At 41.4% G+C, this 144179-nt stretch overlaps 1 protein-coding gene across 1 annotated transcript; it reads right to left on the bottom strand.

Annotated features, from left to right (window-relative positions):
• Positions 1-34237: 34237 nt before the first annotated feature.
• On the bottom strand, positions 34238-130250 carry galnt9 (polypeptide N-acetylgalactosaminyltransferase 9). The gene is made up of 11 exons (XM_030417536.1): positions 128994-130250; positions 112449-112629; positions 101386-101552; positions 90157-90331; positions 79129-79326; positions 69581-69698; positions 46978-47163; positions 45090-45227; positions 42209-42304; positions 35392-35559; positions 34238-35253 (listed from the first exon to the last, which is right to left on the bottom strand). The coding sequence occupies exons 1-11, from the start codon at positions 129232-129234 to the stop codon at positions 35107-35109; spliced, it is 1815 nt and encodes a 604-aa protein (XP_030273396.1). The 5' UTR covers positions 129235-130250; the 3' UTR covers positions 34238-35106.
• Positions 130251-144179: the final 13929 nt, after the last annotated feature.

Here is a 144179-nt window from a genome sequence, read left to right as displayed (position 1 = left end):
TATCACACCACCTTCATTACAGTCTTTGGAAAAGGAATAGAAGACTCCTGGTTGCATAGTGGTTACAATTTGTACAATGTAACTGCAAAGCTTTGGATCTTTGTTGCATATTCCGTCTCTTTCCATGTGTCTCTTGTCTGTATAGATACGTTAAGCTATCCAAATCAAAATGCAAAGACAAAGCCATTCAAGGAAAACACCTGTTTACAGCGATGCAATTAATGATAATTGGTGAAATGTCTCTGCAGACCAAGGGACCACTGCTCACTTGTGGCAATAAAAGGTAATTGTGTACCATGTTTAATGTAATTAAACCTGCAATCGCTGATTTTTTTGGCAGCTATTGCAGAAACAAGCTGCAAATGAATAAATTGACTTGCAGTTTGATGGCACTTCCCTGTACTGTGTTGTATTCTCACCCTTAAAAAGTTGTTATCGATAACATTCAGTGAATAAATGTAGCGAGAACATTAATGTTGCTACTGCTGGCTAATGTTAACGTTAGCAGTGCTAGCTAGCTTTCATTATCTTTGCTATCTCTAGCCGCTGTTAACATTGCTAACGCTAGCTAGCTAATGTGAGGTGGTACAATGTGCTGGCCGCATACTGTGGCACCCATTTTCATGTTTGTTTTTAGCAACAACCAAAACTCTTGATCCCAACGAAACATGAATACCATGATACTGATAATGTTATTTTATTCTCTCACAAACACTGTCACAATCATCAGAATGTTTATGGAGCAGAGATACTTTTGTTAAACATGTTTCTACAAGCTCTGTACATATACAGTATTATATTTATTTAAAAGATCTACATACAAATATTATTAAAACGACCCTTGAGTTGATATGGCAAGTGTTACCAACCAGTTGCTAAGTGTGTCTGCTTTATGACTATGTCTTTTTTTGAGCTCCTTTGCTGAAAAAACTGCAACAACAACATCTGAAAAATGAGACTGATGAGAGCTGCAAAGGTTGAAACCAAAACATTATAAGTCACTTGCTGTAAAACCAGAACAGTGAGCTGAAAGACACTCAAAAACTCCACAGAGCTGCGAGCTGTGACAAGTAAACTAAAAAAACAAATGTAAAGTAGCCAGGCTAGTTAATAGTTAAATTGCAACTGTAAGATACCAAAAAATACACAAGGAACGAACGGGAATTGTAAGTTGTTCAATATGTATTTTGTTTAAAGCCAAATAAACCAAGCTGGTTTCTACATCTATATCAAAATAACTGACGTATTATAAATACAGTCAGGAGCCCAATGAAGTTCCGGAGTGCATTTGAGACAAAATCTGACCTGTTTGCAGCCTCAACGCGCCATTAAAGTGTAAGTTGGCAACATTTTATATCATCCCTCTTCCATGTATAACCAATAGTAGCAGTGGTTGATGCTGCTGTAAGGTCATTTGTTAATATTTGACAGGGGGGAATGCCCCAACCATAACCCGATAGTAAAAACTGCATTTGAAGTCATGTTCCCCCTAAAACATGTAGTTACAGAGCTTGCATGGTCTGAGGGGGTTTCCACAGCACAGACATTGCTGAATGATGACAAATGTTGCATCATTCAACGTCAGCCTGTTTGTGTTATTCCTGCATCATGATTAATGTTGCTCCAGGACCATCATCCCAACTGACCACTGACCAGTCATGTTTATGTGATGTCACAGCTTAAAAACTAGGGTGAAAAGTTCAGAAAAATACGCACATGTGAGAAGTTGTCCTTTCTTACGACTCTACTTTTTTAAAACCTTATTTTCCAAACCTACCCAAGTATTTTTGTTGCATAGACCTAACCAGAACATTGTTCTAGAAATAGAAAAGGTGCAGGTACAAATCCATCTACATTAACACAATGGACAGCATCAAGGGCTAATCATGACACAAAGCACGGTTAGACTATGGTATTCCAGAGCCATGGACAGGACTAACATATCAACCCGTCTGCCCTGGCACTCTCACTGCTACCTGTTAATGCTAAAAATGTAGACAATACATCCTAACATGACAATTATTAAGGCCAGTAGCAGCACAATGTCTGTTACAATGACAGCAGCCCACACATGTACAGTGTCTCTGGTCTAGAAAGGTTGAAATCTTTGATGCGTTGCTTTTGGGCGCATGTTGTTCCCCTGCAGAGAAGGAAAAGAGCAGAGCTCCCACTCTGTTCCCATTCCTGTTTGCTGTAAACCACCAGGTGCAGCGTGATCAGAGAGTTAAAACTTAGAAGATAGGGTAACATGTACCTTCTATTACAATCTTACATCTTGATCCAATATTTTGGTGTGTGCAATTTTAAAAGAAATGTGTCTCAGGGTTGATGCCCTTTTCTGTGAAAATAGAAGGACTCCTTTTAAACAGTGATTTATCTTTTAATGCTCGTGATCCTTGGCCAGCTTGCTGAGCTTTAAAGGAACACATTTACACAGACTGTGATTATGCTCTCAAAAGGTCAACACAGTGAAAAGGGCTCGTAATCATGTATCTAGTCTAAATTCAGCGAGAAGTGGATTAGGACTCTTTCATGAGGTCTTGGCTCTCTCTCTCCCTCATTATGCCTCCACACAGGCGACAGCCGCGTGTTTTCAGCTTGTCCGTCTGTCGGTCGTCATCCTCATGAAGGTGATATTTCAGCAACCCTGTGAGGTGATTTCTTCAAAATTGGCACAGATCTTTACTTGGGCTGAAGGAATTTGAATTTGGTGGTCAGAGGTTACTGTGACCTATCATAGAAATGTGTTTGGCCATTAGCCAAGAATTAACATGTTAATGTTGACAAAATTTCACACAAATGTCTCAGGGGAAAAACTGATGAAGTGAGGGTCCAACAGGTCAAAGGTCAAGTTCACTTTGACATCATAATCCTTCTCTGGACATTATTAAAGCGCCATAACTCAGGAACAGAAGGAGAGTTCATGACCGTGTTTAACATTTGGTCAGATACTGACTTGGTAGCATGGCATTTTAGAAATTGAATTGTTGATATCAGAGGGGTGAGGATCAAACTGCTCTGCATTGTGCCTTAGATGTGTGACTATATTCTATATGCTTTCAGTTTAAGTAAAGATAAAGACAAGATTAGTGCAGTTTGCTCATTTCCACTAACCCACAAGCTTCACAGTCCCTGAGGGCGCACACTTCAGATACATAACTAACATGTTTTAAATACTAGAGGAGTTTATATGAAAAAAAAAGCATGAATAGAACAGGAGGCCAGCTGAATAATTCCACACACAAACAGATGTCTTTTGGGATCGGTGCACAAATTAAAAGGAGGCCCAAGGCTATACTTCACCATTGAGGCACCCAGAGCACATCGTCAAACCAAAACCACCAAGGACCTCTTTTCACATTATTGCATTTTGAATAAAACGTTCTGAGAATTTTAACCAGAAGTTATGTAGTACTGTTAGTATTGTAAATGCAATGGAACTAACTACAGTTATCCTGACAAGCAAACTGGCCGTGCCCTATACTTTCATCTTTTTGAAATCCTGGTCTTCCTGTTCTTGCCATCTGTATATACTTTCCACTGATATTCAAAAAAAAAATCATCCTTCAACTTACTGTTACTACCTGTTTAAAATTCAAGTGTGAATTTATACTTCTCTCTTACTCTCTCCATGCTTCATGCCAACTTATTGCAGAATGGCCTGGTTAAATCTACTCTACTTTACTCCAAAGATAGTGACCATCACAGAATTGTGAAAGAATGGTTCAACAGTACGGGTAAGTTGTGTAGTTGCTTTATTGCCAAGAGGTTATACCTGGCATGCAATTATGAGAGTGGTGTCACTCTTTTCATTTAGCCCTCTTCACGAATGTGAGTAACCACAGCTCCCAAAATATTTCGCTATTGATGTGAATGTTCCGACTTGTCAATGCCAAACAATCTCCTTAGTCATTATAAAACACTAATGAACCAGTGAATCATTACATTTGTGCCATCGTGAAAGACATCAAAACTCCATAACCTAAGTAAAGAACGAAATGTCTCTCCCCTGGGTTATTTTTGATAGTGCTAAACCCCCCTATGGGCGGAAATTAAACAAAAGCTATTAATCTCTCATAAATAGCTGCAAACACACACGTTGCGTGCTGTGCCTTGATAGCTGAGGGAGAAAGTTGTGGTGTTTTTTCCCTCGACTGCGTCATCCTGGCGTCGAAAATTTATCAAATCTAAAGGAGTACTCCAGAGAGACGATACTGCAGGAGGAAGAAGCCAGTAACTTTGTATTTTAGTGTATTTAACGGTGGTAAGGTCAGGACATGAGAAACCAGAATTCAGCTGCTTGTTCTTAACCTAGTAATGACGGGAAATTATGTTACATGCCTAACGTAAGTTAAGTTACTAGGGTAAGGTAGATAAGTTAATACAAAAAGGTTACAGAAGTAAGCTGTGGAGTAACACAAACCACAATGAAGACCAAACCGAGTAGTTTTAGTGCCTCAACCCTTAATCCACGCTGCACGTGATCTGGAGACCCTGACGATCATCTTTTCTGCAGTTTAGGTTTGAGGATGCCTTGGCCTCAGGTGCTCATGTAACATGCAAACAAGCAAACCTTATATAACCACGCACTGATGCAAGCTGTATCAACAGCTCAGTTTTTTGGGGTCACTTGAGCACCTCATAGCACATTCTTCACATTAGCATTCATTTGAGTTGTTTTTTTAATCACCACCTGATGAATCCATTATTTACTGCCTTTTAGCTCTGCTCCAACTCCTGAGGAAAATGGGTGCCCCTTAGCTGCTAAATGCTCCATATGTTCACCAGCTACCTGCTGAATGTCTGTTGTTTAGTGCTGGGCAGGTGTGCAGAGTGGCATTACTGTAGCTTCTTCACAGCTAAACTGGTGCCTGCAAATAGCTGGTGGTGCAATGCATTGTCGTGTACCAAATCACAAGACGATCATGGTTTAATGGGTCTCAAGCGTTGCACTTCTCCGGCAGTTATTTCCCAAGTAGCATCATACTGTATGCTCTCGTTGTTTAAGTGTTAAATGTTCACACCAGCTTTTGAGAGTCAAGAAAGTTATGCAGCCTGGCAGAGGCAGGCGTACGGGAGAGTCCACGTTCTGTTTCCTGCACAGGCAAAAGCGTATTAAGCACATGAGGAAAAGCTGACATGTAACAGTGACAGTAGACAGGCTCAGTAAAAAAAAAAAAACAGGTTTGAACTTCAAGGCACAGCTGTGTGTCCAAATCTGTTAAATTAAGTGTTCAAGTATACTTAAAGTTGAAAACAGGCAATGGTTAAAAACAAGGCAAGCAGGGGAGATGAGGCAAGCTGGCAGGCAGTGGGTCGTAACAGGCAAAAAATCAAGGAGGCAGAGAAAATATGGCCGGAAACAAAAAGAAATGGGCCAGTATATATGCCACTGGGCTGACTGGGAATGGAATTGAAAGTGGGAACACGTGTGGAGGTAAGCGGTTAGGGTCTGGTGATGGCAGGAACACAGAGCTTACTGGAAAAAGCAGACAAGGAAAGCGTAACAAAGGGAACTGGCTGACTTTGTTCCAGGCAGACACCAAAAACACTGGCAAATGCTGAAAACGTGCAGTGCGGTACACAAAAGCGGTTGCGTTTCCCTTATTAACATATTTGCAAATTATTTGTAAATTACCATAATTTCAAGGAGACCGGGTTGCACTGCAAAAGACACAACCGTATTTTCCCTGCTTTCCCTGATGTTCTTGTGACTGGTCTTTAGTCTTTCAGTAGACAGCTGTGTCTCACAGGGCATGACCTGAGACCGCACTGCATCATCGTCGTATGGATTAATGGTTACTGTTAGCAGACGAGAAGATGTCTGTTCCTTCTTCACGGTAGATTTCGCAGGTTGTCACCAAAAGATGGCAGATTAAGGATTGTATATGCTTTTCACAGATTGACACCAACAAACTAATGTTTTACCAACTGCAGTTTTAACAGTATCCATTGTAGCTGCACTGAAAATGTGCTAATGTTTGGCGAATTTACCAAGATTTTTAGAATAACACACCCATGAACAAATTCGTAAACATGAGGTGCTCCACCGATGGCTAGTTTGTAAGTGTTTGAAGGCAGCTTCTGTCATTAGCGCTGATTTTGCTGATCAATCTCGTGGCCATGTTTTTATCCACATCACTGATGTTAATTTTACACTTCAATTAGTATTGAACAGCTGCTGCACAACCACATCACACGATTCTCAAATCAACACTTGTCATCTCGGAATAATTGTCACTGAACAATCAACATCGGTACACACCGAGAAACTGGCGGAGTGCAAGACTGAAGGGGATAAACACCATCAATATCACATTAAATATTAAATAATATATAACTATTCATCATGGATTTGTTTTTGTTTTTTTCAGGCCTCACAATTAATAGGAAACAGTAGAAAATGACATTCAACAACAACATGTAGCTGCTAGTTAGATTTTCACATTTACTCCCCCAGTAAAGTGCTTGCCTGTTTTCCAGCTCCAACAAAACAAACCCGCTGAACTCCTTCTGCCTGTGAACTAATTAAACAGTGAGTGGTCTCTCTTCATCCTTTGGCTCTGAAGATGCTTTTTTCATGCCAACTGTATTTGACCTGTGACACCAAGTTGGAGAAAAAGGACAAACTCTTCAAACGCTTTCATTACTGCTCCTCTAACAACTCAAGCCAAGGCCCTTTAATCTTTTCGTCTTCAGATTCCTGCTTGCATCATTATCGTGGTCTTTGCAGTCTGGCACTTGAGAGTGGGCTCTTAGGTATCAGGTAAGATGACTGCGTTGCTTAAAGTGTTATTTTCTCCTGGATGAGGTTTAGCGAGTTGCTAATGCGACTGTGCTCATCAGTGATTATGAATGTTTCAAATTTGAAAAACTCTTTATCTTTGATTAACATAAGCAACACAATGATACCTGTAATGCTACGTCTAGGCCAGACACATACAGTGTTGGGCAAGTCAACTCCAAAATGTAATCTATAGAATAACTATCATTTGAAAGTTATATAGACTGTGTAAAGAAATGCTAGTTTACACGAGCTCTTTGTGTTACTTTCACCAAAATGACCACAGAAGTACGACAAGGCCACTTCACATGGAAGAGGTTAAAATAGTTGGCTACAAAAGCTTCGGATCAACCTGATCTCTGCTGTTTTGGGTTCTACTGCTTTTTGAAAAACAACTGGGCAAAAACTCTGCTCTGTCTGACGGGGCCCTCAAGCAGTCTGGCAAGATTTTGCACAATATTGCAATGAAATAGCATGCCTCCAGTGCAACCCTCCGTACATAATTGGAAAGGGAAAATGATCAGCTACAATCACTGGTGACTGACTGGCTGTGAGCCATTAGCAGCCTGTTCTGACGTGGCAGCAAAGGTACTTGAATGCATGACTATCCATTGCATCTGCACTGAAAACATGCTAATATTTGGCTACTGTCATTTTTAGAATTACATACACATGACCAGGGAACAAATTCATGAATGTGCGGTGCTGCACTGATGGATGTTCTTTAAGTGTTTACATAACATCAGTTATGTGGCCATGTTTTATCCACATCAGTGATGTTAATGTTACACTTTAATTAGTCTTGAACAGCTGCTACAATTCTCAAATCAATACTTGTCATCTCTGAATAATTGTCAGTGAACAATCAACACTGGTAATGAATGTTTTTTAACAATCGAAAGTAAAAGCAACTTGTTACAGCCCTGTTACTGCTTAAAGTAATAGATTACTGTGGCACATTGCAACACTGGTCACATATACGACGGAACAGCAGTAACACTGTCTGCAGGTGTTTCACATGTCTTACTGTAACACTTTCCTCGGTGCTGAATTTGTCCGAGCAGACTTACAGCCTTACTGTCCTGGTTCACAGATGAGAGAAAATGTGGAACAGCGCAGTGGTTAAAATGTAATGATATCACAGAGGGCCGGCAGGGCAATCAGCAATTGCACATTGGAAACAGTCACTTCTGGTGAAGTCTGTTATCTGCACTGTCACAGAGCCATTACTACTGCACTATGTACAGCACGGATGTAATTTTTGGGGGGGACACAGGGGACATGTCCCCTGCAGTTTTTACAGTCCAAAAACCATGTTACGCTATATTTAACAAAGACACGTCAAGCACTAGGACCAAGTGGAAAACGGCCACTCAAGCCAGAGCCTGTTTCCCTGAGTTTAGACCCGCCCACGAGCTCCTCGATTGGCTCTGCCGTTTCTTGTGTGATTGGCCGTCCCCGCTGTCAATCTTGCTCGCACATAGGTCTGCTAGTTGCCCAGGAGTCCTTACTAATCTGCCACTGTAAATTGGGCATTTGTTCTGCCTGGGTCACGTCTGCTAGAAGGATTGTGATATCAGAGGTTTCATTTACATTAACGTTTGAATCGGTGTCCATGTGCGTATGTGCGTACGTGATTGCGTGTGTGTGTGTGTGTGTTTGGTAATTAGGTGCAGCCAGGATGTAAATGACCAATTACTAGCCGGGGCGTTTATTTGTTTCAATCACTTAACAGACCAGGCGTTTATTTGGGACAGGCGTTTAATTCAACAGTTGTGCGTCTTCTGCAAGTGAAGTTGTTGCGGTGGAGGAAACGACTCATCTCTGCTGTCACTCACAGTGGCATACATTTGTTTCGCCCTGATCATTTTGCGGGACACTCTCTTGTGGTGTGCCTGTTTGCTGATAACTCGTTCCCGCATGTTTATCTCAGGCTCCTCGCCAGGCAGCCTGGCCCTGTTGCTGTCCTCCTCGGACAGACGCTGAAGCTCAGTTTTATTTTTTCGCCAGTCTCTCCCTCTCTTGGGGTTGATAGAGAAACGTCTAGCGGCTGCTTCTCCCGAGCTTTCCTCTGCATATTTTACGAAGAAATTTTAAATTTCAAGTCGTACTTTTTATTGTTTTGCTGCACCGGAGATATGGCGATCATCAGTGTGATAGTGACTGACAGAAAGCAGCACAATACATGAAAAAGGCGAAGAAGAAAAACGTGCAGCGTCTTCTTCCTTGATTAAAATAAATAAATACATTGGACTCGGCATTTATTTGGAACCGAAAATATGCAAAAAATATGAAAATATACACCTGCACCCGGGTTTAAAAGGGACCCTGCAGTTAATTGAAACCCGGCTATTATTTGGTAATTTACGGTACTCAAAGAAATGCGTTACACCCATCCTGCAACACCTTCACTGGCTCCCAATAAAGCAGCATATCCACTTCAAGATCCTCCACATCAATTACAAAGCTCTCAATAATCTTGTAAAGTGCCTTTGAGTTTTATTGAAAGTACTGATAAATAAAATGTAATATTATTATTATTATTGTTATTATTATTATTGTTATTATTATTATTATCATTATTATTATTATTATAACTGTAGAGCCTCAACAATGCAAATATTTACAAAAAGCTTATATTTAATGCCAAAGAGATATACTTATTTTCATGTATTATTTTTATGTTGAAAGGCTGCAACAGTTTAAAAAGAACACCAACAATGAAAGATTTAGGGAAAAATACAATAAAACCTCAGATTACAAATGTGATTTTATGCATCCAAACTCATGAGAATTGTGAAACTAAGTTTTTTCCTCTATAAAATGAGGTCTGTTTACCATATATTCCAAAGATAAGTGTAAAATTGGTGGTACTGAGTTGGAGTGAAGTTGACTAACAAGGTGAAACACAGAATTGGGTGATTATGTTTTGCTACATGCTTCACAACCAGTCAAACCAAAAAAGGGAACAGTAAACTTAAAAGTAGCAATAGAAAACTAGAAGAACTACTAGAAAACACAGTGAACTGAAAGAGTTGGAGTTTTATTAAAGATACTTGTGTCCCCCCCACCTCTGAAATCAAAATTTCGGACTTGATGTACAGTATGCTCCCATCAATAAGTCAGGAGCACCGTATGGAGGGGAGATGTTTTCAGATCTATGTGCAACAAATGAATGGACAAGTCACTTCAGCAACCTTGATAACACCATGGCAGTAACTGCTGTCACTGCATTACGATTTTAACTAATGAACATTGTAGTAAATCCTCCCTCCAATCAAAACCGTTTTAGAAATCTTGCTATTTCACTTGGATTTCTGCGGAAGTAGCTCTGTGCTCATCTTGAATCTCAGTTTAGGGCGTGCTTGTACAAACATTTTACAAACACACTACACAACTAGTTTGGAAGACAATTATGGGCCAAATATTTCAGATGTAATTTGAATGTGTTACTTACGCTTAATATTACTCACTCTAAACACAAAGGAGAGCTAAGGCTGACGGGCGAGTAATTCGTTTTGCAGGTATTTATTACCAAAAAGGTATTGGAGAAGAGAACATTTTGACCTGACGATGGCGCTGGATGAAAAGTGAAGAGATTGATTAAGTTAATACAATTCATCCGGAGGAGAAAAAGAAATAAATAGAATTTCTGGGTAACCCATTTAATAACTGTATTGATATTTCAGTCAGGAACAAAGTGGTGGACCCGCTGACAGGATGACATTTGTATTGAACCCAGACAAACAAAAAGCTCCTGTGCAAATGTTGCACCAATAATAATTTGTGAAAAAAAAGTGTTTTTGCAAGTATTTCAAGTTTAAGTTTTTTAACCTTAGCTGAATGTTTAGTATCAAAACTGGTGTTGGTCCTGATTCAGTGTGGGAATTATCCTTTCAATTAGCCCTGGTAACACTTTTTAATTGCCCCAAATAACCTTTAATAATAAAAAATAACCTTTAGTGTCACATTAATGTAACATTTCACGCTTGCAGGATGTGGTTTTACGGCGCAGCCGGCACTGACAAAAAAGACTAACAGCAACGAAATCAAACCTAAATTTTCACTGAACAACTGCATAAGATGCAACACAACAGAGTCTGAGTGCCTTGGCCTTGTCTTGAGCGGTTAGTGGAAATCTGGGCCACACGGGAAGCGCAGTGAAATGCTCTTGTTCCTCCCTGACAGCGCATGCAGCCCTGTGCATTGTGTTTGTCGCCGTGCCGAGGTCTGGGGAAATGTTTGGCCGACGTTGGAAGGAGGAAAATGCTCGGCTCGGATCTGAAAGTAGTGGCTGAAGCTCATTCCCTTGGGCTCTGCAGTGCTGTCGCTGTCAAACCCCGAGGCCCCTTGCTTCTTCTCCTGCAGCCTTTGGATCAAACACTCAGCGCAGGACTGTCAAAACCCATCCTGTCATGGGGAGGGGAACAGACTGAGAGGCTGCTACATAGTTTACCAGCAAGAAAGAGGGACAAAAAGGCACTTTGCTTTGACTTTTAGGACCATTCTGTTCACTCAGCAGTTTCTCATCTGGCGTCTCGGCATGTTTATGAATGTGTCCTACTTACTGACCATACGTGAACAGCACCGAGCACTTTGGGAGGCTTGTTACAGAACAACATATTTCATGTCCGTACATGCTCACTCTGCTTTGGGCAGTTGGTCCCATATATGTTTTTTCTCGAAATCAAAGAACAAAAGCATGAACACGGGGAGACAAAGTGTGAAAACAACATACAGTGATGCAGGAAAGAAAAAACTGAAAAACAACATGGCCGCGGGCAACGAGCAGCATCTCGGGATGATTAAAGCGAAATTCTCTCCAAAATGTAACCTAGGCTTTTTTTGGGAATGTACCCGAGTCAAACCATCGTGTAAAAGCATAATTACGACGAAAGAGGCACTTTATAAGATTTACCATATTTTTGTTTTCGGGTCAAACTAATTTTCAATGGGAGTGCTACGGGCACTTTGATGATAGCTTCAAAATCGTTATATTTAAAACACTAAGAAGGCTCGACACAACATGAAACTTTGCTCGTAGTATCACCAGGGTCTGGGCTGCCATGACGGCGGCTAGCGGAACAAGCTACTGCTAAGGTGAGTTGTTCAAAAACTTTCTTTTTAGTTAACTCTGTGTTCACAAACAATGTTCTCAATGCTCTTGTTCATGTGTAGAGACCCTGGTGATACTACGAGCAAAGTTTCATGTTGAGTCAAGCCCTCTTAGTGTTTTAAAATAGCAATTTTTATGCAACTGCTAAAGTGCCTGAATCACTCAGTAATTATGCTTTTATATAAAGATGTGACTCGGGTACATTCACAAAAAAAGCCTAGGTTGCGTTTTGGCGAGAGTTTCTCTTTAATGAGTGTTCCTGAGGACAACAAATTAAAATAGCATTGCTTTACATATCATCTTGACAGGGGATAATTAATTACCAGCCTACATATGATTTTTTTCAGAAACATTGTGATTGCTGCACGGGCACAAAAAGTCATAGCTTCCATTAACGGAACTCAACACTTTCCTATTAGATGTCTCCGCTGGTGGGGTGCCAGCGGGTCAAGAGAGCACAGCTTGGCATCCACAGAACTGCTGGCTCAGTGACTCACTCACCAAACTAGAACATGGAAAAATGGGACTTGTGATCCCGTTTTCAAGAGGCAGAACAGCACCTAGAGGGAGAAAATGCACTCAAGAATGCAACAAGGACAGCACTGCAGCTATTTAAGTCACAGGGACTTATGGAACAGTATCTTTGGAGCAACCTGAATAAATTATGGAGTGTCTCACACAAGAGATAGAGCCCGCTAAGAGAGTGGATAGAATGTGCTTGTTTCGCCTCCTCATCAATCAAGCACGGAAAGCAATCTAAAGGCTGTCGATACAGGATGGCGAATAACATTGAGAGGTCTTTGGTGAATGGGATGGGAAGGCGTGTGTAGGCACGTAGCCAAAATGTAGGGCGACATCAAGGCAGTCAGATTTCTGCCGCTTGACGTCATCCTAAATCTTGTTTTGATGCTTGGCAGGATTTCCTGTAAAAAATACAGTCCTTATGCCATCCAAGATGAGAGAGCAGTGCTGCCAGCGGTGGGGATTGTCCCATCCTCTCATTGAGAGGCTTGGATTTGCCAAAAATAAAATGATAGTTTGGAAGTCTCTCTACATACAGGGCAAGTTAGTTTAAATGTTTGGAAGAAAAAAATAAACTGTGGCTTAACTGTGAAATGATCCTCTTGAGAACAGAAGTAATAATGGTTGTTCTTTCCAACAGCCTAAAAAGACCTTTAGAGATCATCTATCTACTGTTGCATCTAGGACTAGTATGATGGACCGTCATAGAAAGTCTAGAAGGTGATTCCCAGCTTTCTAGTCCCCCGATAGCATCTGAATCAGTACAGCTGTCTGCAAAGGCTTCACTCATGCTAAATGGAACCTGGAGCATATATATATATATATATATATATAGATAGATAAATAAATATATATATATATATAAATGTATATAAATATTTTTGATTGATGTGGAAATATGTGTTGGGCTATGAGCACTGCCAAAGTACAGATAACCTACAATCTGTAGACTACTGTCCTTGAAAGCATCCTGTGTAGACAAGGAGAGATCCCCGGATATTCAAGTCAGTTCATAAACATTGACTCATTTTGCAGAAGTATCTCGTGACTTGTAAGATGTAAACGTATCAGTCGTTTGCACAAAAATTAGTTGCAAGCATTTTATTGCGGCGACTGGGCAAAGGATCCATCCTCATCCACACAAAAAACATTCAATTAAATTCCAAAGGTAAACCATCCATATTTCTTTCTTTAAATGATGCTTTCTGACTTTGTTCATTCACCGTAGACACAAGACATTTCGAAATGTCAGTGCCGCCACATGGGGTTCAGTCTTTTTTTGTGTATTGTTTCACAGAAGTTTGGATTTGGGTCTGTGTACGCCTCGCCCCGCCAGCGATCCTTGACTTGTGACCAGTGTCTCACCTTTGTGATAAAGGCAGCGCTTATGCTCCTTGCTGCCATGTTAGTGTTTATGCATGCGTGAATAGGAAGCATTGTAAAGCACTTCTCTCAGGCTAACTGAGACACTATATATGAAGAGTTCTGTGCATTTCTAGATTTACTGCAAGGAAAGTCGAGCTGAAATACACGCAATTTTTTACTTTCCACAGCACAGAGGTCACTTTGCTGTTGAAGTTAAGAATGTAATTCTCAGCTTTATACTGTGTTCACATGAAACACTGCTGTAGTTCATTTGCACACAAGTTTTTTTGAGATGTGCACACACAAATTAAGTTTGTTGGGTTTGATCTGCCATCTACAAATCTCCTAACCCTGTTTTATCCTTAAAGTTAACCATGCCTTAAATAGTGTTTTCACACACAAGAAAAGAGACTTAATACTTTGGAAATATGATTCAGTGGACACTCCGCTGTTGCTGTAATTGTTTTTTTCAACCACAGGCTTTTCCTATCCATTTTTGTCTGAGGTCCATACGGCTGAGAAGCAATTGATCTTTGAGGTTGAGCAAGTGCATTTTTCCAAAGCAGATACAGAAGAGAATCAATTTGAAGCAAGAGAACCCGGCGCCACAATTGTTTGCGGGTATCAAAGGCTACCCTTCTCCTTCTCATGAGGCAAACAAACCATAAATCACCGCTGATTGGACAGTGTGGACGACATCTGGTACAAGAAAACTAAGAATCCCATTAGTGAGGAAAATATAGAAGTAAATAAAAAGCAATGGAATGTAAAAGCCCAGACTTGGGCTGTTTTGCTATATTCAATACGGTAATTAAGTGTTTTTTTGGGAGAGGTCTTAAATGGACTCTATAACAGAACACTAACCTGCATATAAAAATGGCAATATGGTGACTTTGATGGGGTATTAAGCTGATAAATAATGAGGTACTATAGGTTGATATTTTCACAAATCATAAAAATCTCATGAAAACATTTGGGAATATTTTAAAGCTGAACTTCATTCCTAATGTTCTAAACATTTTGCATTAAAGTAAGACCGCACATATATGTTTTAATGCTCATACACATAATGTTTTAATTTGTTACCTGGAAACACTTGCAGTTGTTCTTGTTACGCTGTTACTAAAATGTCAGTCTAAAAACACAGAAAGGATAACCGTTATTAATACTAAGTATTACCTGGCTATTGCTTTAGTTTTTACATGGTATTACCCCATTATTATCAATCAATTACCCCACTATTACCATATTATAACTGATATGTAATATAAAAGGCTACCTCTATACATCATAGGTGAAAACACATGAACACATGCTTAAAGTGGGACAAATATAATAAATACATGCTTCATGTCATAAAACAGTAAACACTAAAATGTTGGTGAATCAGGTAATGCAGTCCCTCAATAATCAGTTGATCCTTATAATGATTATACGCTCGTGCTCAAATGTTTTTATCATCTGCGAACAACTTTGATATTTCCCTGAGTGGATGCTTTGACAGTCATTCATCTTTCACAAGCCAGCAGACTGCCCATCGTGATTTTCGTGGTAAACTGTGTCCTTGGGATCTTTTTCATGTTTTCTCCAGAGAACAAAGGTAATAAATTGGTTTGTTTCCATCCTCGGATCTGTTTAGATGCCGATACACTTCCCATTGATGCTTATCATCCGTGGCAGAGCACGGCGGCTGCGATTAATTGGTGATTGTCCATCAGAGAGTTAGCAAGTGTCATACTTTTACCCCACCGTTACCGATTACAACCACTCACGAACCGACTGCAAAGGTTATCTAGGCGTAAGATAAAAGCTCTCCCCTCCTCTGAGAAACGACCTTGGACACATTTCCCCTCAATTTGCCAGAATACTCTTTGAGGGGGGGAAGTGGGGACGGTTTGTTTTCATAAGGACTGAAGACTAAATGTCCTTCCTGGTGGAGGTAAGGACTTGTGTTGTCACGTATGTTTGTTGTGCAAATGTCCCCTTTAAGAAGTACATCAAGGACATCAGCGGCTGCCTACATTTGAACAGACGGGGCTGATTATTTAGAAAGATAAAAGGAGGCTCATTTGTATTCAGGGACAAGTAAAGAGGGAGAAGTGAGTGCCTCACCCCTACAGGACCAGGACTTGCAAATGAAAGCAACCCGCGGGTCGAATCAATACTTTGTCTACGATAATACTGTTAAGTGGCATACCAAGGCCATTTATGTCTTTAATAACACTTCAGCAATACAATGGATAATCACGGTACAGAAGCTGCACAACACACACACACACACACACACACACACACACACACACACACACACACACACACACACACACACACACACACACATCCTATGCCTCTTATATGGAACAAACAATGCAAAAGGGAACCACATGAATATTTGAATGAATATTCTAAAATTCACTTCTGAGATGAGTCACATCTGTTGAGAATTGTTCTCTAAGCTTTCATTTCCATTTTCTCCTCGGCCAATCTCTGATTGGCATTTAAACAAAGCTCCAAGTATCCTGGAGAGGATTGACATTTGCGTTGCTATTTTTTTCAACGCTGCTCTGCAATTTGGAATGCTAATCCATTCGTAGATGAGCTCGACACGTCCACCTCTTGCCTTTGCACCGTATCATAGACCACAGTCCTCTGATAAAAGTGGACAGGTTTGTATTTCCTATATAGACTTTGGAAGATTGTGGTGTTTGTTCTGTGGCTATCGATTCTTTCAATATCTGGACCCAATGTGTGCTCATACTGACACGTGCTTTGCCTCCTAGTTGAACTGGGAGTCTCAGCTGATGGAATATTTAGTTGATTCTTTGCCATATATTATTTACCACCTTTGTGACTAACACGTTTCCATCTTGTGTCTTTGCTACAGAATAATAGTGAACTGCCCAGCTTGCCTAAAACTTCTTAAAATATCACAAATTTTTCCTTCCACCTCCAATGATAATTAACATAATTGTGTTTACGTATTGCTGTGAATTTACAAACACAAATAGAAGCAGACAACAGAAAACAATTAGAATGAAGGTGTTAAAGGAGTTAAAACTAAGTGAGAGAAGCTGGCCTCATTGTTCGTAGATATAAATAGACAACTAAGCCAAAAAAAGTTGTAAAATCTGTTTTTAACAGAGTTCAATGATGAAAGGGGAGAATTGTGTTTGTTGTAGGAACTTAAAGGATGAAAATGTGGTTATTATCTTCTCACCATGATGCTGATAGAAAGTCAGATGAAATTTAGTAGTCAATAAAACATTTCTGGAGCTTCACAGCAAAACAGAGCTGCAGCGTTCTTGTAGGCAACTGAGGTTGATGGGGACTTGTTTTAAAAGGTGAGATGATGAACTGAAAAAGAAAATTAAAAATGGCTCCATAAAGCTCCCCAAGCCCCCATCTACTTCAGTCCTTTGGGATAATATTGCAACTCTGTTTTACTGATGAAGCTCCAGAAATATTTTGTGGACTACAAAACTCTATCTGACTTTCCATCGGCAAGGGGGTGAGGAGATTTTTGGGTGGAAATTATCTTTCATGGACATAGAGTCTAAATCATTCATTGTTTTTATGAGCAGTCAGCAGTCAGGTAAAACCATCTCTGCTACAACATTTTAAATCAGCTAGTCAGTGCCTGATGGTTAAAACAAACAAAAAAAAAAAAAAACAAGAACATATCTCTGAGGTCTCAGCTGGTTAAAGCTATTTGGTCCACATGATCCTCAAAACTTTACATCAACATATCAGTGAAGTTTTATAGCTAAAGCTGTTGGCAGCTGTGGCTTATTTCAACATCCAGCAGACCCAGAGCAACACCGGCATGTATTTGAAGTTTTGCTTCTCCTGAAGATTGTAAGTCCAATACTCATTCTCCTTTAAGTTCTGGTTTCACCTCGATCGAACTCCAGAGAACAACCACTGAACAATAATCATGAGAGCTGTGCTCAGAGAAAAGTGTCTGTGAAGGTTTTTTGACAATCCAGCTAAATGTAAAATTGGTGTTTTTGCAGTTGTGTTCTTATACGTAAATACGTATTCTTCAAGTAATTTTCACGACCAATTATTTGACCTATGACACAAAAAAATACCGATACTGCACCCTGTCTTTGTATCACCTGAAACAATGATGGTAGAGCAATGTCAAAGTGCAGTAACTACACTATCTTCTTTTTGTCCCTTCTAAATATATTTCTAATTTCTTTTCTTGCAGCATTTGTATCTAATTGTTTAAATATGTGCGTGTTTAAGAAGCTGAAAAAGATGAGTAGATTCTTTCAATCATCCAGTATTGTTTTGTGAAGTTTAAACTAGTAAAATAGCTTGACATAGTTCGTGTCATTCTTACATTCTTGTAAACCTATTTTTGGAAATATCCACTCTCATAGTCTAGTCTCTGTCTCAAAAGGCAGCTGTCAGAGACTACAATAACTGCACCTGAAGCTCAGAAAAACCAAGGCAGGCTGCAGTAATTGTACTTACTGCAGTCTGCCTTGGTTTTTGGTTGGAACTTGTCGTTACTGCAATTTTTACATCACTTTTTCTCTATCATAGAGCAAGTCTGATCTTAGAAAATTAGCCACAGGATAAGAGAGAAAGACTAAAAAGGTTCAATTATAGTTATAACTCAACTTTTACCAAAGTTGCAGTTACTGCACTTTGGCTTTGTAGGGCAGAAGGGTAAATCACAACAGTAGAGTTGCAGAGTTGACAAAACAGAACATGCTAAGAAACGATACAACGCCTAAGTCAATCAAGAAATCGATTGGCCCAAAAAGAAACAACAAAAACAAAACAAACAGCAGCAACAACGACAACAACTGAATAAAGCCAAAAATGTACATATATATCATATAGATATGAAGAAGGAGTGTGTGTGCTGAGTAAAAGCCTGCGTTGGTGAAGGAGTATTCCAGGTCTCAAACCTCGCTCATATTCACTACAAGTTCTACATCAAACTCCTGCACTCCTCTGTGTTCTCAGTGGTACATCCCACTATAGGAGAGTCATCAGAGAGCTTCTGGAGGTGGTATGACCCCCAAGTTAAATCAGGCATAGAGCAACACTCTCCTGAGGAGATGAGGTTTTATTTTTTTTGAAAAAGTACAGAGGAAGCCAGGAAACATGACTTTCACCGTGTTTCACCGCCTCTCCAGATAGATAGAAAACCCTGTGGACACGTACAGTGGCATCATCTTTGCCTGTGTGGGCTGATATTTTTGACTTGAGTTGGGGTCCAGGGAGTTCTTCACCAGGTATCTACAGAAAAACCAAACACTTTTTAGGGGGAGAATACAGAGTATAAATAAGGGGATGCTCAAGTTTCTTCATTCAGAAAATAGTATATGATCGCACAAAACCCCCTTGTCAGTCGCATCACCCTTATTGGCCGGCTTTTAACTCCTCTCAGCCCACCGCACACCCTGAGGCATGAATGTCTGAATGTCCCATTACCACCTCACTGTATGGTGAGATTGATTCCATTCATCCGTGTTATTAGAGGCCTGGAGGGCATCCATTGAAGAGGGAGTACAGTATGGCACAGCAGAGCTACGGTGACAATTCAATTAGCTGCCTCCATCTTTGCACCACCTCCACATGACCTGCATCAGTAGTTTCTGCTGACGATCAACCTAAGTAAAGTGATGGCATCCGCAGGTTGTGCGGCGATCACCACCAACATGCTGATTGGCTGAAAGGACTCGAGGTTAATGGGATGGGCGGAAGGAGGGCTATCTTCAGCTCACAGATTGGTTTCAGGGCAATAGCCACAGAAAATCAACATAGGTTCAATTTCAGAATACACAAAAGCATTTAAATTACAGCTCTCTGCTCCATTCTGTCTGAATGTGACCAGTGTGCCATCAATGAATATAATCATTTATCTTGCAGCTGCAGTACTTCCCTTATAACCTGCAATTTTATTTCTGGATTTGTGAGTTATGCGATTGGCTTGTAGTTCATTCTGCTGAATATTGCAAACTGGCTTACTGTGTGCTTTTTTCATGTTGGCTGATCGACCTCGACTCATCTGTGCATATACATAAACCTGCATTTACTCTCTCACTTACCATATTTATTGGAAATCAGTGTAAGCCTTCAAATGTTAAATGTTTTTTTTATTCTCTGTGACTGCGGAGAACCTAATGGTGATATTTGCCAAATCTAGACATTTCCACGAAGAACCCTTACTCCACTATTAATCCATGTTGCTACTGATATTCACTGATTTTTTTTTTTTTATCACATCACAGATAGTTACCAAACTGATTGTCACCATTGTACAAAGCTAACAGCCCAATCCCATGAGTCCACACTGCATAGGCTCCATATCTGTGACAGAATCAATCAATCAATCAATCAATCAATCGGACTTTATTTATAGAGCACTTTTAATACATCGTAATGTAGCACAAAGTACTTTACAGAGTTAAAACAGCAACAGTTAAAACAACCCCCCCACATACACATTCTCATACACACACACACACGCACACACACAGACACACACACACACACACACACACACACACACTTATCCAGCTACTTAAAACACAATAAGTCAATAAAAGAGTGAGTTATAATATATATATACTGTATATAAATGGTAATAAATAAAAATAAAACAGGGCACTAACAACAGGTATTGCGGAAATGAGGAAATGCAATCATCAATGTATTTCACTGAGGAGACACTAGAGGCAGTAAAATAAAGATAGAATAATAAAACTCTACAACTAAGAATGCTAAAATACTAAAGGAGGTTAGGAGTCTAAAACTGCTTTTTAATGGATAAAATAAATAAGTAAATCATAAATAAAGTAAAACTAGATAAAAAAAAAGAAATCAAAATAAATAAATGAATACTAAGTGAATAGATAGATAAAATAAAGCCAAGTTTAAACAGAATAAAAACAAATAAATACACAGAATTCAGGTAAAAGCCAGCCCTCAGGTCCTTTGGGAGGCTGTTCCACAAACATGGACCGTGGTACTGAAAGGCAGCCGCGCCGTGAGTTTTTGTTCTCACTTTTGGAAAAGTTAAAAGGCTGTGACCAGAGGACCTGATGGTTCTGGAGGGTTCATACGATAAAAAGCAAATCTGATAAATAGGTTGGGCCAAGGCCATTAAGAGCTTTAAAAACTAGTAAAAGGATCTTAAAATCTATCCTGAAGCAGACAGGTAGCCAGTGCAGAGACTTTAGAATCTGTGTGATTTGTGCTCTCTTTTTCTGCCCTTAGTCAACACCCATGCTGCAGAGTTTTGAAGTAGTTGTAATTGAGCTATGTTCTTTTTTCGGGAGACCAGAAAGTAGAGCGTTGCAATAATCAATGCAGCAGGTGATAAAAGCATGCATTAGTGTCTCTGTACTGGCTTTGGAAAGGAACGGTCGCACTCTGGCAATGTTTTTTAGATGATAAAAGGCTGTCTCAGTTATGTTTCTGATGTGTGTGTTAAAACTGAGGTCTGAATCTAAAATAACTCCAAGGTTTTTTACTTGGATTAGTAAGGTTTAATGCCAGGGAGTTCAATCTTATATTAATCCTCTGGCTTTGAGCTTCAGAACCAATGAGTAAGACCTCAGTTTTGTCCTGGTTGAGCTGATGAAAATGTTTTGCCATCCATGACTTGATATCTAAAATACAGTTAAAAAGGGCATCGATTGACCGTGGGTCATCAGGAGACACGCTGATATACAGCTGTGTGTCATCAGCATAACTGTGGAAGTTGATGCCGTGCTTCCTGATGATGCTCCCAAGTGGCAGCATGTATAGATTAAAAAGTGTGGGACCTGAAATTGAGCCTTGGGGGACACCACAGGTAACTTTGTAGCTCTTTGATGAGTATCCCTCCATACTCATGAACATTTTTCTGTCAGTGAGATAAGATTTAAACCAGTTAAAAACAGAACCAGAGATTCCAACCTGGTTGTGAAGTCTGTCTAAAAGAATTGAGTGGTCTACTGTGTCAAAGGCTGCACTTAAATCAAGTAGTACTAAAATAGATGGTTTCATCCTGTCCAAATTCCACCTGAGATCATTTGCAATTTTTATGAGTGAAGTCTATGGTTTGCCCTAAAACCTGATACCTGGTACATTTCATAGATTGTGTGGGTGAAATCATTTAACTGATTAAAAGCAAGTTTCTCTAAAATGTTGCTTAAAAATGGTAGATTGGATACTGGTCTGTAATTATTAAGTATGGAGGGATCTAATTTTTTTCTCTTCAGAAGGGGTTTGACTGCGGCAGTCTTAAGTGCTGTAGGAAAGAAACCCATCTGAGGAGAGTAATCGTCTTTAAAAGAGCTATGAAATGGTTTAATAATGGAAGTGGGAATGGGATCTAAAGTGCAGGTTGCTGGTTTTAGTTGGGAAGATACTTTGCCAAGCATCTCAGCATTAACCAGGACAAACTTCTCTAGTGTTTCCATATTGAAAAATAAAGGTTCTGTAGTGATAAAATTGATATTCTGATCTTGGATAACAGTGATCTGCAAAATCTGAATAAGATTTTGAGGTTGTTCCGGTTGTCAGCTATCAGTTTTGAAAAATGTGATTGTCTTGCATCTTTAATTGCTTTATTATAAGTGTTAAGGTGTTCATGGGAAATTTGGTAGTTCACTGTTAATTTGTCTTTTCTCCACCTTCTTTCGGCTCTTTTACAGTTTCTCTTTGGTTGTCTAGTTTTTTTTTTTGAGGAGTTAGACTGGTAGTGGTCTCTTTCAAAGTGAGTGGAGCAACTGTGTCAAGGATTGACCTAATTTTACTGTTAAAACTATCTCCTATGAAATCACATGAGGTATCACGTAAAAGATTAATACAATTTGCAGTCACTTCATTAGTGAGATAGTGTTTCCTGAGAGTTCCCTCTGGGATATCCTGTTGTATAAGATCAGACATTAAAACAGACACAGAAATGATCCGACAGACCTACATCGATTGCTGAGGACATGTTAACAGATAGGCAGTATGTCATGCGTATGAGTATGGGAGGGTTACTGAAAACAACAGTGATATTCAAAAGATCAGTAGTGTCCAAATGTAATCTCCGTAAAACCAAATGATGCTGAGTGGATGGTTGCCGTGCTACCACCTTTTCTGTCTATTCTGCTGGAGAATGAAAAATTGTAATTTGGTGGTGAGGCTTCAATGAGGGTTATTGGTCCATCAGTGTTCAGCCAAGAATTGAACAGTTGCAAAGTGCATTCAGTGCAGCTTCATCCACTGGGAAAACATCAGTTCACATTCTTTGGCACTGAGAAGGATGACATTGACTGACTTATTGAAATGCAGCCGAGGGAGATGAACGGTTATGACACTTTCAGATGACAACAGACATGGCATCAAAAGTAATTAAAGACATATTTTAAAAAGCTAGTGTTGGTTAGTGATTCTAGCAACATTTTTTTGTTATAGAACGTCTCTGACATCCCGAAAACAATCAATACAGTAAAGGTCTTTTTTGTAAGAAAAGTAATTTTTTGAGTCTTTAACACTTTGGGATTGTGGGATGGGTCCGCCACAATCTCAAAGTTTCAGTTTTTGAATTGGGAATGATACTCAAAAAGCAACTTTTCTTACAAATAGGACTTTCAAATATTTTGACAAATAAAAGGAAAAAAAATCCAATATCTGTGGCTGTTGCAAGACTCTAATAAACCCATCCAATAATCTCATTCGGCCTGTATGAAAAGACTGGACAGGCTTACTGTCTGCCTGCCTACACACTTACATACCTGCCTCACTCTGACCTGTGCACTCTGCACTCATTAGACATAACTGGGGTTTTCCACAGGGCTAGGTGGATGTATTGCTAATGCTTTTAGCAAGCTACTGGCACAAGCAAAAGTGCTGCCAACATTTCCTGATACTGACATACTAGCCTGACAACGGTGAGTTTATTGTGTGTTTTCCTTCATTATAATACTGTATATCAATAATATATAATATTGTCAGGTGTGTTTGCTGAACTGACAATCCACAGGCCCTGACCCTGTTCTTCAGCAGCTTGATAACTCATAGCACTAAGCACACAGAACCTGAGCGAAAGAATGAGTGAGAAACACTTATAGACTGTCATTCAGCCGGCAACCAAGTCACACAATACACAGCCCCTGAGCAATAAAAGAAAGCTGTGACAGCAGCAACAGGCTCCTTCAGCAGCTAAGGTTAGCACAAAGCACACAGCCCCTGAGCCAAGCTAAGCCTGTTAGCACAAAGCACACACCCACAGCAGTAAGGAGTAGCCTTTTTAGACTGAAGTGCTTACATGATGTTTTTTTTTTCAATGATTGTGATATTTTGGCATAAACAGAGTTTTTAATTGTTGTATTTATTAGATTAAAAAAGGAGCAAATATATAGAATATAGAATATAGCAAACTGGCCACTTACACATCCTTGCTGGCCTTTTGGTGTCAGTGTCAGGCATTGTACACTTGTGTTATGAGGAGTGACTCTGAAGGGAGGGAGTGGGTTTTTTAAATTGGTTGGACACTTTCAAATTCTTGCTGGCGCTTGCTGTTTTTCTCCAATCTTACCAAACCTCTTACTTTAATTGAAGTACTGCCCATTTGTGTACAAGCTCACAGTGTATTTTGACTGTCAAATGTAATCATCGCAGGTGCAGCTGTAAACAAGATGGAACTAGGAAGATACATGTGTCGACAAATCAAATCCTCTCCATCCTTGAACAGCAGATCTCTGAAAATCAGAGACAAAAGCCCTTTGTGGGTTTAACACACAATCCTTACCCAAAAAATAGTGGATGTCCTTGAGGTGTCAAAATAACACTAATCAATACATCAGCATAGAATTAGCTTGGAGGAGACAGCAATGTAGGAGCCAGTTCAGAGGCAAATTAGGCAAAGAGCCAAACAAGTGAACAGTGAGTGGCAGGGACAGTTTGGCTGGGAGGGGGGCTCCAACTAGCAGCCAGTATTTGACATCTATAGAGGACATGGCTGCCTGCATAATGTCTATCATGGTTTCTATTTTGGATGACTTAACATTCCCACGTGTGTATTAAACTGCAGCTAGAATGACATGTTGGCTTCAACTCTCTGTGTGAAGGAATTATATCAAAGTCAAATTGGCCAACAGTCACTAAGCCTTTGAATAGGATCTGTTCATGTGCAAGTTGTAAGTTTGAAGACCTCAGAAATAGTACAGAGCACCACTCTGCCTCATACCCTGTGCCTTTGAAAAGGTTTTAGCCAAGTGACATAAAAACCAGTCTCAATAATCCTCAACACCGAACTTGAACTGAGTTTCTTGATCACTGCTGACTCTCGCTGTGCTTCTCCTCCCACATCAGTGTGCAGTTCACAGCAAAAAATCTGCGCTCGGCAAGTATGTTTCACATAGTATGCGATTTAAAATCGGTCCTCAGCTTGTCTTTACCGCAAACAGTATTTCAACTTTCATCTCTCTGCAGCTGAGAGAACCCATGTCTTGGAAAAGCTTTAACTCACTCTCTTGTTGTAAGATTTTACAACATGCACAACGTAGATTTAATGTATGAGCCGCTTCTTTACGATGTAACTGTAATGAACCCCAGTATTTCACTGATGATTACACACAAACTGACCATCATGCGCTGAGTTATTTTTGCAAGGGCATTGTGTTAATATGTAGAGCATGTGTTGTAGGAAGCCAGAGCAGGAAACACATTGTTAGAGATCTCGGGTGGGATGAAGCTGCAGAAAGAGTTCAGAGGCTGAGGGAACCTTGCCGTGGCAAATAACCTCAAATGTTGCTATGGGTAATGCATTCCCCCTCAAGTCTTTGTGCTGTTTTGGGAAATGGTGCCGTTAAAGTCATCACCGTCTGCGATGTGGAAAGAACACAGCGATGTGGGAGCAGTGAAAAGACTGGCTGACCTTGATGGAGCTTATTAGCATAAGACAGCCCTATGGGCACCACATTCTGGGTGGTAGTGGTGTTGTGTGTGCGTGTGTAAATACAGTCAGAGCAGCATGCTGCTTCGCATAACCTTGTATTATACAAAACTATAAAAAGAGACTTATATCACTGTCATGTTCACTGCTTTCTATATCTACAATACTGAAATGAGAGTAGAAGATTATATATAATAGGATTGCTCTAATTCAAACCATCAGTAGGAACAAATTCAGTCAATGTATACAACTTGAGGTGAGGACTCTATCCATCATAACTGGATCGGACACTTTTAGCAGAAATTAGCTAGAAGATTTCTTTAAAGTCAGCTGTTTGTTTTTGTTTTTTTTATTTTAAGATTAGGTTGGCTAAAACATTCTAATTCCGATTCAAAATAACTATGTTACACCTTAAACTTTAATTAAAAACAAACGTCCGCTAAATGTACATAATATTGATGAAACTTCAATACATTAGACTGTTACAACAACTCTCTCTTTAGTTCTGGCCTCACACTGGATACGAACAGCGATCGCCTGAGTGAAAGTCCCGTGCACACTTCTTCCTTTGCAGCCGGATCAATTCATACAGCCACTAGAGGGCGCCGCCTAACAAAAAATGTATGGGTAATCAGTCCCTCCAGAAAAACGCGATTATGCGATCGCATAATTCAATGCATAATCAGCCAAAGTCCGCATATTTATGCGGGGGCCGCATTTTTTCAAATACGCTGCACTTTCGCCGCATAAATTGCCGATTTCCGTGCAAAATATGCAGGGCTTGCATGATTTCATAATCCTCGCATTTTTTCGTTGCAAAAAAGTCACATATATCTCAGCAGAAAGTTGAAAAATGTTGCGTTTACTTCACACAAGAGCAGCCATTTTCCCCTGTTGCCATGGGAATGTTATGAAGTGACGTAATTATGCGATGCGAACATCATCGAAAGCCCACAAATCAGTCTCATTTGCCAACAAAAATAATACTAGTTTCAAAAACCTTACAGTTGTAAGTATATTAGTAGTATGTAAATGTACGGTACAGTAAGGCTACGTTCACACTGCAGGTCTTAATGCACAATTCCGATTTATTGCTCAAATCAACTTTATTTGTCTTTCATTTACAAAACAGTGCAGCGCGGGTCAGAATGACGTCAAAGTCGCATTAAATGCGACCTGGCTGTTCAGTTTGCGGTCGCATTCAAAAAAATCCGATACATATCCGATTCAGTACCACATTTAAATGTGGCCTGAATCTGATTAGAAAATGTCAGATTCAATGCGACTTGTGCTGTTCACACTGTCAAAAGCAAATCAGATATGGGTCACATATAAGCGAAAAAATCGGATTCAGGTCACTTGTAAATGCAGTGTTAACGTAGCCTAAGAGATTGCACTTTGTGCATTGGAAGCACTTATTTTAACAGAAGATGTCTGTTTTGTATAGCTACCTCTGTAAAACAGGAAGCACACATTTGATTTTTTTTATATTTTTTGTAGCATTGTTGTAGCATATTTCTTTTGTAAAGCTACAGAACTTGATGACTCATCAATGTTTTGTAAGTTTGAGCCATGTGTTTATTAAGGTCTGAAATAAAACAAGATGAGTCTTAAATATTCCCAGCACTTTCTGTGATGTAGTATGCTTGCTTATCATAGGAAGTAATAAGAAATGACTCTTTACATTAATGTAGTAGCCTAGTGAGAACAGGGTGTTTGGGGAATCACTTTTTTTTTCTCTTTTTCATTAAACCGCAGTTTTTGCAAGTTCCCGCAATTTCATCGCATAAAATTGCATAAATATCCCACAGATTCCATTGCATTTTTTAAGAAAACGTGCCGCATAATCAAGGATTTTCCCCCGCAACAATCACAAAAAAACTCTGTTTTTCTGGAAGGACTGGGTAATGATATGGGTAATAAGCTGCTTTTCATACTTGACCAACTCAGTTGATTTTTTTGAAGAGGACGGGCAAAGACATTTTAAGCAAAGTAATGAGATCACACTTTTTATGGCCACCTGAAAACTAAGAAAAAAGATTAAACACAACAGTTACACATGTCGTAGAAAATAATGACATTAGCATTGACTGAGAGCACCCAGCTGATTTAAGTCCCATACATATGTAAACTATGTGTGGTTCTTCAGCAGCTGAATGCTACACTATGACCATCAGCTCATTACAAACTTTGTTTGTCTATGTTTTTGCGGCCACATTGTTCAACCTAGGAGACTGAAATTTGGTATGGAGAATGTTTGAGTGTGTGTTGTGTGTGTTGGGTTCATGTCATGTGGCTAACGGGATGTGGCAGTGGGAGTGGCCTTTAACAGGAAGGAATAGACTGATTTTGAATGGAGTCTGTAGAAAGACATACAGACACACTTTCTTTCTTTCTTTCTTTCTTTCTTTCTTTCTTTCTTTCTTTCTTTCTTTCTTTCTTTCTTTCATCATTGGTCCATCAGTTCATTTGTCCACAAAAATCTATCCATTCATTGGTCCACAAAGCTGTCCAGCCGATAACAACCACAGCTTTCTTTATGCATGAGGCTGAAATGTACCATGCAAGTGGAGTGTTTGTGAGGCTATGTGCAGGGGGATGCATGAACTTGTAACTGCCTGTGCGTACCTGGTTGCAGCTATTTTGAATTTGCACTTGTGACTAGAAGGGAAAGTGCCTGTTGTGGAGGGTAAACAAAGCTCATGAAAGTGGAGCTGTGGGCCAGACAACCAAATGAGTTAACTTGAATATACTTAAACCTCTATAGACCTGAAGGGAACTGCTAAATGAGGTGATGATTCTCTGTGGTTCGTCTCAGGGAGCAAGCTTCTCACATTACAATTTGATCCATTGTTAATATAGAAAATATTGATTATGCAGTGCGGAGTGGACCATCCAAGCTCATAAATATCCTGCACGAGTCATCAGAAAACTGATTTTATTATTTAGTGACCATCCAGCACTCCTGATTCTGCTTTAACAAGCTGGGCATAGTCATACTTTATTACTCTACTGTTCATTTACAAGTTTAACATTTACAAGAACAATTATCATTCTGACAGTTCAGCCTCCGGAGTTTTACACATTACTGGGAGAAAGAAATAACTAGTTGGTACTACCTGGATTTTTAAAATGAGTAAAGGTGTGAGTTTGTGTTTGTTTGTGTTGACATTGCGCTGGAGTTGCTGATCAATACCAGAGGCTTATTATTATTTATAATAAAATATTAAATTATTTATTTGCCCAGATGCCTCCGACTTTGCCAGCTTCAACTCGCGCAGGAATAAAAACTCCCCACACATCAGACTCTCATGCCAGGGACCATGTAAACAAGCTCTATCTGTGTCGATGTAACTTCTGCTGGTCCTGTAAAGGTCATAGATTATTCATCATGCGTTACGTTTTTATTAAATGCTGGAACAACTTTACATTACATTGCGAATCATTATACAAGCCGGAGCTTACTCCGCTTGTTCAATAACTGTTCCTGCAGACAGGTTTTTCGTTCTCTATCATATTAAATGTAAGCTCGCTAAACAGATCAGACCTGTTTCTCTATTCATCTGCCAAATCAGGGCCTGAAGGCATCTTCAGACATTATTGGTTTTACAGCAGTTATTTCGAACCCTGGAGCAGTCTCTTCCCAGTTGGTTTTATTTGAGCATTAGGGACCACTGCTGTCCAAATCAATAGGCCAGAGACTGTGCTCAGGCCCGGTTCCTCTTTAGGTTTCCAAACAAGCATGGCTCTTCGTCTGCAGACAGAATGTGATTTGACTAGCTACAGAAAGCACAATCAATACAGAAACACGCAGCGCCACACAATATGACTGGCTAGTAAACACAACCGGACCAATACACCACAGCATGTTTCAAATCAGACATGTCAAATGGAAATCACCAATCACACGGTCCAGTCAGAGGGCAATTCATCCTTACATGCTATAGTTAGCTCTTTAAAAAATGGTGTATTGCATTGCTTAAATCTCAGCGAGACTGGTATGCGCAAACACACACATATCCCACATGCACACACACCACCACCTCTGTGCTGCCTATACAGTTCTATCTTGGAGGCAGAGCAATGCTGGGCCTAATTGTGTCTTGGAGCTACTGTGCTGCTCATCTCTGGAGATCTCATTATAAGATCCACAAGCTGTTCAGGCACGTACCCGCTCACTTCACTCTCTCATCCCATCAGCTTGTACATCATAACTGTCTGAAATCTCCATTTCCCCTTTGCCGTATTGACAGAATAAAGCAATTATTGTTGATTAGGAAATTGCACCGTGCACCCAAAGAGAGGGGCACAGAGACAAACAGATAAACTGCTCTGTGAGGTGTTTGATCTTGCCGTTAGCTGTCGATAGCAAGCGTCTAGTTAGCAGCTCTGATCACAGCCATGAGAGCTGTGTGGGTTTCAAAGTCTTCAAAAAGTTTTGTCCATTTGACAGCAGATTCGGCTGCTGAAGTGCCCGAAGCGTGACTTTTTTCTGCAATCCTGCTCGGGTGCCAGGTTCTGCTCACTCCTCACTATTTTCTCCCCTCCACAGGTATATCTGCTCCACATTTTCAAGGAATGTGTTATTATATGCAAGCATTATCAAGCGTGTGTATGTATAGATAAAAACACATTCTATCTTTGACTGCCTTGGTGTCTCATGAGCTGTTGCTTTGTCTGGAACCTGAGACAAAAGTCAACATTTTCACAATATAACACTATTGCAAGAGTGATATGAAAAGATGCCAACCTGGACCGGGGAGGCCAACATTAACATTAGCTTAGTTTAGCATAAAAAAGTGGAAGCAGGGGAGATGCTTGCCTGGCTCGCTCCAAAATACTTGTGGTTTTGGCCCAGTGAGCACAGAAGTGCTAGCCGGTTGGATAAAATGTTTTTGTCAAGTAATAATTACACCATAGTATGAATTATAAGTGTAGAAAGGCTTTGGGATGAAGCACTTGGAAAACATATGCCCAATAAAAAAGTGATACCTACAAGTATACATACATATAAATTGCAACAAACAGTTAGATAGAGCCCCTTTAAACAAACAAAATAAAATGTGTAACTTTCTTTTTTTCATCGAACCGACTTTAAGTCTTTATGCTAGCTCCAAGTCCGGCCATAGCCATAAATAAAATGGATTTCACTTTATCCTTGTTCTCACCTAACGCCAGGAAATAAAGCAAAAGTGTATTTCCCCAAAAAGTTAGAATAGCACAAAACATTTTTTTCCACATTTTCAGTGTCGAAGTCAAAACTCCGATCAGGTAACTCATCTTCACTGTAGGGTTTCAGTATCTTGCTCAAGGACATTTCAGGAGAAGTGTGTTCCGTGACTCTAACACCAAACCACAGGCCTCTTTAAAAAGTACTATTCTGCAGAGGCACAGCCCGACCGTGCAGCATTTTTATACCCTGGTACGTTATAAGCCTATATCGAATTTATGTGAGTATTCTTTTATTTTCCCATTTTTGTGTCCGTGTAACTGGCACACTATTAAACAGCCAAAAATATGACAGGGGGAATGTTTCCTGTTATGTCAGCCCAGACAGAGAGTGAACACTGGGGACTATTAAAGAGGTGAAATACTGTATAGAGAAGTGATCATTTTATCTGGAGAAGGGCTCATAAACTCTGACATTAATCCATGCAGGAATGACCCACTCACAGTCCTCATAAAGTCTGGCTGTAACCCAGACCACGGACAAGATGAGGGGTTTTTCTATAATCCTCATTGATGGATTTGAGTTATAGTAGCCCACATGTCATTTTGATTCTGTTGTGAGTTTGATAAATATAGCTGTTGCTCGAAAGATAATGTCTGTAATATCTACATGATATCATTTACAGTAAAGTTATGTGGGTTTGTGTGTTTTCCCCTAAAACTTTGCTCGTTAAAACTTTCGGCACTCCCTCACCTATTGAGCCGACCATGTGTCCAGATCTCTGTTTTCCCAATGGCAGTAATTGCTGTCCGTTGCTCTGCAGATAAATAAAAACACAGATTGCTCTCCTGGCTCCCTCGTAGTTATGAATTTATGTGCAGACAGTATCAGTTCCTGGGAAGACCAGGAAATTAGCATCAATTTGGCCTCACAATGGAAGTGCTGCCTTTTGCATCTCTTGTGAGACACTGTTGAAAGCAAAACCCACCAGCCCCCCCGTATCCCCCAACCTACACCTGAACCTCCGCCCCCACCTCGCAGCCCCGCAGCTGTCTGAATAATGAAGTCACCTCTGCCGCTTGGCTGCAGCCCAGGCACAAAGAGAGTATTGTCAGTATCACAATGAGGAAGAACGAGGGTCCCCTGCTCATGAGACGGATGTGGTGTCCTTGTCACCCCCTCTTGCAACCCCGCAACCCCCAACAGCGCTTCCCGCCTCCGGCCCCCTGTCACACACATCTCACCACCACCCTCCCACCCTCCACGGCCCATCACTCACTGTCACTCTGTCATCCAATCTGAGGGAAAACGAAACCTTTAATTCAGACTCACCTTCCCTTTTCACCTGCTGCGACGAGCTCGCCAGCTTTTGTCTGCCGCTCATGCATGTAGCACGAATACACACAGGCAAAAACAAACATTATGCACGTAGCAACACTTATCTTGGGGACCACACACTCACTTTAATCCCCCTTTTTTTTAAATATGTAACCCATAACTTCAAATGAAAAATGTATTCTTGAGTGTGAAGCTGCCACTCATGCTTGTCTTCTTTATGCAGAATGGAGGCCTGGATTCAAAGACTCATTATGACTGTTGTGTATCCAAGATGATCACAGCCTCTCAGCAGTGTAAACCCTACAAAGGGTCTTAAATGCTCAGAGAGCTGATTTTCGGTGCAGAACCCCCACTTTGTTTCCAACAGTGATGATTTTTAAGAATATTTGTCCCGAACACACACACACGCACACACCACTTAATGTAAATACACCTAAGGCACATAAAGAGCTAAAGCTCTCACCCATCTGTGCCATACCTTCTCGGAGTTCACTGTAAATCGACTTTACAAGCAAGCCTCAGTGGCAGAGAGCTGGGACCCAGTGCATCCATTCATTCTATCAGGTAGGGTAACATTATTCTGCAGGTGTTAAGTCCAGGGGAAACCCATATTGCTTGAATAATAATTTCCCGGTTCAGGCTATTTCCTGACACAGGGGGCCGTGAGACATTGCACTGGCGGTGTGTTTGTAAACCTTGTCGCAGAGCAGAATAAGATATTACCTTGGGAGGGCTGAAGCAGTCTTCTTCTAGAGGACACACAGATGATGCATTGGTTATGTGAAATGATTAGAGGCAAAGATGCATGACGCGTGGCAAGTGCAAGGCAATCTCTGAGGGTAAACCAGCTGGAAACCAAATTAAAATGAGCCTTTGGTACATGCAGGTTGGAAAGCATGGCTAACCCCGGTAAAAAGGACTTTTCACTTTCCATTGCGTCCTAAAACGCTCAGTATATCCGAGGACTGGAGGACAGCCGAGAAATAGATTGGACACACAAGGTAGCCTCTTGTGAACGCAACAAATGTATTCAGTGCTTACTGGGTAGACAGCACTTTTTAGGTTACACCCTGTTGTATATGATGTCTGTGTTAAAAAGGGAGGAAAAGTCACATTTCTATATCTTGTACTCACAGCAAGTTTAAAAGAAGTCAGTATTATCAAACAAGCAAATCGTGTGACTATGCACGTTATGTCTACATATATAATGGCTGAGGACATAATAATTATAATCCTAATAAGATTAGTCATATTAATGACTTTATTTATGTAGCACCTTTCCTGTAAAGGAAAAAGGTGGATGTGCAAGTCACGAGCAAGGCTTATGTTACGTAACCCCCAAACTGATGTAGTTAATTCATTCTATCAAAGTTAGTTCTGATGGTAGTGAGCTGGTTTGCTCTCCACGGTAAGGGTAAAATAGCAAACGATTTAAAAGCTGTCTCACACTTTTGCTCTTGCATTTTTAGTTTTGGAAACAAAATATAACCAACCAATGCGAGTAAAGGCTTATTGTGCTTTGTCATGCTAGCCAAGCAGTGACTGGACAGTCATATAAATCTACCAATGTCGGTTAAGTAAATCCATTATAATGAATGTCAGTAAAAGTAACATATCAAGTTCCTGAAAATAGATCCCAGGCTTCTCTTAAACATCTTTTGATATTTAAGTTTAAAAGACTCTTTCAATTCATTCTCCCTTAACTGACATTTTGGCAGGACATGGGGGAAAAAAAAAAAAAAGGAAAACGTTTCTTTCTGGCAAAAAATAATTGGAAAGCTTTCAGTGCTTTCTGCAGACCTGTTATCCAGTGGGCGCCTTGGAACAATCACGGTACACAGGGCCACAAACCTGATGGAGGCTTGAGGTGGTTGTAAGTGCAGGCAAAACAAAAGAAGGGCAATTGTTCTGTTGCTGTAAGCAACTGGCTTTACAATGGTACAAAAGGAAATGTGTCATTTTTATGCAACGTGCAGGCGAGTACACTCGGGGAGCAAAACCTTGACACTGAATTCTTTGGAATGAGAGACGGAGAGAGGCGGCTCATCATAAAAATGATTTTATTATCCTAATCGTTATCAGAGGACGGATATCAATTATTCACTTTTTACAATATATTACTATCATTAGACTGTTTTTGTTATACATTGTTTTATATATTAATAGTTTTCAAATAATTTTGTACATGCTTTTGGGACTGACATTCCCTGGTCAGATTAAGCAGAAAAATGAGAAAAAAGGCACATGACTGCTCGCGTCCACGGAGAGCAATACAGTCCAAAGAAACAAAGAACTGTAGTGGTTTGTGTGAGTGCAGGTGAATGCCTCCCGATCAGATGATGGGCAGCCCCCCTTCTGAAGCCTGTTAAATGTCTTGCCAGGGCAGCGCGATATGTCCAAAGCAACTTTCCAAATCACAGCCCAAAATAATCATTCTGATGTGGTGATTGACAGCAACCGTATCTTTTGATTTGCTCAGATGCGCTCAGAAAAAAAAAACACTCAGCGCACTCTGTCTCATCTCCAAACATCTGATAGTTTTGTGTACGGTAGAAACAAAAGAATTATTAGGGTCTGGATCCACCTTCAGGGGCTGCGCTCAGGTGTCTTGTTTTCACTTGTTCTATACATGTAGCTGAGTGTCAGAAATGTGGGCCATTTCAAACGGCACAGCTTGCCGTGGGGTCTCTGCGAACGCGCGGCTCAGTAAAACACTCTGATTGATCATATTCTTCTTTAAGACTCAGTGTTGGAAAGCTCTGTGGCCTGAGGGAAGCTCAGTGTGCGGCGAAGTCTGCAGTGTGAAACACCACACACCACCAGTCCTCCCTCGTCTCTGAACCGTCCGATATTTGAGATCCAACTGGGACCTGAAACACTGCCCGGACTGTCTCAGAGGTTGGTCTCTGGCTTCAGTGTCTGGGATGCTTAATCCAGTTTCGTATCATCCACTTCTGACCAGAACATCTTTGGACCACCAGGCGAAGGCCAAAGTTGGCATCTTTGGACATTTCTACCTCCAAGCATCGACCAGTGTCCCTGCTGATGATCGGACCATTCTGGAACAAAAGCACATGAAAACATGACAAATGAACATGAATCCAGCATTGAATACGTCGCTGGGTAATTTTATTACATTTGGTGAATCTAAAGTATTGCAACGGCGATCCAGAAGAACAGACGCATCTCCCTTCTACCTGTGTGAAGTCCCAGAGCCGCTGGGAGGTCCTCGAAACAGTCTCACACTTCTTCAGCCTGGGAGTGCGTCCTCTGCCATCATCAACGAGGCATTTTGTGTCAGGCAGGAAGGTGGTCGACCCCAGGGGTCCAAGCTGGAGAAGCCCCTCGGTGGAGTAGCGGGCGAGCTGCAGCACAGAGATAACCAACGTGTTACACTGCTAGACTCACTGTAGCAGCAATCATGGCTTCAACTAACAAACACTTGACATCGGCGGAGGGCAGCGGCTGTAAATGTGCTGCGGTGAGAAAAAACTCAATGTGGTTTGAAGTGATGCTGTTCGTCGCTCGGCAGCAGCAGAAGCAGTGCAGCTGAGAAAAAGAGGTTTCGAATGTTGATGTTGTTCTGTGTGACATATGGAAAAAATGTGATGCCTTATTTTCGTCTTTTTTTAAGCAGATTAGTTTACATAAAAAATAATTACAATCGACCATGCATAATACATAAAATATGCATACTGCACAACGCCCTAAAAAAAACACTATCTAGTATAAGGAGTGAGTCTACCCAGCTCGTTTTTTTCAGACCTGGTCCATGGGACCGTCTGCCCTGCATGTTTTAGACGTCTCCCTGAACAGGGCGTTATCAGGCTCCAGCAGAGCTCGACGATGAGCTGTTCTTATACACATAGGCATCATTACTTTGTTTAACTTTAACCATTTAACAGAAACACTTCTTAGTCCTAATAAAAAACACAGAGGCTGCGTCTCCTTATAGAATGTCGCCTCGTTAAATATTTTAGTGCTCAGCGCTGCACGGAAACGACAGCGTACAGCTTATTAATGCCACAATATTTCCCTAAACCAAAAACTTGATCCCTCACTGTTTAATCCGACACATGAAAGGCCTCGGTGACGATAAGTATCTATTACGTAAGGGTACAGTAGAGATTGCATTTATTATTTATGGATGTGATCCTCTCTGAAAAACGAGATGCCAAAGATAGGGAGGTCTTTAGTGCTACATCAGCTCTGCTTTGAGGGAGGACACACATTCATGACTTTCCTGGATAACACACACACGCACACACACACACACACGCACACATACACACACACACACACACACACACACACTGTGTTCTGTTAAAGGAAAGGTAAGGCAGTTATGTTGTGTTCATCCTGGAAGAACAGTATGCCTCTGAATCCAAACTTAAAAGCCGATTTATGAACAATATGCTTCATTAATGCAAAAATAATATCTATTCCATCCCCAGTGTGATTTAATTTAGTAAATCTTTAAGCGATAACAGATTTTTGGATACATTGACATTTTAAATGTACAATTATCAAAAGCTATCATTGTACCTAGAGTCCAAGATCTTGCGATCGTTGATCGATTTAATCATGTAAATGCTTCCTCTTAACTGAAATCACTTTGAGTGGAGGACTTCTGGAGAATGGATGAAGAAAAGTGGAACTGCAGTAAGTGGCCTGTGTGGGTGCTTCTCCTTGAGGGAAAAGTGAAAGCAGGTAGTTTTTAATTTAATGGTCCGCCCCTAAAGAGCCACTTGGAGTGGATAAAAAACTACTACAGCATCACTTTGCGTGTCACTTGATGTTCACCGGAGCTGGTAGGCTGAGGACGGTGATAGGGACGTTCTGCGGGGGGGACTTTTTAAACAATCCAAACAATTAGAGCAGGAGACAGATGATGTTGGACACCTGGTGTTTTCTTTTGTTCTCCAGGTGGCAGCGTAAAGGTCGTTTTTACAGGGAGTTTGATTAAGAACTCTTCATGGCACTTTGCATTTCTGTCCTGGGCCTTTTCGGGGTTGTAAGGCTCTAAGCTGATTTATCCGTGGTGTAAACTATGACTGGGCACAAGAAAAAACCTCCCTCTAATCCGCTCTAATACCTGTTTACAGCTCAGTCTGGCAGCCTTTTATACGCTAATACATTTAAAATGGGACCATAACAAATAATTAACACACGGAAATGATTCTGCCAAGCCAATTAACCTGTGCCTCGTGCAGCAACATTAGACGCTCCATTGCCTTCCGTGAAAGTTCTACAGCCACTTTTTTGGAGGTCGAGCTAATCGCAAGTTTCTTAATTAGCTCATTAATGGTGAAACGGCGTGACAATGTAAATATAAGATGGAGTGGTTGTGCGTTGTATTGAGTAATAATCTCCACATTTCTACCTTTGCCTGTGCCTTGCTCCACCAGGAAGTTATGAGTGAGTTCACGCAGCAGATTATGACAAACGAAGAAGACTTAAGAGGCCCCGCAGCATAAGCAGTACAGAGGGTGTCCATCAGCACCATGCACGCCCAAGTGCGCGACACATAGCTGGGATTCTTTGTGAGAGGGAACCCAAGAAGACTGAATTCAGGTCTGAGGACCCTGTTTGTTCGCAGCAAAAGTATTAAATTAATTCATATGGTCTGAATGAACGGAAATGGAAAAAAGAAAAAGAAAGAAGAAGAATATTTGTGTACCAGATGACTGCCTCTGTTTTGTCTTTCAAAAATATATATTTCATTTATTTATTTATTTTTTTTAAATATTTTTTTATTTGCTCATGTACACAGCATCACAAATTATGCTGCGATGTTGTTATACAGTATGGAAAATGTACAGATTATCTTTTCTGTGTCAGTGCCTACACCATTGTTTCTATGGGCACAGTGAATAAACAAGACTGCAAGGACCCCGTGAAAAGTAAGTCATTAAGATTGTTTCAGAATGTGACATGTAAAATGGACTCTGTTACAATTTGTTGCAATTAACATATGTCCACTTTTTTATTGGCCATGTGTGAGTACACTGCAATGCGATGTGGAAAATGAGACCTTCCCTGTCTCCCTGGGTTGTCTATACAAGCCAGTGGACAATTTGATTGAGTTGTCTTAGCTGGACTGCGGAACTCTTTGCAGAGGACAGTCCAAAAGATGTGACTAAATGCATGTTCTAGAGGGCCTTGTCTTAGTGCCTCTCTCCCTGAGAGAGCAACTGCAGTTAATATTCAATTAGAAATGGAGTCCTCTTAAAAGGCCGCCAGAGCCCTATTAACAGTTGGATTTTAAAAATGATTTATTTACATGAACAGCACTGAGATCTTTGTTGGTGTTTTTGATGAAACCTGGTTCTCAGACATCAGACAAACAGACATCTCAGAAACACAACGACAGCAAACTAAATCCTTGATGCAAATGTGCAGCAATATTAGAATAATGCTTAAAATGTGAATAAGGTACACTAATCAAACAGTATTTTTTTGTGGTTAAAGGAGGAACATTAGCTCAGCAGTGTGCGCTGATGTGTAAATGAAAACAGTTAAATCCATCAACCTCTGATTAGAGGAAAGCTGAATGAGAGTGCGATGTGATGAAACGCGGCCGTCCGCTGTGTTTAGGTTTATTAAAATGACACCAGGCTGAATACGGAATCACCACACACACCTCTGCACACATCAGACTGGTCGGTGTTCTGCCTCTTTATGCAAGAGACGCCAATTACCAGGGCACTTTAATCCTGTCACGGCCTCCTTTCAAACTTCATTTCAAACCAATATTGTCATTCCATGTTTTATTATTTAAATGCTCATCAGCAGAAAGGAAGTGAGGGAGACGATACATCATTTAGTTTAACAGACTACTGCGTAGCGTGTGTGTGTGTGTGTGTTTGTGTGTGTGAGTATCAGCAGGCTTTGTAGCTCCTCCAACATAATTTCACTGCATCAGACAAAGGTGGGACGTTATCCATGATTTAGATTTCCACTGGGAGAGCTGGCAGAGAGAGACTCATTCGTTACAAACTACAATAGGGATTTATTTCTGGCCAATTACGTTCTTTTTTTTCATAAGTAAAAGAAGCAGCGGTAAAAAAAGTCATGCCAAATCACAGTGTCATACCAAATTAAATTCTGCCTGCTCACAGTAATGTCGGCCATCACTGTAATCTAATGATAAGAAGACACAAAATTCATCTCCATTTGCTTGTTTTCCATTGGGATCGGGATTCAAAGAGCCGGCGAGGCTTTACATTACTGGAGGCCGGTGAGCTCTCACTGCAGAAGAAAAAGAGGAGAGGCGGGTGAGCTGCTGGCCCCCCCCCCTCGTCATACAGACAGATAATGAACATGTCACTCAAAAAGCAAGGGAGGACGTCGGGAAAGGTGGGGAATGTACTAAAGTGATACACAAATAGCATTTGGATGATTTGTCTTCAGTGTTATCTTTTGTTCCACCGCACAAAAGGAAAATAGGCACGGAAACAGGACAACAGGCTCCCACCCACAGTGCAGTGCCATTTGTCCTGGTGTCTATTCAAGCAAATTATTATGCTGAGCACACAAGGTCTTTCTTTCAGCAGCATCAGACTGCATATTCATATAACTACCTGAATAAAGAGTAGAAAGGTACAGAGATTTATAGATTATATGGAGATTTTCAGGTCTTCGAAGAAGTGTTGACCTTGAGTTTTATTCATTCGCATCAAGCTTATATAAACAAATTGATGTTCAAGCATTTGGTGACAATTTTTAAAAGCCACCTTTATTTTATGTTAATTGAACTTTAGTTAATAGTTATTTCACTGTTAACAAATATTTGAAATGCTTTACAAACCATGTATTCAGCATTTGTTTTCAAACTGATGTTTATAAGCCTTTACAATTGCTAAATACATGGTTTATGAAGGATTCTGTTGTTGCTTTACAGTGAATTAACTGTTACCTCAGGTTGAATTATAAAAAGAAAAAAAAAAAGACCCTTTATTAATGATGGTTATGATAAAGTGTTTGAAAATAAAATCTGTGAATCAGTTTTGAAAAACATCACTTAATCACATCACATAGGCAAAGAGCATCTTTGGGAAACATATATAATAAACAATCCCATAAATTGTAAGAAGCCTAGAAAAAAAAGGAGCAGACTGGGTGCAAGGATCAAAGTGGGTAGCACTCCAACAAAGTGTGTTTGGAGCCGGAACATTTTAAAGTAGAGTCGCGGAAAACGTCTCGCCCACACGTTGCAGCATAAGAAGTGAGCAGAGATTAAAACAATAATAAAGGGCACAGAGACAATGTTTATCCACAAAATAAATTGCTTTTGACGGGGCTGCTTTTCACTGACACAATCTATAGCTCTCTGTAACTCAAGTTATTGACCATGATCTCAGAGAATTGATGTGGCTGACACTGTGTGTTTTGATTGCATACTGCGAGTCCTTATTTGGTCCATTTCACTTCAAACGCATCATTTGTCAAAACTCCTGTAATTTGGCTGCTTAGGTTCTGACATTCATAAGAAGTGTCAATCAAATAAGACGGGAGGCAGCTTTGTCATGTGACTCTGTGAGTGGCAACAGGAGAGGAAGAGAGAGAGAGAACAAAAGACAGAGAAATAGTAGAGCTGAGAGGGAGTGTATCCAAAAGAGAAAAGCCTGCGAGGAAAGTGGCGCTTAATGCTGATGTCTTCACGAGCAGGGGACATGTTTTAAAAAAAGACAAAACATCATGTTATGTTAATAGCATCATGTTAATAAACATCATATCATGACAAGCTTTCCAAAGTTGTTAGATTGTTTCTTTAAAAACTGTATCATATGGAAAGCAGAGGATGCACGCGTGAAAATACACTGGGGATTTTTTTTTTTTTTTTTAAATAATACAACAAACCTGGTATATATGTGATCTGCTGAGAACAGAGTGAATATGGAGATTGTCCATCACTTAAAATGAAAAGATCTATGTTTTCAGAAGGTTAACATTGATTTAAACTGAAGGGAGCCTTTCAGCTAATGCTAATAATTACAAAAAATAATAATAAATTGCTACTGAACTTTATTCAGTAGTAGTTTGCACATATTTTGAGATATGGTTCAACTTTGACCCTGAAGCGGTCCATCAGTGCATCTCATGGTTCACACTTTGTTCTGATTCTTTGAATTCAATTACAGCTTTTCTATCATATGTATTTGTTTCTTTTACTCTGATTTCCTTCCCTCTTTATTTATTTTACAACAATTAGAATCTACCTTACCTTCTGGCAGATAGTAATAATTATTAGCACCAGATGCGTTTATTTAATGTTTTCTTAAGAGCGTGTCGACTTTCACATTCATAATTATTTTACATAAATATCGAGTTTGGTGACCTCCATGCGACCTCAGCTTCAAAACAGAACAGCTTGTTGACTGTCAGTAAGCCAGCATCTCGCTAATTCAACATCCATGAGTACGCTGACAAACATCTTTGGTGGATTATTACTTTTCAAACCAGGATACTTGTAAGTAAATGTGTGATAAAATCCACACACAGGTTTATTTTTTGCTTAAGTAGCTCCCAGATGTAAGTTTACAATTCCCAGTATTTAAAGTTTTTGGTAACTACTTCACTGATGATTTGGAATTTAATCTAATAATTGCCCTAAAATCACCTAAAGGCTTCAGTGGGAGAATTGCCGGGGGGTCTATAGCCCTGTTAAATGAGAGGCAATCATGGAAAACACATTTTCCTCAATAGTACTGTTGTTAACAACTCCTTATTAAATATAAAGTGATTTCACTTCTATGGGACTTGAAGAGGAGAGTAATTATATCCCGAAAAAGAGTCGTCAAGTGTTGAAAATGCAGAAATATGTTGATTTGTACATCTAAGAAAAAGGATTTATATTTCTCAGGAGGGTACACAAACTTGCAAAGTTATTTTGGAAGATTAAATAAGATACACTGACTGGCTGTCAGCTCAGCTCATTGCACTATTGACTGGACATGGCTGCTTAATGAGTACAGTGGTGAACATGGACACACACACAGCTCTGGGTCTGACCTGGGAGGACATGCCGTGGCAGGGGTAGAGGATGGCTTTGTCGTCGTCCTCGGAGCCCTGGTCCAGGCAGTAGCCGCTCGCTTTGCTGTTCCTCACCTGAAAGACAACCGGGGAGTTACTGGTGCTTAATGAGTGTTTGAATTTTTAAAGAACAGATTATGGTGGCAGCTGGGAAGAGACAAGAGAGAAGGTAGAGTAGGTACAGTAGATGGCAGGTGCATGGCCATATGGATTATTATGTTCATTCAACCTGCTGCAAGTTAGAAGATTTAGACAGCGCTCCCATTAGATACTGTACAACGCTACAGACTGACGGCACCACCTAAAGCCATAATATGTAACATTTGTCTGATTATTATGATCACCTTTACCCCATCTCGATGCTATAAATTGGGGGAAATAAAAACACCAGATGATAAATCGGAAAGTGAGAAAGGAAGTCGTTGAACAAGCTTGTTCACCACTCCGTTGTCAATTATTGTTTGTATTGCTCACTCGTGATTGTCCGTGGTTCTGATCAGCAAAGTTGGCTGTTTAACAATGAAGACAACAACTCCCACGATCCCGTGCTGCTTCCCCACGTCATCAAACTCTGACTTCTGCCAGGAAATAGTCAAGCACAGTACCCTTGAGAGGCTGGAACTTATTGGTTATTCACTCAGGTTTTTGTGTTGAATAAACAAATTAAATACAGCATGTAAATCAATGACTTTAATGGCGCTGGTAGGTTGATTTTGTAATCTTTGGACAGAGCCAGGTTAGCTGTGTCATTATCTCTACTTTATACTCTTTTGCTAAACTAAGCTAAGCTAACTGTCTAATAGATGTAGCTTTAGGTTAAGCACACAAACATGAGAGAGCTATCAATCGTCTGTTGGCAAGAAGATGAGAAAAGCATATTTCCCATAATTGTTGTGCTCAATGGCGACCGATCAGGCAGCTGACTAGGCTCAGAGCACGTTGAAGCCACAGACGGTTACTTTTTTAATATCAATAACTTCAGTCTGTCTTCAAACTCAGCGCCGACTGGACGATGTTTAAGAGCTGCTTAGCAGAGCAGAGACAGATGGAATGATATTAACAAGCCGGCAGACCTAACTTCAGCCCTAAACACGTCATTGCTGTTCACATCACAGCCGAGCCGAGCCAGAGGCGACAGATACCTGTGACAACTGCAGGGCTGATTGATCTGGGAGTGGTTTTGGCCAGTGTGAAAGGGGTATCGGTTAAAAATTGATCTCATTCTTTGCTATGGAGCAGCAGCCAGTGCTCAATTTATAAATCAGTAGGTCCCAGAGCTGCTCTGGCTGGTCAGGAAGAGGGAAATAGATCTACAGAACTGGATATTATTAGATTTTACACACGTATTTACACATTTTGATTGTGATTAAGGAGGTGTCAGTAGCAGTCTGAGAGGTCCCGGATTCCTGTTCCAGCAGGATCTTGGAAAAATTAAGCCCTGGGAGCGGATGATCCACAAAAAAACATGGGAAAGGAAATTGTCACTCAAAATAATCTCTACTGTTTGCTTAAATCCCCAAATTTGATCAGGAAGCTTTTATCAAATCCGAGTACATATTAACATGGTGATGCTCAAAAATTAGTTCCTGCTTACTGGCTGCTGTTTCATCAAAAGTACATGAAGAATTGAATCTGGAAGCAAATCAATTCTGTGCGTGTCACATCGCTCCCTGTCTACCAGACCCATTGTGGCTCGCTCACACAGCAGAGTCTCATATCATCTCAAAGTGATGACCTGGCCATGATAGCATATCATCACGCGGTGACCAGCCCCGGCTCTGTCTCTCCCTCCAGGCCTCCAGATGGTGGTGTGCACTGAGCGTGAGCTCCGGCTCTGTGTGATTTGAATGCATACGGCTTCATTTCCAGGTTGTGACATATCTATCGTGTGCTGTTGTCAGGGAAGGTTCCACTCGGCTGGTCTGGTCAGCTTGGCCTAGCACGGCGCTGATGCTCAGTGACAGATGAGACTCACTTCTGTTGCTGCTGCTGCAGCCGCGTGGCAACACAAGGCTTGTCGACAGATCTGAAATAGTGCCACTTAAGTGGCTGCCACTCCGAGGAATCCATTAGCTGCATGCCAGAGCCGAAACAGGCGGCAGGGGAAACAAACAGGAGAGGTAAACTCACACTACTTTGATGAATCTGGAGGTTGGTTTTGATATAATCCAACATTGCATTGTTCCACAGTATTTTGATTTGCTTCTGTTTTCCACTGTTGAAATTGATATGACAAAAAAATTTATATTTGAGCGAAATACCCCTGATTACTCTCTCCAATGTTCAATTCTTCAACCTTTCATTATCCTGTTTTCTCCCCCACTGTGCTGCGTGCACAGCGGAGCAAAACAATTAAGTTGGAATGGAACACTAATAAGTGTTTCATTAGAACTTATCCTGAGGAAATTGCATCTAATCCTGCGTGGTGACGCCACACTACCATAGAAACGACAGTATCTTAACTTTACCGGCTATATTGAATTTATATCTATTTTGTTTTTGGTATATACTGATGTTGGCGCATCACTGTCATGATGCCTGGTTGTTTGTCTGCACATTTCGGTTTGTGTTTTCATGCAAACTAAAGCAGATTTCATTGAGCTGTCAGCGTCTCTGTTGCGAAGAGATGTGTCTCAAAAAACATTGTCACAGAAAAGAAATCCTGATAATGCACAGCTCACGAATTAATTAAAAGTTCACACTCAATTTCTGTATTTATCATCTGTGCAATCAAATTAGCTGTCTCAGTGTGTGCACCCTCTCTAAACCACAGCCCTGTAATAAAATTACAGATGATGATGCAGAAAAATTAACATGCAGAGCGTTTCCAATAATCCTGTTAGCAAAGTATCTCTCTCACCTCGCCGTATGTGATGGTGTTGTTGTAGATCCGCATCTCTGGGTAGACGTGTTCAAGGTACCAGCGGAAGCTCCGACACTGCAGCCTTTTCCTTAAGGCCAAGCGCTCCGAGACATCCCCGAAGTCTACCCCTGGGTTCTGTCAACAAACGGTGCAAAACAAAGAAAGAAGAAAAAAAAAGAAGCTCAGCCGGCGGGTGCTTTACATAAGAAACAAGCGGGAGCGCTAGCTGCTGGAGAAATGGAAGACGCGAGGGTGTCGAGGTGCTGAGAGGACACAACAAGCATTTAGTTAAGAGATGGATAGATGCGCCTGTCATGTGGGACCTTCATTGTTCTTTCATTAGACATGATCTGTGCTGAGCAAATTCTAATCAGCTGCTTAATTATGAGTCCTCACGGCCCTGCCTGCATTATGGAGGTGGCTTCCCAGATTGATTAGGGGAATGCCTAATAGCTGTGCTGCCTCGCACACAGGCCTGACACACACACGCACACACGCAAAGCCCATCAGTATGTGCATATACGATAAACTGCTTACATGTGCATAAATATGCAAAAAAAAAACAAACACTGTGTCGTTGTACAGAATATACACTCCATGGATATCAAGGGGACAATGGCCTTCCTATGAAGATCAATGCAAAGGAACACAAACACACCACTGTTTTACTGCCAGACAGTGTTTCCAGGCAAATCGTCCTCTCCAGTTCCCCCTTCACTCTCTGTTGGAGTCTACAGCCAGCTGCTGAACTTGCCTCCGACATCTGTTAATAATGACCTGGAAATGTCCACTTTCTTTGTACCATAAAACAACACTAACAAATGCATTCAATTTCACTGAGATGTTTTGTTTGGTATTTGGACTTGGGGGCTGGCCACTGTGGTGCATCATAAAGCCTTCCCCCCAGCTGAAGTAATTGTGCGCTCAGTGGGCACCTCAGACAATAACAAGAAACTGTGATTGTGCGTACGGGCGGGTTCTGGAGGGAGGAAGAAGGGGGAGGTTGATGGAATAATCGTAGCGTTAGATCTTTGTACTGTACACAAAATAAGTCTGCGCCACAGGACAGCTGGGGTAATAACGTGCCATACCACTGTGTTCGTAATTACACTGGAGAAGGGATGTGGCCTGATTGGCTAGTTTGTCAAAGACCCCCCCAACACACCCTCAAGGATGCGCACACACACACACTCACACACACACACACACGCACACACACACACACACACACACACACACACACACACACACACACACACACACACACACACACACACAGTTGGCACTTCCTACCTGCACTTAGCGAGTTCTCATGTAATGCTGTTTGTGCCAGATTTCTAGATGGCATGCAGGCATCGGCAACACATCAGACCGGCGTGCGACTGCCACTCAGCCCGTTATTATTTTGTTGTGAACAGCAGTGTGTTGTTTTGGGCAGCGTTCAAAGGCCTTCACCGAAGTCCTTCACTGACAATCATCTCATTCTGCCTGTCTGAGGACGCAATTAGGATTCAATATTAAACTCTTTATTAATGAAAGTAGCTGTTTATTATTTTGCAGCTCATCTCAAAAAGACCCTTGAAAGCAATTAAGCTAAAGTGATGTGTATGAAAATAGACTGATTAGACTGGAGGCTCCTCTCTTTCACTTGGTGCACCTCTGCTGTATGTTCGGAGGGAGAATCCGCGGCTTCCTTGCGTTGCCTTTACTCTGCTGGCAGTGTGAAGGTCAAGTGGAATGAAATCTGAATTTTGAATTTCTATTGACTGATGTATCCGGAGAACCGGGCCGTGTGTCTGAATGAGCAAGTGCGAAGGGAACAGAGTGGGCGAAGGGGAGCTTAGGGATTGAGGGAGGGAGTGATCTAAGACGGAGAAACACTTACGTTCATGGGAATGTTCCAGGCCATGTAGACGTGAGATTTGTATTCATCCATCCACACCTCGGCAGCCCGCAGGGCATTGCGCTTAGCGTAGTAATCTATGTCATTGTTGTAGGGCTTCTTGGTGCGCTCGATGTGAGCCACTCTGGCACATGGGAGGACTTCCATACTGCCGCCACACTGCCACACCTAGAAAGAAGCAAGAAATAGAGTCTATGTGTCAGTCAAATGTGGATTTATGCAAGAACAAACTTTTTCTACTAGTAGCACTAGTGGTCCTTACTTAAAATTTTAGGAGCACCAGCACAAACATGGAAAACATTCATATTTTTGTCATTTAACAGATAAATCCTTTGGTAATACAGAGAGGTTTACATCAATAACAATGTGTTTTATTTTGAAAGACAAAATGAAGCAGTGCTTTACATGAAAGTAATTTTACATGACTTCCTCAAACCGGATATTATAAAAATCATCAACTGATAGGAGATAGTTTTAACCTTGTTTGAATATTGTTAAAAGGTATGGTTGTGTTGAGAGTGCTCTTCAAGTATCTTCAGACATCAGAGTCAACAGAACTCAGCTGAAAGTTCATAACAGCGTACATAATGAGGAAGTGGATCAAGTGGATTTTTATTGATTTGTTGTTATTGCTGTGGCAGCTGTGGCAAAACAATACCAGCAGAAATGCGGCTCCTGGTGTTTTGTATAACCTACAATGATATTTAAGAAAAAAAGAAGAACAACACAACTGCCACATTTAAAAGTTACACTGATGCTCATAATTGTACAATTTAGTTGCACTCTTTCTATAAATGGCTGAAAAATGCAACTAAATAGTCATAATGAGAAGGAAAAGTAGGCTTTATTTCCATTGTCTTTGTGTACTGAACATTTTTCTTTCACAATATTGCTCACCAGAAGTTTGGATTCCAATCAGACTCAAATCACGAATATGATGCAACTGAAATGTTTCATTTCTAGCTTCGAAAAGAGTCTTTTAAACAGATTGACCATTAGGATTCGTTTGTGAATAATGCTGCAGAGGTATGAAAAGTTTATGTGGCCATATTGTGACCGTTTCATCCACATTGTTAACTTCCATCTGACATGGCGTCAGACTGAAAACAGTCCTTTGAGGAGGAAACCTGCCTGAATATCAAGCATCACAGGGATTAAAGGATTATTCTGGTTTATCATATTCTGGTTTCAACTGGTCACAATAACACTGTACTAACAAAGTAATTTTAGATTACCTGGAACAAAGCAGTTTTGCAACAACAAATTCAGCCCAGACGAAATAGCGCCATCAGCAAATCAGTAAACACAGCGACAGTTCAGTCAGATTATCTGATCACTGTATTTCAAGGTTAATCCAAAAGCAGGTACAGCTGTAATGTCGCTGATAATCCTTGCACAGGAAAACTGTGTGAGAACACAAATACATCAAGCACTGAAGGTCATAGTCTGGAGTTTATTCAAAACCTGCTGGATTGTCCTGATACTTGTGCTTCTTGCCAGGGTTCAAAGTTAATGTTTTTTTCACTTGCCCAGCCAGGTGGGTCAAGAATCTACCTGCTGCTTCCTTCAAAATAAACTGGTTTACAAATTAGCTGTAATCAAATAACAACAAAGAGAAGAGTCAACTGTCATGTTTAATCTTTGAGTAAATGAATCAGAACAAGAAGACTGTTTGTCATAGCTGCAAAGCAGCGCCGCCAACCAAATAATATCATGTTTCCGGGATACATTAATATTTGCTTGTGCTTCCGCCAGGAAATGTCTTTGCAAGCTCCCATTTACTCGCAAGTGCTGAATTAGTTGGCATGTGTGTCTCTTGGAATAGAGAAGAGAGAGGAGAAGGAGTGTGGAGAAGGTGAGATGGCTCACTCTTCAACTATTTCCTTCATCCAACCTGGATTCTAGTAAATTAGTTGTTGGTCTGCTAGCCTGATGACGTATTTTACCTGCCCAGGGCGATCCTTAGCATTGAGCCCAGCTTGGCCCATCTTATCTCTTTGAAGCAACCTCACCACAGTTCTTGATATTAACAATGTACTGAGTTAGTCCGATGTAATCTTTACCAATGGGCAGTAAGGCCAAAACCACTAAAATAATGACGAGTGTACTGCATTTAAACGTTTTAATGACCTTCTGCAGCATAATGCCCCAATCCTCCGTCCATTAGCATGCTTTGTTCAAAATAGCCACAGTTCGCCAAATTATGCAGGCACAGAAAATCCTGCCACTGCATAAATCCATTCAAATTTGACAAACACACTATTCATGGTTTTGTTTACCAATATGAAATCTTGCATTGTATCGTAATAAACTTAAACTAAAATCATTGCAGATCTGATGCTGAAGATCAGGAACATGAGGAGGAAAACAACCACATATTCATCTCTATTGACACCAATTTCAACTTAAGGGCTAAATGTGTCATAACTGGACCTACTGCTGAACATATAACATGTACTTATTGACATAATGTGAAAAACTCTAGTTCAGAAACAAGTTTAGGCAGATATAGACCACCACTTTTTGCCAGTTTCTTTCTTTACCTTGACACACACAAGTATTTGCTTATATGCTTCACTTGGGTGCATGACAAGTTGCTCTGTGGGCTTATGGCCCATAAATAAAAGAAGTCCATGGGGTGTTGCCGAGGACAACCAGAAAACCCTGACACTATGAATGCTGTGTGTATGGCATAAGGTATAATATATAAAGCAAGGCAGTAAATATATGTCGTCCTGAAACCATCAATCACAGCACAAGGTATTGATTGATTGTTGACGCATGGATGCTGTGACACTCGTCCGACATCCTCGAAGTACGAAAATAGTGACAAGCCGCCGCATGGCAGTAAAACAGTCATATCAAGATCTGAATTTTAAAACTATAAAAAAAAAACAAAAAAAAAAAACCCATCAATATACAGCATGCAAATCTGCAGATCTATGCCATGCTGCGGGAGAGTGGCCCAGGAGTTACACACTCGCGCAACATCATCAGAATGCCACGGCATATGGTAATGTCGTTCCAGTCGTACAAACTGCGGAGCCTTCACCACCCACAGGCTCTTAATGATGATCGTCACAATGCGTAACAGATGTTCTGATCCATTAACTTCTCTCTGAACCCAAAACGATACCCCCTGCAAGGAGAAAACTGCTGTAGAACTACTTTCCTAATTAAGTCCAGAGGAGGGGTGAAGCCTGTGTCAAGCTGACCATGTTTATTTAATGCCGTGCAAGTAAATACAGCTTCTTGTGCCTCGGGGCATGTTTATAATATTCATGTTCGGAGTGAAGTTTATTCAAACTTTGGATCCTTCCGCCCATAGTTGTGCTCCCTTGCCAGGCTGGAACAGGGCCATTGAATTGATAAGATACACTGAGAAGTTAACTCTTTCTCGTTTGCGATTATGAAACAAATGTGAATACCCAATAAAGACTCACTAGCTACTATATTAATATTAATGTAGTGTCTTGTTGAACTTTCAAAATATAAGCAACAAAACTACTTGGTTAGGTTTATGAAAAGTATTACTACCTCGAAACAGTCACATTCACTATCTACTGTCTTTGCACAGGAGAAAAGCATGAGAATCCTGGTTGAAGCCAGTGAATAGTCAGTGGTGATTGTTTTAAGAAGGTAGTTGTTTTAAACCAAACCATGATGTTTTCGTAAACCTAACCCAGTAAAGTCCTGTGACAGACCAATCCAACCAAACTTCCTCCCGATGCAGGCTTTCTTTCTCTTTTTACTAATGTTTGTCATCTGCTGCAATTGTTATCGCCTCCCGTTGATACTCCACCTTCATATACATATATATTTTCGCACCTAGGCGAGACAAGCACTGACACAAGCCATCCTCTGGTGGACCAGTGCGCCTATTACAAGATTTGGCATGAGACTGGGCCGGATGATGCCTTGCTTTCCACGAAGGGGCACAAAAATCAAAAGTAACGGTGATGCAGTTGTGAAATTATGAAGAGTTATTCAATACTTGGTGGGACGAACAACTTAAGGTTAGGAGGCTCAAAAATAATAATAAGCAGCAGCAGATTCAAGGTTAATCATGATCAACTCATTAAAAAATAAATCTATGTCGTATTTTTGTTATTCTCAATAATTCCAATTAAATAAAGGATTTCTCAAATTTGTCCAGCTTCCTTTCACGGTCAGTGATTCTCAGCACCAAGACTTACTGATGATGTAAACAAAAAAAAAACACCCGCTAATTTACAACACAATACAAATCAGCTAAATAAGTTCATAAAACAGCTGGTGGCTGTGGATTTTGCCAAAATGTTACCCAAATGAGGAGTAAATAGTGCTGTTGTTGGCAACTTCTCTCAGCCGTGGATTAATGCACATTTGGTGCTCTGGTGAGCACTTCTGGCAGCAGCGCTGTGTATGTGGGACTGCCTCAAAATAAACTACTGTGCCCACGTTCACTATAATGGAGGAACATGTCACCCAGGGAAACAGTGTGACTCACTGATGTGTTTTTAATAGTCTGGGACAATAATGGAGGTGTGTGGTAAAAAGGACAGCCTCATCAGGCTTTGGGCACACGGACAATACGTGTTTGGTACCTTGGTTTCGGCCTTTCAATGTAATGTTTTATGACAAAAAGACACATGATGACTATCATCTGATTCATATAAAGTAGAGAAAGTGACGAGTAGATCAGTTCATGAATACTAATCATTGTCATCATAATGTTTCATTAATATAGTGTCACACAGACTTTGACTCTTTAACTACTATAATAGATTTTAGAGTTTTTCAGGTGCTATGCGTTAATCAATAATAATTAGATAAAAAGGTAACAAAATAACATAGTCAAGGTCTGTTCGCTGGCAGTGTTGAGCATCACCACAGTAAGCTGCATCAGCTTGTGCTCCTGTGGGCAGCCAAGATGTTTGAATCAGCCTTGAGCCATATGGCCAAGTGTGCAGCATTCATGGAAATGAGACACCACACAACATTTAGCCAAGACTCAATTATTATAATTTGTTTCTATAATGCTCAAGGAAGTCTGAAAGCTGGTGTCTAATTGTATTTTATTCTCTTCACCCTGAAACCCTTAATTGCGCTGGCTGTTTCAGTGGTTGAGTGGTTCACTGGGGCTGACCTCAGCTTAAACCCAACCATTGACTGGCTGACCCCTGATCTTCACTGCTGATGATCCACAGTGACCCTGGCCTAAAAAATCCATTAGTACTTTGGAGTAGGCTTTACCTGCTTTGCTGCTGCCTGTGACAAGTGCCACTTTTACACAATAGCCATCATGACTGCTGCATGTGTGTGGGTGCAAGTGCAATATCAAGTTAATGGTAAGTCTTTAGTGCTTGCAGATTCCGCCCATAACCTTTTGTACCGCAGTAAGCTCTGTGTAAGGCTGCCTTTCTTTGGTTTCTTTATCCAGGTTTCCTTTGTAAAATCAATACTGTGAATATATATATATATATATATATATGTGTGTGTGTGTGTGTGTGTGTGTGTGTGTGTGTGTGAAAGTTTCTGTGTGTGCTAAGTGCTTGTGGATATGTGCGGGGGGGGGCACTCATGGATAATTGAAAATGTGTATATGTGTAATTGCAGTTAGCAGTTAGCGTGGCACTAAAAGCAAATTGGAGATCGATATTTTCTCAACCACCATTTCCAGAAGGTCAGAAAACTAAGAGCTAACCAGCCTTGTGAAAAAAGGCTTTAGTTTCTTTGCATCACATCAAGGCTTCATGGAGAGTCACTCGACAAAAGTAACACAAAGTTGTCGATTTTCAGTACTGAGGGAAAGGATTCTTTTCTTACTTACACCCATGTGTTGTAGAGCAGTACCCAATTAAAAGATGCTCCTCAACAATATAAAGTCTGATTCAATATTCTATATTCTTATTATATTATATTCTATTATATATGTTCAGTCCACAGAGCCATAAAGCCAGAGCGCTAAGCCGTGAGAGCGCAGTTCGCTGTTTATTCCAAATTCATTAATTATTGAATTATTATCAAATTCAACACTGAACTTCTCTGTGGGTCCAAACAAACTCACTATGTAGTACAAAGTAGATTGGATAACAGGCTCTTTAGAAATATGAGTAACATACATACTATATTTTCTCGTTTATATGGCAGCAATTAACTGCACAGTGTCACGACTGCACCCCCAGACAGCTCATAATAGTAAGTACTGTGGGACTGTAATCATATGAATATAAACATCATTTATTCAAATTATATATCACAACACGCTGCGCTACAATTCACATGCTAAGTACACTGGAAGAAACTTTTAAATGCTCTAATATCTGCAAATTTTGGTACCTGCTGGTGTTTTCTGAGATACCTTGAGGACAGAAAAATGAAGAAGAGCTATTCGAGAGAGTTCCAGTGATGGAAAAAATAGATAACATGGCTGAAGAAATTATGCTGCTGTAGCTTCTTATATACATGCTAAGCTCTGTTTACCTCTGGGAGCAGGGTAGGGGCTAAGAGACCGTCTATAAGCCAACTGTATGTGTTTTATCTTAGGCAGTTATCCTTGTTTGTCGTATATCCCTCGGTATAATTAGTGTGACTGATTGTGTTTGTACAATGCGCATGCTTGATGTACAAACTGAAATCACATTATATCAGAAGACGAGCAGAAACATGAGGATCACATGCTGCCACAGCTTCATAGGACGTCATATGTATAACTTGTACGTAGATTGTGATTCGAGATCAACATCAGCACACATCCTTACATCTTCCCTTGAAAAGGTTCACAAGTGAGCGCCAGAGATTTGGTGATCAGGACATTCAGAGGACTATTGGTTGGACCCTTTTTTTCATATCGAGGCATTCAGACCAGAAATGACCCTTAATGTCATTGGGCTGCTTCGCGATAGATGGTAAAATATGATCCAGGATGTTTGGTGTAAGTAATACATCTGTAGTTTGGAGACCTAATGTAGGCCATAACACAAAAAGATTATTTTCCAAACACTGGATTTTGCACTGGACCAATAAACAGTCCCACTGGTGGGTGACCTACTGTGAGTTGGGCCTTGCTTGGTTTTGGCTCTTGCTAACAAATTATCTCAAATTACAGGTCAACAGTACACCAAAACATGTTTGAGAATACCTTTGAATTTCCCCAAAAGTGGTTGATAAATGAGAAAACAATTGGCAATGGTTAATTTTTAGACTCAGAATCATTTTGTGTTATATTCTGAATTCAGCTGCCTTTCACATCTACGTGCAGGCCTCAGGGATTGCACTGCACCACATCTCCACGGTGTATTTCACTGTCACCCTGTATATGTGGAATGTGTAATAGAGCAGAAAAAACATTTCAATGCAACAGAGAACATCTGGTTACATCCTAGCCTTTATTACCTGTGTTAAGAGACTCTCCGGTGATGTGAATAGCTAATTCCATGCCACTAACTATACAACGGGAGGGAGGCTGGGATAAATTTCTTCCTTGATTTAGCAGCAAACGACCTGGGACAAGACATCTGCGGGGAGTCAACTCTGCCTTTGAGGATCATCAGTGCTGATGTGACCTTTTTCAACGCGTGAGAGAATCACCTATCTGATGACTCGGAGGGAAAACAGGACAGCAGAGTGCCGGCTAGACCAGGAATGCTCACGGCTCTTTCCTGCAGCCTCTGTCTTTCTAACAAGGGCCGTCAGTCAAAGCATGCGTGGAACACATCAGAAAAAATGTCAGATATTTTCCTCCTCAACATAAAAGACTCAGTAAGGATGCTTGTGCTTTTGTGTTTGCGCTGGAAAACATACAAAAGCCACGCTGAGAGCGCCTCGGCTGATGACAGGGTCTCAATTTATGCTATTGTTTTGCAAATCATTGAACTATACTGTGGGGGAACTCATTTATGCTAACAAAACTGAGTTATAAAAAAGCCAAATGTCTTAGTAGTGAAATTAGAATACTTTGGGATTTAAATAAATGAAATAAAAATAAACATAATAGCATCTTAATACCAAACAAGATTGCTTTAATCTTCCACCTCTTACGACATCCCACGCTCAGGTCCTCAGGTGCTGCATTTTTTTGTGAAGTCCATTTTCTACTGACCCTTCACAAATTGGCAGCCGGCATCATTAAGAGCGAGCACTTAACTCAGAGCCCTTTGATGTAGTAGTGATGTAATTGCTAATTTGATTTAATTGTCTCCGTACATGCAGTTAGTTAATTGCAGATGGACCATTTGCGTTATAAGCTCCACGGGGCTACAGAAAACATCGGCCATAAAAAGCATAAAAGCTATTAACAGCGGTAAACAGGTTTCCACCAGCACCATTACACAATACAATCAATAAAGGGGGAAAATGTAGCACATAAAGCTTATGACAGGCATTCAGACAGGCTCTGGTCTTAAGATATTGGCTAATTTCATGGCGAATGTGTTCACATGTGGGTGAAAGAGCTATTACTCCATCACGGGCCATGAAAACTGCATACTATTCTGAACAATAAAGATGGTGCATTATACGTGTGCCCTGGTTAGAATCAATGCGCAAGAGACTGAATCGACTTCTAAGAAATGTAAGTGTGACTAGACACATTTTAATGGGCTACTTCTCCAAAGGAAACTAGTTTTATTCTTCGAAAATGTTTTAACACTACTTGGATATTTAGGCAATTGGTCAGACATGTCAGTTGGTTCCCACTGCATCAACCCCTAAAGGCTGGGCTATGCTTGAAAATAACTTGTTTGTATAATGTATCATTCAATCAAGTTAGAAGACAGAAATGCTCACAGATTGAAGGCAGGGGTGAGAAGATGGTCTTGTGTTGAAGTCTGTTTCCCTGGCTTAAATAGTGTTTTCCTTCCCTTCAAACAGAATTTTCCATACTGCTGCTCTCTGCGTCATAGAGATAACTGGCTGTGGGGGGTAGGAGGAGTTTGGCTTGAGGCTAAATGTCTTTCTTATGAATTCGATTGGGTCAGCGTTAAGCCAAGGCAAAGAGGTTTAAACGACTGATTGGAGCTTCTGGGTCCGAAGCCAATGCAGAAGTGACCAGACGATGACCATGGCCAGACGGCGGCGACTCCATGGGTTTCTAAAAGAAGTTCAATTATATGTAAGCTTATGAGAAAATGACCATACCTCTCACTTGATTTATTACCTCAGATAACCTTTAATGAGTTTTATGGTCTCAATCCGTCATTTCAAGTCTTCTACAATTCAGCTGATATTCAATTTGTAATCAGTGTTTCCCACAAGCATATTTGACGACACATTTAAGTATTTTATACTTTTATTTACCTCTAGGAGCTGTAGTCCACAAACCAATGGGTTGACAGTTGGCTTGGACACAACATTGGCCATCGCAGAGAGGAGCGAGAACAGATAGTCATTTAAATATGGAGTTAATTACAAATGTGCTCATTTAGACTCACCCGGAGGGCATTTATTGAGCTGCCCTCGGTTTTAAACACAAACAGAGACACAGATATTGTTGTGAAGAATGAAAAATGAGAGCTTGTCAGAGGAGTACAGACACAGCCAACCATAGTTCTGAGGTTGAGGGAAGGTGTTCGGGGGCGAAGTTTCAGGGGCTGTTTGACCTCCTGACAAGGACATATGTTTGAGTATGTATAGGCCCCTTTAAAATGATCCCTGATCTTCATCCAGCTAGTGAAACATTTTCCTGAAAATGCTATTACTAATTAGACTTTTTCCAAGTCAGTGGTTGAACTGGAAAATAGGCCACAGAAGAAGGGCCAGTGAGCAGGCTGACAACCCAGACTGAGATGATGAAAGCGAGTGCTAAGGTCATGCAGACTTAATAAAATGCCTCATCTTGCTAGACAGCTGACACATTTGACTGACAGGGAGTTAAATGATCCTGCAGTAACAAACAGAAGCCTCAAAGTTTGCCCGGATGAGTGTTGCAGCAGCAGGGGGTCAACCGGAGTTCATGTCCGCTTTCCTTGGCCATTCTGAGTGCATGAAACAGCTCGCCGTGAACCAGATCAGTGGGTGTGAAGATATGCGTGGATGCAATTTTGAACATAACTGAGACAAAAAGATTATCTGGAGCTGTTTCAGTGTGCACAGAGGGAGCAGCTCATTCAGCGAGTGTAACTCAGTATTTTGCTGTTACAGCAACACAAACATGAAAAAAAACAAAAAAAACTGTGATCTGATGTTTTATTCTTCTTTTGGGACATTTTCCACCTCATTTCACCTCGATAGAAACCTCTTGAAATTATTCATATTGCGGTTAATGTTCTACATTTTAATGCAATTTTGTTAAGAGCCATATCCCAAGTGCAAAATGTAGTATTTGTTGCACATTTGACGAAACGTGTCACTTTTAATCGGGGAGCCAATCTTGCCAAAACTCTCTGTGCATGTTTCAGCAAGTGACATTTGCCACTCTAACGTAAAAATCAATGCTCTAGCAAATGGTTTCTTCCTATGGGCTATCACACACATCAGGTTATCGACATTTTGGAGTCATGGTGCTTGGGACACAAGAGACATAAATGCAATAATCTTTGCTGTACATATAAGTGTGTCTGCATCAATGTAGTAATTCTACATCTGGCACCACTTATAAGTCGAGATGTCCAATTGTCGGAAATTAATGACTGCATTCCAATCAACCACATTATAAGTTAAAGTTGCCAACAATGCTTGCTATTCAAAAAAGTAACGTACTGAACTAAACTTTACTTATGTCTCAGCCGTACAGAATTCAAACAAAAGAACAAGGCTTTTATTTCATGTGTCAAATCATATCACAGTCACAGAGTGTTGTAGCCTCTCTGCTTCACTGGGGAGGCTTAATTGACTGTCAGTCTACCTGCTAGCTTTAACTTTCTTCACAAAACATCACGAAAATGCATTAATTCCTCCCCTCATTTGTTCCTCTCCATATGGAGCGGAAGATAATTACTACTGTGTCATTACCGCACTGTTGGCAGAACACTGGGAATTAACTTTTTATATAACTCATCTCTTTACTTTCAAGCGGCTCTATTCATTTAGTATTCCACTCAGATGGTCTGACTTGTGATTATGGAAACTTTAGGCAGCTCCGTGCAGCCTCTGTTTCTGTCGCCTGCGCGATTTCATTTTAAGTAAATAACCATAAATATTGATTCCTTTTCATTTTGGGGATATTCAACAGTCTCAGTTCACAGGTTGGTGACATTTCCAAACTTGAACGGATCATCATTCTGTAGAGTCACTGCAGCATACAACATTGATTGTGCACAAACATTAATCTGGCAGCTCTCAGTCTGGGTACCTGAGCAGACATTCAAGTTGTTTTTTTCTGCCCTATCACCTTTGTAACAGAATTAATTAAAAAATCCCAAGTGTGTGTCATCCTCTGACCAAGCTGTAAGAAGACCAGAAGAGCTGTAAAACTTGAGGCCTAATATTGAAATCTACTTAATTATCAATACCAAATAATACATTATTTAACTGACCATTAATCATAGTCATTTCATATATTCGAAATTTCTAAATATTGATTATAGCTGCTTTCAAGGTCCACTTTGCAGGTAAGCTGATTTTTGAGTCTCATTCCCAACTCCTTGGCATTGTAGGTTGGGTCGGTTGCCATCAAAGTAAACCTTTCAGTTCAGGTGAAAAGAACAGACCTGTAAATCTGTTAAACACGTTTACAGGTTCTTAATCTGCTGTGAAGGCGCCAGACTCAAGTGCCAGCAGACTCTGACCAAAAATGCTTTATGCATTCTTTGTGAAGTAAGGTGGATTCATACGCAGACTGTTGTCACAAGACCTCTGTCACGATCACACAGAGATTTTCACAATTAATTTGGAAGACAGCCATCCGCAGACTTGCTGTATCCACTTGAGTTAATGAGTTGTGTGCACTCAGTTGTGTCCGGGGAATTTTACACGTCCCTGTTTTTAATTGAAATGCTCTCCACTCTGCTATCTCTACACCCAAGGGATGTCTTTTTGCAGGAGAATATCCCAGAAAGTCTCACCCATCGCAAATAAATGCCAGAAAAGGCTTATTAACAGCAGAGGCTAGTCGGACTACGTGTTTATGAAGATATTAAGACACAGTGGACAAATTTGAGTTCTCTGTGATGTACTGAACCATGCAGGCTCAGGCATATACTAAAACACGCATGGCACTGACCTTTTTCCTTATTTAGAATCTGCTCTGGTGTCACTATCTATGCAATGTTCATGCCAACACTAATTTCCAGATCTGAAAGCTGTGAATATCACAGTGGTAGCAAGTCATTTTTCAAAGTTGCTGGCTGGGTGAGAAGAATATCAACACAGAAACACTGAGGTAGCATTGTAATAAGACAGACTCCAGACATCCTGATTTAATAACTGAAATCTATCACTCAACATTAAACACACACTCCTCTTCTAACAGGAGTGTAGGTGCCATTTGTTTTCACTTCATGAAGTATGCCGTTGACTGAGAGGATCTCAGACACTCCCATGTGTTAAACGAGATGCTTCCACTTCACACATGGCATTTGACGAGTTCAATGTGCATTAAGTAATTCACGACTTATTGACCGCCATCAGCAAAAGGAGGAAATGCAACATTGACAGGTCTCTGGCCCGGCTTACAGTGGTCTTTAATTACCATTAATAATACATTCACATTTTTACAAAAGCACAAACAAGCCAGCTTATTAGCACGGAGCCACGACAACACAACATCTAATTAAGCGGTTAACCAATACTATTAAATAACGGCGTGTAAGAGTTTATCTTTGAAAGGTGTGTGTTGGAGGAGGGTAGAAATTGACTTTTGAAACATGAGCAACTGTCAAGTAAACCTGAACCACTGTGTGTTAGGGGACCTGCAGTCTTATTCAGCGCCTTGACATTTGTGTGATGTGTCGCACCTTGAATGAGCCTTCAGTAACCTGCACGCGTCTTTGTTCTTAGCTGTGCACTTTAGAATTACTGGTTAATGAATAGTTCAACATTTTGGGAGACAATTAGCTTCCTGGCTGACTGCTTAATAAGAAGATTAATACAACAATCATGTCAGTATGCACTGCTGGAGTCAGGGGGGGGCTGGGGGGGCAATCCCACTGGTAAACAGCTGGCCCCACTAGTCCTGTCTGAAAGTAACTAAATCTGTCGTCCACCACCTCTGAAGGTCAAAATAAAAAATTAATGTCTAGTTTGGGTAGGGTTAGGCAAGTGGCAATGAAAAAGTAGATGGGGTGCAATATGTAATATTTTTCGTTGAAAACAATTAAAAGTGGTCCATACACCATTAAAAGTGGTGTATGTTTAAGTTATCATGTAAAGGATCAACGGAAGTTAGCATGCTTACCAACATTTGAATGATTCATAGTTTCATTACCCATGTCAGAGTATACTGAGTTCTCTACATTTTGACTGTCTGTGGACAGTTTCTTTACATAGCTTATATCTCACACTGGAATCATTGCCATGCTGCCCCACTGCCTTCCTCTCTTGTGTAATGATGTTTCAAAGCGTTAGGAACGGAAGGCTCCCTCCTCCTCTATTGAGAGACTGGATATGAGCCACTCCCTGTGGCACGTCCCTTCATTTCATGCCTTCCTTTCCTGCCTCTCTGCCTCATACATACATAAAATGGAGGATGCTGATGGAGAGAGAGATAGATAGATGCAGAGGCCCTTTTAACTGTGCTGTCAGAAGCTAATTCCATCCAGTTGCCGCCCTTCGTCTTTGATATGCCTGCCGATTTGCTGGTGCGGCCAAATCAGCGTGTGCTAGTACTCTTCAAATACGTCGGCCTTGTCAGATCATTTCAAGTTTTTCAGCCTTTAGTCTGAGACATCCAACAGAGACAATTACGTGCACAGATTAACTAATGCTCAGATAATGAGACCAGCCACTCTGTGCGTGTTAAGTGTTGCTGTATTTCCTGGTGATGATACTCTCCACAGAGACATCTTTTGATGCTCCTCCATGTCCTGAAATGCAGAAGGATGCGAAATGCACAATTCATCAGAGCTGATCTTAATTACCTTGTCAGAATGTGCTCAAATTAAGGTGGGAGTATCTGCAGTCACTCTCAAAAGAGGTTTTTAATGAAGTTTATGATTCACATGGATAATAGGCAGGCAGACAAGGTCTGTCTAATTAATTATCCCACCGGCCCTGAACACCACAGTGGCAACTCTCTGCGGTATGCTGAGGCTCAGGAAGCCATGTCATCTTTCCAAAGCCATTTCAGGCTGAGGAGTGTGCCACATGTCATTGTTACGCAGTAGAATATAAGGTACGCTTTCCAAAAACACAACATGCTGAAGTGTAAATTACAGATGTGGCCTGGATCAGCAGGACCTGAAGTCACAATGAGACAAGGTAGGACTTGAATTATCTACACATGGAAGGAACCAACAAATGCAAATCATGAGCACAATTCATCATGTCAGCTGATTGAATGCAAACCCTACAGCAACATAAAGCACATGTGTGACTGCTCCATCCTATGGCAGCCATATGTCGGCATTAAGTCCTTCAGTAGCTGCAATAATTCCTCGAAAACAATATCTGATCCGAGTCGTGTATACAGAACCTTTACAACTGCATCTATTATTACTTGTCTCTCCCCCCTGAGGCAAATGCAGGCTGGAACATACAGTAATGAACCATGGGGTAAGTAAACCTGAGTCCATTAAGCCCTAACCGATTGATTCAGCCACTAAATTATGCAGGCATTGAAAAAGACAAATGCCCAATCAATGTCCAATGCTATTGTTACCTTTATGCGGGCTGTATTGATGGAGAGCAGATGGTTCCTCCTATGTTGTAGCTCCAAGGTGTTGTCAGTGAATGAATCTGTCGTGTACCCAGAATGGAATGAGCAGAATGGAGCTGGGTTGTAATTAGGGCTAGCTAAGGCAAATTGAAGACCAGGCACAGACGGAAACAAATTCAAGATGAAGACTGCCAGGATTAAGTCCTCTCCCAAGACCAAGCTTAAACTAGTCTTTAAGCAGTAATCATTTAATGTTTTCTTTATTCTGATACTAAGGAAAATATGTCTTACAATGACACCTAAATTAGACCAGGCTCAAGTATACCACAGCCATGTTACAAATAGAGTTCCCACAGGAAACATATATCTGCAGAAGTCAATAGAGGACACTGTGCTACACTGTATGTAGCTACCAGATGTTTGGTATACGGTGCCTTGTTCACAGGCTCCTACATAATTCCTCATGATGGCATTTATCCAATAACTCCCCACATTTGTCTCTTCCATTTAATGAAGTGTAATTTCAGAATTCCTCAGACGCCTCAGATGTGTTCTCATCTCTGAGATGACTCAGTTTGCTGCGAGGGACTCACATATGGTCAGCGCCCACTGTCATTTGCTGCTTGACGGACATGGGCACGCTGGTGATTTTGAAGCTGCCAGAATGGCTGTGGTCCACAGATGGCTGGGGCTTACTGCCGCCTCGTGACGACGTTCCTGCCCTTCTCAAGGTGACCGCTGTGGAGGCCTGCAGCCTGCAGGAGTCCAAGGCAAGCGCTACAGTGGTTTGGTGAGCTGTTCTGACTGGGTGCATGTCAGAAATGTTCATGGTATGATCTGTATGATCTGAATGTTCCTGAATGTATGAATAAATGAGACAACCCACCGCAGCACATGCCCACATGCACACATACACACACACACAGACACTTCCATTACTAGCACAAGAGAACTGTGCGATATGCTATGAATGGGCATGGAGAGCACACGCAGGACCCATGCTTATCAACTTGCTCCATGCTTATCATAGCATCCCCTGATATCTCATTGTAGCCTGTATATAACTTTAACATTTACTGTGTTGGTCCTGGGGAAGGATCAGTGTCAGGCATGGTATTACCATCATGTCACTGCCATTGTTGTAAAAGGTATCCAAAAGTCATACTTAAGTAAAAGCAAGAATGATGATCAGGTGTTGTACTTGGATTATGTTGCCCTCGGTACTGTGTCTCATTCCAAGTCCTCACAGTAGTCATTATTTTTGTGGTCAGAACAACATTTGCATTGATATAGAGTCCCTGCAGCACCCACATGCTATCTCCACAACCCTGTAGCCCCAATGTGTTGTTACATTTTGTGTCAGCATATGCAACACGTTCTCACTGAATTGCTGAGTGAGTCGCTTGTTGAGTGTTGGTTTTGCACGTGAAGGGCACTGCAGTCAGTTTAGCAATAATACATATGTCCAGTTAGAACCTAAAGTAAAGCTCGCTGACAAATAGTTCACAATATTATGACTATCTGATTGATAATAACATTGTGAAAATGTTGTGTTTTCCTAGTTAAAACTACTAGGTTAGCTTTAGGCACTAGAAATACTTGGTTAGCTTTCGGGAAAAGGTCATACTTAGGGTTGAGATTACCACATACATAACATGAATTACATAAGTGATGTGAGCATATCACATTATGTACATAACGTAAGTTACATCATTTCCATTATGTTAAGTTACATACATAACAATTTCAAAAGAAATGACTCCTGACTCTTGGTCATATTCAGGAAGCGAACCCCGGTGGTGGTGGCGAGTACAGTGTATTCCCCCATCCAACCACCCGATCAGCCCCCAGTCAACTTTTCATTCTGCAACAGTGGAGGGGCGCTTCATAAAGAGTGGCTAGAAAGGTGTAGGGTTACTGATCAGGCTGCTGCATTTGACATGTTGAGAGCTGGCATAGGGCATTGCTTTGGAGCCCACACACAAAGCTGCGATTGGTAAAACAAAAGAGCTATAAATCCATCTTAAGTTAACCACAGTCACTGTCCACTTCCTCATTGCCTGGAGGCGTGACTAATATGCTAAAACAAAGCACAACAATCCAAAAATGACAGACTGAACTTTCAAAAGTGTGCTCTCCTTCACTCGAACCATCAATTTTACAGTCTTGTGTCTGAACATCATGTTAAACTGTACAATGTCGACGCCTGTATCACAGCATCATGAGTTAGGCAGTAACAGCGAAATGTGGAAATAAACTGTGTAGTTAGACATACGTGTATACATAAAAGAGTTGGTACAATACATTGCATTGTCACCACACTTTTAACATAGTAGCACGCTTAGAGTGTGCAGACTCGATTTAAATCCATTTGTATCTACAAATCCAGATGGCTTGTGAGGTTAATTATCAGTGTAAGGGAGTCCAGGTTTCATATCTGTATCAGAGGGACAGATGTTCTCAGAATGAACTAAAAGCAACATCTGACTGCATCTACTGACTGCTTTGAAGCAGCACCTGTTATTGTACCAGCGGAAATAATGCTCATCCTGAGTTCACTGAGGTTTTTTTTAAATTTATTTATGTATCTATTTTCTGTAAAGCCATCTGGAATAAATAGACGGTCTGTGATAGGAGAGCAGTGGGTGGTATAGGATGCAGAGAACTGTAAGACAGATATTCAGCTCTGGACTTATCCATTGGGAATGGTCCATGGGGGGTGGGGGTGGGGTGGTATTGCTAGCTTGGTTGTGATTGTCCAGAGAGCACAGTCCCAGAACAAGTGTAGCAGGCTCTCATGTGCGCCCCAAATGACAGGCACACAGTGAAGGCTGGTCAAGAGGCAGACAGGACCAGACGGCCGGCGAAAACTTTATGGGTGTTTTGACAGCCCTCCAATCCACTGATTCGGCCCAATGGGATTTGTCATGGTATGCCAGATGGCCAGAACACCACTGCTGTAAGACAGAATCTTGGGTTTATTGTCTGGTTGACTGGTAATTGATGCATCCTAGACAACAGATAATCCAAATTTTAGGCAAAAGGTTTTTCAGTGACACAAGAATCTCAAATATTTAACCATGAATGAATGTTTTTTGTTACCAAATGACACATTTATTTTATTTTTTTACATTTTCAATTGAACTGAATGAAGCTGGATAGAAGCTGATTACAAGCAGTAATTACCACAACAGATACATATAAGAAATTAATCTGGGGGATGTTAGCATGAAGTATGATATTGACATGGACTCTGGATTTTTAGTTGTGGGCTACAACTTGAGCTACAACTGCGATCGGCTCCAGCCCCCCGTGAACCTGAGAAGGATAAGCTGTTTCAGATGATGGATGGATGTTTAGATTTTGGCACACTGGCATCATTAAAAGTACGCTAAATTAGCTATTAGTGAGATCTGTTTACACTGTATTGACGGATGCACAGACAGCTATCACTGGACAAAAGAAAATGTAAAAATCTAAGTCTAAGACAGGTTCTGGAATACCATAACTAGCTCCATGAGCTGCCACTGCTGCATCCCCAACTGCTGACCTGTTGGCTGTATGATGTCTTCAGTACACCAGTGTGCACCTATCCTTCTCCCTTTTTAAAACCAATCCCTATATGTGAGTTATGTCTAGTGGTAGCATTCCCGTTAAATATTTAACACATGAAAACTGATGAAAAATCTAATTTAAACCCAAAATAATACATACTCTGTTGTGCTGTAAACTGTCATCGCACTGTAATAATTCTGCTTGGGATGCAGATGGGACCAAGTGAAGTGTAATTATGTCCCACTCCTGTCTAGCTGCTGGTACTGCTAGACTTTAATTAGCTCCATTCTCTTCACTACAGAGAGATTATGGCCAGATGCCTCGAGGCCCAGCCCAGGTGGCTATGGAGACGAGACTTCAAAGAAGAAAAAAATAAAATAATTTTTCGGTTCATTACCTCTGAAAAGGAGTTCCTGGCGAGTTTAATAAATGTCACTTAGACAAGGCGGCCACCCCATGAGATCACACTTGCGTTTCTTGGGTCTTGAAGTGACTGATTGATTTAACTGTTATAAAAACGAGACAGATTTCTTAAAGCAGCTTGGTTGGCTTCCTGATGGCAAAGAGAGTTCAAGGGGGTAAAGTGGCCTGGGCTCAGATTTGCCTTTTTTTGTCAGTAAAAGAGGTTAAGATCATGTTGGGGAAGGAAAAGGGTATGACTACATTTGGCTATCATGGCACAATAAAAACTAGGGTCAGGCAGGTATGTTGCCCATTACACTATCACTTTAATTACACATGTAAAATGAAAGAAAAATGACTCGAAGTGTTAAAAAATGCTGTTACATAACCTGTGTAGGGAGCTGGATTGATTAAAATAGAGGCATTTGTAACAGACGACCGAAAAACTTGGCCGAGACAGCTCCCATGTACACAAGCTTTTGGTGTTGATAATTTTTTTAATACTTATTTAAATACTTATGTAATCTTGTCCAGTTGAATTTCATATTCCTGCTGCTGTCATGATTTAAATTACAAATGAGTTGATTTTTCTTTTTTTTACCTATTGAATAAATTCCATAGATACAGAAAAAAACACAAATATTATATTGAGTATGGTAAAACACTTCTTTCATAAGTTAACAGCCTTATGCAGCCTCCGAAACATATACTTTGAAGTGTACATTTCTTTTGTAAGCTCAGTTAGACGTGCAGCTAGAACAGATTGTAACAGTGTTTTCCTGTGAGTAATGTTTGTATTAATTCAGTTTTGAGAATCAATATTTGACTCAGAGGTGATACGTATGCCTGTTTTCACAATGATCTAAATGATGTTTCAGACGCTAGGGAAATTGATAACCTTATCATGGAAATTAAAAGAACATTATATACAGGATAAACAAAGCCCCCAGGCTATTTCTATACAAAATTGTATGCTTTGTAAAAAGACAGTAAATTATTCATTAATAAACTCAAACAAATGTAACTCTCAGTGAATCGTCATACCTGTACCTTAATCTATATCAGCTGTTAACTTCCCCAAAAATCTTCAGAGTAAACAAAATACGTATGAAGGTTTCATTTGACATCAGCTTTAAGTGGAACCAGAAGGAGCAGCAGCTGCAGGGATGACCCTGGATAGATGTGATGTAGTATTATATTTGCTGACAGAGTTACCACAGCATCATTCTTTCGCCCACAGGAACTTTGGAAATGAAAGGCAATGCCCTGGTCTCCTGAGATGCTATATCAGCAAAGAGTCAGCAATGCAGGAGGGGTGGGAGACACATTACAAGATAAACTCATATTGACACTTCTGGCAGAATTCATCATTGAGGTCCCCGACTATTTTTCTCTGTTTGCAAACGAAGCCTTTCGGCAAACAGGATGTTCTAGTTCAGACATGCCATTCACAATTATTTAAAAGGTGAAGATATCACATTCCCATGATACTAGTGGATATGGCAAAAGGAAAACATTTGTTTTGAGGTTAAGCAACATTGAGCAGAAATAGTAAGAATACATCTAGTTGTTTCAAGTTGTTTTTGTAGTGATCATGTAGAATTAATGCATTAGGTTTTTTATTTTGTTTTCATTATCAAAAATATCCCAGACTATTTACATAAAACTATCAAACCAAATGCAGAAAGAACAATCAAACATAACAGTAACAAATGGCAAACAAGTAATGTGAAGATGGGTCTAGATTAGAAAAATAGATCTGATGAAAACGCCTGATACAAATCCATAGTTTATTAGTGCGGTAGATGATGTATGTAGTACAGCAGGCAGTGAGCATCTTTTCAGTATCCATTTTCTTTGTCTCTGCAGTTTTACCCTCTCTCTGTTCATTTCTTTTCATTTACGGATCCTACCCTGTAAATTATTGCACACCCGGACAAACAGAAAACTTTCAGTTAGATCTATGATTTATTTTCCCTTCCCTTGGTTTTATTCTATTCTTTTCCTCCAGGAAACAACACCGCATGCAGTGCTACGTGCCGTATAATCAGCACTGCACGTCCTGGTCTCCTTTCTGCTTACAAAGAGGCCAGTTCTTCGGATCCTGGCTGCCTTTTTACCCCGAGCAAGCTACAGAAGCTGCAACTCACAGTAAATTATAAATACGCCATAACCTTTCAGCATGAACCCTGCCTTTCATCAGCCCCCTGTAGTCTGATGGTCCTGGGCAGGCTCGGCAATTGTGAGCTGCCCTGGCTAATTGTTAAACATGTTCTTGTCAATCAAGCCTATCCCAAATGGCAACTCCTCAACCGGCACTACAATGAGCTGCCTGAGCCGCTGTTGCCTTAGAGGAGTAATTGCCGTCCACTCGCCAGAAGCCCATCTCCATTCCATTAGCGGCTGTACGATATGAATGGTTGAAGCTGGTTGTTGACTGCAGACCTATTCAAGCTTGTACATGTGCTGAATGGGCCCTTTTCCTGTGGCATGTGTTTCATTTCCACACAGACAGGCCAAACAGGGGGAGAGGTAATTGCATTTGTGATGGCATTGTGTTCGACAGTGGGGTATATTCTCTTCACTTCATAAATCAAAGAGCTACAGTAAATATTCATAGTGAGAAAAGACAAGGAGTCAATGAGGAGTGTGTGTGTATGAGAGCCAAGAGAAGTTACACTATATCACACAGTTCAGCAGAGTTGCCCTAACTTTATTTGGCTGCTGTAGCTGAATTGAACCCCCCCCCCACGAACCTCATCTAACTCCGTTGCATGGTTTGTTAGGTACACATAAGCAGCTCAACTGAATGAGAAAACACTGCGTAACCTTGGGGGAGGCCGCTGGCAGTTGGCACATAATGCTCGTTGCTGAGATATCACTCGATGATAATGGAAAAACAACTATGAGATGAAGACACAAGAAGCTAGATGACTGCGCCATTAACGTCAACGGCGGAAAAACATGCTATTGATGCAAGGGGAAAAGCCGCTCCGTGTGGAGTAATGATAGGCTCCAAAATGATCAGCAACAAATGTAAACGTCTGTGGCTTCAGTGAAGCACTGCAGCAATCTGCGGGCCGAGATCCGTTCTCCAGCCTCTGTTCGGATGCTTTTTCAAAGGTGGGCCGACACTTCAGAGGTGTCGTTGAAGCCATCTCGAGATTTTGGAAATGGATGTGGAGTTGACGTTAAATGAAGGAGTGGGATCTTTCAAGCATATCTCATTCCAATAAGCTGAAGGAGTGCGTTTAGATTCAGAGTGGTTCCACTCGGCTGGAGAGAAACATTTTCTGAATTTAAACGCCATCCAATTCTTCAGCAAGCCCCTTCGCTCACATGAAGCGTTAAATTCAACTCAAAGCAGCAGCAAAAGAGATTTACATTTTCCGTATACAGGCTTTGGAGCCTTTGGTTTGGCTGAAGATTTGCATTAAGGGGATTTTTTTTTTCTTTCCACTCCCATCTAAGAAACTTTGCAAACTTTCATCATGGCTTCTGTTGATGCCGCTGGGTTTTGTATCTTAAGCTGTATCCCTCCAGCTGGGAAACGTAAGAAAACTTCATCATAAGCTGTTCCAAAGTTTGAATATAGATTTCACGAATCATTCGAGCCAGAACTGCACATCTAAATATCACCCCCCTCCAATAATGGATTTGTAATTATGACTTTTTGTGTGGCCCTGCACACAAAAAACCCTCCAGCTTTGAAGGAATGCCTCATTAGAAACCAACTTTTCTCGCAGCATTCCTCCGAGCAATTTCAACTGCTGCTTAACACAGAGACTTTTAATTCAGTTTTAAAAAGAAGAATGTCTACATTTCAAGTTATTAATCAAAATTCCAATTTGAGTGGATTTCAACAGCAGCATGGGTAAGTAATCTGGTCCTTACCCGCATGCCGAGCTCGATGTTTTCGCCGCCGTAGACTTCCATACCGGGGTCCAGCAGACCGATGTCACCAAAGTATTCCCGATCGACCACAAAGGAGCAGCCAATCATAGCTGGAGTTCTGGATGAAGCAGAGGAGAGACAGCATCTTGTTTATCATTATCCTGCTGATAAACTTTGATACACCCACGGAGAATGCTAGAATATTCAATGCCATCAAAGCAAGAGGGATCTCAGGATTAAGATGGCTTTCACATCAAGCTTGGAAAAATACATTTAGCATTAGTCGCAGTGTTTTCATAGTGAAGTTACAGAACAGTCTTAAGCATTGACCAGTTTAATCATGTGAATGCAAATGTCTAGGATTTGATAAGATTTAATAGGGTAAAATGAAGCATCATTAGACCACCATCTAGACTGAAAAGCTATAATTTACCATAGATAAAATGTGATTAATGCTAGCTGCAACATACAGAGGCTCTTGTCCATTTCCACTGCACAGTATTACCTTTTTCTACTTGAGAGTATTCTCAGTGTTCTGTTGTGGCTTTCTTTGGCCACAGGGACCAGAGTGAAGAGTCTGACAGTTTGAATTGTTTGTCTGAATTTATCATCAGCCCAGTTCAGCCCGGTGTAGTGTAAAGAAGAAGCCACTGTGATTGAGGCAGATGTGTCTCTCATGCAGTCACAACTGGATGGGCTACTGGATTTCCGTGTGTCAGATCAGTCAACCTCTTGTTATTGCTTGAGAATGCTGCTTTAAAATCCCCCTTTGGCCATTTGGAGAAGCAAAAGAAGCTGTAAACACATCCTATATTATCTTATAAAGTTGTTCTAACTAATGTGTGAGCAAACCGCTTCTTTATTTAAGCATCCAGCAGAGACAGAGCATCAATGTGAAGATGAATGTAAGGCCAATATTTACACGTTTTTTTTTTTTAGTTCTGGTTTGGGCTTGATTGCTATATAATGCTCTTTAATTAGCTAGTTGCTACCTTGTTTGGTGCTGGGCAGGCGGTGAACAGCGGGTAAATCAGAGCATTTTCTCTGAAGACAGCTGCTGGAAACAGGTTTGATGAAAGTGGTGAGATTTAAATACTCCCGTAACATGAAAACAATGCACTAAAAGAGGATAAAATGCTCTGTGTCATCAATGGGTATTGCAGCAACTGGGGGATTATTCGCTAACTGTTGTTTAATGTAGCTGCCATTAGGTAGTTAGCTCAGCAGTGCAGTTAGCGGTCCAGACTGGGAGCTTGGAGCACTGGTTGAGTGTTGCTGTGGCACAGGAGCTATGGACCAAAGGGAGGAGGAGGAGGTTTTAAGGCCCAGCACACAGAGGACCCAGTAAGCAATGCTAACAGGTGACTCCATAACTTAATGTCAGAACTGTTAAGTATAGATCTTACAGAAAAAAATCTTTTCTTCAAAAAAAGCAATGTAGCTTTAATATTTTATAGAAAACAAATAGAAAAGCACTGTCCAGAATAGCATTTTAACCGTATCTGTTCATAGAAAATAAACTTTAAAATACCCTTACTCTAACCCTTAAAGTTCACAAATAGCACACATTTAAAGCTTCCCAAGTTCAGCAGGTAGAGCAAAAGATGGAGAGTGTTTTTTTGTCTTTTTCACAAAAAGAAGTGGATACTTCCCACTTTCACTGAAAGGAATGGTCCCTCTTTAGCTGCTGTCCCCTCAGGGCTGCTTTCCACAACTATTATCTGTCAGTTCTTAAGTGCTCTGGGACAAAGCCCCGCAAAAACCATTACATTCATACAGAGTACGGGGCTGTGTTATTTTTCTTTCCTCTAAAATGACCAATGAGTGGCTTTATTCTTCTTCCTGGAATGGCTCCCAGGATAAGTTCACCATATATTATCACACACACACACACACTCGCAGAAGAGTCCATTGTGTGTCTGCCCACTTACGTTTGAGGGACATGACAGTAGGAAGTACAGGAAAGAGGGAGCTGCATTGTGATTCACTGACTCCGTATTAATAGAGTGTGCTGAGCCAAGAAAGAAAAAGTGCTTTTAGGTTTAGACCCTGTCAAAACACACTGTCACACTCCTGCCACTGAGTGTTTCTTAGAAAATCCTTGATCAGTAGATAAGTAAACCTCGTTGTAGGGATAGATGTTAACCCATCTGGACCATTATATCTCCAAGAAAAACTTTGCTGACATCAAGCTTGATGGCTTGACATTCGTATTATTGTTATATGTGTAGTGTCAAATAATCACTGCAACTTGCTCCACATAAGAGGTTTAAAAGAAACAACAGTGCAAAAACAAAGTTGTTTTTTGTTTGAATATATATATATATATATATATATATATATATATATATATATATATATATATATATATATATATATATATTGCTTTGTGGTGATTGAAAGTTACAGCTGGACACCTTATACAACATGTCTTCCCACATAAATGACTGACCATGTTGCTTTAGAGAGACATAACTAATGACAGACCCAGAAGCACAAAACCACATTCGTTTTTGGCTGAGGCACAAAAGCTACTTGGTTACTTGGTAACATTATGAAAGTTTAAAGAACTCACCGCTGAGTTTAGATTTGGAATGGGACACAAACTGCAGTGTCCCGGGGAAAAGTCCTGTGCTTGTTTGTCCCAACTACCAACCACATCCACCTCCTTGTCCTGACTCCTTGGCTCGTATCCTCTTAAACGTCACCTTAGTTCCTCCTTTGCTCCTGTCATAATTAAGATAGCCACTAGAGGCAGCTGCCTAACAATTAGTGCCAATATTCGGTCATACTTGGCTGCTTGCACAGATGACCTATACATCAGATTTTCGGGTGAGGACGGCCTGGCCTCATGGCAACAATTTGTTTTCTATGACCCCCATCACTTATGTGACACCCAACAATTACAATGACAAACACTTCGTAGAAAATGAATTCTCAAATGAATGCTTAGCATCTTTGCTATCATTATCCGTAATCCTTAAAGCCTTTGTTCCGAACTTGTTAAACTGGCCCATTCTGACTGACATATATGCTCTCTCTGCCTGATGTAGCCTCACATAGTCTTAGTTTAAATTATAAGGATGTGACAGAGAGGCTTTGAAGTGCCGTTATTTGCACTCACTGTGCAGCAGATAAAAAGACAGACACAGCACTCACACCCCCGTTCACCTCGTCCTTTCTCCTCTCTTGACAAGTGACCTACCTTGGCTGCCTGCACAGTGCAGGTCTCTTTGAGTGCTCTCTTTAGAGTGAGCTCCCTGGAAATGTAAACACTGTTTCAGTGCTTAAGTTCAGACTCAGCACCTTACATCAGATGCGCGTGATGAGGAAGCAAAAAATCTCTCGCTGACCAACGTGTGTTGTGCTCGCAATGAATTTCCACGCCAGGTACAGCGAAAAGGTCATTAAAGAAACATTGTCACATGGATAACGGTCAGGTAGTTGGTGGGTTATGTATTGGTAATCATTTAATAGGAAAAGTAAAGAGAACAAAGGATAGCTAAGTCAGGTGTCTCTCTCATTTGTCTGGTGTGCGAGGTGATCAAACATGCAATATTTAGCCATGAAAAAGTAATTCCCTGATTCGAGCCAATTAACTGAAGCCAATTAAATGAATAATTAGAGCCAGCTGTTCCTCTACAGACAATCAAACAGCGACTGTTTCACCCTGAATCTCAATTTTACAGCAGCGATGAACAATCAAAGAGAAAAATATTTCTCAATTGACAAAACGTTAAACACACTGCACAAGTGTGACTCTCCCATCAACATGTATGTGAAATACATTACAGTCCCCAGTGGCTTTTCTGTAATAATTTGTAAGTGGGAATGACACAGTGAGCCAGTGTTCTTTCTCTGCCGTTCACCTGTTTGTTCTGCCTCTTTGTAACGACACTCAGAGGTTTGTCAGACTGCAACGGTGGGAGAGAGTGTGAGGAAATCACAAGAGGTACTGTTACAAAGTAACTTCTCTGCTGCAGCAGACATCACAGATTGATGAAGGACTTTTTCAAGCTGATTTCTTCCTCAGTGTCACCAGGTTTAGTTATTTTTAGTGTACAGATGGTCAGCCTGCAGGGCTCATCGCCCCTCACACCCCTTAACTTTGGCCCCTAGATGATTTTTTGCAGTGTGCAATGTGAACATGTGATGAGTGTCTGCGATTTGGCAAGATAAAGACTTTTCATTTAGGATTGCTCACTTCTCTTCCAGATGAAGACGCTGCTGTTCAAACTGTTTTTGACAGTGACATCTGGCTTGTACATGACGTCCTTGATGCATGACAGCCCTGATGCTTCAAATACGGTATAAGAGATATTAGAGTTTCAGTAATTTTATAAGTAATTTATCTGAAAGTACTACGTTTTAACACATTTGATCCATAGAGTAATATCTTTTAAACAAATACATATTAACAAACATTTGAAAAGCCATATAGCATCTTGTGATCTAGCCATGTGATGGTAGCAACCTGCAGATCTTCTCTTTTTTATTCATTGTGTGGCAGATGTGGGTGATATGCATCAGAATATCAGTTCTTGATAACACAGTCGGTTTGCTCGTTATTATTTACTGTCACACCTGTTTAAAGTGCAGCATTGTGTAAAGTCACGTTTAATGCTTCTTCACCAATAATTTTCTGATTTATGTTAAACTTCCAAACTTAGGGAAAGCTTCTGCTCCTAATTGTCTCCCTAAGTCGCATTTATGTATCGTACTCAAATGCATTCAAACCTCAGATCTTGTTCAAGCATCTGCTTACACTACATTTTCAGAGAGAAATATCATCCACTGGACATGAATAACAAAAGTAACTTGGCTACAGCCATTACCCGGCTCACAGGATGAAACTATGGGTTTCCTTGATGAGTCAGTGCTGCAGAATGTGACAGCATAATCACGTTCACAAGGGACCCCTGATTGCTCAAAGAAGACGTGTGATACAACAGAAAAGCTGTAACACTCCTCCTTACATGAATTTTTGAATCATATGGACAAGATTAGTGGTTCAAGTAATTAATCATTTTAGAAAAATAGCTATTTTTACCCATCAGCAGCTATCTAGATCATTAAAGGGGCAATATGCTTATTTTGAAGACTTTGGTTAAAATATCCTTTCAAAAGTAAATCACAGTGTTTCCTTTGTAGTTATGTCTTATTTAAAAAAAAAAAAAAAAAAAACAGTTTACACATTTAAATAACACTCTCTTAATGATTTTGGTTAAAGATTTTATTTTTTACCACACATCAAAACCCCTTGGTGGCCATTTACCCTCCCTCCCTCCCTCCCTCCTCTATCCTGTCAATGATCACTGTAGTTGCAGACGAAAACCCCCTTTTGTCAACTCCAAACCAACTAAAATAGTTGCACTCCTCTGTACTCGTGGCTGTTATGTGCAGTCTTGTGCCCCTTTTACTCGCTTTGTTGTTGACTGTGTCCAAACAGCCAGAAAAGGATTTGAAGCTCCACTCTGAATGGCCACAGAGCTTCTGTTGTTGATGGGCAGAAACCTCGAGGAAACAAGTGGGAGAATGATTTCCAATAGAAATCCACACAGCCGACACACTTCAGCCGGGCCTTGAGGCGATGTGTCCATTTGCAGCAAAGTGTCAATATGGAACACGAACCAGCTCTGCAGTGTCTGAGGCTTTACTGCTATCTTACTTCCATTTCAAGTCAAGCACTTGATGCTCAATAATACATTATTCTCACAAAAATCTTGACATGACATCCAATATTCAGGTCTAAAGTATAAACTGTTATCACATCGTGTGTTTGTAGGAGACCAAGTATTAAATGAAACTGTTATTGCTTTGCCTACGCTGGACTGAGCAAGGTAATGAAACTGGTTTGGAATTTAGTTTTTGTTGCTCCAGGTCAAAATCTGACAGTGTGTGTGTGTGAATGTGTTAGCTTATGATAGTGTGTGATATTAGAAGACGTTCTGACGTGTTTCATGTTTGCAGCTTGGTGAACAAGCAGCAGCCAGGGCTTTAAGTGATACAAATGTAAAAAACGTTTTTTGGAATATTTCCCGATGGGTCCAGAATCAACTAACAGAGTCAATCAGCTGTAAAGCAGCTGATCAGTTGGTTGTAGAAAAACACAAGAATCAGGTCCTACTGCAACTACTTTACTATTCTGAGTGTTACAATTATTTTTGCGATGTCTGATTATGCTCTTTATGCTTGTCCTTGATCCTCTAAAACAAAATCAACCCTTTCTCTTTTCATCAGTGTCTTTTGTTATTCTTGCAATAGCCTGGCCTTTAAGGCTTTAAGGCTGCAATAATCAACATTCTTAAAATAATATAACAATTATCCCATGATTAACAAACTCCCCTCAGTTTTAAATACCTTTAAAGACCAAGAAGCTTTAGCAGAGCTAAAAGAGAGGGAATATTTAACTTACAACAGCCAGGTGACCAGAGATATGGCTCCAAATGAATAACGATGTTGCTCCTAACTGCTGGTTGTGTGATAACAAATCTCAGCAATTGCATCCTCACTGAAGTGTCCTTGAGCAAGGCACAGAACACCATCAGTGCTGCTGCTGTATCACTGACCTGTGACCTCCCAGTAGATATGGACAGATAATGTGCCGCATTGTTCGAGGGCTGCATCGCAGAGGCAGCAATTTTAAATTTTTTTTGCATTATAGCATTATAATGAAGTCCCGTAGTGCTGCAGAGACGCACTCACCTCCAGAAATTATTCTCCAGATGTAAGAAAACATGTTTTTCTATGATGGAGATCCCCAAAAAATGCCACTTCTTCGTACTCAGAGTAGTTTTTACTGTGAAAATCACAAAATTGTGAGGTAAAATTGATAATTCACAAGGCTGTCCTCAAAGGAGGAAGTGAGGAGAAGTAGTATTAAGAATGAAAACTCCATAAAGAGAGGAGGTCGGGGAAAGGACTTTCACTCAGGAGACTACTGTTCATGTCAAGTATGAAATCTGTCAGTTTACCTACAAATGTAGTGGAGTTATGTCACGTACTTTGCATAACTTAAGTATGTAAAGTAGGTTATGTAGTTAGCAGTGTAATTATTTTAACCCAAACAACAATCTTCTCCTAAACTCACAACCGCATTGTTTTATTACCCTTATAATACCTATCACACTATTTTTCCAAATATTCTTTTTTGCAGTTGAGCAATATTGTGTTATTATCACTGGTTCCTAAAGAACACAGGCGTCTTTTTACATGCCTGAATATTTTAACTTCAGATTTTGCAGAGGCCAAGTTGAAGTGGTGATGCACCAAGACCACAGCGACGTTTTCACATGTCCTTTACTGAGACCTGTGCATTTAGCTATTTCATCAGCAATCAGCAAGAGGCTGTTAGCCCTGCACCTGGTAGGCGGCCACACTGTTAATTGAAAGGACATTTTAGCAGGCACAGCCACATTTGCTATGTGCATACTGCAAAACCAATCAGTTTTTCTTTTTCCTTCCTCATACATTCATATTTTTGCTTGTTTTTATTCTAGACTCAAGCCCAGCCAGAGACATTGGATAGGGATAACAGTGAAAGGCAGCACGTCCGTTCTTGCAGCTACATCTCTCTTGGCGGTTTGAACAAATTCCAGTTACTGCTGTTTCTCTGTTGTTGTGCCTTCATGTTCGTGCAGGCTCAGCCATGCTGCCGTGGCAACAAAATCCTGGTGATGCACTGTGATGAATGATGTAAGACTTTCCCATTGTTACGACAGCGCTGACCAAGTTTGATTCCTTTGTTCATGGAAAGGAGGCTGGATGCATACCGCAAAATCTGATATTGTATCACAAATCCACAATGTGACTCCTGATAGTGTTTTAGTCACACTAATTAGAGTGGACAAAAATAAGAAATCTCTTTTAGCTTTAGCACAAACATTTGTTGATACAAATGATCTGTACCTGCCAAAGCTGCAACGATTATTCAATAAATTCATAAGTTGATCAACATAAAATGAACTGCCAATTATTTCGATGATCAATTAATCATTTAAATCATTTTTTAAGCAAAAACATTTTTATGTCATTTTTGATAGTAAATGGGTTTGGGGTTGGCCGAAAGAAGTCATCATTTACTACTAAAGATGTCACTTTTGCCTCTGATAAATCATGATGAGCCTTTTTTATAGACTAAGTAATAATTCATCAATGAGTAAATAATCTGCAGTTCAATCAATAGTGACAATAACCATTTCTGCCATGGGCCCTACTATATGTCATGTCAAGACTATGCAAGAGAGAGCTTAACGATAGTTCCGGTGTTTCCCATTGTATAAATGAATTTTCTCTCTTTAACCCATAAAGGCTTCTTTTCAAAAATGTTAAATAACTTCTGAAGTGCTAACCCGATCCACATTCTTTACTCATGTGCAACAGAGTTTTGCAGCTTTTCAGTGGTATCACATAGCAGTATCTTGTTTGAACATTACGGGGCTCTGGAGTGAACATGATTACAGCATCACATTCTGCAGCATTGACTTTTGTCAAGGAAATCTATGTAGTTTCATCCTCCGGGCCAATGGGCAACGGTTGCAGCTGTGCTACTTTTGGGACACATCTACATGATCAGTGAATGAAGAATGGGAGTAGACCTGTTTTTAACTTAAAAATACAGAGGTTAATATTACAATAAATGGCTTTATGTTGCTTAGGAAAGGTTGGCTGTAGACAAAAACAACTTTTTACTGGCATTTAAAAAAAACTATTCTGGCAAATTCATCCATTATCAGATAGAGCAAATGTAAAATCTGGAACCTTAATGAGCCAAACTGAAACTAAAAAGTGGCAGAGTGGAAGGGATTTTGAAAAATAGACAGATGAATAAATAAATGCACTGATGAAATTGGTGTTGTGGACATATGCATAATACTTTTCGTCTTTATTTTCTAAGAGCAAACTTACTGTAAATACATGTTCTTTTAACTTATCCGGTCACTATTTTGTGCAGATGTTTACTGAAACCAGAAGCTCTTACCACATTCCCAGTGTCTTGTCTGACTTGAATTTGTCGGTGTCAGTCACAGGCGGGCTGTCGCAGGTGATAAAGCATTTAATTTAACTCCATGGGCTCTGTAGCTAGTGTTACTGTAGCTTGCTCAGGCCAAACAGATGATGATTGGAATGTAAGACCTATTGCCATGTAAGACAATACTCCTGTGCTCTTCGATCAGAATCCGATATGATTAACTGGGGACGGACATAATAAATTCTAGGATTATACAGAAACACGATACGAGGCGGTGCCGTCCTCCAGTCAGCAGTGGTATAATGGAATGCCCTGCTCATATTCAACACACAATTACGCTAATGACACTGCCTTCCCAAGGTCTCGTGAACCGGCATAAAAATGAAGATATTCATCATGGTAATTAGACGGCTTTCTACGGGACAGCTTTATTTGTCTGTTTGAGCAGTGCGTCAGGCTACAGAGCAGCTTAGTTTGATGGTTCCACACATGAATAAGTCATATCCGGGGGGGGTATCCATATTTCATCAAACATCCTCATCTATAATGGACGCCGCTCGCCAGCCGAGGCTCTCACCTGATAGGGGCCGTCTCATCACCCTTGTCCAGCCATTCCTGCGGAGGGATGATGTACATGCACCACAGACCCCAGTTGTAGCCGTGGGCCGCGTTGGCATACTGCTGCACCTCGAACGTGTTGTACTTGATGTTGTCTATGGCGGGCAGGATGATGCGGGTGTGATCCTCCTTCATCCGGGTCAAGATGGGTTCAGCCCTTCGGATTGGGAGAAGACACAGGAGTTAAGAGCTGACTTTTGGAATCAAGTATACACAAAGCTTCAGCGCACAGTTGCAAAAGCCGAAGAGAAAAAAAACCCCAAAAACTGAGAGATGGAGCGAGAGGAGAAAAGTCTTCTACAGGGCAAATACAAAGGTTGTGCATATTTTAATTCTGCCCTGTAGAGGTTTGCAGTATCAATATTGCAACTATGTCAGACTGAAGAAATCTGAATGACCACATGGTTATTGTAACTCGATTCGAATGGGAAGTGAAAGCTGTGAATGTAGTCTTACGTGGAAGACATCAAACAACATATATTTTTAAAACATATTGAACAGAGAAGATCAAAATGAGCAGCGAGGGATGACTGCAGATGTCGGCTCAACTTTCGCTCTTGCGCTTTACGCTGGCTTTTAGTGATGATGCAGTCTGTCGAATCAGCGTTTATTCGTCATTCAAGGCGACTGCCGGGAACCGCTTCCCTCCGCTGTTTATGATGTGAAGGTCTTGGAAAAATGAATTTTCTGCGGAACAACAAATAATACCATATCTTATTTTATATCTCCTGCTCATGAAAACAAAATGTCAAAATGTGACACTTATCCCGGTGAGAACGATGATAAGAGGTAAAACCTGATAAAGCAAAACGCATCAGGAGGAGAAGACAGACTCAGTCTGCTCCTGGGAAAAATCTGCTCACTTCCTTTTTCATCACTCTATGTGAACAGCTGCAGGTTAGTCTCCTCTTTCATTATTCTCTTCTTCTGGTGGCATTTGCCCCGAGGCAGCTTTAGCTGGCCCACATTCCCTTAGAACACATCAAATGGAGAGCAGGGGCCATATTCACGAAACATCTGAAGGCTTCAGTGGCTCTGAACAGGGCGATGTGAAAGAAACACCTCAAAATGATGGGCTTGTCAGTCCGAACTATAATGCTATAACTATAATAAAGGTTCTTTTTACCAGGAAAGAGTCACAAACTAGCCCAAAGAGTGAGTCAAAATAACTGTAGGAAATATATTTGAGTATGTCGTTGAGAGAAGAGCTAGCTATACTAACCTATCGAGTAGAATTAGACCTAGACCCCAGATGTCTTTTCAGTCAAACAGTTATTACAACAGCAATTGATGTTCATGTCAGGACCTATTGATTGACACCTCATTTGACCAGTCAGGAGCTTCTATGTCCACCCTGTGGCCTGAAACAGCCAAAAAGGGATGTGAAGACAAATCTCTCCTCTTACACCAGACCTTCAACAACCCCTGCTGAATTATTTTGAAGGAGTAGTTCAACATGGTGGAAGCAGGCTGATTTAATTCCTTGCCAAGAGCGAGATGAGACGATCAATACCATTCTCATGTGTGTACCTCATGAATGGAGCTTGAGCCGAGAGGCGATTAGCTTAGGTGTATTCATTCACAGTAGATACACCAACGCAGACCAAACCCCTGAGACAGTCATAAACCAGAGGTATAAATCAACCTTTTTCTCTCAGCTTTAGACTTCTCTCCATGCCTGATGGTAAAAGCTGCACTCAGCAGTTTAATAATAGGTCTTTGGTGGCTACCATAGTTTGCCACAGATTTCCAGGCCTATGTCTTTGGATTGAATGTTTTTTTTGCCACATACAGTGAGCCCCCACTGCTTTTTGAAGCCTTGGCCAAGGGCAACATGGTCTTCATGGATCCATATGGTACAGAAAGATGCTAAAGCACTGCTGGCAATGTATAATCCTCTCATGCAGGGAGATGATCGCCAGCATATCTTCAAAGCAACTCTTCACGTGCTCAGTTCTTCACTCGATGTACTTCTCAATTTAAAAAAACACAAGATGCAATTATAAAATGATAAGTGCATCTCTCACGAATACTCCCACACTCCAACTTTCTCTCTATCTACCCACCCACTGGCTTTCTTTCTCTCCATCTTCACCAAAACCACACTGACTGTGGCCGGAGATCACTAAAGATGGAAAAAGCTGCCTGCAGTGTGCAGGTGTGAACTGGTCTGGGTACCTACTGCTTGTGTTTCCTCACTGAAACCCCTCTTTGAATGTTTCAGATTTTAATTCAATGTATTTACACTGCAAGAAACCGTGAGTGACAAACTTGATTATTCATACCGTAATCATAAGAACATGAGCATATCATGTGTATAATTCCTGCTTCCTAGTTTGCTTCAGCATCGTGTTGCTCACTGCACATGCACACTGGTGAGGCTTGGGAGGCAGATGTGGCTCAGGAAGCAGAGCCGGTTGTCTACTAATCAGCTTCCCTCAGCTCCGGCTGCATGTCAAAGTGTTCTTGGGTAAGATACTGAACCCCAAATTGCTCCCGATTGCCGTTCCAATGGTGTGTGTGAGTGTGTGTGAATGACTTTGCAAAGAAGTATCGTGGAGCACTTTGGATAGAAAGCGCCGCATCACTCCTGATGAGCAGGTTGGCGCCTTGTTTTACAGATGTCTGTTTCATTATAGTGTTCTTTGGGGAAAATGCTCTCTCGGGCCACTGGAGGACGTTTTCATTGCAGTACTGCGAGTGGCCACTGGAACAAATTGGCAGCGAGGCTGAGTGGCAGCTCCATATGCAGCTCTCTGCATACATCCATGGATCCGCGTTCTTTATACCCCCGATAGCCTGTGTCATGACACATTTCACACCCATGTTTTAAGAATGAATGGCATCCACGTTCAATCCAAACATCCATACTGAGTGAATGATGCGCTCATCTTAGCATTCGCAGCTACATCTGTGTCACTAGAGAGCTCAATACATAAAATGAGCTCTCTCGATACAGAATGATTATTCTATATGAAGAAAATATGATGTCTCTCAGATGTCTCAATGTCTGCGATATTGTCTTTGATAGAGAACAATCTAGCTCTGACAAACTTCAAAACTTCATAACTTTCTGAAGGTAAATGGCCTGAATTATCCTTTTCCCCATTGTTACCGCTGCATGTTGCAATACACTGAATTCTTTGTGGAACCTTTTGATGTTTCAAAGCCGTCTCGCACACATATTTAACTCAGTGAGTCACTGCACCATTTGAGAAAAGACGTGAGAAACCATGGTTACTGAAATCCCTCATATTGTGTACAGGATGTGAGTATGAACTGGAGTTTGTTTGTTTGTTTTGTCAGAATATGTGAGTTTGGGCTATTTGGCTGTTATAGCATCTCTTCTTGTAGATTAATGTGAAGAAAATGTCACAAATACATGTTTAGCTATTTATTTTAGTTCAGATCAATTTTTTGCACATTTCTGCACATTAGCCCATATTCAATAAGATAGCCTAATTAGCATACATAAAACACCAGAAAACCTATTGGCTTAATCATGTAAGTAAATAACTGGGGAAGTTTAATAGTTATAATTGTTAACAATCCCTAACATCAAGGTTTCCCTTCTACTTCAGTAGCACTAACATGTGTTGAATTTCCGATTTTTATTCATACCTATTTCTGAAGGTTTTTACAGAGGGGTTTGATCATTCCTAGCCTGACAAAAATGTATATCCAAAATTCCATCTACATATTATGTATATATTACATCTGATTACATATATTACAACGAATGGAAAATAATTGCCCTTCAGTAATCAACTGGGAAAGTGAGTTTGTTGAGGTGGTTGCTGCTGCTGAATCTACTATCCTTCTCCCTGACCCAGACACGAGTTCTCTCAGCCACCCTGGCATCTTCCATTCATCTCCCTTTTGTCCTTAAGAACCCAAAAACACCCCAGAGCCAGCCAGCAGTTCCCGTACCTCTGGGATCCAATGAGGTTGATAAGATAGAGATGTTCTGGAAATGAGGGCACATCTGGGTTCGACGTTCCTCTTCCTGTGTCTGCCATTTCATCTGCATAACACCGAGAAGGTGATTCATCCACATCGGCCTGTATCATACTCAGTTCCATATTACAATAGGATTTTTCTTCCTCCCAGCTATGACTAATTCAATACCGCGAATACATGTTGACAACCCTTGTCGCCGTTTGGTCCATCCTGCCATTTCTTATAGTGGTTCTACCGTTTATTTATTAACTCCTCGTGGCTGACTGTTTGTCTTTTATAATAGGCGGCACCTTTGTGGAGCTTCACATCAGGCGGTGCACACATCTCATAGAATTAGACAAACAGTACAGATGAGGATCACAGTACAATCTCAGTTTATATCTGCTTGACTCCATCTCAGAGAGTCTTTCACTATCTGTCCTTCCTCTGTCCAGTGCAGCGTAAAAAAAAAAGTTTTTTTATTCATGCTTCCAGACACATTGATCTCAGATAGTTAACGATTGTGAAGTAGGGAATTATCAGATAATGACATCTAGGGGCACAGGGCTCAGATATATGCCCTCAGCGCCTGAAATCTCCTTTATAGTTCTAACACAGCAGAACATGTGAGCTACCTGGGAAGAAATGTAATTTTAGTGTACTGTAGCCTTCATGGATGACCCAAATAATTTATGGGAGAGAACGTATGAGAATAGCACAGCAAATTGAGGAGAGTTACATTTCTGGTGTTTCATAGAACCTTTTCAATTCTCACTTTATTTAACCCTGGTTTGAGTAAAATCTGTTTTGTCTACCTGTCAACAAAGAGCAATGTGATTTAAAGGCTGCTGTGTCTCTGTGTCTAACCTTATCTGCTTCAATCAAATCTTTTAATTCTCTTACTATTTTGTCAAGTAAAGCAAGATATTTAGGAGTTTCACAACAGAAGTTCTTGTTTGGCCCCTGCAAGAAGATCTTTGATCATGTTGCACATTCTACTTTGTATTTCCCAAATGTAAATCCACTGTTGTTGTCACATTGGTTTGTGGACTACCTAAAGTTTGTTATTAGGGCCACCGACATATTGGTTTGTTTTTTTTGTTTTGTTTTTTAGACCGTATTCGGACATGATGGTGGAGTTGGGGAGGATATCCTGATTGGATCTGAACGAGGAACCCGAGGAAACGCCGTGGTAGCGTCTTTGTCAATCACAAGGCAGCCATGTCTGCTACAAAATGAACATCATGCTCTGTTGAAGTAGACTTGAAACTAGTAAGTGGGACCATAAACTCATTCAGAAACTATAGGAAACTAAGAGAGAAGTAGGATTTATTTTTCCCAGCTGCCCCCTGCTGGTAATTGGGATTCAGAGGTTAAACACAGGAATCCTTATGTTAAGGTGAAAAGAGTGATGACACTAACATTTTGGAAAAACTCACCTATACAATCAAAAACGAATGAGCCACATAAAACCAAATCATGTCCTGGATTAAATGTATACAGGTAGAAGTAGATGGGTGTAATTGTAGACACGCATGCTCAGACAGATGTGTCTGTAATAGGTCACTGTATTAAGAACACATCTTTATTTCTGTTTCTCAATCTTTTAATTGATCTATCTTTCTATTTGTTGGTGTATTATCAACATCTGAGATGCTTACCATTATCGCTATAGCGTCTACTACAACAGGTTTAATTGGAAATGTTATGTGGGATTGAAAAACATCCTTTTTTTAGCATAGTTACTGTACGTTCATTGTTTATTGTATTAGAGTATGTAACCATATACACCCTTCACAGTTTTAACTAGGAGGCTCAACCTGTATATATATACACCAGAGACACTGTGAATGAGTTCATTTCTGAACGTTCGCTAATGAGGAGAACAGCTAACACTAAAGAGCATTGGGGGGTGTTCATTTTTAACCAGAGTCTATAATTACTGTTTTAAAACACCAAAGAGCTGCATCAACACTGCTGTAGACCCAAATAGACACTTGTTAAGTGTTCAAATGAACTGTGCTGGTGTTCATTTGTACAGCATGCTCATGTGAAGCTTCTGCATATGATAGTGTGTAATGTGTCTTTGAGGGGAATTTTAGTCTGCGGTGCCTCGAGCCGTTCTTAAGCGCATTAAATCTCTAACCGAATGTGTGTCTGTCATCAGTCCTCCTGCCTGGCCACTTTAAGCAGAGCAGCTCAGACATGTACATTTAAAGCACATGTTAATACTGGCCAGTCTCCCGCCTCCTTTAAAAAAAAGTATAATCCAAAGAACGCAAACGTATCCGTGCAGAATTCCAATTCATTATGGCGCCAGGACTTTTTGAAGTAGATACCGGGAAGCAGAGGCATGAAGTGGAAAAGGTTCTTATGATCCAATGTCAGATTACACACTACTTCCTAAATGCATTTGCCCAGGACGGGGGCTGATATGATATAAATGTAAAGGTGGAATAAATCTCTGTATTTTCTGCAGTTTTTTTGGAGTTATGCCTGGCCTGCGCTCTGTGAAGCGCTCAGTGTGGCTGCAGCCTGCTTTGTTGTCTCCAGACAGATATAAACACTGAGCCACCGCCAGACACACAGAGAGTAAGAGTAAAGAAATGATTAGCTAAAAAAAAAATGTTTCAACAGCCTTCGAGATCTCTGAAACGTATGTACCTTTGAATTTCATATAATGCCATTGGACCTGCGCGGCAATATGAACAGACAGAGCTCCAAGATATTGACAAAGGCGCTGATATCAAATACGAATGTAATAAATATTACATATTTCATAATTACAGGAGGCAGAGGTGAGTTTTATCTGTGTCTTACTTTTTATGAACTCTACCAGTTTGTCTCATTCTAAGAAAAAAACAAAAAACCTCAGCAGGTCACAAAGCAGCGGAGCATTGAAAATTCATCAAAGTGCTGCTTTCTGAAGCATGTATTTCATTACGACCGCCCCACAATGACAATCTTATCTCCAGCACACACTCAGCTGGGAGCTGCTGCTACACCTCTAATCATTAATCGTTAATAACCTGAGATGGCAACTATGCCGGGGCTTCAAAAACCATATAAATATCAATTTCCCCACGCCGCCCCTCTGCAGCTGCACGAGTGCAGCGTACAGTACAGTAGGTCCTAATTACAACGCGCTCCCATTTCCTGCCATTAACGCCGTTCATTTACAGAGCGTGCAGAGGGAGACCGGCCCTGTTTGGAGCAGAACGGACAACCTTTGTCTCGGGGATGGATGGATATGAAGTATTAGCGGAGATGGATTGTGAACATTTAGCTGATGCAATACTACATGACTGATAGGCAACGATTTCATATCCTCGTATTAAAGCGGGGCAAAGCCGCGGAAATCAGATTCCATCACTCCTCTGGTGGAAACAGCCTGCTCCTTAACTCCTCATAAAACAACATGGTGCGGGGGAATGGGAAACAGCTGTCTGGTGCACTGTACAGTATGATACAATTAAGTTTGCTTTAACAGTAATGCGAACCAGCAATACATTTCGGCTGCAAATGTACAGCACCCCGGGGGGAACAGCGCGCCAGTGAATCACAGCACTGCAGCTGAGAGCTGGCAGCGTTGTCTCCGGCTCGGTATGCACAGGCACTGTGTGCAAGGTCATTGAGGGAGACTCACCACAACATCCAGAGGAGCCATCCATCTCACTTATCACTGTATGTGCGATGGCGAATAATCACATTATGATAAATAGGGGGCCTCTGCCATTGTAACAAATAGATAGTGTAGATACCACGAGTGAATCTATCTGAATAAAGGAGCAGCACAGAGTGTTTGCAGACATACAGTGGGTAATAAATGCAGACACACACACACACACACACACACACACGCGATATCCGAGCAGCACGAACAAGTTTCTGAAAGACACCTGTCATCTCCTCCAGCACTGTTTCCCTTTACCCTGCATCTAATTTGCAGAAATATCACAGATATTATACGGATCCTGCTCTACTTCTCATTGAGTCCTGTAAATAAAACCTCACGCAAAGGCAAATTTGAAGCAGCAAAACAAACCTAAAAAAAAGAAAACAACAAAAAAATACAACAAAAAAAAGCGAAGGCAGACAGTTATCAAAGCACGATGTAGGCGTGCGTGTGGGTGGCTGTGTGTGGGGTGGGAACAGAGGAGTGAGGTGTGCGAAATTCAATAGCAGCAGGTGAACTAACTCAAAGGAACAGAGCCGGGAGCTGGGCGGGAGGGGCTGGTGGGACAGCATGAGAGCTGACAGGGAGTGAAACCTTTGCTAGGTGAAAGGGTGAGGTGGGGGCACGAAAGGCACGACTATTTTTGAGCGAGAACAGATGGGAAAACAGATGAGGGAACCACCAGGGTATCAATTATCATCAGTAATGCTCCCAGGCAATGATGCAACTTTCTCTATGAGTGTTGTTTGTGTGCTCGGCGGCTCGCCTCGTGCAGCCTCCGGGCCCGAAGCTCCCATTCATGCTGCAAAACAGTGTGCTGAGAGGCAATGATCAAGGTGCATTATATCAGTCCTTTGCAGGGATTACAAGGTCAGCGTGTGTAGCGGTACGGTACAGTAAATGCCTCCTAGACAGTATGTGTACGCTTTAGTCATTTTATAAGCAGGGTCATGCTCACACTGACCTGACGTGCTTTCATGACGTCTAAATAAACGGAGAGAGACGGTGACCTTCTTAAGTACTGCAGCAGTTCATAGAATTAACATAGAGCTTTCTTTATACTGGCTCGTCAATACTGTTTTCATCTTTGCAGCCCCTCAGGCATTATATGTGCGTATGGCTGTATTTGGTAGGGATCTTAATGCAGTTATTCTATCTTAAGCAAAAGACGTGCTAGCTCTCAACAAGTCATTTGCAAATGCACGACGGCTGCGTCGTGAATCCCGCATCAGTTTATGCACATCCTCAGAAATTAATGCTACAGGGTGAGACAGGGTCAGGGGTCAGCGAGCACATCGGCAGCAACAGGGAGAACAGCGGGACAACAAGCAAGTGTGTGCTTTCTAGCGGTATCCTCTAGTAACACGCAGAGTGTGTCGGTAAGTATGTTAACGACTACGTTCACAGCTCAAGCGGTTGTCCATGGGAATGTGTGGCAAGACCTGCACCAGAAGTTGTTTTAAAATCATCTGAACCGCTTAATTTACAATTAATCAAGTATCAACTCATGATTTGTATTTGTATCATGAGAAATTATAAATAAAGCACAGCTACGTATCTGTTAATAATTCGGGTAATGAACAGTGAAAGTAAAAAATAATTTATTACCCATAGAAAAATTGTAGTTGTACTGGAGGTTATGTGTTATGGGAGTAGGCCACAATGCATGTAAAGTTGGTCTGAAGTGTCAGGGGTTAAAAAACTGTTTATAATAATTTATAAAACGTGGGCCGTAATAACCAGTTTGGCCATGTTGCATTACATAGAAAAAGGAAGTCTGTGTATGGAAAAGCAGGAGATCCAGATGAAAGTTTAAAAACAAACAAACATTGTGTTCAAATGCGTGTGCATCCTGAAATGTGTGGAAGAAACTGTATATCCAGATTTGCAAGTGTAATTAGATTTGTGAACGTATCCACAAATCCCTAAAAGATCACAAGACACATTATGTTAATCCGTGTCAATGTGTAAGAATCTGAAAACGTGTTTTGAACTCACCGCATTTAGAGATTGTAATAATTGACAAATCTGCGTATGTGTACAGACTGAGACACGGCTCTCCACACATACTAAATAATAGTGCTACAATATCATCCCCATAAAAAGTCTAAAAAACATAAATCTTTGAAAGCTGTGTTGAGGGCACTAACTCCTGTCTTCATCTTCTGCTTCCGTTTACTGTCAAGTCATGCACAGATCAGGCCCTGCACTCCACTGCACAGTTCATCTGGTGCAAACAGATAAAGTCATTGAGAAAAAAAAACTTCTCTGGAAATTATCTACATGTAAATGTTGTTAGCCTATAGTTTGTTTATGTTCTGGCAAGTAAGCGTCATGGTAAGTCATCCAGCATCACAAACGGCTGGATAGCTCGGATACAGACCGCAGTCTGAATTTGATGACTGCGAGCCTCAGAGCCTATGAAATCTGAAGTTGTGTGGAGTGCGTTCCCGTCCTGTACTGCAGCTGTGTGTGTGTGTGTGTGTGTGTGTGTGTGTGTGTGTGCGTGTGTGATTTCTGTACCTTTCAACCTGACTGAGTTATGGCTCTGAGAGGAAGTGGTGTGGCAGGTGCTTTTCAGATCAGTCGAGAGCGTATAGAGAAAATATTATGGGAGTATTTGTTTACATCTCTCACATTTAGTTACTCAAAAAAGGCTGGAGTGCATCAAGGGACACTATATCTGACACGTTTACCATCCTCCTTCACGCCCCTTCTTCTTCCCTCAACCCTCCATGTCCCCCTCTTGTCTCCCAGGCGGCTTCCCAGGGAACAATAGCTACACTTCATCTTCAAGCACTGACAGCATGACAGGCTCAAATTAGGTGCCAATTACATCTATTGGGGTGGCTTGTTTGCTGGTAAACTTAGGCAGCAGGCAGACATTGGACTGAGACCCCCAGAAGTAATTTCGTATTGCAAAATAAGCCTGCAGGTGAAATAATGTCGAAATGCTCAACATTTGAGTTCCCTCTTTAATTACACTCACTGTGTTTGGCTCTCCCGCTTGTCATAAGTCTGTATTTTTTGGACAGGTAGTGTGTTTTATAGTGGGATGTCTTTTTATTTAGCGCTACCCGAGGCTCATCACTCTCGGTTTCAAAGGAGATGCATGAGGGAAAGGCTTATGAGTGATAAACCTTTACTATTAATAAGGGTCAATGTGCTGAAAAGTGCTGTCTCAGTCAGAAAGTGGCCTGGCGCCGTATCAAAATGCTCAAGGCAGACTGCACTGCATATTTCAGCGGTAATAATCGTACACGACATCCTTCTGTAGTGAAAACATAAAAAAAAGCAAACCACAAAGGCAAAGGTGAGAAAGGACAGGGAAACAGCTTAGACCCTGTCGTGTTAAACATGACCTTTTCTTACCAGCCCGTGTTGAACTCGACGTGGGCATCAAAGAAGCCGACGACAGGAGCCGTAGCCGCGTTCCAGCCGTGTATCCTGGCTCGGATCAGGCCCTCCCGCTTGCTGTTCCTCACAATCTTTACCAGGCCAGGGTAGCGTTTGTTCACATACTGGTCCAAGTTGAATTTCAGCTCCACTGAAAGAAAGCAGATTGGAGAGTGCGTTCCTTTAATTGACATCCAAATGACAGTGTGGGGACATTAACAAGGCAGCTGTAGCACATGGTGACGTGTTTCCGAGATAATCCAATGCTAATGTCAAACGATTTTGGTCTCATCTGCCTCGGGGACTATTTGGACAGGATATTTGTTGATTATTTTTACCATTTTAGCAATTTCTTTTTATTCTCAAGTGTAAACTGCGGGAAGCATTTGTTGTCCAAGATGCTTGAAAAATGTAATCAATTACACATAGAAAAGTTATCATAGTTTACGTCTGCGTCGTTAATCAACAGATTTTCCCCAGAAAATAACAAAGATTAATTTATGGCACTGAGGAACCAGTAACAGGAAGCACCATTGTTTTCCCAGGTAACGGTGGAACAACTGGAATAACTGTAGAAACTCTACAATGCAAAAGAAAAATAACCTACTGATGGAGGAAGCAAAGAAGGTGAAGAGGAAAGGTGATAGAAACCAAGTCAAGACAAGAGTGAATGGATGGGCATTCACTCGATGAAGGGTGAGAGTTCGTATGTGTTGCCTCATACCTCTTAGGGGTAACGAATCCTGCCTCTGTATTCATACAACTGGGTGGCTTACGCTGGGTTTATGGGTCAAATTTGGATTGCCAGGCAGCTACCGCCACGTTGCTAACGCTGTCTTTGCAAACAGCAGTAACACAGGTAAATGCTTGGAAGAGGAACGTTGTAAAACCTCTATATTCACACGCCACATCTTTTGTACTTAACGTGCAGAAATAGAAAGCGTGGGAAATTGTTTAACAGTCAGGTCTCAATATATGATGTATTTAGCCTCCTGAACATAAACACCTAACTTCCCATTAGCACACAGCACATCAGTAGTCTTTTCCTTGCATTGAAGCAGTGGGGTTTACACACCATACAACTTTGAAAAGAATCAGGTGATACCTGAAGGTGGGCTTACCAGTAGCTAACGTTAGCAAGCCAATGTGTAACTGAGAGAATTTTAAGTTACAGTTTTCCCACAGCATCAGGCTAACGGTGGTTGGCGAATAGCTTATGTGAGGCAGACACAGAGAGAAAGAGCAGCACAAAACAGCTAATTAGGATAGCGTGGACAATATCTAAACGTAAATAATCATAATATCGATTTTGTAGAGTCGATTTCATAGAGTCGAGTTGCATAACTACTGAGACGTCATCTTCTATGGTAAGATTTAAAGTCCACCTCCTTTCAATGTCACATTCTTCTTGGACCCAGGGAGGAAAACAAACGTTCATGGTAACTGGCAACTTGACATACAGGATGGCAGCTCCATTAAAATGATCCATCACCAACCTGATGAGAAAGGTCAAAGATCTACTGTCGGGTAATGTGTTTTTGCAGAAGATTGTTTTGATCTGTGGCAGCTTTGACGTGTAAAATACAGAATGGCAGCTTTAGCCTATTTGAGAGAATTTTAAAGGTTTCTACTCAGGATGCTGTGCAGTGTGACTATTTAATGCCTTCCTCTGCTGACGTCTTTATTCCAGCTGGATTATAACATCTGTCTCTGCCCTCACTGATGAGGCTGGCTGTCATCACTGGAAACAAAGTTTGCCGGGTAAACAGCCAGTTGCGCAAATTGGTGTCTGTGATCCGTCGGAGGATAGATGGCTGTTTGAGCTTCTCCTCTGGGTTACTGCTGAGCGTTCCACTTTCAGAGGGAGAGATTAATAAGGACGCTTGTGGCGCGCCGGCTCAGAACAGCATGCACACCTAGCTTCTGACTTTGGCTCGCTACATAAATCAGCCGACGAAAGTTAAAAAATGGCAGTCTAATCCCCTGTCTGTGTGAGTGAGGAGACGTGGGGAGTGGAGGGGCTGTCAGGAGTCTTTTTCTAGCTGAAGGTCTTAACATGCTGTACAGTGGTGGCTGCTGCAGAGAGAGAAGATGAATTTAGAAGCAGTGACCCTCGAAGCAAACGGGTGTTAACATTTGACACCAAATTAAAGCAACCGCTGAGTCAAGGATACCTGGTATCTTGCCTTTCTCTATCTGTGGATGTGTTCTTGTCTATTTCATTGGTTGTCTTATGTTTAACATGAACAAACGGGCACTAGGGCTCAGAGGTTAGCACAGCGACTGCAAGTAGGTATACAGGTTGTACCAATTCTGTATGAGCCCTCCGCATGTCTGTGTCTGTTTCTTCCACTGTTTAACGACATGCTGCCCATAGATGTCGATGCATGGGACTCTCTAATTTCAGAGGAGGAAGGAAACTTCTAGCGCATTTACTCAAGTAGCCACTATATTTATATATGTGTTTGTACTTGAGTATTTTCAGATACCCTACTTTAAACTTCTATTTCACTACACTTCAGGCAAGCTTTAGGTATTATTCACTGTGCAGACTAAGATTTGCATAAAAAAACTAACATATGTTAAGATTATAGAATACAAAACATTGGTAAAGATCAGGGTTGGGAGGGTTACTTTAAAAATGTAGTCCGATACAGTTACTAATTACCTGTTTAAAAATGTACTCAGTAAAGTAATCCAAGTACCACAATATTAAAGTAATGTAACTTGATTACTTTAAGTTACTTTTGGATTACCTCAATACAAATGCAAATAAAGACTTCCTCTGAGGAACACATAAAGCAAATTAAAAATGTAATTAATTGTAGGGTATGTTAGATTTATTCAGTTTTATTCATTGACTACTAACTATTCTGCTGCATTCAAGAATTACATCACATATTACAATAATAGTAGTAATAATAATAATAATAATAATAATAATAATAATAATAATAATAATAGTAACAATTATCATTAGTGTTATTGTGACTACTAGGCCTATTTCTAAGTAACAGCAGTTGTAAAACACCCCCACATATAGGATATGTGTCACTTATTTGTCCCCCAAAATTACCCATACAATTTCCTAATATAATCATGCTATTTTAATACCTTGTTGTGATCTAAAGTGTTAGTGACCCATTTCAGTCACTGCAGGTGTTTCAGGCAATTTTGTAATGTACAAGCCTCACAAGGTGGCAGTAGCTACATTTTAAGTGCCTATGGGGCCCTCGAAAGTCAACGAGTTTTCCACGATGAAGTTCGTGCAAATGTTTCACAATAAAAGCCTACTGAGCTATTTATGCTAGAGGACTTTTAATTTGAGACGGACACAGGAAGTATTGAGTTTGTTACAGGGATGTTGTTCCCTCTTACTTCTTTAGAAACAAAGTAATGGCGAAATTTCCACGCAGTGAAAGCATTTTTTCTCTAGCGCTCGAGTCTATAATGAGCCGTCTGGCTTCACCTGAGAGCAGAGCGTCGTTGTGACTGACTTGTAGTGAACTCTAGTAATGTGTGCGCGCGTGCATACGGCATTGCCGCATTGGCAAGTGTTAGATTAATTCATTCACATTTATTCATCATTCATCATCATATATTTTAATTGTAATCCAACTAATAATCCCAATTTTTTTCCAGATGTATCTGTAATCCGATTACGGCTTTTTTTTCTGTAACTGTAACGGAATACATGTTTTTTTGTATCCTAATTACGTAACGCCGTTACATGTAGTCCGTTACTCCCCAAGCCTGGTAAAGATCAATAACAAGCAGTGTTTTAGTATCGGCTTGATCAGCCTGTTCTTATCAGATGTTGAACCAATTATCAAAGCTGCAATGGAGGAAGTCAGGTGAGGTAGAATAAACAGCGAAAAAATAAATAAACATGAAATTCATATTTAAGATTAAATATTACATTTAATTTTTACTTTCTTCTCTGTTTTGCTCTCCATCCAGAGAGAGCTGGACTCATGAAAGTCAGACATTACATCTTCCAACTCTTCAGTATCCTTTGGTATATAGAGTGGTAGGTATAAACCTTTAGTAATAATATCACGTAAAATAATCTATGAATAATGAGGCATTCTAATTTGGATGGCAGAAGATGCATTGCACTGAAATACCTTTGCAGTCGATTCTGTATGGACTGCTGAAGCTTTTGAACCTGTGCAATGGGTCTCCTTCATCACCAGCCTACCCTGCAGCTACAATATGATAAAAGCTATTAGAGTGTAATAATTATAAGGCTTTGCCGGGAAGGAGAAAAGTTATGGGGCTCCCTCTGATCCTCGCAAATAAAACATTGGACTGAATCCACGGGAGGAGAGTTATGGAGCAGGGAATACATTTTAAAGGACTGGCAGTGCAACATAGCAGAAGATAAATAACTATCCATCATACTATGAATTTAAAATGAATGCACAGTAGACTGCGCGGGGAGCACCACGAATTCCTTCTGTGACGGGGGGGATTATGGAAACCGCTGTGTTACAGATAGATGGTGGAGAGGTATTGAACATGCTTTTGATTATTTAAACTGTGGTGAAGCCTCGGAATTCACTTACACGCTGCAAAGCTTGAATTATCCTCCCACATACTGCCGCCTATGTGCGCACTAACTAGCAGCATACCTACAACCTTTCAAGTAATCCATAGGATTTTCTTTGTTTCCCATCCAGCTAAAGCGGCCCCAGAGCAACCGTCGGATCGGTTTTGTTGCATTTACAAAGGTCGGGAAGAATATAATGATCACCTTCAGAGAATAGCGATTTATGCCTGCCACACAAGCCACAGGCCACATTCTGCTAAGGGTGGATTTATGGACAGTAAGGACAGATCTGAGATTGATCGCTTTGATCGATCACCAGCAGACTGGTGAAGTTACCCAACAGGTAAATTGGCTCACCACAAGTGATGTGATGTTCATTAAATATTCCAAAAAACTGTAGCCAGAAGTAAAATGATCCTGCTCGTCCTGGCAGAAGAGCTTCTCAGGAAGAACATCCAAATGCTGCTACAGTAAAAGCCCTTCACCGTAAGTGGGAAACATTTTGGCAGTAGACCTGAGCTCTGTGGAAATAATCTCTGCACCAGCAGCGAGGACGTTATCCACCTCTCACACATTTATTGGAGGCAGCATAACGGTAAATGGGTTCATGTTTTTGGGCTCCTCCACCTTTAACCTACTCTTAACATGGCTACATCCACTTCATTTAAAACTCTGCTCAGGCAGCATTACATTTGATTTTCTCTGAATCACTGACGGATAAATTACAAAAACATTTAGCAGGGGTACAATCTCTAACCTGAATTAAATTATTTTTCTCTGCTCTCTGTCTTTTCATCCCCCCTTTTTATTGCTTTTAAGAGACGCAGATGCTCTTCAGATATAAGAACACTGTAGTGTTGAGTGGTGACTAAATGCTGTGTGTGAGGTGCGACAGAGTGGTGTGGGATTGGAGCCCAGTCCACACAATAACATGATGGCAGTTCACATTTTTGCATGTGTCAGGCTACGTACATTGTTGATAATATGTGTCATATAACGTTTACAATTCAAGCGAGACAGCTACCAAGCCAGTGACCACAGTTCTAGATTGGGTGTAAGTGTGAAACCACTGGATAATTTTAAGCCATGACATCTCCAGCCATGTTTGTGGACACAAACCGTTTTTTTTTTTGTCCTGCTGTGTCCCTGTTGACCAAAGAAGTCATTTCAAGCTCAAATATGTTACGATATAATGTATATTTTCCTAAACCTAACAAAGTATTTTTTGGGCCTAAACCTCATCAGACCATAAGTGAAGCTATGCCACAACATAAAATTAGAGTAAAAGTAGAAATGGCAAGTTTTAACACATCAGAAACATCCATTGCCAACATTTATTCTGGCAAATGGGATGCCAGTTGGGCCCTCATCTGGAGGTAAGTGAATTTAAATGCAACATAAATGCCGTGTGTGCTGATATCACTTTTCTGGATGTTTTGGCCTGTCGTAATGAGTGAGTATGTGCTTGAAATCACAATGGTGGGTATATAAAACATGAAACAAAACAAAGAAAGATTCTTCGATACCAACCTGAAAGAGTGTCTATATCAGTTATTCATTTGCAAAGTGTCGCAATGTTTTGTACAGATTTCATGCAATATGTTAATGAGCAAATATCCCACTCAGAAGATTTAATTACATTGAATGTATGCAATACTTAATATCATTCAGCTCCACTTGAAATAATAATACAAGCTTTACTCAACACGTTCTCAGTTTATATCCCGTTTTCATTATATGAATCATTAAGTTATCAATTTGGGGCTGGTATTTGCTGAGATTGAATCCTGTAGGGCTCATTAAGCCTATCCTTGCTGCTAACATGGTGAACAACAATGAATCGGAGTCATCCTGCCTGACGTACACGCAGCCAAAGCTCATCAACGGGAATGTGAATTTAGTTCAGACCTCTGGAACCAGCGAATAAACCTCTCAGCAACCAATAAATGTCACCGCTTGTCCCAGCAAAGGAAACATGTGGCGGCGACAGGGCAAACATGCTTCCTGTGCTTGATTTATTATGCCGGGAGTGAGTGTGGCTGTACCTCCACTCATCTCACTGAGCCTTGTTTAAATGAGAGAGGACAGACAGAGCCATCCAGAAAAGGTCAAGCAGTCCAGCCTGCATGTTAATTGTCTAATGTCACAGCAGAGCGGCTCGCAAGGAACAGCTCACACATCTGGACGACTTATCATCACCGGTGGTAAACATACAATTAGAGCTCCCAACAGATGTGTCAGGTCATACAACCTGAATTAGGAAGCTGTAACAAACATGCACAGGGTAAGAGGACGCTGACATCATTGACACCTCGGACTCATGAGCCGCGGCGTCAGGGAACCGCACGCAGCACTGAAATGTTAAACGTCAGTCACGATGCTGTACGGCAAAGGTAACGACAGAAGTGGCAGGCGAAGAAGGTTATGACAGTTAAACTTTATGATTCGAGAGAGGTTGAATCAAGTTCACATCGTCACTTCTTCTGAGTGGAGGAACCTTTATTCTATTAGTGCTGATCGTTTTTTGTGGCAAATTGGGTGAATCCCCCAGGTGTAGTAAGTCGGGAATGGGATGGCAATTTTGTAAATCAAATTTTAGGGTAGGACATTCGTGTCATTTGTTGATGCAGGTTGTGAAAAGACCACATAAAAGATAGAAACACTCAATCTGATTTAATTTTCTTTGTTGATTGTTCGGTTGTGATTGTCTCTTTTTGTTGTGATCTTTTGTTGTGATTTTTTTTGGACCACTTGGACAACAACTTCAGCATCAAAAACTACTTCACAATCACCACATCAAGTTAATACTACGATAACATGTCAGAACAGGATCAGGATCCAGATGTGGAGAAACATTAGCATTCATTCAGAGTCGTGTTTCCAACGAATTGTTGTTCAACAGCTCTGTTTTCCTAAACCTCCTGAGGGAGTGTCTGTCTATTTTCTGCTAAATGCTTCACTAACTTTTCCAGTCTGCTGCTTGGTGCTGGGCAAGTACAGGACAGTGGGTTTTTAGGACATGCTCCAGCTGGAAATGACACTGGTGAGGGCGGTGAGACTGAAGCAAAACAGTAAAGCTGCAGGCCAAAACCCAAAACGATGAATTCAAAGATGGCAAGATGCTACTCACATTACACATTGTCATTTAATCCATTCTAAATATGACAATATTGATTAAAGCCCCGTCAGAGAGGAACGCATCAAAGCCAAAATGCAGGAGGCCTGATGAGCGTCCCAAAAAGAGACAGTAATAGCCCAGTTACGATACAGAAACAGAACAAGGGCAGCACTGACAAAAGAGTTCCGAAGGGAGAAGAAGAAGAAACGCAGTAAGATGACCAAAATGTTTGCCTTTTTTCTATCCTTAAAACCGATCATCTCCTTTAACGCCCAAGGAGGTGGTGAGCAGAATAGCAATAGGGAAAATACAAATATGACTAGGAGTATCTGATTGTTATTGAATATTCATTTAGAAAGAATTCAGCCTTCTGTAAAGTCCTCATGGCAGACAACGTGTTAACCTGCTGCTTTGATTGTCTTGTGGATTGACCATATATCTTTTAGCCTTTCCAAATCCAAGCCCAGACCCTTCCAAGCTATGCAGAGGTTGACAGATCCTCCACAGCTCACACAAACCCCAAAGTATGGGTTCAGTTTTACAGCCTATCTAAGCAGATTGTAGTTTCTTTATTGCTCTGCTTGCCCAGAGTGTTTTATGCCCTCTCCTCATGATAACCACTCCTTAGAGTTTGGCAACTTGAATCCAGGGTGGCAGATTTTATGCTCTTGAAGCCATCTGCTTCGAGTTACCCCTCTTGATTGGTACTGATCTCAGCTGCTCCACTCCTAACCCCATGTTGGGTACCCAAAATGTTGCCTTGGTACTCAAGTACAAGAGTCCAGACCAGCACTCACATTAAAGTCAGCTATCAACTGTCATTTTCCAAAAGACCTTTCACACTTCATCCTCACCAGCACCCTCAGTGGCCTGTCTCAAGTCACTTTTTGAGAACTCTTATTTAAAGGGCTGTTTAACTGGGCTGTCCACACAGGAGAAAGACTGATGCAGGGAGGCGAGCATGCCTCTGTACCTCAGCTTTGCTATCTGGGTCCGTACTACCACCCATCTCTTCTAAAATCCAAGGGAGCTGTGAGTAGAATAGCAATAAGGAAAATAGGGAAGAGATTGAAAAGTCTTACTTTAACGTTTGATTGCAATGAAAAAATGTGATCAATATACTATAAGCATCTGCTTTTGTACTACATATACGTATATCACATAAAGTCTGCGCTTTCTATAATAAAAGTCTGAGCCACTTTGTTTTTATCTATAATCCATGAACGGGCTCTGAGAGGAATAAAGTAACCTCTCCTCTGTGATGTAAAAGTACAGATTGTGTGAAACTAGGCCAGGTCCATCAATGAAAGCTCTTGTCGGCTGCTCTAGACTCTGAAAGTAATTTTTCCCTGGCAGCGAAAGTGTACATGCAGCTCAAACCGTTTCCAGCAACTATTAGAACTGTTACAATTAAGGAGGGAGCTGTTGTTAAATCAAGTGCCAAGATACTCAAGTGTGTCTTGTAGTCACAACCCAAAGCCCCGATCTAACTTCCAAGTTTTACCCCCACCCGTCATTTTGGAGTGGTCTCTTCAGAACGGAGATACGGGGGGGTAATGGTTGAAATTTTCCCCTGTGACATGGGGCAACCCCCCTTCAAAACCCCCAAACATCATCAGGTGACTTTGATGGCATTTATGTCATGACAGCACTTTTTTTTTTTTTTTTTTTTTTTACAATTTTGCATCTTCAGCTGTAGTGTTTTCCCTTGTGTCACTGTGCCAATCCCATTATTATCACAACACTGTTTACCATTTATCTGATGGAGATAGAAAAGCATGGAGGCTTGCAATTCATTCACAGCTTCATGCTTTCAACTAAGTCATTAAATAAAAAAGTGCACTCTTTCGCTACCAGCTGCTAGTGATAGAGGTGCTTTATAGGCTAACATTAGCAACCTACACTTACAGTCTGCACTGTTGTTAGAGGAGGGATACCAACTGCAGCAACTTTGCTGTTGGACTTAGTTAAGTTAAGTTAACTTTCAGGCAATACATGCCATCAAATGGAGGGAATGCAACATTGAAATACATCATTTATTAGTCATTGGGACTGTCATGCAAAAATCAGCTTTAACAATATAATGTTAGCCTGCCAGCTAGTTAGCTACCAAGACAAAGCAAACTGGTTGGAGAGATCTCATAACCCTCGGTTTGAAGGCGGCCTCTGAAGAGCTTTTCAGCCTACCGCTCTATCCCAACAAGACACCTGGCCCCTGTCGTGAACGTGCTAAATGTAGGGGTTGGTCTAAGTGGTAGGGGCATTGGGGGAATTGGGAGTGTGCCTAAGGGTGTTGGTGAGAAGGTAGTGAGGAAAGCTTTAGGAAGAAGGCAGTTAAAAGTTTTCTTAAGCCTTAATTCTCGGTAAACGGGCAGTATTTATTTGCCAGGGTAACAGCAGATGTAAAGTATTCCAGATATTTCTGTCGATGAATTGCAACAAAGACTGGAATCATTAAACTAAGTATTTTTTTGAGTGTGTTTGTTACCAACACAGCCTAAGTGTTGCTTTATGCTCTTGCAATAATCCTAACATTTTATGGGAACAGTCAGAAATGTTGCAGTCTTTGACGGGAAAATAAAGTTGTCCCTCAAAGTGTTTCAGAAAAACCCCTTGTGAGAGTCAAAATGAGAGGAGCAGATTGACACAATGACATAATGAGGAGGGGGTCGGCTGCCATTCTTGTCTGGTCACAGGCTTTTAATAGCTTCCTGTTTGATGGTCGGCAGTTCGAGCCTCAGTGGGGAGCGGAGATCTGCCAGTGGTGACTCCTGCTCTGCCTTCTTTCAGTATGTTATTCATGCGCCCTTTTCCTCTGCCAGCCTGAGGGAGGCAGGCCCGTTACTCCGTGCCAAGTGAAGGAGGGCCAAGTGTCGTCTGGAATCTAGTTCATTGTCCCTCTTTCTCCGAATGGGAAAAGCTTTTTGGGATGTGGAGTCGAGCGTCGTCAGCTGCTCCGGGCATCATGGTGTGCAGGCAAGTGAAGCATTTGCCCACATCGCCATGGAAACAGTAGTACGCAGCAGTTTAGAAAAGGACGAGACAAATCCCTTCCCTTGTCTTTGCTCTTTTTTTAAAAGCTATTTTAAAACCTGGTGTTCGAGAGTCCACCCTAAGGGGTTCCCCCTCCCTTCATCCGTTACAAAATCAAACACACAAAAAAAACCTCAGAAAACTACCATATGCACAGAAAGTATAATATAGGAAGACTGTCTACTCTGGCAGGAGTCCAAAAACATCATACTAACTCATCTGTGTATGATGCCTCAGCTCACATTCCACCGGGAAAGACAAAACATGATAAATAGGGGGACTGTCTCAACTGTATAAGCAAACGCACAGCGCTAGGCAATGATAGAGTGCAGGTTCTACAAGTTTCATGACTTAAAGTCGTGAAAGAGGATGCCTTGTAGATGAGAAACAATTAAACAGGATGCACAACGGAAATGTTCACCAAGATACTGGATTAAATACTTGGATCACAAAACCTCCAGCGGTAAATGTACAGTGAGAGGCCGGGGGTCAAAGGTCTTACCGCTGTCACTGTTGTCGTCCACCAGGATGATCTCCTTGAGCAGGTGTGCCGGTGTGTGGTTGACCACGCTGTGGACGGAGCGCAGGATCACAGATAGTGCCTCGTTCACGAAAATGAAGACCACAGAGATCTGAGGAAGGTCCTCCGTGTACGTCAGCAGCTTGCACCTGTTGAAATAAGTTCAAGACTATTAGCAAAGGCTAGGACAACCAAGACCGTCATTTGTGTTGCATGGTAAGAAAAACATGTGTAGCTTTCTCTATATGAACAGTTAGCTGACATGATAGACTAGCATGTATGTAGTATGGGCAATATGGCTTTCCAGCTAATATAAAGCTAGCATTAAGAATGAAAGCAAGAGGAAACAGCTAGCCTGGCTCCGTAAGGTAAAAAATCACCTCCACACCCTTTTTCAGACTTTATGCTACAGTAAATATGAAGCTAGCAGAGTAATATATTTCCCAAGAACAGCAAGAAGTAGCAGAACAAGAAACTGGGATTTTTGCATAAAGAGATGGGACATTGTCAGCAATTAAAACAAGTAATTAATCATTTAAAGTCAATCTAACTTTGCAATGTGTAATCTTAACGCAAACTGCAGAATAGATGATGCAAAATTAAGATGTTCAGAATCCTGCTGTGACACCAGGGAGCTCCCCAAAAGTTCCCTGAAACCTGTTTTAAAGAATAAAAGGCCTTTAGAAAACCCTTAATTGTCCCAAGGAACTCCCTCACAATCCACTGATACCACCTTGCAATATCAAAGAGCAACATTCACAATGGCTCCGTTCCATTAAGCTATCCCAGTGAGCACGTGCAGTAGCAGGGCCCTAAAAGTGGCACCCCTGCAGTAGACAGGATGTGGACAACAATTGATGTGATCATCCAATTGTTCACCTATAATTCTACCAGATGGATGTAAATCAGCCCCAGAGTTTTCCTGACTGGAGTTTTGCACACTTTTCCTGCTTAAAACTTGAAACAGTTAGTGTCACATTCCCACTTTATTCCCATGGTGCACGCAGCCTTGCATTTCTCCCCGAAAACAATGGGAGGAACTTTTGGATAACTTTTTCCTGATGCACCAAACCAACAAAGCAAGAAATAGCACTCTTCGAGGACATCATTTGAAGGCCCACATCCATTTGATGCCGAAGCTGCAGCTCGGAGACCCGCAAGTTGTCCTGTGACAACAGCTGCAGTATAGCTGCCATAATGAAACCATATTCTGAGCCAAGAGTGCATTCCTCCAGGGTCAGGAGTGGGATGTATGTATTTTTACTTTATTTCTCAATTTGACAGGTTTATGTCCAAGTAACATTTCGTTGCACCCACTATTCTTGGTATTAATGGAAGGAGAATGTGCAATATTCCTTATAATATGTACTTCAGTCTACCAAAAAATAAATAAATAAATCACGGGGAAATGTTGACATTAAACTTATCTACAAACTATTCACTGCAAGACAAAATCTATTGGATTGGTGTTAATTTTTGGGGGAGTATGTGGTCATTGTTAAATATAGGAAAGGTCAATGGCACCAGCTGATTCTTTCAATATTCAACCAGAACACTCTCTAACCGTAGATTTTTAACCCACGGTAATAACAAACGGGATACAGGATGTCTTTTGTATCTCCTAAAACTTCTGTAAAGTATACAAATATTTTGTCATAGAAGAAGAAGAAGAAAAAAAAACACAAATACAAATACAATTATACATTTCAAATTATTGTTTGATAATACCATAAACGTTTTTACATTCTGGGAAAAATGTAGTGTGTTGGCAAATATACATTAGCATAGAGCCAACATATTATTAGCAAAGATACATTTGCTTAGAAAATACATTGATGATCATGTTCTACCCATGATTCCTCATTCAGTGAGCACGCTTAGCTATACATACACTACATCACTGTGCAGCCCCTGTCCATTACAGCCAACTAGCCAGCTAAATACGTATTATTAAAACAAGGCCAGTTATCTGTTTTATTATCCCATATTTAGAGACATTCTTGTGAGCCACAATGGATTTATTTCTTTATTTTCTTTATTTATTTATTTCTTATTGATGAACCCTCCATCTCAGAACCACTACAGAGGGTGAGGCTAACACACGTAACATTAACCGTACAACTGCCGCCAATTGTATATACATGGCATTATAGGTAAAACTACACGTTATTGTAGGCCCAGTTTATGCAAAATAATTTTATACAATCACCTGCGGTGTATATATTAGGGCTCCCTGCTCACCTTCTGTCTGATGGGTCCTTGAACACTGAACGTAGATATTGTTAGAATGTAGAGAAGGATGAATAACCAGCCCTCTCTTTGTTCAACACAAACATGAGCCCGAATATAATCAGAACTGGAGCACGCTTTAAAATTGAATGTACTCCTCCCATTCAGCTCTCTCAGCGCCCGTCTTGGTATCTCTTTTCTTTTCCTGATTTTCATACAGTACATGTTCTCCATGGTAACCTTTGTCACGCGAGACCTGCCTCGTGTTGCCACTTACACCATGCAAATGGATCTAAAATTACGTTCACTTTGTTTGTCTCAAGTGACTACCTCACGAACTCAGCCTCACCAATCCTGTTCCTCTTCTTCGCTGATGACCTCTGGTCTGTCAACTCTCATGTCATTTACAGTAAAGAATACAGTATGTTCCTGCAGACATCCCTTGGTTTTGAAGTCACAAATAACCGTGTTGACTGGACGGGGGGCACTTAGCCGATTCCTATGGCAACTGTGAACACACACGCGCACTGGCAACATCTTGTGAATTTTTCCACGCTGCTCCAATTATGCTCCGAAACACAACAGCTGACAAACGCATTCCACTCGCTTCTGCCTTTGTTTCTCCGTGTTTTTACATCTCTTATTCAGCAGTGCTAACTCATTATTTAGGGATAATGAGGTGGCTATTGTAATTGTTGTGGTTGAATTATTTACAAGAGATTTGAGCAGAGTAATGAAACACTCGCAATATTGTTCCATATTAGAATATCAAATTGACATAGATCAACTGTAGTGTAAACAAATCTATGAATTGTGTTTAGTTTCACTAAATAATATTAAGCTCTTGAAGCCTTTTCCGGAACATCAAGGCTGAGCGGTGTTAAAGGCCTTGGAGTGGCATATTGCATTCGCCAGGTGAAACACCCCTTGCACTGGAAGCATTAATGAGGAAGTATATTGATTTGTCAGAATAGATCTGTCTCACATACTGTCGTAGATGATTAGACGCAATTCAGAGGCAACGAATGAGGCCGAGCGCAATCTTGAACATCTGAACTTGGCATGGATGGCATTTAAAAAATGAACTGTCTCATCCTAAAGAGCGTCCACAATCACAACTGATAACCCACAGCAAACTGAACCTCACTGTCCAAATGAAACGGTGGTGCTGCCTACAATCACTGCCAAGTGGAAAAGACGAGCAGTGAAAGGTACAATCCAGTGTTATTCTTTTATCATTTCTGCACAGTGAAGCACACAAAAATAAAACGTAAATGTAAAAGTGGTTACAACACCGCCAGTGCTCAATGTAGTCTTATTTTGAGATATAAAACTTTGGTGGTGTTGTTATCAAAGTCTGGTGATGCAACGCTACCTGCAACACCTTTGTCCACAGACCGTATGGTTGCTGCGTGTCCACCCTCGTTGCGAGCCATCTGAACTCTCCCAGTGCTCAGTGGCCTGATACCCCAATGAACCGGGATGTCAGCTTGAGTCAGCAGCATCCATGGGGTCAGGCCTCAGAGGGACAGCCACACGACAGATGGATCCCAGTGTGGTGCTAGAGTTACATCCTCCTCTCTCCACCCAATGGAGCCCTCCTCGTACTTCACAGCCTCTGGTTTTTGTGTGTGTGTGTGTGTGTGTGCGTGTGTGATGTGTGTGTGTGTGTGTGTGTGTGTGTGTGGGCGTGCAGTGGGCATGTGTTAGCAGGTTCTCACCTTTCAAAAATGAGAATTGGCAAGAGAGGAACTAGCAATTATGTAGGATGCCACAACAGATGGTATATTATTTACTTGTGAGGTTATATAGTAAATGCTTTGCATGTAATTACAATAAAGATGTGAGGAAAAAAGGATTTTAAAAGCACTTTCGGGCCCAGGCCTGGGACAGGTACACTCCCCACATCAACTACTATTAAATTAATGCTTTAGGTCTGGGCAATGCGGCCTTAATGCGGCTCTATGACCACACTTGTCAATAGTATTATCAATATCAATATCAATATCAATCAATTGCAATAATTTTGTAAGTGTCAGTAATGAATGAGTGGGAAAGGTGGGTGTTTAGAGAGTCAGCTACTTATGGCAGTGATAACAAGCTGCTGGTAAGTCACGTCTCACAATAATTTGATATCAGACTGATGACACAAAGCTTTGGGCAGTAAGAAGAGCCAAAGTCTCCTGACTATTTTCAAACGTCAAAATGACAACACAACTATCCTTAGCCGAGTGCATATTACAAACACTGTCAAAAAGAGAGCAAGGTGGTAACCAAATCAAAGGCAACATTTATGTTTGCTACTAATTCGTTTTCATGTTGGTAAATAGTTGATTTTTTACAAATCCAGCAGACATGCGGCAACAGTAGCATTTATTCTAAGTCATGATTATCTCTGTCTGGTGAATTTACTTTCAATTTTCACCTTTTTTTTAGCTCTGTTTTGGTCTCCACCAACTTCTGAGGAAAATATCTAGATATTTAACTGATAAATACTACACTATTTTCACCAACTAGTTGCTTCCTGTGTTATTCTGATGTTTTTCTTGGACTGGTCTGGACTGCAGTACAGTGATTTTTGACCTTTTACCTTCTTTCGATGAAAACTGATAATTCAGCCAAAGGTGACACTATATGAAAGCAGTGTTTGCAGGACAAGACAACAACACAATAAGTTCAAAAAAGCTACAAAACTCTGCAGAGCTTTGGGAGTAGGTTGTAGGTTAATTACCACCCTTTTTTTATATACGAGTGATACAATAATACTAAAAAAATGAACCTCTGCTTTGTACCACACTATGGCAACAATGCAGAGTTCCGCCTCAGATATTGGATTTTAAGGTGGTGAGAATATAGTACATGAGACACTCAAACATTGTCATTGCTTTCATTCCTTACAAGACACCTTATCTTAATATTAGCATTGATTTATTTATAGGGAATGACAATGTGCTGCCTGTGTTTAGTCTCAGTGGCCAAGCAAGCCAGTGCTTGATGTCCTGGACTGGGAAGGCTTAATTTCATGCACTGTTATCAATCATTTCCATTACCGCGGCCCACATGCATTTGATGGCAGAGTAAATAAAAGGAAAAACCAAACCACAGACAGTGTTTATGATGGAGCACGCCGCTCACGTCTATCTATACTTTAAGCCCTGCGCTGGCTCCCTAGACGTAAGAGTAAATGCACAAGTGTTTTGATTGATAACCCCTCCACTGTATCATTTCGGTCCTTCCCCGTGCATTTATGCTCTCCCTCAGCAACTCCTTTGTTCCCTCTCACGGCGTTCTCTATTGCCTCTCTCAATCAGCTGCGCCAGGTCTATAAATACAATGACAAATCTGGCAGTGAGTTTGAGAGGGGACTTTTTTGCACCATGGCGCTCCTCTGTAAGAGACTCAGCCACATCGCAACTGTGCAAAACAAAGTAATGTGTATTTCAATCCTGCTCAGTTATATGAGTGGCGGAGGGGCTGCGTTTAATGATTATTACCACGGTAATATCTTGAAAATGTCAGAGGTGGCAAGGCAGCCTCATCGCTTCTAGTTGAGATGTGGTGTGAGGCTGCATTTCAGTGTCGAGGTCGTAAAGTGATATTGTAGTTCCATTGCCCTAGTTACTGGATCCAATTTAGGGCATCGCTCAGCCTTAAATTTGTACCTGTCTGCAGTAGCGGGGAAGCCTAGTAAAGCTGTAACAGGATGAGCGATCGACTCATCTGTTTGTAATGGGCCTGAGCTCATTGGACAGCGCTCATAATTTGACCCGGAACAAGCTCTGACAGAAACAGAGCGCCAGATTAAGATGCATTCCTATCACACCTCCCCCATCTCCTCCCTCTGGCAGCCTGCAGCCCCGCCCGCTTCCTCCGACTCTTTCCCCGCTGGCCGCTCTTATTTGCTGTGAAATTTCACATTAACCTTCCGTAACCCATGCAGTGCAGGCAACACCAAAAGCAACTTTCCAATCCGCAAGCACTCCTCTCACAAAGATAATCGTTTGCCTTGTCATCCCCCCCCCCCAAACCCCCCCCCAATCCAGGAGATAAACTCCAGCACTGGAAAGAGCAACAATTTGCAGCAAGAGCTCCTGCACCGCAGAGACCTTATGATCCCATTCTGCAGTATCAGACGCTGAGGAGATGAGGTAAGCCTGTTTCTTCAGCCTCCCTTTCTGGTTATCACCCTCCCACGGGCAGAGAAAACACGACACGGAGGGTCCTTGGGAAAGCAGAGCATCTGCCGCGCTTCAATATAGTTTTGGGTTTGACAACCGTTTTGACGAAATATAAATCAAATCTTCGGCAAAGTGACAATTCAGATCGAGGTGCGATTAGGTGTAATTGAATAAGAATCCTCTTGGAGAAGGAGAAATGGAGGGTGAAAAACAGGTTTCATGCCTCGAATACATTTTTCTATTTATGAATAACACAAGTTACACTGAAAGCCCTTATCGCTTCTGTTGTGGGCATCAATAATCTTATCAATTTGCCTCCCTGTATTGTTTTTCTCTCCACAGCACAATGAGCTGTTATCATACCGTAAGCCTCCCAAGGACAGCGGATGGCAGGCCTCAGACTCACTATAAAATAGAGTCTACTTAAGCCCCCTGGTATCTCAGTTAAGAATGTCACTTGCAGAAATGAAGGGCACCAGAGAGAAATACAGGCTAGCGGGCGCTGAGAGGGGATTACAGGTTTTTGTCCGGGGGACAATCGTGGCTGTAATTATTATGAATTGGTTTTGCCGCAGACAGTCGAGTTTTGAAAGGAGAGAGATTTGAGAATGTGCAGATCGTTCAGTCATGGCGATGGACTTTGCTTCCCTGTAGTCATCAAAGTCCTCGGCTCAATGACTCCTGTTCAATTAAAAGCCCATTAGACAGGAGGTGCCTGGTTCCTGCGTTTAACCTCACTTCTGCAGTACCGCAGTCACCTTTTGCCCGCAGGACGTAATTAGATAATCCAAATTAGAAATCAGAAATATGTGACCGTCTTGCACACTATGTGAGAAAGAGAGCTGTGGCAGACTCCACCAGGTAGACCCAGGGCACCTTGACACATGCGGTTCAGTTCATCTGGTCCATTCCCATAGAAAAAATACATTGATGATAGAGCCTGACAATACATACGTGTTGTCTTTTCCTAGTTCTAAAGGTTGCGTTACAAATAAAATGCTGTCATTTTCTGAACTTACCAGTCTTTTGAAGCTGTTATAGTATTATATATAATTACATCCACATTACTAATGAGTATTTATCAAAATGATATGATGGTAAAGTATGAATAGTCATCCCATTAATATTGATAACAAGGTCAAAAATATTGCATTTTGTTCATTCATAAATCCCCCTAATGAAAAGACACCATGTCCACTGCACTGCATTCGCCTCAAGGATATAATTATTAAACAATGGCATATTCTTATCCTAACAAGAAACTTTTAATAAACCACCAGTGATAACTTGGCTTACTCTCTTCAAGGCATCTTTAAGTGCGGAACCTACATAAATTGCCAATATACACAGAACTGCAAGTCTTTTAACCGCCCCGTAACGGAAAGAGCATTAACATTTATGTTACAATTGTGGATTCAAAACTGTCTAATGCAGCAACACTGAGCCTCAGAAAAATGTTCCGATGGGGACAATAAAGTATACTGCATCATCACATTAAGGATTTTATTACCTGTAAAACAAATGTTATCGATACGATTGAGATGTTGTAAAATATATATAGGTGAGAAAACCTTTTCCTTTAAAGACTATATTACTGATCACAGGAGCTCCACTGAGAGGAATGTTATGACCAGTCCTATTGGAATACATGTTTGATGAAATTGTTTTTTATTTAAATAGCTTATTTCCATGTATGAGGACTTTTCTATTAATACATTTATATATATATATATTTTTAGTGGTGCCTAAATATTTGTAATTTATTAGCTTTTCTGTGATTTTATGATTATTTTACATTTTTTTTGTCATTTTGTTTTATCTATATATTTTAAATTCTTCTTTTTTTAATTCTCATTTTTAGTTTGAAAACATAATCCTGAATATTATATATAACAGGTAAAACATGAACACGTCCTCACTACCAATGACACAGGCAGTTACAGCACTGTGCTAGCTGTAGACATCCATTTTCTCACTGGGGGCAATTCTTTCACTGGACTTTGATGTTTCTCTTGTGTTTTTGGTGGCGTAAACAGGAAAAACAAGGAAAACTATGCTTGCATTTTGCACTGCATTGATTTCCGTTGCGCTTCACAACTAATGCATCGAGTCTTTATCATAGCATGTATGTATTGAGTAGCTGTCACGGACTGAGGCTTCAGCTCGTTTGACACGACAAGCTTTGCTTGCGCTCGGAGAATGTGCGCTTATTTATATGGGAACAAAAGTATCGTGTATGTCAGAAAATGACACATGATGGATTGTTGGCTGGACAAAGAGACACAGATCAAGCAGAACACGGTGTGAAAGAAGGGCCTTGCACTCTGTAGTAAAAAAAGAAAGAGGTAACCATTAAAAACCATGAATCCGGCTCTAAATCCAAACACAAGAGGAAGTCACGCCATCTACAAACTGGAGGACACTCCAGCACCCCCCAATACTCGCTTCTCTTCTCTTCTTCTTCTTTGACCTTTTCATCCTATTTTTTTGTTGAACTAGTTGATTAAAGAAAGGCATCTCCTCAAACCTTCCATTCCAGAGGCACTCTCAGCTGACTTTATTAATTAGCATGCTCCTTTTTTTACTCAGCCTCCCCCTCCCCATTCCGCTCTTGTCTAATTTTTTCCGGGCATGAAAAAGAGCTCCGAACAAAGCAGCGTGGATGAAATGAATTGTTATCCCCGCTAAACCTCTCTTGGCCGTCAGATTTCCTCTCAGTGTCTCTGCCCGTCCCCATTGTGCACTGACACTGTGTGGTATAAATGCCAGTGGCAGCCCTGATTACCCCCTCCCTCCCTCCCCAATCCATCTGCTGCAGCACTCACTATATCACAGCTGTGGTTCACTTTCTTCATCTAAAATGTATTTTAAAAGGGCCATTAAGGCTGCTCGCTGAGCGTCCGCTGGGTCCTTTTCATAAAAAATAAATAAATAAATAAAGCCATTCAAGATTTTTTTTCTTGCTACACTATAACACAGCTCTTCAAATATCACCATCAACTTGTCCATGTCCTTTCATGTTGGGATTAGCTGCATCTAAAGTCATTTTTCCTTTCTATGACTCCCCATGCTCGAGCCCCAGAGATGCCCCGCCTAACTAGTGAACAATCTGCCAATGAAACATTTCTCTCCAGAGACGCCATTCAGCGCACTTTGGTTTTGGTCGCTTTCTTTCCTCTCCACCTGGCATTAATGACGCAGCACTGCCTCATCGCTGTGTGTTCAGATTTCATCAATGCACAAATATGTTCAGGAAGTCTGACAGGAGAAATAACCAATATCCATATTTTATCGTCTATGTTTTAAGAACTTTTAGCCAGCAGATATGCTAGCAGATTAGCTCACTTGGTGCTAGTGGTAGTCGCTAGCCCTGTCGGTCAAGTGACCCACTCTGCTAAGGTCGTGGCTGCTATCTCCCTCACGAGGAGGCGCATTGCTGCAGCAATGTCTGAGAAAGTGGAGGGAAAGTTGACAACTTTGCATATCTCGTATAAAAAAAAAACACACTTCATTGGGGACATGAAAGCAGAAAGGCTGCTCTGTTAAACACCAAAAGGGGTCACAAACAATGTCTCCACAGTCATCAGCCATTGAAACGCTGATTCTGACAACATTAAGGGTGAACATCATGAAATGGATGCCCAACGTGTGGGATGAGTGCTTGACTTCTGTTCTTAGCACAAGAACACATATTCATACTTGATGAATGCACTGCACTGTGTCTCACGTCGTTTCGTCATAGTGCGAGTTTATTACATGCCATGTGCCACTGAGACGCCGGGGGCAGCCGGTGCAACATTGATGTCATAAACCACCATGTGTACAGGAACGTCCCCCGCTGGAGGACATTAAATTTACAAGGTAGGCATTTGCATTTCTATGTTTAATAGAGAAACCAGTGAGAGGACGTTTTTGATCTTCCATAGATCTCACCAGCACTCTGACGGCGGCCACTGGGCACAGTGTTACTGCATTGTGAGTCTTGAACACAGCTGAAGATGTTCTTAAGAGATCCAACCAGCGACCCTGACATCTGGACAGGACACGACAAACTCCCACTTAGTGCATCCTCCACTCGCTGCATACTGTTCACACTGCTGCTGCATGCACTTAATACATATCTGAATTTATTCATGTTTCTAACAGGAAATTTAATCCAAGCAGAGTTGGTGAACTGTGGAAGAGAAGCTTTTCAGACTTTGTTAAGACGTCATTAAGCAAAAGCATGAAAATATCATGAGCACTTCTAACTTGCTCTGAGCTCGCAGGAAGATTTTGTAAAATTCCAGTAATCCTCGACACCTCGCTTTAACTGCGCTCATCCCTGGCTCACCTCGTACTGCAACTCGACTACTTTGGCGAAGTAAATATCCTGGACTCTCACCAAAATACCAATAAACACAAAAAAAAGAAATAGAAAGGACAGGATAAGACACTGTGTGCTAGATGAAAATGGCAGTTTCCTGGCAAAACGTCCTGCCGCACACAAAAATAGAACCCATCAGGTGCAGTGGGGATTAAAGTGGCGAAACAAGTAATTTTTTTTAAGTTATGTGGCTCAATACGGATGTAGAGCTATAGATGGAGGCAGGATGTACAAGACAAGAGAGCGAGAAAGAAAACAGGAAGCAGGTGTACTTTTTAGGCCTGTAGTCGGGGATGCTCCTGTCCAAGGAGATGCGGTCGCTGAGCTGAGCGTTGTAGCCGTACTCCTCGTATTTCCCCTCGGCGTCGCGACTGTCCTCTCCCAGAGTGGCAGCAGCTCCCCCTTGGCCCAGGCCTCCGGGTCCCTCAACTAGACCCATGGGCTTCGCCAGACCTGCCAAGAAAATGACACAACAGAGGGGACGGTCATACAGATGTACACGGCCATGTGTAGAGAGAGACGCACACACACAGGGAATATGGGGAGACAGGTGAGAAGAGAGGCCAGGCAGAGGGGCAGCTGATGGACAGTCTCCGGCAGGGTGAGGAGACTGGTGTGTGGCAGCTCCGAGACCCAGCGGGGCATCATTACACTGTCTGTCAATGACAAAAGCTGCAAAACACCCACGCGGATGCAGGCGTCACATAAGCCTCGAGAGGCAGCGGTAGAGAGGCCGACACTCGACTAGAGACTTCAGTACTGTTACTTTCTAATACTATAATTTGCTACATTTCAAGTGGTAGAAATCAAATTCACACAAAATATGATGAAAATCATTCACTAGCAGAGCGTTAGTTTGTGAACAGGACCGATGTGTATCACACTGTGGTAAAATTAAGGCACGTGTAATGATGGTGTGTGGTAAGGTTAGCATTATCTTACCTCTGCGCGGTTAAAAAAGGACCTTAATGAATATGTGATTTGAAGCACCACCAGGCAGACACGCCCACGGGCAAACGGGTCGTGCAGCTGGGCCTGACTCACACACTCAGCGTGGATCCTTCTGCAGCCACTTTTGAACTTCCACTCTTGGGTTTTTGAAAACTTTGAGGGCAGCGGGGCAGAGTGGTCGAGTGGACTGACAATTTAATGTTAGCTGGTTATTAAGTGGCGCGATTTGATTATAATCATAGAGCAGAGATGGAGGCGGCACCTCCAGGCGGGTGAGCTACTGTAGATTACATTAGAGGACTTTTTTCCTTTTTCTGTCGACTCCCCCACATCTCCGCTCCTCTCCTTTCACTCGTCCTTGCCAACCGCTATATGCCCTTTTTTCATTACCACGACTGGCATGGGCTTTGCCAGATGGTTTCCTATCATACTTTGCGCAGCCTCCTCTGTCATTTTGTTTCTCCATGAACAAAAACACTGATGTTCAAACGCAGTTTATAAAAAAGTGTGGTATCGGTGTCGTCGTCGTGATGAGTAAAACACTCTTCCCTCTTATCGAGCTGCACTGTTTACCTGCAGGTAACATATTTATGACAGATACTCTTTGAAATTTCAATTCAGTGATATGATGATGCGTAAAAGATTATCGTGCTGTATCAAATAATGTAGCCTGCTGATGCTTAGATGCCGAGATATGGTCCATAAATGTAATATAAATACGGCATACCTGATGGAAGCAAGTGATAAGGAGAAAAGATCCCTGTCAACTTACAAAGAAAAGTTTTTGACCTACTTATGTAAAACTTGGGAAATGATACCAAATTGTGGTTTCGTAGAGGTGAATAAAATCGTTTGAAAAGGAGGAAACCAACACCATATTTCAGGTTATCTGGAAACTCACATGCCGCAAATAAATGAATAAAGTCCAGGGACACTGTTCGACCCACCTATGCATCTATCCCTCTCTCTCACACATTGCCTCAGTGTGTTCACATCACAAGCCCACGTTTCAGTTTGCTTAGTGGGTGAATCAGAGCCGGTCCTTGGTCACCCTCATCATGTGAGGCTCCTCGGGTCTGACACAACTAAGACCCAGCGCCGGATTTAATGTGTCAGACTTAAAATATCCTTCTGCCCTCATTAAAATGACTCATGACTCATGTGTTTTTTTTTTTTTTTACAGAGCGCCACTTTGGTGCCGCGACAGTGACATTTTCAAAAAAGGGGGGGAAGGAGTGTGCGCCCGTTCAATGATTCACACTTGTCCAGCTAAACCATGTGCTTCTTCTTCTTCGTTATTTTCAGAAATAAGACTCTCTCTCTCTATAATTATGTTTTTGACTTACAGCATTCAGCATCCACTGCCGTCCTCCCTTATCTCATCTCGGAGTCAATTCAATCGTGTTAATTAATCTGTATATGACTTAAATTATATATGAAGAGTGCAAATGTGATAGATGTTTTGTTTACGGAGAACTCCAGCTGCTCTCTGTTGAACCAACAGCTACTAAATGAGTACTGGTGTATAAGCGCTGTTAATGAGTAGTCTGTCTGCTGCTACATGTGACTCAATGAGCTATTATGATCCATGGCTCACACAAAAGGCCCTGTTTTTTGTTTTTTTCATGCAACAATCAAACGTATCTTTTCTTGCAGTAAATGTTGAAAAGAAAGAGGAAGCAATACATCAAAATGTGTTCTCCAGCTCGTCTCAACAGAAGCACGTTGTCAGCTGTATTCATACCTTCCTCTCCTCTCTGCCTATTCTCTGACTATTTAAAATTCCATGAAACTGCGGGATAATGTCAGATAATTGATATGCGAGCCAAGCTTCCAGTGTGGCCCTCCGCAGGAAAAAAAATAAAGAATAAAAAAAAAAATCGAGCAGCGTCTGTTCTCCATATCAACAGATGGACACACAGACAGTAAGTAAACAGCGCATACCAATGAAGAGCTCATCTCTCAGCTCCCCCCCCCTCCAGGAACTGCGGAGTAATCACCATATTTGGATGGCCTCGAATCCTCGGGTGCTACTGAAGATTTGTAATTGGAGCTGAATGGTTGCAAACTGCCGTCTCCCGCGAGAGGGATTTAGCGCGCCCTGCAACCAGCCAATGTGGTGGCATTTTGACAAGTATGGGTGGGGTTCGCGTCACCGACTGGCCATCTGGCACAGCGGCCGGTGTCGCACAATAACACAGATACCCTCCAGAGCCGGAGACTCGAGTCTGGAGGGCCTCTCCGTCTCTGCATGAGTCTTGGAAGCGGGACAATGCCTGCAGGCTTTGTTTTTCTGCGTTATTTCGCTTCCCCCTGCCTTCCACTCTTCTCTATCTGATTGGACGAAATTGCATTATGGGATGAGAGGGCCCGGTCGTCTGATCCACTGTTGTCTGTCTGCAGCACTTCAACATGAGTTTAAAGACTCTGCAGATGCAATTTCATTACAGGGAGTTTGTATTCTTGATTTAAAAGAGGGTTTTTTGTTTTTTTTTGGTAAATCTTGTGCAGGGTTTTGTCTTTTTGTACCTGCCGATAAAAAAACAAACACCTTCTTTGATAGCGCCTGGTAGGTCATGTGAGGTTCTGATTCATCTCTTTTGTTTTGTCTTCATTTCTTCTTTTCTTTTCGTTACATTTGCTCGGGAGAAAGAAGAAAGAAAAACAAATTGAATGTGCGCGATTAATCAATGGCAGAGCCGCCCCAAACGCTTCTCTAACGCGGCAATGTTTCTTCACAAATAGAAATAGCAGCTTTTAATGCGTCTCTTGAAAGGAAGGAATTGGACTGTGCAAATCTGTGGGCAGAGCCTCGCTCGAACGCTGCGAGGATTAGGAGCTATTCCAGTGGCACCGGTTAAAAATTTATGTACACATGATCCTGTGAGGCACTTTGTATAAAAGCATTCAGCAAGTGGCCTGTTATGATTCTGGCATAAAATAGAAAATAAAATAAAAAACTGATGACAATGACGAAAAAAGGCCTGCTCTCTGTGGTGCTGAGACCCAGATACCTGCAACTGCGAACAGCTGAAACACCCGACGACGCACCTGTAGTCTGTGACTTCACAACTTCAGCATTTCCACATATTTTTCCCTGCAAAGTATTCTTTCATTCGCTACTTCCGGTGCGAGTTCACACTTCAAACACCACATTAGCGCTTTCATCATCTCACTTGGAGCCAGTCGCAGCCCAACATCTGCTTCTTCCCCTCGGTGTCAGCTGGATGCGGATCCTTGACACGTCGGGTGCCAATTTGAATCTCGTTGCATCTGTCTCCGCGCTCGTTCCTTGCAATCCATTTGTCCAAACCCCTCCGACATGATACATTAAACACTAACAGCCATAAATAATACAGCGACCCTAAGAATGTGTCTGATTTGGCCTTTGCAAGATAGCGTCTCGGATTCAAAGATGACCCCGTTTTTAATGAAAGATTTAAGAGCAGGAGTGGATTCATGTGTGTCCAAAGTGATGCAGCTGGGTTCTAAATATTGATGGTGAGCAGCGGGTTGGGGGATTCTGAGATCTCTTCAAGAAGGGGGGAAAATAACTCCTTGTGGAGAAGTTTGAAGCCTTCAAAGGCCAAAACAAATCTATGAAATGCTGAGGGCTGGGAGAAGAACCGTGTTAATTCTAGCACCGCTACTCATAACAGCAACTGGCATGTCGGGAGGATAACAACTGTGATTTGGAAATTGGTAGCACTAGACCCCTAAATAATATCAAAACAATGGATTGTTTCCCCTTTTGCAATATTTAAGCATGAGCAAATATGGAGCATGGTGTCCATAAACAGCACAAACTTCAGAGGGATGATGATAAGTTCATCTTTTACCCTGTTTAGCTAATTTGTTTTCTTTATTTCTTTGTTTTTCACACTGGTTTGCTAGTTAGGCAGCTCCACTAAAATAACCCAATAAAGACCCTTTTTGTAGTTTCATTCCCTTCTCTGCCTGTTTGGAACTCAGACTCTCACCCATCAGCTTTGACTAGATGCCGCCTTGGAGTGAAAATCTATTTTGGCGATGTGTGACAGGCAAAATCACACTAGCATGTGTTTTGTGCGTATTGTTAACACTGAATAGCCGGCTTCTATCCAATAGTTGTAATTATAGGAGCGCAAAGCAAAGCTATAATCTGTGTCTGTTCATTCCACACAGCATATCTGCATTCTTCTGTGTCCTGATTTACACCGCAAGTTGTTGAGAATCATCTGCCGCCCCATTTTTCCATGTCCATTTCTGTCCTGTGTTCAGCTGCTCATAGAAGAATCCCTTTATATTCCAAACATTCTTCTCGCTAAAACAGTGGTATGCTGTTGACAGAAAATATGGCAACTCAGATAATTGCGCAATATTGCTTTTGAAAACTAGAATTACAGCCTCTCGGTTATGTTCCTTCCCCAAAACAGTCAAGTTGCAAATTGCATGCATGCCTGTCCAGAGCTTCATGTGGTGCAATGACGATCACCTGAAGCCCTAATCAGATCAAATGTTATCCCAAATTTTGAAGAAAGTCCACCCTTCTGACCTCCAAATTATTATCAGTGCATCCTTTAAATACATTCCCTCATGGTATTTCTGACATATCACATTCATGAGAAGACAATGTGACACTGGCCTTTGACCGATGTGCACGCATTTTTGTTGCAATCATTCAAAAGTTAACTAAAACTATCAACAGAATTTGACGAAATAGCACTTTTGACATTATGACATCTATGTATTGTGTTAGCATGCTAACCAGCTAGCCATGGCCTGTCCTGGTCCAGAGCTCCTGTGCTAGCGGTGCAAACACTCACTCTCCCCTGGCTCCCAGTCTGAAGTGCAGGCTGCACAGCTAACTGAGCTAACTAGCTGAGGGCAGCTACAGTTAGCAGCAGGCGGTTGTTGCTCAGGTGAGGTGCTGCCCCCTATTTGTTTTGAGTATGGATTTGACAGGTGGCCAGTTTTCACCTACTGCACCTCTAACCATGTTATTTGAATCTGTTCATTCTTTCGAACTAGAAGAAATTCCCTCAAGGCGTATTGAGATATTGAGTTCACAGGAACGGGACTGTCAAACTATCAAAACTATGAGGGTGTGCATAAGGTGGGAGAAGGTCAAGACAAAATTAAGTTGAGGTGTCTGGTTCTCATTGCCATTTTGCAAACACTTCTGAGATGGCCACCTTAATTCGGTTAATAATTTTTCCGTCTCTTTTGAGCCAACATTTGCTTAAATTTGTCAAGCTTAAGTATTGCATCAACAAGTAAACTATAACACCTGCTCGGAACCAGTCAGGCTTTATCCCACTGTGTAAAACAAATCTTTGAAGAGGTGATTCTCATCTATCTATAATACAAGGAATCTCTGTCTGTCTGTCTGTGTGTGTGTGTGTGTGTGTTCCTCAAATATCTCTGCGGATCAGGATCAGACTGACCTGAGACTTTCAACATGGCTGCTGCGTGGTTCAGTGGTGTGCAATAAGCATTTGCTTGGACTGCAATGATAGCGTGAATAAATTATTTCATAAATGCTTTACAAATTCTGCAAGCATTGTCCACCGGAGCCACCACAGTCACGTGGGCACCAGAGCCAACCACTGCACACCGTGGCCACGTGCGCACCAGAGCCAATCACTGCAGAGCTCAAGCCCACGACATACCTTAAAAAACAAGCGGATTTATACCTGCAGCGGCGCGAGCTGGACTGGGATTTTGCCGGCGGTTCCGTTCCGTTCTGTGCATCTAAACTGACTGTTGTGGATTAATGAGATTAAACAAGTCCAAGTCTGTTCGGGTCTGAGGCGATCCAGAGACGCGCGGACAACAAAGTGGGATCGGAATCTGTGGATGTTTGTGTGTAGCTAGCGCTAGCCGCTAGCTACCGCTAGCTACACGACCCACCGCCCGAATCGACGGAGCGGACGCACTGGCACGTCCAAAACCGGATTTAGGGTAAATAATGTCCAACACGCCTTTTCGCGAACATTGCTGTTACGTTTGCTTTGTGCCTGGTGCAGGAAGAAACAGTAAAAATGTGCTTTTGTCACAAGCGGATTTATACCTGCAGCGGCGCAAGCTGGACCGGGATTTTGCCGGCGGTTTGGTCCCATTCTGTTCTGTTCTGTTCATCTAAACTGACTGTTGTGGATTATAATGAGATTAAACAAGTCCAGACTGAGTCTGTTCGGGTCTGAGGAGATCCGGAGACGCGCAGTCAACAAAGTGGGATCGGAATCTGTGGATGTTCGTGTGTAGCTAGCTGCTAGCCGCTAGCCGACCCACACGGCCTAACGTTACCTACCGAGTTGACGGAGCAGATGCACCGGCACGTCCAAAACCGGATTTAGGGTAAATAATGTCCAACACGCTTTTTCGCGAACATTGCCGTTATGTTTGCTTTATGTCTGGTGCAGGAAGAAACAGTAAAAATTTACTTTTGTCACGAAAGTGTCCAAGCAGCAAGTTTGGTTGTTGAGGAACAGGCAGATGTGGGAGGGACATCGGCGGATGATTGACAGCAGCAGTGTTGGAGACAGCGACAGAGATAGCAAGTTTTGAGAGTTGAGAGATTTGTGACATATAGCGTGTTTGGAGTGTATAGTTAGTGTGTTATGTAGTGTTTGGTGTAGTGTGTTTAGTGAGTAGTGGAGTCGTGTTGTGAGGCAAACCAAGGAGGAGACGGCTGAATGTGGAACAGGCAGGAATGAGCTGAGCCCTGAGCCTGAGGCATTGCCTGCATTTAAATGTAAATAGTTACACATAGCTTTGTAAATTTCAAAAACGTATGCACCAATTTAGCAAACAACAATTTATATTTGCATTATAACTAATGCAATTGGTCCATTAAACGTATTTGTGGTTTTCACAGTAAAAAAACTAACTTTTTCTACTCTGATTTTATGTTATTTTGTGATTTTAGGTCCATAGTGTTAATATAGTACCTTAAAATGAAAAAATAACTGTACAGTCACATGTGAGGTTGTGCTAAAAATAATTACACCAAGTAAGGCAAGGTAAATAGTTTTTAAGGTGACATATAATGGTATAATCAAAAGTAGTCAAAAACAGCCAATTATATCCCTGACGTCCCACCTTCAAACACAGCCTCATTTGGCCATCCATGAAAAAGTTACTTAACCTCCCACTTTTCTATAGAAATAAATGCTTCCTACAGGCAATGCACTAGTTATTGTAAACACAGCTGTGTATCATGCAAATGATATATTTGTATGTATATATATTTCTACATTTGTTTATATTTCAGCAAATCTGTATGTTAAATCATGCTGCATTAAATAGCAAGTCTGAATCCAATGACCAACGAGGAATATCTGATTATAAGGAGCCTCTTTTGTGTAATTTCTAAGCCAAACTAGAATGGCACTCAGTAGAGCGCAATCCTCTGCCAAGGCCCAACAGTCCTCTTGAATTCAATCAAGTATATGAAAAATGTCTACTAGATGAAGGTTTTTCTTCAGAACCACATCGAGTTGAACTACCCCCACAAATACCGACCACCTAAACACAGCAGATTTCTTTCATCAAGATCCATATATTACCCCCTGAGAAATTAACACAAATGTTAAAAAGCGAACTTTCTCACAATGTTAGAGTAAGTGAGAAACAATTCCTGGATCCGTCCCTTTATCTAGATCTGAACCGGAAGTTATTGTGTCTGCTCTGGGCCGAGACCCATCCTCCATCCAACTTTCATGAAAATCCCTTCAGGAGTTTTTGTGTTATCTTTTTGACAAACCCATCAACAGACAAATGGACGAAACATAACCTCCTTCATGGAGGTAATTACAGCTGAAGGTCAGTCAGATGGGATGTCAATTTAGAAGAATAAAATAGCACAAATAGCACAGATTCTTGTAAGTATTTGTCTGTTTAGATCTTAATACAGTTATTTTATTTGGTTACATCCTTGGTATTGATTATAAACATCTCATTGTCAGAAATCTCATAAAGGAATACAAAACAAATCAAAGTGCAGTGAGGCAATGAATATCCAATGCAATCATTAATTATCCAGTCTGGCAGGCTGGACTATATGTCCCTCCTTCAGCGGGTGTCAAAATTAAATGTTGGTAAAGAAATGGTAGAAATGGACTCTAGGCCGGCAGTGTAAATAAGAGGAATGCTCGCTCCATGTGAAATAGCCATCATTGTCTGTGGCTGACTGCTGATTGTCAGGTTAGCAGCTGAATTCATTATCGTGATTCCTCAAGGCTGAGCAGAATTGATTCTTATCTGTTTCTGAAACTGTTGGCCAGAGCCCTCATCTCCATATCATTATTGGAATATATTTCATTTCATCAGGCCTCGCCGAGCTACGATGCGGTGCCCGCCGCCATTACACACCGCACAACAACATACAGGCGCGCCGGCGATGTGTATCATTAAGATACAGTCAGAGCATCAAGTGTGTGTCAGTGTGGAAGAGAGAGAGTGTGACATTTTCTTATTTCTCATCAAGTCTTTGGCGCAGCAGGCTTAGCATATAAACAGCGTTGGTTTCTTTGCCATAATTGGGCATTACAGATAAGAAGCATATCTAGTGCTGCAGCTGGGCCCGTGAGGCTGCCATCCCATCAGCACCTACGCACCAGGAGAAGGCCGGGAGTGACATGCATGGCTGATGACAAGGGAATCAGTGGGACTGTGAGATGAGGGACAACAGCTGAGCTCCGACAACCACACATCCAGCCAGTCAGAGGGGTAAACTCAATAGTAGTACACTCATTTGTAAGTAATAATAATAATAACAATAATAATAATAATAATAATACTGTCTGTTTTTCAGGAGGCTTATTTTTAGCTGCTTCCAGTCGCAGAACAGCAGAAGAAAGAGAGGCAATGAAAAGAATTAAAAACAGGTAGTTCCATCTGAGTGTAATTCAAATTAGGTTTGACCTGCAGACCATCAAAATGAAAATATGCTGTGTTTTTATTCTTTAATTATGACAAGTTTATCTTTTATTTATTAAACTTGCTACTTATACATATCTACGTCTTGCAGTTGACCGTTTGCTACACTCTTGCACAAGACAGCCAGCAGGTCTGCCAGGCTGTAGATAACTCACATGTTGGAACTGTTGTAAGAATCAAAGTCCTAGGAATTAAGAAAAAAACAAACAGGTATGAAAGCTGGGAACAAACAGAACAGAATTTATTTATTTTTAAATCACAAGTCAATTATTTTTATCTCGAAAAATAACTAGCTTGTTTTTTCTCGTGACAATTTGAATTCATCTTCTCACCATGTCAACAAAACAAAAGCCCAATTCAGGAGATGCTGAGATAATCCATCACACGAAAACCATATTAATTTTTTCAAAACCCAAGCCATTCTCGGCTTCCATATCGAACGGTTAGCATTCCTGGCTAACTAGCTAAACTTGTTCCCCGATACTTAAAAAAAATTGCCACACACACTGTTCAGTTATCATGCTGAAGCTTTTATTCTCGTTTAACAGGAAAACATATGATTCAAAAATACAGCTCAAGCTAGTACAGCCAAACAGTGTTACATTTCGTACAAGGATTGTAGCTCTACAATGAAACACATGAACCATTTTGTTTCTTTATTTTCCAAGTCTCCTACATGTATGTCCTTAGGTCCTATTATTATTGTTCTTTTCACACTAATAGTTTCTATTAAGTCATATAGGATGGACTTTTCAACCGATTGGCGGCGTTAATGTTAGCTTAATTAGCTAGCAAGCTTCAAAAACAGCAGCAATTATTTAAAGAAAGATTATGAAGAATTTTGAGTGGTAAATCCGTCACTGTTATTATTGTAAACTTGATCATAAACCCTGTGTCAACAGAAAGCTTCAAAGATGTAGCAACAGCAGCTTAATGAAGGAGATAGCAAACATCGACTTAACGAGGTCCATCATGTTTTCTCTGCACTAATTGAATATCAACACATTATGTTGGATATTAACAGATTAATTTAGTTTATTTTTTATATCAATATGTAATTTTATTATCCTCATCACTCAAACAAGTGTCATACAAATATGAATTTCTATCTCATTCTAAATAAAGGCAGCTAATGTTATAGTGTATTGAGTCCATTCAGCCACACTCGCAGGGTTTGAGCAGGTAAGTACTGTGGATGAGGTATTTGCTGGTTCTAATGCAGTACTTAAGGTCAAAATGCTGCTTCATAAGCTTGTTAACAAGCTTAAAACCTCCTCATCTGATTAGCCAAAGACGGTGGCATCCACAGCACAGCAGTGCTGCTGATAACCCTCATGTTGCTCATTTCTGCACAGAATGGGCTGCTGATAAAGCTTGACCATTGTTTGCTTGTTGGGAGTCTGGTGGCCATCCATCAGACGACCGTAAAAAAGAATTCTGCGACTTGTTTATGTCCTTCAAATCTAATTGGACCTCACTGCAGCTCCCACGGCATGCCATTGGTAGGCAATAAACAACAGAGGGAATGGGCAATTACTTCATATCGCTGCTGGACATGGTAATAGTTATTGGCGCGCCGAGTCCTCCTCTCACCATAGTTATTCCCAATGGCCATAGAATACAATTTGTGGTCTGTGCACGATTTAGAAAAAAGGGCAGTGACCTGGGATATGAGGACATGATTAAGTATGCCATTAAAGAGCTCAAGACAAATCATGGAGGAATTGTGACAGCCAGCGAACGTTTCCAGCCTGTGCGCCCCCTTTGCTACATATTGCCGCTGTCAAGGAAAAAATACGAAACTGCGAATGATTCCTTATTCTGTCTCACACTTGGACGGCATTGAAAGAGATACGGCATTGGGTTCTGTTTGGGAAGTGTAAATTGGAGGGATTTGCTGTGTGAGGCTCAATTTGAAAATTCAGTGCAACAGTCTGACACCAAGTGTAATAATTACAGACTTTATCTGACTTATTTAATTAATTTTAGACTCACACCTAGTTTCAAGATGTTTTTATTCTGTTTTATTATCTACGTTCGCTGAAAGGCAGGCAGCTGTGCCAGCTTTGCACTTGGTTCATTGCTTGTTAGTCTCTTGAGTCTATCATCAACTTTTACTCTCTCAACTTGTGAAGGATGTGCAGAATTGTGTCCGAGCAGCTTGAATTCAAATGAAAGTTCTGAGAATCATTAATGACGCTAATGTAACGTTCACTGACAACTATTTTGTCTGCATTTTGCATATCTGGCCTGAGAGGAGAGGTAGTTGCTTTACTTGAGTATTAATGTCACAGACTCTACTACATCTGAAAGAAAAATATTGTACTTTTCCAAAATGTCTCTGTTAGCCTTTGGGAGTCTTCCGATAGTTATAATTCAATCAGTAAAGAGCTAAAGCGAACATTTCCACAACATATCGAAACCCTCACCCCCCAACCCTAATCTTATTCAGAAAGAAGAAAAACAACAAAAAAAGAAAGGGTAATGTCATGGGAGGGATACAAGAGGAGTCAACATTGTACCTTTGACTTTGCTACATTTTAAGTAAGCTACCTGTTACACTCGCACCTGTCAGTCAAGTTGAACACTTCAGTTTGAATTTGGCTGTGTAATGATGGCTACAACAGATAAAGATGATGACCCCTCACTACCAGATCACACACGGCCATTTCCGAAGTCCATGTTTTGCGATTTTTTAAATGAAGAAGGTTCCATATCATGGTCAGGTTATACCTTAAAAACAAACTCTGACACAATTCAGCATCAAGCCTTCAGTTTGTTTTGAAGGTCTAACACGACCATGCCGCAAAAATAAAGGCATTTTACTATTTTCAAGGGAGAGCCTTTGAGATTTCTCATGGTTTTTAAGTCTACACGTATCCTTATCCTAAAATGAACTTCCAAAAAACTGTTTTTGTTTCCAGGAAGCTCCCACCCTTAGATTTTTGGAGAGTTTCCTCCTGGGCTTACTAGCTAATGGCTTCTACAGCTAGCGGGTGTTATCATTTTCTCTGGTAATATGCTGCCAGAGCTGCAAAGATGACTTTTAAACTTTGCCCATAGCGTTTCCTCGTGGTAGTTCTGTTGGCATCCCTTTTGCAAAGACAGTGTTAGCAAAATGGGTACTGCTAACAGCCCGGCTACTGTCAAAGCAAGTAAAACACATGGTTGCGCTAATAAGTAGGTGGGGCTTGTTACGTACCGACCTAGTAGAAAGAATGCTTGTTTCGGACCGTCTCGAGTCCCTGTGGTAAGAGGCCATCAAATTCAGCCAGGTGAAGGCCTAATCACAAAGTTAACACAAGGTCTATAGGGAACCATTCTATATGATGTCATTTTTCTATAGCAGTTATACTGTGCAGCCAGTATTTACTTAGGAATGACACAGCAAAAAAGAAAAAAAGTTGTCTATGGCCAGTAAAAGTGTTTCAAAAAGAAAATCTGACGGAACAGCTTCCATTTGGAGCGATATCTGACTTTGACTCCAACTGTGCACTCTGTCCACCACAGCACTCTTCCAAATGAAAAAACCTCACATCCACGTTCCAAAATCCACCCACTCCAAACCCATATCATTTATATACAGTTTCCCACCCCCGTCGTATAATCTCGCGCACACATGTTCAAGAAGTACATAAGTCTCTCTTTGTGTGTTTTTCACAGTCACAGTGTGTTTCTGTCCCACAGCAGTCCCGCTGTGGGGTTGACTGGCTCAGTTGCATTGTCTCTATAAAAAGCTAAGTGACTGAGAGGCTGCATTGTAATTTTTGAGAGGCAGTGCCTGCTGGCTGGTCACCAGATGCCAAGCATAACTCATAGTGACAGAGTGACCCTCAAATAGCTGCTGAAGCTCAGGCATAATAACAAGATCATGCGGGAAAAAAGTCCACAGCTGCAGCTGTTTCGGGGCTGCGAAGCTGTGAAACGTGCTTAATGACTGTCAAGCTACGTTTTCTGGATCATTTCAACATCAGAGTCAGTTGGAACACGTAACTGTGTCTTCGACAAGCAAACAGAAGAGCTGATGTTCTCCGTGTGCTTTCTGTTTCTTTTCTGTGCGCTCCTGAATTCATCAGCTTCCATCGGTCTGATTTGTAGATAATGGGGCATTAAGCTATCTGTGACCTCTACTGGTGACCAGCGTGAAATACAACAACACCAGCAGCACCTGCCGTCCCCTTTGAGCCAGAGCTGCAGCAGCCTGTTATTTACACCGATGATGAAGTCGCTATTTCCGAGGAGAGAACTGCAAGCTAGTAAATAGAAACTGACTTTACTGATGGATTAGAAAATCATTCAGTAACAACTCGCTAAGCAGCAACACTCCAGCGTGCTGATTCCCCGTTACTCGGCTTGTGTGCGAACCTTTCTGATGTAGATGAAACATCACGACTCAAAACACGTCCCTCGTTACTGTCGACTAGATCGGCTGGAATGTTTTGAGTCAGCTGAAAATGCCTGCCTGTTGTGGAGTTTTATAACAAACCTGACTAGAAAAATATTTAGAATATTCTTTTTTTTTCTAGACCTATTTTCAAAAGGAGCAAATTGAGCAATCGCTCTTGCAAGTCACTGCAATTAATCAAGTCAATCAACTCCTCGCAGATGCAGTTGGAGCTGTTTGTCCTTCAAGGCAGTCCAACATTTCTGTGGCATTCTTGTACAACACCACTCACATCGGCTCGAAGGATGCGACCAGGGGTGAACACAACGTTGTGAGAAAATTGTGCTGGTAATCCCACTTAGCCTGAGTTCATCTGAAAGAGTACTGGTCAGCCCAAGAAATACACCAACTTCAAGAAATGTGTTTATTTCATTGCAGCGGTGACCTGTGCAGGAAGTCAGCGGGAAGCTATCCATCTTCTATTTTTCAGTCAGCCATGGATCGCTGTCTTTTTCACAGAAATAATATTCTTTAACCCGACAGAAACTGAGCATAAAAAAAAGTAGAGGGTAGAAAAGAAAAGAAAAAAAAAGATTAGTGAGTGATCGGTTGATTAAAGGAAAAGGTCATCAAAAGATACTGTCCTGATCTAATCACCGGAATGCTGATGGAAAGTCGGGTGATTTGACATCGTACGCAAAACATTTACGAAGCTTGACAGTAAAACAGCTGCCCAGCATTCTCATGAGCGACTGAAGTAGATGGTGACTTAGGAACCAAAGAAAACATAAAATGGCTCTGTGGAGTAATCCAAGTCTCTTGAAACTCCCTTGACTCCAAATGTATTGACATTGCTACACCCTTGACACACTATCGAGCCTCCGTACCAACAGGGCTGCGTGCTAACGCTTTTAGCCTAGCAGCGACGGTGAAGATTTATAGCTGCCTCTCAAATCAATTTGGGATCTTCCTGAGGCTTGGATTACACCAGTTAAGCTGGATAAGCTTTTTCAATTTTTGTTGTTTACCTTTTAAAACAAGTCCCCATCTACTTCAGTTGTTTAAGAGAATGCGGCATCATTGTTTTGCTGCAGAGCTCCAGATATCTTTCTGTGGACTGCGAAGCGTCTCCCAAATTTTGTACTGACATGGGGGTGAGTAGATACTGACTGCATTTAGATTTTTGGGTGAACTCATCCTTTAAAATGCCACTATTTAGTTTTGGGGAAGATATTCTGAATTTTAATATGTACAATATTTATGAGGTAATAAAACAAACCCAGAAATATTTATCCTTTCCACAAGTGAATAACCAAGCTGTTCTCAGAGGAAAATAAGATCCCCAGAACACTGTTTGAAGCTGGAGAAGTGGCAGGGTCTGCCATATACAAACAAACAGTAAGAAATTGTGTTGTCCTTTAAAGTCAGTTATTCCGATTATTCAGTCTTGAAAACAAAGAGAGTTTGTTTATTTAGTTTGTTTAGGCATAAAAAAGGATCAAAACTACACATTGAACCTTTAAGACAAATTGTATAGTTTTATAATAAATCTCTGTGAAACTGTGAAAGCCATTTTTTTTTTTTTTTTGCATGATTTTGACATTTAGTAGACCAAGGGACTATTCAAATGAGTAAAAAAAAGTGAAAGTTGCAACTGGAATTGTCATAAATTAAAACAAACACCCCTAACTTTGCCTGGTTAATACAACAAATACATTTACGTGCAAACAGTTGCCTAATGGAATGTGGCAAATGGAAAATGTGTGAGGAATGAATTGTGAGGACGTTAAAAGTCGGTCTGCTGCCTTATCGAACACTGATCTGGCTCGTGTTTTGCATCACGTCCTGGATCCAGATCAGATCCAACCCTAACACGCAAACAGGAGATCAGAGCACGGGGAAGACAGAGTGGTGCGTAAGTTGATTTTAAAGATTTCTGCTCTGCCTAGGAGATAAAAATAAATAAATAAAAAAACCGCCGCACAGACTAATGGCCATGTAATGAAATACAAGTCTGTCAGTCCGCCATAGAGCCAGACTCTCCTTCAAAACTCCGACAGCTTGTTAAATGTGATCTGTTTGAGCAGCGAGCCGGCGGTGCCTCCGGTGAAATGAGCTGCCAGGCGGAGAGACAGACTTCCTCTCGAGCGGGAGTTGCGCGCAGATCCGCGGACATCAATACATAAGTTTATGTGAAGTTTACAACGAGTCAATTATGGGGCTGATGGAGGGAGGGGGGGGCACAGTCAGATGGGCTGTTAAAGTTACGGCCCAGTAAAAGTCTGTCGATGCAAACGGTACATCAGCCCGCTTCACCGGCTTCTACAGGCTGGGTCGGAGCTTCACCTTGTCTCATGTGCAAAATGAAACTGATTTGTTTTCACTAAATGTGCGCGGACCTCACTGAAGCCTGCGTGTCTTTCTAAGTTTTTGGCGTGCCCAACACTGCGCCAGGACTGTCCTCTCCGCCTCACCCCCCATGAGGTGTTCCACTATGATGATGACGATCCTGACCTCTTTACAGTGAACAACCGACTCGTCTCCCCTCCCCTCCTCTTACCGTTCAGCTGGTTGTAGACCACGTCCTCCAGCCTCTCCAGCCTCTGGAGAATGGACTGCCTGTCCACCAAGTTGGAAACTTTGCCATTCCTGGCTCGCAGCCTCTGGTCAGACATACGCCCTATCTGGACGAGCTCCTCGGATCGGTCCTGGATCCTGCAGTACACCGAGAACAGGATAATCCCCACGAACACCAGGATGTTGACGGTCAGCAAAGTTTTGATTTTGCGTGCCACAGCCATGAAAGAGGACCGTCGTCTGGCTGACTCAAGTCAAGCCCCCAGCAGCCGTGCGGTGTGGTGGCCTGCTCTGCCACCGTAGTGTGCGTATATTCCAGAGGGAAGGTCAACTCTCGTAAAGAACCAAAAATAAAAGAAGAAGAAGAAGTCCCGGATCCGTTCAGCACCACGGACAGCGCTCACTTCTTCGCACCCCTCCTCCTCCTCTTCCCCGTCACATGGAGGTTCAAGGTGGGGGAAAGGTTGCGGGCGGACGCGGCTGTCGGCTCTCAGAGCGACGGCTTCTTTTTTCTTTTTTTTTCCACGAGAGAAACCGCTGCATGAGATCGAGCTACATATTACGATGTGACGATGTGACGCCGGGGGAGACATGCATCCCCCCGAGGAGGAGAAGAAGGAGAAGAAGAAGAGGAAGCCAGCTGCGAAACATTTCTCCTCCGCAAAAAAACAACAACAACAAAAAACGCGATAAGTCGCCTGCTTCCCCCCTTCAGCCCCGGCGCGTCTCGTCCATCTTTACCGGGAGATGCTCTGCGATAAGCGGCTGTGTCGGAGCATCCTCCTCCGGCTGTGACATCCCTCCTCTCTCTCTCTCTCTCTCTCTCTCTCTCTCTCTCTCTCTCTCTCTCTCTCTCTCTCTCTCTCTGGACGATCCGTAACCCGCTCTGCGTAAAAAAAAGAACCCGTGGAGCTTATGTCCAGAAAATATGTGCATGCTTCATAAACAAGGCGGCGTTTCTCTCTCTCTCTCTCTCCCTCCCTCCCTCCCTCCTCCTCTTCTCTCTCTCTCTCTCTGCCTCCCTCCCTGTGTTTGTGTCTCCTCCCGTCAGTCCATTGTCGCCCCCCCTCCTCCCTCTGTGTGTGTCTCCGGCGCAGAGCAGGCTGAGCTGAGCGCAGATTCGCCCTCACATGCTAGTGCGAGAGAGATGCAGCCGGACTCTGGCATGCTGTCTCTCCTCCTCCTCCTCCTCCTCACCCCAGCCTCCCCCTTCTCTCTCTCTCTCTCTCTCTCTCTCTCCTTCTCTCTCGCTCTCTGTCGGAGGGGAAGAGCCGCCGCCGCTGCTGCGTCCTGACGTATCCGGAGGCGCAATCATGAATATTCACGTTAAAAAAACAATAATAGTAAAGCAGCACGGACGCTTCCGCTCGGTGGGGCAGCTTTTAGTGGACTGTGAAAAAAAACAAAAAACGCAGATTTCTCTCTCTCTCTCTCTCTCTCTCTCTCTTTTTTTTTCTTCCTGATCCGTGATGCGAAGGTTAACAGCTTCCATCTCACCTCTCGTGCCACAGCTCCACGTCCACGACGCATATAGGGTTTTTTCTTTTTTCTTTTTTGTTAATGTAATTTGACTGTTACGCAACTGCCCCTTGTCTACATGCATGGTCAACCTCAGGACCGTGATCATCCTCTCACGGGTCACAGGCTCGGATGGAGTTTCGACCCCACATCCCACTAGGAGCTAAGAAAGAAAACATCCCCCCCCGCACAACTAACTTTTTTTTTTTTTGTTGATCATATAGGTCTTATCTTCCCTGTTCCAGTTCAGCTTTCAACCCAACCTGCCACTGGCTGAGGCACCACTCCTGTGTCGGCTGATCTCTCCACAGTTGTAAAACAAGTGGGGGCAGAGTGGTGATTCCAAGCCATCAGCAGCTCAGTTCGGATCTCCTTCAAGCCCCCCTTTCCCGTCACTGCCAGCTCCTCGTCCTCCTGCTGCCGAAATGAAATACAGCTCGGGTAAATCACGTACAGACGGATTCAGTCTCTCTGTGTACTCTCGCTTGATTAAGCAAACCCAGCCGTGGCACTAGGCCTCCCAGAGCACTTTTGATCCCACTTCATACCCGCCAAGAGGACCTTCAGATTTACATTCTCCAGCTTGTTCGCCTCTCCCACCCATCATCAGATGGCACCCTGTAACGGTAAAAAAAAAAAAAAAAAATCTTTATAGGCCAAAGCATCTCTGCGCATCCTCCTGTGAGAACGCTCACAAGACACATGTGTCTTGTGAGCGTTCTCATGCCTCTTTTTTAACAAATGCCCTCGCGGTTCAGATTCAAGAGCTTTTTAGTTCTAATCTTCTCGGAAAATCACTCTGGGAGTTGGAAGGAGAGAAGTGGTGCACTGTGCTGTTGAGCGTGACCTCATCACTTCACTCAAGACACAAACTCAGCTCAGGAGCACTGAGAGGTTTTCAGTGGTGTTTCTGTATGGAACTCCCTGCAGCCCAGGAACGTGGTTAAATGTGATGATACAGTACGCTTTCTGATCACCCCCCCCCCCCCCCCCCCCCCACACACACACACACACACACACACACACACCCGGCGCTTCCTCTCCTGTGTTTCCTCATCTCCGTGTGACATTTACATTTAAAATAAAAAGGCTTTGTGCGCAGTGTTTAATTAGGATTCCTCCTGCACACGAGTCCCATTTACAAAAGGTGCTGATTTAATTCGAGGTCTGCAGAAAACAGACAGACTGTGGGGAAATCACTGTTCCAGCCACCTCAGCCACCGTGCAGGCCTCGGCACAGCTGCTTATACAGCAGCACCTCCAGCATCACTGCCCCCCCCCCACACACACACACACACACACACACTCCCTTATAGGAATCTCCCAAGACTTCTGCTCTCTTTTCTGTATTCAGCACCCTGCATGCCTCTGTGACTGCAGACACTGGCACTCAAGTGTTTTAACCATATTAACCTGGGTCACTGCCAGCTGCACCTTACTCTACCCACTCAGTGTTTCAGCATAAGCCACTCGAACATATTCCGTGGGAGGACACAGGCTGGATGGGACCGTGTGCACCTATAGTGCTGCTGCGAGACAGCCGGGGACTATCTACAGGCATGTACTCACCAGATCTGCGATCAGAGGGAACATAACGTCTCGGCGTGCACGGTGGCCACACTCTGCGAGGAGAGGGAATGTGTAAAGATGTGTTGAGTCAGTCCAGCTACCTATTAATCACAAATATGTGCGCTGGTAATGTGAACAAATGCCCTTTCAGTTGCCGTGTTGATTTATTAGCGTATAAGAAGTCCAAATGATATAAAGGCAGCCCCTTTTTGCTGTCAAAATGATAATCAAATGATTATTTTGTATAATGGAAAGGAAGAAACAAAGGCATTTGTACCGTCTTCTTAGCAGTTTTATTGAAGAGTATTCAAGGACATTTAGCATGCAGCACCCATCTCAACATTTGCCATTACATTGTTGATATGCTGAGTGTGCTAGCTGATTAGTTTAGCTTACGTGCTATTTAAACCAGAAAACTTTAATTAACATTACCCACAGTGGATGTTTGTTAGCTTCTGCAGCATGATAAGGTTACATGACAAGCAAACAACAAAAAGGCTGCAAAGCCAGTTTGAGACTAAGTTTCAACTTTTGTAAGCGTGACACAATGGGATATTTTTAAATAGTCAAGTAGTGGCCTAAACAAATATTTTAATCTTTTCCTATCCCTGGCCAGGTGGTTTTTGTGCCCAAACCTTACCAGACCGTTAGCACAGTTACAATGTTATGTTATGTTATAACATAAGTTTGAAAAAAGTAAAGTTGCAACTTTAGAAACATAAAGTTTTAATATAATAGAATCTTACATTGCCTACAGCGGACGAGACAAGGCATGTTAGCACACAAGAGGGAGGCAGGAGCCAGAAAGCTCAGAAGTTTATATTCTTTTGATGTCATCATGTCTCATGATGTTGTACAGAAAAGGATAGCACAAATATGAGAAAATAAGAAGTATTCCCTATGGAATATTTGGTTATTTTCAAAGCTGCTGAACATGTTGGAAAGTTGTCTATCAACACATCAAGCACACAGGGAGCAACACTAGCGATGACATGGAGTCATGCTATCCAAGGAATTATGAATTTGATGGAATATTCACTCTTCTTTAAGCTCTGATTTGGTTCTCACCAATGCTCGAGGAAGATATTTGGCTCTTTAGCAGCTAAATGCTCCACTATGTTCACCAGCTGATTGATAACTTTGCTTGTGTACTGTTACCTACATTCAACAATGTACTTTTATTCTATGCATAATATTTCACTGAAAACACTTCATGCATCAGAAAATAAGAGGAGCGGTGAGAGTGAACCGAAACAATAAGCTGATGCTAAAATGCTCCAGTGAAACTGCTACGTCAGGCAACAATTCTCTGTGGGTTCGTCAGTATGAGCGGTAGCTTTCATGTTATGCATAGACGTTTGATCATTTGTTATTATAAAGATATCGAAGATTGCAGTTTTAAAAGGTGAATAACAGATAGTATAAATGGACCATGCAGTAAATACAGGTAGGAAGGAGCCCAAAGAAGTCTTGTCCACAAAGAGAATATTACCGACGGTAAAACCCAAGGTAGTAAGCACTTTGGGGGGGATTATTTTGTTGGCTACACTCCGGTGATTTAGTACACTGAGCACTGTTGTCAGTTGAAGCTGCGCCTCACTATTTGGTTCACAAGAGGCCGATGTGGCCGGACAGAGCGAATGAGTTCAGACAAGATGCTATTAAGCAAGGACAGCCAGAAGTCAACAGATCACACACACACACACACACACACACACACACACACACACACACACACACAATTGCTGGACTGAATTTACCCGCAGAGTAAAGCATCAAAATAACTTTTCATCAGCTTTTTTTTTTGTGTGGTTGGCAGTATTGTGTTTACTCAACATTTCATCCAGATATTGACTAACCACACACAATCTGTGTCCTTGCCATGGAATGAAAATGTGCTCCTGGACGTGTTGAGAGAATTAAATAAAAGAGAGACCTTGTGTTTTAAAGAGTGAAGTAGTTTGTATTCAGTGTTTCGCAAACTTTCTATTATGAATCAGCGTGTGCTGAGAACTGTTGGACGTGGCAACTTTCATCAACAGTATACAAGGCTGTTTTTTTTTTTCTGACTTCAGCCCTCCATTTGTATTCACAGTAACCAATATGCATCAACACAAACTAATTCACCGCAAGCTACATCAAGGTCAGTGTGTCCATTGTAAAAAAGGAAAAAGGAACTTACAAATCTGATGCAGCAGGAACAGCGGTACCAATGTAGCCGAGCAAATAATCTGTGTTTGTCCATGATCAGCTGACGTGCAGACTTGCCGCGTCGCTTTTGGAATAAAGCACCCACTCCAAGATACTCGTTGGTCACTAATGTACTGCTGTCTAGTCCACTGCCTGAGCTAAGTTCATCCATTATCACTTTGACCCTCAGGCTAACAGCTAAGCCCCAGTTCTGTCTGCCTTAACTTAGCTCATTCACATTCCTCCTCCAGCCACTGCTTTTCCCCACTGCACTGCTGCGGGAGCTGTTGATTTGCCTAATGCCTTAACTGAATTAGAATAATAACCCTGTGGACGAGAATATGTGGTGTTCAGCTCCGGGCGATTTTTTATATGTTTTTTGGTTCGTCCGCAACATAGATGAGGCGTCAGCGGGAGGCCAGCAGGTGAATATTTATCAGAGCCAGGGCCCTCATTAAGGGCCCCTTGACCTGTCTGCGGCTGTACCTGTGATGCATCACTCTGGGCAATCCCAATCACGAATGCAAAGTGCTTTCATTCTCAAGTGGGGACGAGGCAAATGTGATGTTAATGAGACAGAGACGGAGGCTGGGCATTGCGTCTGTACACGGGCTGTCAGACAAAACAGTGACAAGAGTTATCAGTGTAAAGGACTATGGGAACATTGATCTGGAGACTGAGAACACCAAACATCAAACTGTCAAAATGACTGATTGGATTTATCAATGTGAACATAAGCGCAGTTTCTCAATATGTTTGTATTACCCTAATGGAGGAGAAGCTCCGGAGACGCCCCCAAATGTTTCTTGATTTATGGCAGGAGCAATTACATCTTGCCAGTGTACCGATGCTTGATGGGCGAATCAGTGCAGGTAATTAGAAAGAATAATGAAACAGGGAGCCGAGGGAACGAATCCCTGCATCAAAAAATCTAATCAAAGATAAATGGACTATCCATATTACCGAGTCATTATGCCGGAAAGATTATTGTTTTAAATCCCTGTGTGCACCAGCTATGGACTCTTTCTCAAACAAAAGCCATTACTCTGCTGACACCTCCGACTTGTTTGCAGACTGATTGATATTCCAAGGCTGGTGAGCGTTCCTCCAGTTTATGTTTTCAATTTTGGGGCTAGACAATGGGTGGGGGTATTTCACACTGAGAAAAACAGCTATTGATGGATTTACAAAAGAATACGGAAATGTTATCAAAATGCACCCAGAAGCATAAATTTTGGGTTCAGACAGAGGCACACACACACACACACACACACACACACACACACACACACACACATAAATACATGAAGCTCTGTGTGTTGGCTGATTCAACTGGAGCATGAAAGTGCACTGATGGAACTGTTAAGATTTCTATACTGTCGACGCTGAATCCTTTAAAGCAAAATCAGCCGCAATTACACACTAATTCCCTACTTTTTACTCTGTATTGAAGCATGTCAAGGTATTCAAATTCTATATTGCTGTTGTGCAGACGGAAAAAACTATAATCTTCCTGGAACTTTGAAAAACAAAAGATGAAATTCAGCAAACAACAAAAGAATTGTTTATTTCTACCAAAATAAGTTATTTTACAAGCAGTGTTGAGGAGTGCAAGAAGGCACTAAAATGCATTAAAACTGAACAAGAACACCCAAAATATGATATAAATACTTTGCCAAGCTGTTAAATATACCAGCTACTAGCACCTCTAACATTGACCAAACAAAACATCATATCGTTTTTGTGTAATCCGTGCAAAAACCAAAATCATAAAATGATAAAAATGACTATGCTTCTGCTTACTGCCTGGCAACCACACAGTGGTGAGAGGAGATATAATCTGCTGTAACCCACATGTCCTCTCTTGCTACGATGTCACCCTGACATTATTGTGGCATTGTGTGGCCAGCACAGTACTAAACATGTCCAGGAAATCTCACCATGGCAGGGAGCTAAAATCCACACAGTTGTGTGCATGTGTCTGTTCTTCATCAGTCAGCATAGTTTTTGCATGTCATGCATGCTAGTTCTAGTCTGTAATATGTGGTAAAGCATATTGTGAATCTGAAATTCCTGAGTTTGAATATCCTCCGTCAAAATTAAGCCCCCTTTAACCTATATATATATATATATATATATATATATATATATATATATATATATATATATATATATATATATATATATATATATATTTTTTTTTTATAGAATATTGTGTATATATTACTTGCATTTCTGTGTTTAGTCAATAGAATTTGCAAATAGAAATGCACTGTGTGGCTAAAGCTAACAGTGCAGGATTCAATAATGTAATTGCTAACAAGGAAGCACATAAATATGCCAAGTGGTTTTAATGATATACAGTCATTTTGTTTTTGGTATGTTATCTGATCAGGTCCTTACGTACGTACGAAATCAATATAAAAACAGTTACTTGACCATATTATTGTTGATTACCTCAGAGCTGTTTGTTTGCATTCTTTTATGGACATTTAAAAATGAAGCACGTGCTATTACAATTATGACTTACAGTTTGTTCATTTGTGACATCAGACAGCATCTTGTTTTTGCTACTGAAGATATTTAAGTGGTTTGTGAAGCAAAAACACGTTGATGGTTTTCCCCAAAAATATTACATGTGTATGTCTACAAGAGTAGGAGGAGGAGTAAAAGAGTGAAACGTAAAGAATGTTGCAGTTGAGGCTAGTCCCCGCCATAATGGAAAATGTATTTTTCAACATCTGACAAAGCCATTTGAGGTGTTTTCTAAATGCTTAGCTAAGCTAATTACCTTCTGACTCTATATACAGGCTTGCGAGTGATATTAATCCAGTTATCTTACTCTATCTAATCTAAATAAACTTTTTACCAAAAAGTCTTACTGTTCTTTAGAGGTTAATTTATATGCATCTGACTCGTGTTTGAACCAGAAACTTAATTCCACTGATAGCAAGCAATTTCAATCAATTTATTTTCCGTCCAGAGACAGTTTAATGTTCAAAGCACATCAATTTTCCTGTGGAAATTACTGCCATAAATAGACATGAGTTCTAAATCAGCCGGCAAACTACTACAAATTTCCACCAGAGTGTGGCATGGTCTGGTGTGTTTTGAACAGACGCCAGGAGAATATTAGGGTCAAAAAATTGGGCCCACACAATAGCTATAGACTACAATAGACAGTGTCGCAGCTTTCGTTTGTGTGGCTTTATTTACACAACAAAGTTGTCGGCTGGCACGAGTTCAGGGTATCGGGCACAGAAAAGCTGCCGGTTCTCACTCACTAGGAGGTGGCAGACTCAGAGCCACCGATTCAGGCCAGTTTCTTGTCCTTCTGTGGCCAAAGTGAGGCAGCAGCCAACATCTCAGCCAGCGCTCTAATCACAGACTCACAGCAGCAATCACAGACCTAGCCGCTAATCAGTCAGCACAAACACGCGCGCACAAACAAGCCAACATGCACGCGCATAGAAAGCAGCGTCTGCACGGATACTGCAGCGCACACACTCACACACACACAGAATGAATAATGTGGTGGTTCAATTTAGATCGATTTCTGTTATAATTGCTCTTCCATATGCTAACAGGGATACATTCAGGCAATTTGCATGAAAGCAAACTAAATACCATTTTTGTTAATTATGGCGGCTTTGATGGCAGAATATTGTCTGTATCAGTCTTTGAAAACAATGAATCTTACCACAATGCAATTCTGCATGTACAGTATGCATGCGTTACGTGAAGATGTGGTACGAGCACACTGATGCCCACACAACTAATCCCTGCTGCCTGCGTTTCTTCCAAAAGAACAAAGTCATATTTGGCAGTGGGGATCAAAGGATACAGATGGCCAGACTGGAATTTACTTTCAGTGCAGAGCAGCGAGCTGACTATTGTTTCGCTTACGTCACCGCACAAAGCCCAGACTCAGATCCAAGCACTCTTAGTCTGCCTTTGGTCAAAGATACCGCGCTTTACATCCTGTCACGGCCGGAGAGAAAATTATGCTGTGCAGTCAGAAACAGGGGCTGACATGTAAGGATTCTGCCATTTGCCGGGAAAAAAATAAAGAAAAAAATGGATGGGCTGTGAGCAGACATCAAAGCAGCGTGCCTGGTCCCTCCTGTTAAAGCCTGCTTTTGCTCCATTGTAATTAAAGATAGAGGCGCAGGCAAGCAGTATGTCTCCCCGAGAAAATAATTATGTGGCTCTGCCAGTGAAGAGGGCATGTGGGTTGGTGCAGGGGGAGGGGGGGTGATGGCGAACAAATGTAAGGCCGTGCAAGTGGCTGAGGTGTACGTGGAGGGAGGGATGGTCACATGGGATTGCAGCGGCTGAGGTTGAAGCGGGTGCAGAGGACTGTGGGTCATCGCTCGTCTTTGCACAGCTCTCCATTCAAAATCCCTCAACACACACACGCACACACACACACACCTGCTCCCTGATGGCTGATTAGAGGGCAGAAAGAGGGGTTTGGGGGGTTGGAGGTGTGGAGGAATGCTTTTAAACAACTCTCACCCCAGAGTGAGAGTTTGAGCAGTTTGAGCAGGAAGTAGGATGAAATTATGGTTCACCACCTGAAGCTGTACGGCGTCAGAATTCCATGTTTTTATTATTCTCATCAGTGAGCGAGAATCATGTAGATTCGCGGCGCACACTGCAGCTAATTTTATGTGTGTGTGGCTTTGATTTGTCATTGATGTTTTTTGCGGCACAACAAGATAGTGGTCCGTGACAGTACCCGTAATGAGAATGCAGCCAGATCCATGATCCATGATGGTAACCGGTGAGCCAGTGGAGCAGCATGGTGATCCATCAAGCAGACATCATCTGGTCAGGATCAGTAGAGATTAGAGCTTTTTGCATTTCATGTGGCACACAGGAAATAAGAATTTGACATTGTAAACACACGCACACATGCACACACAACGGATACGGTGATGTAACTGTACAATTTGTTACTGGGGGATGCAGTCATTCGCTTTTTTCTCCGGAGAGCTAGATAAGCAGATCAATACCCCTTTCATGTATATATGCTAAATATTAAGCTGCAGTCTCTCTGAAGGCAGCCTGACTCACAGGAAGTAGGCTGCTGGTATGAGCCTGTCATTTTAGTCAGCATTCATCTCCCCTTCCACTCTCTGCGTGCTAGTTTGCAGTCCCCATTGCTACGTGAAACAACACCCTCCAAGCTAGAGACCTACATGCTGAAAATGGCGAGTTTTGACAACGGTATGCATTGTGCAAAAATGCAAGCCTGCGAGGTTCTTTAGCGGGTATTTAGGCATTCTATTGCCAGGGCTAGACATACAACTGTCTGAGTGACCCTGTGAGGGGCAGCAGAAGGCTGTGAAGGAGGCTATGGAGGTTGCTGTGTTTACCAAAAAACTACATTCTCCAGAGTTGCTCCTCACTCACAGAGTGCCTCTGAATTAGGCCGGGTGTCTGCAGGGTGCAATGTCCCCAGACTGCTGCCTGTCAGCCTAACTAGCCCCGAGACACTGCTGCTGTGACAGCTAAAGAGGTCTGTGTGTTTACCAGGGAAACTATAGCTTAAAGACTACACTGCTCGCTGTCTGCTTAACAAACCAACCTCAGGAAAAACACAGACATAACCCATTAACACCAGACACCCGCTGAACATACAGTTCAGGAAACAGAATGCTAGCTTGCTAATTCATGTGTCACTTGTGATGCGATTAAACAGTAAATCCACTGTGGTCCTCCCACTTCCCTCCTTCCCTCTGGTTTCTCCAGCAGACACCCAGCACCACGTGCACACGGAAAGGCAGCCAAGTACAGGCACTCAGCCATAGGACTCGCATCCCACCATTCTCCCTCCTTCTTGTTGTCCAGGACCACGGAAATCTGTCAGATTTATCCAGCCAAATCTTATTAACACACACCCAGAGAAGATGGTGTACGATTCATGCACAGACCATACTGAGAGCCTAAATCTTCACAAATTAGTTGTGTTGAGTTTTACTTGTGAGGGAGGGGAGAGCCTGGGTGTCATAAACGGAGGAAACCAGCTTATTAGCTGTGCACCATCCACTTTTATTTGACCGAGCTTAAACCACTCCACAGAAGAGGACTGGTCTGCAGACAGTTCTGAGGAAAAAAGTCGATAGTACAAATACGTCTGTTGAATAAACTGTGAACTTATTGCCCCATTAGCAGACAAGCTTGTTAGTCCAGAGAGCTTTTTTTCTGCTTCAATGAAACTCAGTATTTATGACACTGATGCACAACCCTGAGAACAAAGTGCTAGAAGGAAGTGAACCACACAGTACAGAGAAAACAGAAAGAAGCACAGGGAACTTTTTATTGACTAGCATTAGCATGAACCAGCTGCCTAGCGTTAGCAGGCAGCTCATCAGAATGTCACCAACGAGACCTGAGAGTAGCTCCTAGGCATAAGCATGTTTTATAAAGACACTGGGATGTATTTCACAGTGTCATTTTCTTGTGTTACCGGACCTGAATAACAACAAATCACAGTTTTAGGGGTTAATGTGCTGGTCTATTTCTTGACCAGAAGCAGTGGAAAGTGCTGGATGGAGGATATGCACAGATTTGAACAGAGACGGGCTGGCTGCCCTCTGGTCAGCCAAGTTAACCGGCTGCTGGCTGTGACCATATATTTACTGGACAGATATATAAGAGTGATATCGATCTTGTTATTTGACTCGAAGCAAGAAAGAAATTAAGCGCATTTTACAAAATGTCAACCCTTTACCTAAAATGCCTCCCCGGGCGTACAGCAATGAGAGTAAAATGTCTATCGAAGGCAATAAAAGAAGGACAAAAGTGTCGCACATTTCCAGATGTGGTAATAATCTAACAGAATCAATATGAGAATCATCACATGATTACTTGAATAAAAACTGCTTCTTGTCACAGACAGCCCAATTGAATGAATGCCACTAAGCCATTAAAGCATTGTACGGTATAAAATCTTTTGTGCTTTGCCAGAATGATTAAAAAGGAGGAGTTCTTTTTTTTTTTTCCCCTAAGATCCATGAATCCAAAAAAGGTTTCTTGAATAAAAGGAAAAGACAAAGGAGGGTTACGGATCTTCAGCGCTCATAAAAGTCACAAATCATCTTCCCTGATATTGAGTCATTTAATGTGCTGTCCATTGTTATGTTGAATCCTCATGGAATTTAATGTGCTCCAAACTGTCTCTGAAACCCAAATGAAAATTGTAGCTCTTTGGTGTTGCTGGTTTTTAGACCGGTGTGACAAGCCATGTTTGAACTACCGTTTCCCTGCCTACTCCATTTTTCAGCCGTGGCATCTCTTTTATTTCCAAGGGGTAGGAAAGTCAATTGAAAGTCAATTCCAATGTGTCTGATTAATGGGCAGTGGAGGATGCACTCTAATCTGTGCACTGTTCAACTGTTCCATTTCAAGCCACACACTCGTAATTATTCCCTGCGTTCTCCTGGAGTAAATGTTTTCGTTGCACCCTCCCCACCAGCACTCCTCCGACACCGGTTGTCTTGCTCCAAGGCTTCTTCCAAAGGACGCAGGGTAAATTCATTTAAGATGTCAACACAAGCTGCAGGTGTTACTGGGGTCTTGCTTAAAACTACAGCTGGAAAGCAGTAATGTGTGATAAATTACAGCCAATATCCGTTTTCAATTTGGAAATAAAAACTGCACTTGAAGACAGTTTGGCCTTTTTTCTATTTTGTCCCTTGAAGTTCCATGTCTTATGGAAGTGATACTGAATGACAGATAATTGATTTGTCTACCAGTTGTTATGACCTGCTATCCTGTGACGCTATCCTTTCTAGTGAAGCACAAAGAAAAAAACTAAGTTTTACGGTGGTTGCCAAGCGAATCACCTAACTTCTCTTTTATCTTATCAGGTGTTCTCACCTGCAAACTGATAATGGTTTAAAAACAGGGAAGAAAATGAAATGTGATACCACAATAAACAGTTTATTGGTTTCAAGAAACTATCGAGTATTAAAGTATTGTCAAGTCAAGAGTCACATGGTCATCATGTTACATACTGCTATTCAGTATTCCTACTCACAAAAGAAAACAGTGCCAGGATTAACCAAAACATCATCATATTATATTAGATTATGTTCTCATGTTTCAATAATCATCTCTTAAAAATGGCACTGAATTCATTCTACTGTACATTGTGTTGAGAAACAATCATTTTCATTTCATCACAGATAGAACACACCCTTTTGTCAAGGTGAGCATACATCCATCAGACATTTAGAAGACGCCTGAGGTTCTCAGGCTTTCTCAGTGTGATTGTTTCATGCACCCGTCCAAATAATGGGAAATGAATTGAACCAACTAAGCCAAAAATAAACATGCTTTCTGATGTCTCCAGACTGTCAGAACTGTATTCTGTTGGACTGAGGAGGAAACTGGATGAACAAAAGTGAAAACAAGATTTTATGCGTGTACTGTAAATGTGTGAGATGCAGAAACTGAGGAAGCTTGTCTGTGGATTAGCAGCCGTGCTCGGCGTGCAAATATGCATCTTATGTCGTCCTAGGATGGAGTTCAGTTCAGTTCACATCCTCCGGGGTGTCCTGGCTCGGCTCTCCAACAGAGCCATGTCTTTTTCACCAGTTTGCTAATCCTGTCTGCATCCCTGCCCTTGATGTTTCCACCCCAGCACTCTACCAAGGAACACAGAGCGCTGGCCAACACTGGCTGGTAGAACATGTTGAGCCTTGTGGAGGAATGCACCGGGTGTGAGCGACCTGAACTGTATTTAATTCAAGCCATAATGTGTTATGCAAATGTTATTTACTGGCGCATCATCAGATCTTTTTTTTTTTGTTTCCACACAAGTGATCTGATTGAAGTGGAGATAAATGAGATCCCGGTTTTATTTGAAGTTCAAACTGCCCTCAGTGGGGAAAAGCTCAGATTGGCTTTGGCTTCACCAAAAAACTCTGTTACACTGCTTGTGCCTTGTTCGTATCGCTAACCCCCCTAACTCAACCCACAGCATGCTTTTATTGCCCCAAACTTGAGAGGCCAAACCAGGCTTTAATAGAGAACATGAGCTGAAATGACTTTATGAACCCAATAAAACAAGGTTAGCATTTTCCCACAGACATTATGGGAGTTCATTTAACATTCAGCCAAAATTATAAAGTGCTGGAGTATCAACATACTTACGAGGTATTTATAGCTTACCGCTGACTCCATTTGCTTGAGTTGTTACCCTCTAAATGCTGCTGCACTGTGCGTTGATAACGGGACACAGAGAAGCATAAAAAAGCACATTCATAATGAGCTTACTCTCCCCTAAGAGCAACACTGATCTCTGTGACGCACGCCTATAAAAACAAGAGTCGAAACGTTAGCAGCGTTGTCAATATTCTCTGCACATACAGGCTCTCTCTTGTTAGTCATTTTGCATTGCGCACATGCTGGAAAACTCGAAAGCCTCGGATGACCTCTTGCGTGAAAGGTAGATCGTTGCCAAGGTTTGGCTAGCGCTCTGTGGAAAGAGCGCAGGATGTTTAGAGGGTAATTGTTTGCTGCTGCACCATAAGCAAGAGCAGCATTTTAAAAGCAGAGCAGTGAATAATGTAAGGCTCTCCGACCCAAACGTAATGCCTCTTAATCTGCTGTAGTTTCCCCTGTTTGGTAAATGTAGCATTTATCTCGGCATGAATAGCTCAGTTAGAAATTGGATTACCTTAAAAATGCTTCTCTAGAATTAAGGCTTGATTACTTTTGGTGTTTGGCCCTCTGGATAAGAGTTTCGTGTATCATGCGGAGATAACCGCCGTTTGAAAATAATTAGATGCACTCTTAGAAGTACTGTTCGCGTGAAAAAAAAGAGCATTATGGAGAAGCAGAGGCCGGACCAGAGGTGAGACACATAATGACTACCAAT

Source organism: Sparus aurata, chromosome 5 (genome assembly GCF_900880675.1).
Source record: "Sparus aurata chromosome 5, fSpaAur1.1, whole genome shotgun sequence".
In the NCBI taxonomy this organism is placed as follows: domain Eukaryota; kingdom Metazoa; phylum Chordata; class Actinopteri; order Spariformes; family Sparidae; genus Sparus; species Sparus aurata.
The sequence above is the reverse complement of the archived record's forward strand: the minus strand, read 5'-3'. Positions and strand labels throughout refer to the sequence as shown.

Excerpts from the sequence above, each read along its gene's own strand:
- galnt9 (XM_030417536.1), bottom strand. The coding sequence starts at position 129,234 with ATGGCTGTGGCACGCAAAATCAAAACTTTGCTGACCGTCAACATCCTG. Across the intron at positions 101,553-112,448 it reads CCCGACTACAGGCCTAAAAA|GTGCAAGCTGCTGACGTACA; the intron begins GTACACCTGCTT and ends TTATTTCAACAG. Across the intron at positions 35,560-42,208 it reads GCCACGGCATGTCCTCCCAG|CTCGCCCGCTACTCCACCGA; the intron begins GTCAGACCCAGA and ends TCTGTGCTGCAG.